At 49.1% G+C, this 144,179-nt stretch overlaps 2 protein-coding genes across 5 annotated transcripts; both read left to right on the top strand.

Moving 5' to 3' along the window:
• Positions 1 to 11,350: 11,350 nt before the first annotated feature.
• Positions 11,351 to 38,989, top strand: LOC121271748 (rho GDP-dissociation inhibitor 2-like). Of its 4 annotated transcripts, XM_041177972.1 has the most exons (7): positions 11,372 to 11,376; positions 14,701 to 14,740; positions 26,587 to 26,772; positions 28,862 to 28,945; positions 32,470 to 32,546; positions 35,840 to 35,903; positions 37,809 to 38,989. In XM_041177972.1, the coding sequence occupies exons 1-7, from the start codon at positions 11,374 to 11,376 to the stop codon at positions 38,006 to 38,008; spliced, it is 654 nt and encodes a 217-aa protein (XP_041033906.1). In that variant the 5' UTR covers positions 11,372 to 11,373; the 3' UTR covers positions 38,009 to 38,989. The 4 variants fall into 4 exon arrangements, with proteins under 4 accessions (XP_041033909.1, XP_041033906.1, XP_041033907.1 ...); XM_041177975.1 differs by lacking the exon at positions 14,701 to 14,740 and having other exon boundaries at positions 11,351 to 11,376; XM_041177973.1 differs by lacking the exons at positions 11,372 to 11,376; positions 14,701 to 14,740 and adding an exon at positions 20,895 to 20,997.
• Positions 38,990 to 40,005: 1,016 nt separating this feature from the next.
• LOC121271747 (endoplasmic reticulum resident protein 27) lies at positions 40,006 to 92,529 on the top strand. The gene is made up of 7 exons (XM_041177971.1): positions 40,006 to 40,238; positions 43,037 to 43,128; positions 72,458 to 72,595; positions 73,966 to 74,079; positions 75,036 to 75,161; positions 77,339 to 77,536; positions 92,374 to 92,529. The coding sequence occupies exons 1-7, from the start codon at positions 40,085 to 40,087 to the stop codon at positions 92,413 to 92,415; spliced, it is 864 nt and encodes a 287-aa protein (XP_041033905.1). The 5' UTR covers positions 40,006 to 40,084; the 3' UTR covers positions 92,416 to 92,529.
• The last annotated feature ends 51,650 nt before the right edge of the window (positions 92,530 to 144,179 follow it).

Consider the following 144,179-nt stretch of genomic DNA (forward strand, 5'->3'; position numbering starts at 1 on the left):
GATATATAAGGCGTGCATTTGGTGGGATGTACATTGAGAGGAAGTCAGAGGTGAGTGCACAATAACATTGTGCAGCACACGCCCAGGTCGCCTGTTGGAGTTCAAGGTTGAATCGATTGGAGGCGTGGGGAGCAAAGGCTGCTCTGTGGTTGAAGGTAGTGCACAAGCACGTGCAGGGTGGGGGGAGGGAAGTGGCCATGTATTAGTGAAACTTTGTATAACGTGACCATTCCTCTGCAGCTGAGACAGTTCAGGCGCAGCCACCTTGATATGTTGCGGAGTCGGGACTCTAGCTTCTCTGCCCACTCAAGCAACACAGAGGCATGAAAGTGTTACCAAGTGCTCCAGAGCTTTCACCCCTTGGCCACAGGCTGCTAACTAGTGAGCGTTTTAGTGGACTGCAGAACAGCTGGACGACTGGGTACATTGTACAATCTCCTCGCTAAAGCTGGCCAAGGAGCAGTCACTGGTGGAGGCGCTCACAGCCCCTTGGCAATGTCATCATCCCGGTTTGGACCAGTCTCCCCCATGGTTCAAGCTAACAGCGCAGCCTTGCAGTGCGGGTTAGGAGAATGGCTGTGCCTGAGCTGAGGGCACAGCATGGAGTCCAGTGGGCACAGCTGCTGCCAGTCGGTCAGGTGGAGAGGGGTGGAAGTGGTTGGGGTGCTGGGCAGCCATGCAGCGCATTAAACTCTGGCCATCCAAGTGGTGGCCAACACTCTCCGAGAGGCAATAAGGGGACTTCAGACTTAACCAAGAGAGGTTCTTAGCACACCCAAACTAACCCACATGTTTCTCTCATTTCATCCTGCAGGAGGAGTACATCAGGAGCATGGAGCCTGGTGACCTAGCTGTGTGCCTTGTGGCATACACAGAGCGGAGACGATGGAGAACAGAGCGACGGAGGCGTCTGACTGTGCAGAGGGAGGAGCAGCACCCTCTGGAAGAAGGGGGTGGCTGGGGCTCCTGTACATGCTGCTGAAGTGCCACAGCGAGCCATCGTTAGTCAGCGCCTAGCTAGACCCAGGGTCTATAGACACCACTTTTCATTCCTGCAGATGACCAACAACGAGCATCGGTGGAGACTGTGCACGTCTAGGGAACTAATCGGTCACATCTGCCACCAGCTGCAGGATTTGGTGCCACAGGGATACAGAGCACCTGCTGCCAGTAGCTGTGAAAGTGACCACAGTGCTCAATCTTTACACCAGTGGCTCATTTCAGGGCTCCATAGGTGACCTCTGTGGGATATCTTAAGCCTTCACCCACAAATGCATCCATGAGGTCATGGATGCTATCTTCATGAGGGCACACAGCTTTGTGCATTTCGCCCGAGACCAAGAAAGCCAGGATGCTCAGATCTCGTGTTTCCCACAGGTGCAGGGTGTGAACCTGTGGTGGAGCAGATCATTGGGATGCTGAAGATGAGGTTCTGGTGCCTGGACCAGTCTGGTGGAGCCCTGCAATACACTCCGCAGAGTGTGTCACGCATCGTTGTCACCTACTGCGCCCTTTACAACCTGGCATTGCAACAAGTTGAGGAGCTGGCTGAGGAGGAGATGCAGGAGTTGGAGGTCTCCTCCAATGAGGAGGACGCCAGCGGGGATGAGGGTGAGGAGGTCCTTGGAGGTGACGATGACAGCAATGAGGCTCCATCACTGGCCAGACGAGGCAGGCACAAGTGGTCCTCATAGCTGCTAGAGTTGTGGAGGATGATGATGTGAGGAGATCCTCACATTGCATCTGTGAATGTTTGATTCCAGTCTGGCTTATGGTAGTGCAAATACCCTCTGTGAGAATGCTCCAGTCATGGAGGCGCAGTGGGGGCCCTAATAGTCACTCAACTGTAGGAGAATGATGACAACATGCAGTGAGGACACTCCATAGATCTTCACATAGCCTCTGAGAATGTCTGACTCTTGTGTGGCCAAGGGCAGCTCGCTTGCGCTCTGCGATCAGGGTCATATCATTGAGACACAATTGTGAAACTTCAGAAGCATCTGATTCTTTGTCAGCCTTCAGCACCTAAGCCCTTCAGGAGCACAGTGTCACCGGTCACAGATGCTGAACAGATGGGGGCCAGCCCCACCTTAAAGGTGCTGAGAGAGCACAGAGAGAATGACGGAACTCTGTGATGCCTGCCCACGACATTCTGGCAGCAATGACCAGCACCATCGAGGTGCAGGCATCAATAATGTTTCCAGGGGGTGTGAGGCCGGACCATCACTGTGGTCTGAAGGCCGTACAGAGCAGAAGGAAGAGGCCCTGGACTGAGACTCCTGCCTTTATCTTGTGCAGAAAGGTTTCACATCTGAGTGATAAGAACACTGCTCATCAGAACAAGGAACCATAGGCAGGTGACATTCTTAGGAGTTTATTGACAATAGTGAACAGTATGTACAAGTGATTAACACCCGTGCCCAGACTGTGCAATTATATCTTCTTAACTTTCCTGACCCTGCTGCTACGTCTTGGTGCTCCTTGGACATCCACAGCGGAGGTGGGGGCAGCCTGCTGACTGTGACACCCTGTCTGTGGTGACCTTGGCAGGTGTCCTCTGAAGGGCTGAGGCCTGAGGGCCCTGGCCTGCTTTCGGGGTCCTGCTGTGTGGCAGTGACACCCTCCTTGGTCTGTGGAGATGGAGCTGCTGAGGTCACAGGAAGAGGGGATTCGGATGGGCTGAACACCCTTAGAGTCACCTGGATGGATAGCTCTGGGGGGCTACACCTGCTGATCCTTCTCTCTATGGGTGCCCGAGGGTGCCTGGACCGGTCTGGTGGAGCCCTACAATACAGTGTGCAGAGTTTGGGATGATACAGCGTGAAAACCCTTGAGGAACAGGGGTAGCTGGAGTGAGATTGAGCTGCCCTCTACCCCTCTTACGTACACACTTTTGGAGGCTAACTATGGTGTCAGCAATGGAGTTGAGCCCGTGCAGCAGTGCAGGAGCGAAGTCCTGGTCCAAGGTCTCCTTGGCGGCTGCCATCCTACCAGTGTTGAGATCAGTGTGTTGGCATGTTAGCGCTATCACCTCAGAGTGAAGGTGGACGGACTCCTCCATCATGCTTTACAATCTGAGGAGTGCGGCGGACATCCCTTCCTGATGTTCCCGAGCTTGTCTTTGCAGCTCCAGCAACTGTGACTTGACCGAGTCCAGAGGCTTGTCACCTGACTCGGACTCAACAAACTTCTGGCCTCCAGCAGTCCTCTGAGTGTTGGGGATCTGGGAAGACCCTGCCTCCACCTGCTGTGGATCAGACAGTGCGATGTGCTCACCAGATTGTGACCTTGAGGCTATTCTAAGGCTAGGTCCCACCGAGGTGTGTGTCTCTGCGCTGGTGGAGGGTGTGGGTGAGGCTGTGATGGGACTTCAGGGAGGGTTTCAGCAGATTCCTCTTCTGAGCTCTTTGGGGCTTGATTGGAGGCCCTGGGTCATGGACTCCGCTGGCTGTTTCCCAGATGTGCCTGCGGAAGTAAGGAGAGATATTTAGTGCCTGGCAGTAGCCTGTAAAAGAGGACACATCACTCACAGCATGGATGTTGCAGTGCTGGATCCTCACTTGGTAGAGCAGCGCCGACCACACCATCAGCACAGGACCGGTCCCGGTCATCACCGGCCAGCTGGATGGCTCTGTTTTCAAAGTCCGTGAGGACCTTGATTTCAGGTATTCCTCCACCAGCCTGCGACACCTCTCCCTCTCTTATCGTGTGCCAGCTTGTCCTGCATGGATAGGGATGGAGAGAGTGTAAGCAGGACGCCTGCTGGGCCAGATGATCAGTCTGCCTGGCCTGTGTGGGTGGTGAGTGGTCCCATGGATGAGATGAGGACAATGATGGTGAGTATGAATGAATGGTGATGTCCCTTGCACTGGCAGTGAGTGAGGGCCCTGTGGGTGTGTATGGGTTTGTGAGTGTGAGAGTTGAGAGTGATGAGAAGAGTGACTTACCCTGGCGGAACGGAAGAGATCATTCGTCCTCTTGCGGCACTGGGTGGCTGCCCTCTTTTGCAGGGTGTTGGCACTGACCACTCCTGCCACCGCCTCCCAAGTTGGCTTAATGCTGTTGCTGTCCATCCTGCAGCCAGAACTGGAGTAGAGGACATCCCGGTGAGATTCCACTGCATCCAAAAGGTGCTCAAGCGATGCTTCATTGAACCTGGGGGCTGCAGTCTTTTTGCCTTTTGAGGCCTTGTCTTCTTTGCTGCAGTTGTGGGTTGGAAGATTGAGAGGTGTGTGTGTGGCTGGACTTTAACTATGGAGCCCAGTGCGATGAAGAGGTGGTGTAATGGTGGGCGAGCGAATGAGAGCCCGCCAGCCATGGAAACTGCTCCTTTCCCGGGAATGCTTATTAATGTGGCGGGTTTGGGACGATACAGCGTGAAAACCCACCATCGCGGCCAGCGGGTAAAACATCATTTTACCCACCCGCTATCGCACTTAGTGCAAACCTGGGATGATTCCACCCATTGGCTGGGATAGTAAACAGAATCCCAGGGCTCTTCCAACATTTCATACCAAAGAGCAAACCAAACCTGAGTTTGACATCTCATCAGGCACCTCTGACAGTTTAACACTCCCTCTGTACTGCAGCAGAGTGTCAGCCCAACATATAGGTTTATGTCTTTGGAAAGGGACTTGAATCACGACCTTGGATCTCAGTTCGGAGAGCGCTACCCACTGAGACACATCGACACCTGGAAAAGGATCAGGGCCATCATAGCTGAACTCAAGCAGGATCTCGGGATAGGGATCAGGATTGGGAATCCTGGCTGATTTTTCCCACCCCGGTTTGAACATCTGTCTGCAATACAGGTGAGCGAGCTGTGCAAACCCCACTGCAGGAAGGATTATTGTGAACGAACCAAGGCTACAACACTGAGAAAACTCTGCTGCAATTAGTGCAGACCTCACTGATCATGAACTGTAAAACCAAGACAATTGTAAACTAACCCCAACATTTCTGCTGATAAAATGTATTTATCCATTCGATGGGGAAGTTTATGAACAAATGTTTGTGATCTTCTGCTGACATCTTTAATAAATTATTGCTTAACCTACAGCTGCCACCCTCCACAAATATTCATCAATCGCAAACACCAATCACCCTCCTTGTATCAATGATGGTGTCCAATTCCCCACTTCAGAAACTGACCACGTAATCCAGACAGACACTGGGTACTGAGAGAGCACTGAATTGTCGAAAGGGCAACATTCCTCCCTAATTAGCCGCTTGCCTCATTGTTGCTGGTACCTTGTCACATGCTGAATGTTTGCATTTTCTCCCATGTAACGAATGTTAATTAACTTTAAATAATTGTTTGTGATACTCTGAAGTGGGCGAGACCGTCCCAGGTGACTCATTCTCTTAGTTTTCATTCCTTCCTCAGATAAATTGTTAACTTTGTACCATTTATCTGCAGTGTTGGTGGGAGGGTTGGGGGGTTGCTGTGGGGGGTGGTGGTGGTGGGATGGGGGGAGGAGTGGGTGTGGGGGATGGAGGGGGGAATTTTGAGAATATGAACCAAACAGTGCAATTTTAAAACTAGTGGAGGAACAGAGACACGGGTGTGTATGTGTTTATCTCTTTCGAGTACAAACCTGTTTCAGATGAAATTACATTGTTTCATAGTTTGCCATTGTGAGATTTGAACTCTTGATCTTAGGGTTACAAACCCAGTACCATAACCACTTGGCTATTTAGGCCAAGCTTTATCTCTTTGTAGACGACACAGCAAGCTGAGAATCATGCATGGCTCCTGGCTGCAAAAGGGAGAAGCACACAAGCAAGAAACTATACACAAGCAAGAAGTTATACACAAGCAAGAAACTATACACATGCAAAAAATTATACACAAGCAAGAAATTATATACAAGCAAGAAACTATACACAAGCAAAAAACTATATACAAGCAAGAAACTATATACAAGCAAGAAATTATACACAAGCAAGAAATTATATACAGGCAAGAAACTATACACCAGCAAGAAACTATACACAAGCAAGAAACTATACACAAGCAAGAAATTATATACAAGGAAGAAATTATACACACGCAAAAAATTATACACAAGCAAGAAACTATACGCAAGCAAGAAAATTATGCGAAACATTTAGTAAACATTTAGTTTGGCCTCAGCTGGAATGTTGTGTTCAGTTCTGGGCACTGTACTTAAGGAAGAATATCAAAGCCTTCAAGAGGGTGCAGAAGAGATTGACTAGAATGATACCAAGCCTGAGGGACTTCAGCTCTGTGGAGAGATCAGAGAAGCTGGGATTGTTCTCCTTACAGCAGAGAAGGTTAAGGGGAAATTTAATAAAAGTGATTAAAATCATGAATGGGTTTTGATGGACTAAATAAGGAGAATCTGTTTCCACTGGCAGAAGGGTTGATAACGCAGTAGTACTCTTGGGATTGGGGCAGTATATTAGTATGAACTGAGGACTAGTTAACAGGTCAGCAACAAAGAGTAGGTTTACACAGGTCATTTTCAGGTTGACATGCTGTAACTAGTGGTGTGTGGGTCAGAATGGTTGGAGCCCAACCCATTTGCAATCCATTTCAATGACTTAGCTAATGGGAATTTATACTTGATGCTTTCAAATTTGAAGATCTGGAGACCCTTTTGGGTATTTGGCCATATTCTTGATGGCTTTAGCTCAAAGGTTCTCAACGAACTAGCACACACAGGGAGATCAGGTTGTCATCAACTCCACACAAAGACACTCAAAATTGCTCCAGCCATTCAGAGAAACAGCAATTAATAGTCATTCGGCTGGTAATGACCCATTATTCAGGTCAACGGAATCGTGGGACACATACACCATAAAGAACTAACACCTCATAACTGACCCAGCAGCAGAGGTCCCTGACTTCAATCTCCTTCGAAGACATTGGACAACATTCAACCGAATCCAGACAGGGCAGGAATGATGCGGGACATCTTCATTAGTGGAAGGTGAGGGATGACCCAAAGTGCAGTTGTGACCATGAGCCCCAGAGCATGGAACACATCACATCAACCTGCCAGTAAAGGACACACCTCATTCTTCACATAGCATCTCAGGAAGCCATTGGCTGAAGCCAAACTAGACATCCCATTATCAAGTTATCCCATCACAAAATTAGTAAGTAACACTTAAGAAATGGAGTAGGAGTAGGTCATTTGGCTGGTTGAGCTGCTCCACCATTCAATAAGGTCATGGCTGCTCTTCTACTTCAACTCCACCTTCCTGCTCTATTTCCAATATCCCTGAATTCCTTTAACATCCAAAAATATATGTCTTAAAATACTCACTGACTGAGATTCTGCAGTCCTTTGAGGTAGAGAATTCCAAACTTCCACAATCCTTTGAGTGAAGAAAAGCCTCCTCATTGCAAATGGCTGACCACTTATTCTGAAATTGTGACCTCTAGTTCTAGACTCCACAGCCAGGGGAAACATCCTTCCTGTGTCTATCCTTAATAATTTTATATATTTCAATGAGATCAGCTCTCATTCTTCTAAACTGCAGGGAATATAGGCCTAATGTACTCAATCTCTCTTCAGGGGGCAGTCCCCTCATCCCTAGATTCAGTCTAGTGAACCTTTGCTGCACTCTCTCCAAGGCAAGTATATCCTTCCTCAGGCGAGGAGACTAAAATGGTACACACTACTCCAGATGTGGTATTATGGAAGCTCTATACAATTGCTGTAAGATTTATTCTCTCTGGTACTCCTTCACTGATGTTCCTTCACCGTCGCTGGGTCAAAATCCTGGAACTCCCTCCCTAACAGCACTGTGGGTGTACCTACACCACATGGACTGCAGCGGTTCAAGAAGGCAGCTCACCCACCACCTTCTCAAGGGCAACCAGGGAAGGGTAATAAATGTTGGCCCAGCCAGCGATGACCACATCCCGTGAATGAATAAAAAAACTCCAATCCCTGTGTAGTAAAGGCTAACACACCATTTATTTTCTTAATTGCTTGCTGTTAACTTTCTGTGATTCATGTAAAATGAACCCAAGCCCTCTGAATCCCAACATTTCTCAATCTCTCACTGTTTAAAAAACATTTTTCTTTTTAGTTCTTTTTTCTAAAGTGGTTAACTTCACATTTTGCCATATTATGTTCCATCTGCAAGGTTCTTGTCTATACACTTAACTGGTCTATATCATTTACAGCCCTTTTGCATCCTCTTCACTATTTACTTCCCACATGCCTATGTAATTATGTATAGTACTGAAAGGGGATTGAGTATTACTCATGTACAAAGCTTTAGGGCCTTTGCAATTGAAAGCACAGCCACCAATGATGGAGTGATTAAAATTGGGGATGCACAAGAAGCCAAAATTGTGGGAGAACAGATATCTCAGTGGGCCATAGAGCTGAAAGAGGTTACAGAGATAGGGTGGGGCGAGGCCATGAAAGGATTTGAGAAAAAGGATGAGAGTTTTAAATTTTGAGGTGTCCCTTAACTGGGAGTCAATGCAGGTCAGTGAGCACAGTGGTGATGGATGAATGGGACTTGGGTGCAAATTAGGACATGGGCAGCAGAGTTTTGGATGAAATTAAGGTTATAGAGGGTGCACAATAGGAGACCAGCCAGTGGGTTAATCAAGTCTGGAGGTGAATGAAGTGATAAGCTTAGGCAGGGTGGAGTCGGGAGGTATTACAGAGGTGGAAATAGGGGTGTTATTTGTGGTGTGGATATGTGAACGTTAGCTCATCTCAGGGTGAAATGCAATCCCAAAGATGCCAATGGTACAGCTCAGCCTCAGAGCCCTGCCAGGGAGAGGGTGCTTAGGGCATGGAGCTTGTGACAATGGCTTTTTTCTTCCCAACATTTAGAGTCAGGGTCATTCTTCCAGCACGGAAGGAGGCCATTTGACCCAATGAGCCCATGCCAGCTCTCTGTAGAACAATCCAATCAGTGCCACTCCTGCACTCTATCCCCATAGCCCCAGAAGTTTATTTCCCTCAAGTCCCTGTCAATTTCCTTTTGAAATTATTCATTATCTCCACTTCCACCACCCTCATAGGCAGTGAGTTCCACGTCATTACTACTCACTGTGTAAACACTTCTTCTCCATATCCACCCTCCATCTCTTGTCTAGAACCTTAAATCCATGTCTCCTAGACTGTGTACAAGCAGCTAATACAGACAGCTTTTCTTTGTTTATCTTATCTAAACTTGTCATAATTCATCACACCCCTATCTAATCTCCCCTCAACCTGCTTAACTTCAGGGAAACAACCCCAGCTTCTCCCACCTAACCTTGCAGCTAATACCCCTTATCCCTGGAACCATCCTGGTAAATACCCTTTGCACTTTCTCAAGGACTCTCACATCCATCCTAAAGTGTGGTAACCAGAACTGGACACAATACTAACTAGAGCTTTATAAGGGTTCAGCATTACTTCCCTGCTTTTGAACTCAGTACCTCTATTTATGAAGCCTGGGATCTCATATGCCTTGCTAACCACGCTCTCAATACATCTGCCACCTTCAGAAATTGATGCAGATGAACCCCCAGGTCCTTCTGAACCTGTACACTCTTTAGAACTGGGCCATTAAGTCTATATTTCTCTCCCTATCCCTTCTGCCAAAATGCATCGCCTCACACTTCCCTGTATTAAGTTCCACCTGCCACTCGTCTGCCCATTCTGCTAGCCTATCTGTGTCCTGTTGCAGTTGATTGATATCATCCACACTGTTTGCCATACCTCAGACTTGGTATCAGTGGCAAAATTAGAAATTTCATTCCGACAATGGAGAAACTGGGTGGGATCTTCCAGGCCTCCCAGCAGCGTGAAGTTTGGTGGGTGGGGGGAAAGTAATTTGGTGTGAGGCCAAAAAGCAGTTTCCTGACGGCGAGGTGAACTGTTGGAAGTCTATTCTCGGGTCGAGATTCCCAACGCACGATGTCAGGAACCACTTCTGCATGCATTAGCAAGTCAGGCATACTCAATAAAAGACCAGCTTGCCGGAATTAAGCTCCCCCTCCAAATCAAGTTCCCTGCCAGTGAGAAATTAGAACGTTCACTTTCACGACTGTGTAGAAGTGGCGCGCAACTGGCGAGATAGTCTTCCATGATTAACGTTGAGTTGCCTCTGCCTTGTCCTCTTTGCCGGCCTACACGGCAGTGCGAGTTGCATGGAAGCTGACCAAGGGAGGGAGGAAGGGTTAGTGGGAAGGGTGGAGCAGTGGACAGGAAAAGGTGGAAGGGATAGAACAGGATATAGGGGGTTGCCCTTTAAATATGATGCCCAGACCTTCAATCCCAGGAGGCAATGCCAGGGATGGCGACTTTCTCCCTGTTCTGCCACAAGATTCCCTGTGCTCCTCGTGGATGCAGATGTAATGGGATGAACAGTGCAAGATTGTGCCATCTCACCACCCCCTCCACCCCCACGCCCCAGCCCCCCATCCAGTGGAAATTATTCTCACTTCCGCTTCTGCCACCTAACTTATACACCAGAACAGAAGATTCCAGCCGGTGGAGAAGCGCAGAGTGGAGTGAGTTGTTGGTGACCTAGACGTGAGTGTCATCAGTGTATATGTGGAATGTGTTTTCAGATGATTTCACTGAGGAGCATGTAGATGAGAAATAGGGGGGAGGCCAAGGGTGGATCCTTGGAGTACGCTAGAGGTAATGCTGATGAAACAGGAAGTGAAGCCATTGCAGATGATTCTCTGGCTAGAGCTGGATAGATAAGAATGGAACCAGGTGAGTGCAGTCCCATCCCAGCTGGACAATGGAGGAGAGGAGTTGCTGGAGGATGGTGTGGTCAACCGTGTCAATGATGCAGCCAAATCGCGAAGGAGGAGTCGAACATGGACCAAATATTTATGCCTGGATTTATATGCACTAAGGGTTTTGCACTGTGATTGGGGGCAGATTTAATGTCGGGGAAATAACCAACCCAATTGTCTTTGCCTGTGAAAAACTTGTTCTGTAACCAACCAATGGAATGTAGCATTGTCTCTCTCCCATTAGAACTATGGAATGTGAATACCAATTATCACAAACTGTAGACAACCGAGAATCAGGAAAGAGAAACAGGAACCAACATTTCATCAAATCCAAAGCGGTGCCAGTAACATTCCATAAACAGGGGACCAGAACCCCCATAGACCCCGGTCACTGTAACACTGACCGGACTGAAGACCCTCACGGACCCCGGTGTTTAGTCCCTGTTAGCCATTTTTATGTCCCAGGTGTTTTTCTGTTGGATGTGGGTGTGTGAGGATCTTGCAGTGATGATGATGATGGTGGTAAGGCAATTAAATAAACAATGAAGCAATATTGTTCAAACCGGTTTAAGAATATCAGAGCTGGTATATATAGGAGAGAAGTAGACGGAACTATAGAGACGTTCCAACTGAACATGGTGAGTTAAGTTTATTATCTGTTTAAATATTTATCTGTAGGATATCTAAGATTCAGTGTGGAGTTGTGGGGTTGTGGGATAGCAGCTCTACTCCTACTACCCCTGGACCACAGAATGAGCAGAACACAATGACAGCGTGGGCTGCTCTGTAAAGTATCTGCAATCGTTTTCAATCCCTTTTCATCCACTCTCCCAGGTAACTGCTCACTGGGATTTCTGCTCCACCAGCCCCTTGTTCCAGGTATCAGTCTCACCTGGACAGTGACTCAGGTTGATGCCCCATCCTGGGGTTCCTGAGAGAGGTGGCACCCACAGGGAGAGCTGCACATGAAACTGTGGCCCACCGTCCCCCCCCCCCTCCATTCTGAGTAATTGTGGGGTCTTTCTGGGTAACTGAGCTGCGATGGGCCGAATATTTTTTTTCCTCCTCATGGTTCTATACTTTGAGCGCCACGGAGTTGCAATTTTTGGCTTAACTGGTGTATTATGGGTTTGCAAATGAATAAACCAGGTTCCTGATGTTTTAATGATTGATACGGTTGAGAATCAAAACTCTCTGGGTGGGATTTTACGGCAGAGGAATTTTACGTTCCCGCTGAAGCCAATGGGGTTTAGAATGTCTCTCCGCATTTTACGGCCCTGTCCCCACCGAAACTGGGCTGTAAAATTCTGCCCTATGAGGCTGTCAGGCTGTTTTGGGACCAAGAAAAGCCAGAGCCCACATTCCTGAATAAAGACGATCAGCGGGATTTTCCACACCTGCCCGCCACCTCGATCTTCCGGTCCCTCCGCAAGTCAATGGGCCTCTGGCTGGGTCATCGCCTCGCCCACAGCGAGTCCCACCCACAACAGGGCCTGAAAATCCTGGCCTGCAACTCTTGGTTCAGTAGCTGCTGGATTTTCCTGAACACACTTCACTCTCTTTCCTAACATTTCTTTCTGATCCCTTCTCCCACAGCCCAATTACATTTAGAGAATGATCGATACACCACGCCCTCACTATCATCAAATCGAGACTTATTGATCCTCTCCAACTCTAACTTAGTCTCTTCCTGCACCTCATGGTTAAAGCTCTTTTACTCTCTCAGTTTCTCACCTTCCTACCACCGACTGCCTTGGAAGCCATAAAGTGATTTTCTTCACTTTCTTCCAATTCCTCAAACTCCCATCTCCATCTCATTCGGCCCCGATTCTTTACCTCACTGACCCAGTGCGTATTTCCAGAATTTTCTACATTTTGTCACAGGCAGTTTATTTATTCTCAACCCACTGAGTATTAAACTCTACGTAAACCTTTGCATATGACCACACTTGGAGCATTGTGTGTAATTTTGAGTCATCTTCCTAACTGAACGATATTGAGTGTGTGGACAGGGTCATCACCAATGTTAAGGGCTCCTCATTATTCAGATCCAGTTTGGCCCGTTAGACAAGTATGGGCCCAGAGGGGGAGTGAGTGAGATTTGTAAAACGCTGAAGGGATTGAACCCAGTCTGATTGGATAGGCTATTTGAGGTTGGGATTGAGATTGGGAATGAGTCTGAAATCCTGAGGCAAATAAATAGGTTAGAAGTTCGGAAGATTTATTGGCATGCCCTGGGCTGTTCATGCAAGATACAGTGGGCTTCCCCAGGCGTGGGTTCTAGGATCACTGCTTTTCTTGATACATATTAATTGTCTTGACTGGAGTGCACAGAATTTGCAGATTACACAAAACTTGAAGGTATCGTGAACAGTGAGGAGGATGGTGATAGACTTCCAGAGGACATAGACAGGCTGGTGGAAAGGGTGGACAGGTGACAGGTGAAATTTAAAGCAGAGAACTGTGCACTTTGGTAGGTAGAACGAGGAGAGGCAATATAAAATAAAACACACTTTCCGGAACTTTCGGCAGGAGGGGCCACATTTCCATTCCTTCCTCATCCAAAGGACCAGTGAGCAAATTTCAGAAAGATAAGTTTTGGCACAACATTAAACGTGAATTTCAAAAAAAAGTTGCAGAAAGAAAACAACTGGTCGATTGTCATGAAAAGGAGCAGAAGGACCTGGGGTGTACTTGCACAAATCACTGAAGGTGGCAGGACAGCTTGAGAAAGCAATTCATGAAATATACAGGACCTGGACTTTATAATTAGGGGCTTAGAGAACAAAAACAAAGAAGTTATGGTGAAACTTTATAAAATAACGATTCATCTTCAGCTGGAGTATTGTGTCCAATTCTGGGCACTTTAGTAAGGATGATTTGAAGGGTTTAGAGACAATGCAGGAAAGATTTACAGGAATCAGGAAAGGCTGCAGGGATGAGGGACTTCAGTTACATGGATCGATTGGAGAAGTTGTGACTGTTCTCCTTGGAGAAGAGATTATTGAGAGGAGATTTGATAGAGCTATTCAAAATGATGATGGGTCTGGACAGAGTAGATAGAGAGAAACTGTTCCCATTGGTGGAAAGGTTGAGAAGGGTTGACACTGATGTAAGGTTGATGATGAAAGAACAGAGGGAAAAATGAGGAATAATGTTTAGCAGAGTGGTTGGGATCTGGACTGCATGGCCTGAGAGTGCGGAAGAGGCAGATTCGATCACTACTTTTGAAAGGGAATTGAAGAAGCAGCTGAAGAGAAAAAAATGCAGGGCCCGAGGGAAACAGGAGTGGGACCAGGTGAGTTACTCTTGTAGAGAGCCAGTATGGACTCGAAGGGCAGAACAGCCTCTTTGGTGCTGTAACCATTCCATGTAATATGTACAGAGTCGCTGCATTTCTTTATAAGGAGAAACTAGACAGAATCCTGAGTGAAGATGTTACATCAAGCTTGTAGCTGAGTTTATAGTTATCCCCAATTCTGAAGAATTTATCTGAACTTGAATTAACGATTACCGCAAATAATTTGCGTGATTTCCTGAAATTGCTGCAGTTTATTTTTCCTTTTAGATGTCTCCCTGCTCCCCACTGCCCCTCCCCCCTACTGCCAGCTGATCAGTTCAGGTTGGTCAGTGAAAAGTCTGTTTCTGCAGGGTCCCTTCCCCACTCCTTTACAATGTTCTTATGGGCTGTTGTGGCAGGTGTCGAAAGAGGTTCTGCAGCTCAAGAGTTCTTCAAATCAATCCCTCCACCTCCAAGACCCTCCTCAAATCCCCCTCTATGATCGAGCTGTTTGTCCCCCTCCTAACATCGCCCTCATGGTTCAGTGTTTTTTTCTTCTCACATCACCACTTGGGATGTTTTTATACATTGAACGTTCTTTATTAATACAACATTGGGGATGTTGGGAGATCCGGATATTGTGAAAGATGCTTAATAAATGCAAGTTCTCTCTCTTCTTCAGGCTGAACCTGATAAACGTGTCTACTTAATCCGTGAGATGGGTACCGACTATTACAAAGTGGGTCACTCTAAGAATCCTGAAAGTCGAATTTCTGACCTTCAAACAGGAAACCCCCGAAAACTGATCTATTTATGTTCAGTAAAGGAGGAGAAAAAGAATGATGAGAAAAAGGTTCATAAGGAACTGAATGACTACAAGGTGGAACTGGGCGGAGGGACTGAGTGGTTTGAGATCCCTGAGGAAGATATTGAAATTGCATATGAAAAAATTAGAAACATTAACTCTGCAGATTTTAAAAAGTATGATGTCACTGTTGAAGGCACTGACAGAGTTGCCCCTCTCACGCAGGGCTTGAGTTAGCAGCAAACAGCGTCATGGGGTGTGACTCTACAAAGCTTTTCTGTATATTCAGTGTTTGATGAGAAAATTTGAGGTAATTTCATTATGGGTTTATTTAGCCCATTTATATTTAACCCCGTCCCCTGCTGTCCCATTTGATACAATGCCCTCTTTGGAGGCGGCAACCACTTACCACCCATTGGGACAAGATCCAAATAAAGCAATAGCTGATGGGTTCATTCCCCCTCAATCTGGCCACAATCCCATCCCTGTCAGATGGAGGGGGTCTGACTATCCCACACTCAAACCATGAACTTGTTGCACCTTCCATTTCATCCCTAACATGACTCATGCACTCACTAAGGGGTAATACTGTGAGGTGGCTGTGTGGGTCACTGGGTGGAATTTACCCCAATTTAGCCCCTAAATTTCAAACCCCCACAATGTAGAGTCCAGCCCTGTGGAGCTCGGTAATGCTGCTATTCACTATGCTGCAAAAGGCTCTGATTAGTTAGTAGATGATCTTTCACTAACCAGTCTGAAGTACACTGACTCTACTAATGAACTGTCTAACATTAGGTGATGGGAAGAGTTTCTCTGATCTTGGATTCAGGGGCTGCATCTACTGAAGGATCTGAAACTGATTCCGGTCTCGGGGTTAACTCACGGCCTTGATCCAGCCAGAACTCCTACGTTATGAGTGGAATTTTACAGCAGCCGGATTTTATGTTACGCAGTCAATGGAGTTTAGAATGTTCCGTCGCATTCTACAGCCATATCCTCATTGCGATGGGGGTGTATAATTCCGGCCTACCTTTCAATTGTTCTCCCAGCAGCCGAATGGAATGAACCACCCGGAAAACCGGGAACAGTGCGACTCATTCAACATCGCACCCCCCCCAGCTCCTGGGACAGGGAGGGGAAAATCAGCCAAGGTTCCCATTCCTGCACGGTCTCCAGCGACTCCGACAGGAATATGTGAGTGTGAGGACAATGTGATGTCCTCAGAGTTGTAGATCCTGTTAACACTCTGGGGAGATACTGGAGGGTGTGGGACTGCACCCCAGTGAGAGTCAGGGGAGGAGGGAAGGGATCGGAGATAAAGAAATGTGGGTTGGATGGGGGGAAAGGCCGAGAGTAACTCCTGAGCTTTTTAGCAGCTGGAACCTGAGGAACAGGTTTGGAGATTAGTTGTCTCAATTTCTCTGCTCCTCTCACCCATTCTAATCTCTCTCTCTCTGAACTTATTGTACTCCATTCTCTCAGGTCCAACCCTGACATTGTCGTCAAACCCGCTGACAAGGGTGGTGCTGTTGTTGTCTGGCGCACTGACCTCTACCTCGCGGAGGCTGAGCGTCAACTTGCAGACACTTCCACCTACCTCTCCCTGGCCAATGACCCCACCCCTGAACATCAAGCCATTGTTTCCAGGACTGTCACTGACCTCACCTCCTCTGGGGATCTTCCTCCCACAGCTTCCAACCTGATAGTCGCCCAACCTCGGACTTCTACCTCCTACCCAAAATCCACAAACAGAACTGCCCCGGTAGACCGATCATGTCAGCTTGCTCCTGCCCCACGGAACTTATTTCTCGTTATCTTGACTCCCTTCTCTCTCCCCTTGTCCAGTCCCTTCCCACCTACATCCGTGATTCCTCTGACACCTTATGTCACATCAACAATTTCCAGTTCCCTGGCCCCAACCGCTTCCTCTTCACCATGGACGTCCAATCCCTCTACAACTCCATCCCCCACCAGGATGGTCTGAGGGCCCTTAGCTTCTTCCTCGAACAGAGGCCTGAACAATCCCCATCCACCACTACTCTCCTCCGTCTGGCTGAACTTGTTCTCACGCTGAACAATTTCTCCTTCAACTCCTCTCACTTCCTCCAAATAAAAGGTGTGGCTATGGGTACCCGCATGGGCCCCAGCTATGCCTGTCTCTTTATGGGGTAACATTCCTTGTTCCAGTCCTACTCCGGCCCCCTTCCACAATTCTTTCTCCAGTACATCGATGATTACTTCGGTGCTGCTTCATGCTCTCGTCGGGACTTGGAAAAATTTATTAATTTTGCTTCCAATCTCCACCCCTCCATCATTTTCACATGGTCCATCTCTGACACTTCCCTTCCCTTCCTTGACCTCTCTGTCTCAATTTCTGGTGATAGACTGTCCACCAATATCCATTACAAGCCTACCGACTCCCACAGCTACCTCGACTACAGCTCCTCACACCCTGCTAACTGCAAGGACTCCATCCCATTCTCTCAGTTCCTTTGCCTCCATTGCATCTGTTCCGATGATGCTACCTTCAAAAACAGTTCCTCTGACATGTCCTCCTTCTTCCTTAGCCGAGGTTTTCCACCCACGGTCGTTGACAGGGCCCTCAACCGTGTCCGGCCCATCTCCCGCGCATTCGCCCTCACGCCTTCTCCTCCCTCCCAGAAACATGATAGGGTCCCCCATGTCCTCACTTATCACCCCACCAGCCTCCGCATTCAAAGGATCATCCTCCGCCATTTCCGCCAACTCCAGCATGATGCCACCACCAAACACATCTTCCCTTCACCCCCCCTGTCAGCATTCCGTAGGGATCGTTCCCTCTGGGACACCCTGGTCACTCCTCCATCACTCCCTACTCCTCAACCCCCACCTATGGCACCTCCCCATGCCCACGCAAAAGATGTAACACCTGCCCCTTCACTTCCTCTCTCCTCACCGTCCAAGGGCCCAAACACTCCTTTCAAGTGAAGCAGCATTTCACTTGCATTTCCCCCAACTTAGTCTACTGTATTCGTTGCTCCCAATGTGGTCTCCTCTACATTGGAGAGACCAAACGTAAACTGGGCGATCGCTTTGCAGAACACCTGCGGTCTGTCCGCAAGAATGACCCAAACCTCCCTGTCGCTTGCCATTTTAACACTCCACCCTGCTCTCTTGCCCACATGTCTGTCCTTGGCCTGTTGCATTGTTCCATTGAAGCCCAACACAAACTGGAGGAACAACACCTCATATTCCGACTAGGCACTTTACAGCCTTCCGGACTGAATATTGAATTCAACAACTTTAGGTCTTGAGCTCCCTCCTCCATCCCCACCCCCTTTCTGTTTCTTCCCCCTTCCTTTTGTTTTTTTTCCAATAATTTATATAGATTTTTCTTTTCCCACCTATTTCCATTATTTTTAAATCTTTTATGCCCCCCACCCCCACTAGAGCTGTACCTTGAGTGCCCTACCATCCATTCTTAATTAGCACATTCGTTTAGATAATATCACCAACTTCAACACCTCTGTGTTCTTTTGTTCTTTTGTCTGTGACATCTTTTGATTATCTGCTCCTATCACTGCTTGCTTGTCCCTACAACAACACCACCCCCCTCCACTTGTCTCCCCCACCCCCCCAAACACACACACCTTAAACCAGCTTATATTTCACCCCTCTCCTTGTAAAGAAAAATCAGTTCTGTTGAAGGGTCATGAGGACTCGAAACATCAACTCTTTTCTTCTCCACCGATACTGACAGACCCGCTGAGTTTTTCCAGGTAATTCTGTTTAGGTTTGGAGCAATGTTGAGCTGTGGGAATCTGGTCCAGTGCTCCAATGGGGAATCGGGAAATCATTCCTGATGGCTGTTCACTTTCTATCTGAAAAGAAATATAAATATATTTTACTGCAATAAATTCTGCTGATTGCTTCAGGAAGGATTGTTGACTAATTCTTTGGTCTTCTGATTTTAAACGTGTTACTGAATAAAAACTCTGCATCCAGGTCAGACCCTCCCAGGGTTCGGTGAATAGAGTCTGTTCAAATCCAATCCAACCTCCTCTCCCCATTGGCTGTTTGTGAAATGGGTTTGGCCAATCCCAACTCACTTCTTACTGGATCCAGATCCAGGGAGAAAAGTCCTCTAAAGTGGTAGCGATCTAGAGGAGTCAGAGAGCACAGTCTGAGGATACAGACAGTTTGGCACTGTCTGAGGGTACAGAGAGGGCAGCACAGTCTGAGGGTACAGACAGGGCGGCAAGTCTAAGGGTGCAGACAGGGTGGCACATTCTGAGGGTACAGACAGGGCGGCGTCTAAGGGTGCAGACAGGGTGGCACAGTCTGAGGGTACAGACAGGGCAGCACAGTCTGGGAGTACAGACAGGGTGGCACAGTCTGAGGGTACAGACAGGGCAGCACAGTCTGGGAGTACAGACAGGGTGGCACAGTCTGAGGGTACAGACATTGGAAAGCACAGACTGAGGGTGCAGACAGGGGGAAGCACAGTCTGAGGGTACAGACAGGGGGAAGCACAGTCTGAGGGTTACAGTCAGGGGGAAGCACAGTCTGAGGGTACAGTCAGGGGGAAGCACAGTTTGAGGGTGCAGACAGTGGGAAGAACAGTCTGAGGGTTACAGTCAGGGGGAAGCACAGTCTGAGGGTGTAGACACGGGGAAGCACAGTCTGAAGGTGCAGACAGGAGGAATCAAAATCTGAGGGTGCAGACAGGGGGAAGCACAGTCTGAGGGTTCAGACAGTGGGAAGCACAGTCTGAGGGTTACAGTAAGGGGGAAGCACAGTCTGAGGGTGCAGACAGTGGGAAGCACAGTCTGAGGGTACAGGAAGGGGGAAGCACAGTCTGAGGGTGCAGATAGGGTGAAGCACAGTCTGAGTGTGCAGACAGGAGGAAGCACAGTCTAAGGGTACAGACAAGGGGAAGCACAGTCTGAGGGTGCAGACAAGGGGAAGCACAGTCTGAGGGTGCAGACAGGAGGAAGCACAGTCTGAGGGTGCAGACAGGGGGAATCACAATCTGAGGGTGCAGACATGGGGAAGCACAGTCTGAGGGTTACAGTCAGGGGGAAGCACAGTCTAAGGGTACAGACAAGGGGAAGCACAGTCTGAGGGTGCAGACAGTGGGAAGCACATCTGAGGGTACAGGCAGGGGGAAGCACAGTCTGAGGGTGCAGACAAGGTGAAGCACAGTCTGAGGGTGCAGACAGGGGGAAGCACAGTCTAAGGGTACAGACAAGGGGAAGCACAGTCTGAGGGTGCAGACAGTGGGAAGCACAGTCTGAGGGTACAGGCAGGGGAAGCACAGTCTGAGGGTGCAGACAGTGGGAAGCACAGTCTGAGGGTACAGGCAGGGGGAAGCATAGTCTGAGGGTGCAGACAGGGTGAAGCACAGTCTGAGGGTGCAGACAGGGGGAAGCACAGTCTAAGGGTACAGACAAGGGGAAGCACAGTCTGAGGGTGCAGACAAGAGGAAGCACAGTCTGAGGGTGCAGACAGGGGGAAGCACAATCTGAGGGTGCAGATAGGAGAAATCACAATCTGAGGGTGCAGACACGGGGAAGCACAATCTGAGGGTTACAATCAGGGGGAAGCACATTCTGAAGGTGCAGACAGTGGGAAGCACAGTCTGAGGGTTACAGTCAGGGGGAAGCACAGTCTGAGGGTGCAGACAGTGGGAAGCACAGTCTAAGGGTACAGACAAGGGGAAGCACAGTCTGAGGGTACAGGCAGGGGGAAGCACAATCTGAGGGTGCAGACAGGGTGAAGCACAGTCTGAGGGTGCAGACAGTGGGAAGCACAGGATAAGGGTACAGACAAGGGGGAAGCACAGTCTGAGGGTGCAGACAGGGGGAAGCACAGTCTGAGGGTGCAGACAGGGGAAGAACAGTCTGAGGGTTACAGTCAGGGGGAAGCACAGTCTGAGTGTGCAGACAGGGTGAAGAACAGTCTGAGGGTACAGGCAGGGGGAAGCACAGTCTGATGGTATAGATTGGGGAGGGGTAAAACAATGGGAGAGTAAAGGCAAGGGGCACATGCGGTGTTCAAGTTTCTGCCAATCAGATGTTGTGTTTCATGTTCAGCGATGTGACATCAGTGGCCCCATTTCCTGGCTCTGGTTTCGCTCAGAGTTTTATTCCAAGTTGTGACAGACCAGCCCAGAATCTACAAGCAGCTCTAACGGTGAGTCCCAGATAGCCCACAGACGCAATGCTCCAAAACGCCTGTGTTTATGTTGGCCCGTTTCCCGTAGTATCTTGCAATTAAATAATCTAAAAAAAAAACTGGGAGGTATTTTACAGTTTAATATCTCGTGCTCTCTGTGCTGTGAGATGCTGGGATGTTTCCTGTTGGTTGCATTGTTGCTTCCTCTTACTGCTCGAGGTGACTAAAGCTTTTTGAAACCCTCAGCCTTTTACTCTGTCTGATTAGTGAAGCCATCTCTCTCTATGAGCTGGAATCTCTGTGAAATAAGGGTTTGAGATTCCAGGTTTACAGGCTAAGGGTTGCCAGATCCTAATAGATTCTTGCTGGTCTTAAGGTGTTCTTCCCATTGGCAGGATCCTCGATGTGACTCTCAAAATGGAACTAAGCTGCTCCTCCCATCTATTCGAGACCAGTACAAGATGCAGTAACTAGGGGGCTGCTTTATCCTTACCTTTGACTGGGGTTTTTTTTAGCTGTTTGTCTCGATTGGCTGCCGTTTTGCCTGGTCTGTGTTGAGCCAACTAATTTCAGCCGGGAAAATTATTTTCCATTCTCAGGAGGTGCCCATCCCCTAATTTCCCACCGAGGGTGAGTCACCTTCTTGCACCAGCGCAGGTTTGAGAAACTGAGTATCTTTGCTAGGGCCACTTCAGATGGCAGCTAAGAGTCAACCATGTTAGCGTGGGTCTGGAGTCACATATAGTCTCTTTCCGGATATGGTTTCCTTCCCAAATGAACCAATTGTTTTTATGACTTTCCGACAGATTTGTAGTCAATTTTCTCTGAAGGCAGTTTTGGTTTCCTAGATTTTTTTTAAACGGGATTCAGACAAGCCCATGGTGGGATGTGGTCTGATTTTTTAGTCTAGCAATATTGCAATGAACTTTTGCACTGTGTGTAAAGGGAGGAGGGGAAATCAGTCAGATAGCCGCTTCTGATGGCTGGGAAGTGTGCGGCATGAGGTCAGAAACAGGGTCAGACTTGGTTAGTGAGGACTTCCATGGTTGCAAAGTCAGTTGGGATTCATTACATCACCTCACCCTGTGAATTATGACCACTGGCGTGAGCTGCTGAATGACCTGGCCCAACTGGGGAGGACTGAACTCCGACAAGGGAGAGAATTAAACAAGAAACGCTCAGTTTTCTCCAGGTGCAAATGGGTCCTCATATCCCTTTGTCCCAGCACCTGAGTACTTGTGAAAGTTATTTATTGACGACCTCTTACAGTTAAAGGAGCAGTGCACCTGAACTCTGCTCTAGGGTTGCATAAACAAGCAGGTTTGAGCCAGGAGAAAAAAAGTTGTGTTTAAGTAGCTTTTGTTGAGAGTTATGTTAAATTTCCAGCACAGAATCAGGCCATTCGGCCCCAGTGGGTCAGTACACCCAACGGGTGTTTCTGCTCCATGTGAGCCTCCTCTAGCACCCCCTCTTCATCTCACCCCATCAACATGTCCTTCTAATCCTTCCTCCATACAGTGCCTGGGCTTTGACCCTGCACTCTGACCCTGCACTCTGGACATAGATCAAAGGTCACGTGTTCAAACTTAGCCAATTTTGCCCAGACCATGGATTGAACCTGGGCTGTTGCACTTGGACCACGTACTTCACTGGGCCGTTCGTTCATAAACTGAGTGATGGGCTTGTTGTCCTTCCACCATTAACCTGAATTCACGCGCACCTCGATTCTGCCTGGCCCTGATAGGTTCTCAGGCATTATTCAGCATTTTAAATTTAACAAAAGCCACTCCCAGCTCTGCTGAGTGCTCCATCGTTTGAGCGGACACTTCTGTGGTACAGGACCAACTGTCATTTCACACACTTCCTGTCAGAGACACTTGAGGAAGCTTCAGAAAAAAGAGAAGAAGCAAATTGCAGTTCAGCACCCATCGGAGGGTGGGAGCTGTTCTCAAGGGATTTCTGGATGGGTTTGTTTTCTGTGAATTAGTCAAAGTGTTCTAAAAAGATTCCTCCAACACTCTTCACACTCCTGCATCTTCCACAATAAGTAATCCAGTGGCTTCAGAAATTTAAAATCTAGAAATTTGGCAGCTCACCAGTGTGTTGGACACAAGACAAGAAATTCATAGACTCTTAAAGCACAGAAAGAGGCCATTCAGCCCATTGTGTGTGCGCTGGCTCTTTGAAAGAGCCATCCAATTAGTTCACTCCTCCTGCTCTTTCCCCATAACCGTGTAGCCATTTGTGGGAGGTGGGTGTTGCTGGCAAGACCAGCATTTGTTGCCCATCCTTAATTGTCCTTGAACTGAGTGCCTTGCTCGGCCATTTCAGAGGGCAGTTAAGAGTCAACCACATTGCTGTGGATTTGGAGTCACATGTAGGCCAGACCGGGTAAGGAGGGCAGATTTCCTTCCCTAAAGGGGAATTAGTGAACCAGATGGGTTTTTACAACAATTGATGATAGTTTTATTCTCACCATTGCTAAGACTAGCCTTTATATTCCAGATTTTATTAATTGAATTTAAATTTCACCAGCTGCTCTGGTGGGATCTGAACCCGTGTCCCCAGAGAATTAGCCTGGGCCTTAGTCCAGTGACATTACCGCCTGGTGAGGTAGTATTTCTAGTATTAACGCAATTCTTTTTTTGGAAGTTACTATTGAATCTGCTTCTACCACCCTTTCACTTTCCAGATCACAACAACTCACAGTGTAAAAAAAAATTCTCCTCTTGTTCTTTTGCCAGTTACCTTCATATGTGTCCCTCTGGTTACTGATCCTCTTGCCAGTGGAAACAGTTTCTCCTTATTTACTCCATCAAACCCTTCATATTTTGAAAGCCTCTGTTAAATCTCTCCTTAACCTTCCCTACTCTAAGGAGAACCGTCCCTCTCTCTACCCCAGTTAGGGATGTGTTTTCTCTGACTGGCTGGTTTGTTTCCAGTTCTCAGTTGGGTCAGTGGATGGAGCACTGTGTAGTAGAGAGAGGGGGAGGGACACTCAGCACCAGGCAGAGTCGATGGTTATTGTGTCATGTCTTTTGACCTGTGTTATAGGATGAGTCTGAGGCAGGAGTTAAGTGAAGGAAGGGGGCTGGGAGGAGGTGGGGAAATGCTTTTCTGTTGGAACCTGCGAACGAGTGGAGATTATGGGTCTGAGAGCTCTGCTCATCCCCCTGTGGTTGGTTCAATGTCAGGAAGGAAGAGGTCTGACCACCCAAGGATACTGAGCTCTGCTGTCCACCAGCTTGACAGTAATATCAGAGGATGAAACACAAATATCTTCTGACATAAAGAAAACTACCTTCAGTAAAACCCATCTCAACTGGTTAGACTTAGAACCTCCAGTTGGGAAATGCTTTGTGTTCTTGCCTACCCCTGGTGGGATGCTAGCTATACCTTGGTTGGGTGCTAGCTATAGCATGGTGGGGTGCTAGCTTCACCCTGGTGGGGTGCTAGCTTCACTCTGGTGGGGTGCTAGCTATAGCATGGTGGGGTGCTACCTATACCCTGGTGGAGTGCTACCTATACCTTAGTGGAGTGCTAGTTTCACCCTGGTGGGGTGCTACCTACCTGGTGGGGTGCTACCTTTACCCTGGTGAAGTGCTAGCTTCACCCTGGTGGGGTGCTACCTATACCCTGGTGGGATGCTAGCTATACCCTGGTGGAGTGCTAGCTTTACCCTGGTAGGGTGCTAGCTATACCCTGGTGGGGTGCTACCTACACCCTGGTGGGTGCTAGCTATACCCTGGTGGGGTGCTACCTACACCCTGGTGGGTGCTAGCTATACCCTGGTGGGGTGCTAGCTTCACCCTGGTGGGGTGCTAGCTTTACCCCAGTGTTAATCTACAACGTCATCATAGGTTGCTCACACAATTACAACTTGCATTTATATAGCACCTTTAATGCAGTCATACAACTCAAGGAGCTTCACCAGAGTGTTATCAGGTAAAATTTGATGGTGAACAATAAAGAGATATTAAGGCAGCTGATCAAAGGTTTTGTAAAAGAGGTGGGTTTTAAGGAGCATCTTAAAAGGAGGAGGGAAAGGCGGAGAGGTTTAGGGAGGGAATTCTAGTGTTCAGGGCCCGGCAGCTGAAGGCATGGCCGCCAATGGTGGAGGAATTAAAATTAGGGACTCTTCTGTTGAAGAGTCATACGGACTTGAAACGTTAACTGTGTTCCTCTCCGCAGATGCTGTCAGACCTGCTGAATTTTTCCAGGTATTTTTATTTTTATTTTGGATTTGCAGTATTCGCAGTTTTTTGCTTTTATCTGAGGCAGTAAGTCTTCTCTGCTCTCATTCATAACAAAGTGCCTCAGCATTAGGCAAAATTTTGGCTTCTGCAGAAATGTTGCTGTTGGTTAATTTCCTGGTTCCCCTGAAGCTGGATGGAGAACACTCAGCTTCTATGTTGCGGTTAGCAGATCACTTCCTCATTTTGTAAGTTTTGCCAAATCATGAGCCCAGGTTAAACCTCAGAGTCTGCAACAGGAAAAGACTGACATACGACTGCATTTCTCAACCATTTCATAACCCAAGATGCAGCTTTCAATCAACCTCAGTCTGTCAACTTCAGAAAGTTTAAGCATTAACATCAAAGGAAAAGCTGAGGTGCAATTTTTCTGCCTTGTATTGCCCCCGGGGTAAAAAAAAACTCTTTTTCCTCCCATTTGTTCAACAACTTTACTACATCCATGTAGTTCCATGCTAACAACCACCTGCATTTATATAGCACCTTTAATATAGTAAAACGTTCCAAAGCGGACCTTAAGATTTAACACTGAGCCACGTGAGGACGATATTGCCTTGAGCAGATGGTCGCAGGTTTGGTGGAGGAATTAGGTTATAAGAAGGGTATTAAAGGAGGGAGGAGAGATAGAGAGGCGGAGAAGGTTGCAGAGAGAATTCCAAAGCTTGGGGCTCAGGCAGCTGAAGGCATGGCCGCCAGTGGTGCAGTGATTAAAATCGGGGAAGTGCAAGAGGTCAGAATTGGAGGGAGCACAGAGAACCACTCAATGCCTCCTGGGAGCAAACCCTCCTGGGATAGTCTCAGTCTGCATTTCCAGCACCTACAAACTTGCATTTTTATAGCACCTTTAACACATGGAAAATGATATTCATTGAATTTACCCTGAGACCATTGAATTTACCCCGTGGTCTTTCTCCTTTGAGGTAAAGTTTTCCTTATCTAACGTTCTTCTGTGTGTAAACCGTTCTTTCAGCCCTAATTCTCGGGCTGTGCTCCATTCTTATCGAAGTCCAATGGGACCCTGGAATTGGCCAGAGTTCCCATTTCCCATCCTATCCAGGAATGAATCCTGGTGGATCATGCCCAGGAAGGTCAAGTTCAGGCAGGCTTGGACTCAGCTGTGGAGATCTCTGTCCCAGTCCAGGTTGAGTGGTCAGTCACTGGTCAGTCAGTCATGTCCATCGTCTATAAACTCACACAGAAAGACTGGGTCATTTGGCTAAGGCAGTGGAGAGTAATTGGGTCCCTTGCAAATAAAGACCCATTGAGTCGGGAAAGAAGGGACAATGGGAAAAGGACATGGAGGGAGTGTTTATAGTTCTCCTGGAATGATCCAGTTCCATCTCTGGTTCCTCAGGTAAGATGACAGAGCAGGAGCACGGTGAACACCCAGTGTGTGATGAGGATGAAGATGAGAAGCCATTAAACTACAAACCGCCGGCACAGAAGTCTCTAGCTGAGATCGTCCAGCTCGATCCGGAGGATGAGAGTCTGGCTAAATACAAGAAAACCCTCCTCGGAGAGGGGCTTCCTCTGGTGGAAGGTCAGATTCTAACCTCAGAAATCAGACAAGAATCCAACAGGGAGACAGGAAAACGGACACGGAGAGGGATTTCTCCCCTCAAAGGGGATGGCCAAAGATGGGGCAATGGGGAAAAAGGGGAATCGTGTGTGTTTCTGAAGAAGAATTGGGTTGAGCGAAATTGGGGAAAGTGGGTGGGTGGGGTTGGGGATAGGGTGAGAGGGTGGGGTTGGGGGATAGGGTGAGAGGGTAGAGTTGGAGATAGGGTGAGAGGGTGGGGTTGGGGGATAGGGTGAGAGGGTAGAGTTGGGGATAGGGTGAGAGGGTAGAGTTGGGGATAGGGTGAGAGGGTGGCACTGGGGGGTAGGGTGAGAGGGTGGGACTGGGGAATAGGGTGAGAGGGTGGCACTGGGGAATAGGGTGAGAGGGTGGCACTGGGGAATAGGGTGAGAGGGTGGAGTTGGGGATAGGGTGAGAGGGTGGCACTGGGGGATAGGGTGAGAGGGTGGAGCTGGGGATAGGGTGAGAGGGTGGCACTGGGGAATAGGGTGAGAGGGTGGCACTGGGGGATAGGGTGAGAGGGTGGAGCTGGGGATAGGGTGAGAGGGTGGCACTGGGGGATAGGGTGAGAGGGTGGAGCTGGGGATAGGGTGAGAGGGTGGGACCCAGGGTTAGGGTGAGAGGGTGGGACTGGGGGATAGGGTGAGAGGGTGGAGCTGGGGATAGGGTGAGAGGGTGGCACTGGGGGATAGGGTGAGAGGGTGGAGTTGGGGATAGGGTGAGAGGGTGGCACTGGGGGATAGGGTGAGAGGGTGGAGCTGGGGATAGGGTGAGAGGGTGGGACCCAGGGTTAGGGTGAGAGGGTGGGACTGGGGAATAGGGTGAGAGGGTGGAGCTGGGGATAGGGTGAGAGGGTGGGACTGGGGGGTAGGGTGAGAGGGTGGCACTGGGGAATAGGGTGAGAGGGTGGCACTGGGGAATAGGGTGAGAGGGTGGAGTTGGGGATAGGGTGAGAGGGTGGCACTGGGGGATAGGGTGAGAGGGTGGAGCTGGGGATAGGGTGAGAGGGTGGGACTCAGGGTTAGGGTGAGAGGGTGGGACTGGGGGATAGGGTGAGAGGGTGGCACTGGGGATAGGGTGAGAGGGTGGGACCCAGGGTTAGGGTGAGAGGGTGGGACTGGGGAATAGGGTGAGAGGGTGGGACCCAGGGTTAGGGTGAGAGGGTGGGACTGGGGAATAGGGTGAGAGGGTGGAGCTGGGGATAGGGTGAGAGGGTGGAGTTGGGGATAGGGTGAGAGGGTAGAGTTGGGGATAGGGTGAGAGGGTAGAGTTGGGGATAGGGTGAGAGGGTGGCACTGGGGGATAGGGTGAGAGGGTGGGACCTGGGGTTAGGGTGAGAGGGTGGGACTGGGGGATAGGGTGAGAGGGTGGAGTTGGGGATAGGGTGAGAGGGTGGCACTGGGGGATAGGGTGGGAGGGTGGAGCTGGGGATAGTCTGAGAGGGTGGGACCTGGGGTTAGGGTGAGAGGGTGGGACTGGGGGATAGGGTGAGAGGGTGGGACTGGGGGATAGGGTGAGAGGGTGGAGTTGGGGATAGGGTGAGAGGGTGGAGTTGGGGATAGGGTGAGAGGGTGGAGCTGGGGATAGGGTGAGAGGGTGGGACCCGGGGTTAGGGTGAGAGGGTGGGACTGGGGGATAGGGTGAGAGGGTGGGACCCAGGGTTAGGGTGAGAGGGTGGGACTGGGGGATAGGGTGAGAGGGTGGAGTTGGGGATAGGGTGAGAGTGTGGGACCAGAGGATAGGGTGGGAGGGTGGAGTTGAGGATACGGTGAGAGGGTGGGGTTGGGGATACGGTGAGAGGGTGGGATTGGGGATAGGGTGAGAGGGTGGGACTGGGGGATAGGGTGAGGGTGGGACTGGGGGATTGGATGAAATGGTGGGGTTGGGTGAGAGGGTGGGGTTGGGGGATATCCTGAGAGTTTTGGGTTGGGGATAGAGTGAGAGGGTGTGTGGAGAGGTCAAGGGCTAAGGCTTCAAAGGTTGTTGCCTGGGATTGAGTGACCAGCTTTCAATGTGATTTCACACACTATCACCCTGAATCCTGTTGTAGATCCCAATGCACCCAATGTGGTTGTGACTCGGATGACTCTCATCTGTGAGGAAGCACCTGAACCAATAACCATGGACCTCACTGGTAAGTGATCTGAGGCCAGAGTTGGGTCATCATATAACTGGTTACTTGTAGAAGAAAGTTCACTTTGCCAACAGGATGTAGGAACATAAAAATGGGATAGTGAGTGCCAACAGGATATGGGCGTAGACCAGGATACGAGCGGACAGTTGGGGCAGTGAGATACCCATTCACAATCAGGAATGAACAGTCTATCAGAGGCTCTGACTAACAAGGTTCTCATCCCTGTGCCAATAGAGTGTAATTAATCATGTTCTAGATAGAAATATGTGGCCTTGGTTAGTTTACGGCCATTATTTAGATTGAAGAGCTTTTGTGGATTATAAACATAGCATAAATTTGCATCTAATTTTGTTTCAAGTCTGCATAGTGCTCCCGGTACCCGAGTCACACGCTATCTGCAGTCAGTCCCACTGGTAACCAGTTGCTAGGAGATGTGAGGGAGTAACAAACCTGCACCTCCCTCCCTCCCTCTCTTCCTCCTCATGAGACTCAGACTCAGCTCTGCTGTATCGTTAATGAGTTGCCAACTCTAGTTGGGCATATTCCTGGAGGTTTCGCCATGTGACTTCCCATCTAGCCAAACAGCCCTTCTCTCAACTCCAATAAATAAAGGTATTCAAAGAAAATGAAATGAATACACAATTTCTTTAACACCCCAATAATATTTCTCCCTGGTGTTGCTTGTAACAGTGTGGAAATGAATCTTTAATTCCATAAGAATCCAGGGCATTCCTGCAGGGTTGGCACTGGCACTCCAATACCCTGTCACCATTGTCCCATTTAACTCGTTTTAAAGTACTGACTAGGATTAGCAACTCAAATAGTTTCAAAACAAGCAGAATGTGTCAGCACTCCGAGCTCCGAGTACAGGAGAGCTGAAAGGCAGAGAACAAACTAGACACAAGCATCGATTTCCAACTGGAGCTTTATCACAGGGGTAAATCTCTGGACCGCAAATAACTTTCTGGAGGTGGGGTGGTGGGGGGTGGGGAGGGGGGGTAGGGGGGAGGGAGGTGGGGGTGGGGGGTGGGGGGTGAGGGGGGTGGTGTTGGTGGTGGTGGGGGTGGGGGGGTGACAAATGTTATGTAGAATAAACTAGTATTTAAAGCACAGGAATGGGCCATTCAGCCCAACTGGTCCATGCTCCACCTGCAATTCCTCCCATTGACTCTTGGAAATGGTAAAGATTAAGGAAAGGAAGAATTTCCGTGGATTAACGAGAAATAATGATTCAATCTTTAGGATCCTGAAGTGAGAAGCAGATTGTCAAAAATGTGACTTTAGGATTTAAACTTATTTGTGTAATGGTAGCATTGATTGATCAGATGTGACTCAGTGGGTAGCCCTCTTACCTCTGAGTCAGAAGGTTGTGAGTTCTAGACCCACTTGAAGAGCTGTGCATGAAAAATCTAGGCTGACAGTCCATGTGCAGTACTGAGGGAATGTTGCAGAGTCAGAAGTGCTGTCTTTCAGATGAGATATTGAACTGAGGCCCAGTCTGCTCTCCCAGGTGGGCAGGGGAGTTCTCCCTGGTGTCCTGCCCTATATTTGTGTCTCATCAGCATCACTAAAATAAATTATCTCGCGATTATCGCTTTGCAGTTTGCGGGATCTTGCTATGCACATAATGACTGCGTTGTTTCCTCCACTTCAACAGGGATTACACTGCAAAGAAAAGCATTCAATTTGCCGTAAAGTCATTGGGTCATTCTGAAAGGCACTGTATAAATGCATATTTTTTTCTTTTCGTTTCTAGGTGTTACAGGCTAATGCAAAAATAAATTGAACAGACCAAGACTAGTCGCCACTTTAGATTTTCAATGAATCACGCAGGGAAATTTAATCCACAATAGTTTTTACAATCTAGCCAATAAAATGTATCCTTCAGGCAAATGCACAACCACCTCAGCAACCAAACAGAAGTCCCGAATATGGTTTCATTCAGGTCAAAGCTTCAATTGTTGCAATTTGTTAAAAAAAATGTTTGGCACCAAACTTAAAATGTCAAAGATAAAGTGACGTCGATCAATACTTCCTTTTTGAAATACATTTATTTTAATCTTGCCGCGCAAGGGTAGCTGGTGCGTATTAGTGTTTCAACAGAAAAAATACATGTTCAAATATGGAGGAGGTTGTAAAATGTAGGTCATTGGGTGTCTGTGAAGCTATACAGACTTGTCCCTCCCTGCGACTGAAGCACTCGCTCAGGAAGCTTGGCTCTGTGGGTTTACTGGTGACCTGATGATAAGATCTTGCACGCTGACACCTGCCAAGGGCCTGGACTCAGCTCTGAGTTTCTCCCTTAAATGGGTTTTGTGAGAAACAGCTTGAGACGACATGTCAGAAACTTGCATAGATCACAACTTTTACCAATAAACCTTTGCAGATTTAATTGAACCGGTCAACATTTAGAAAAAAACTCTTTATTCATAGAAACTCCTCCCATGTTTTCTCCCTCAAGCCTCTGACCATCTCCCACACACCCGTTGCCCCTCCACTGACCGGCTGTGCACTGACCGGGTAGCCATCTACTTCCATGAGTTGAGAACTCGTGCAGGTCCTGTCGACCATGTCTCAAACACTTGCTATCAGACAGCTCTTGCAATAATTAACTGCAGCAGATTACTGGTCCATCTGAACGTCCACCTTGATAAAATCATCCATTTTCTTCAACCTCCCCCAAGCTCACTTTGTGCACCTCCCCGATTCTCTCTGCTCTAGCTCTTCAGCTGTGGATCCATGGAAATCCCGCTGCCTCGAATGCAACCCCGCTTTGGAAATTTGGCATTCAAGGTGCAGAACTGAAAGAGTGTCAGAGGGTTGTTACTGAGAGAATGCTGCACTGTCAGAGGGCCAGAAATGAGGGAGTGCTGCACTGTCAGAGAGTCAGTGCTGAGAAAGTGCTGCACTGTTGGAGAGTCAGTACTGAGGGTGTGCTACAATGTCGGAGGGTCAGTACTGAGGGAGTGCTGCACTGTCAGAGAGTCAGTACTGAGGGAGTGCGGCACAGTCGGAGCGTCAGTACTGAGGGAGTGCTGCACTATCAGAGGGTCAGCACTGAGGGAGTGCTGCACTCTCAGAGAGTTAGTACTGAGGGAATGCTACACTGTCGGAGAGTCAGTACTGAGGGAGTGCCGCACGGTCAGACATCTCGGCTTTCAGATGAGATGTAAACCAAGGCCCCATCTGCTCTCTTAGGTGGATGAGAAAGCTCCCATGGCCACTATTTCGAGGAAGAGCAGCGGAGTTCTCCCTCGATGTCCTGGTCAATATTTATCTTTCACCCAATATCACTAAAACAGACGACCTGGTCATTATTAAGTTGCTGTTTGTGGGAGCTTGCTGTGCACAAATTGGCTGCTCTGTTTCCTACATCACAGCAGTGACTGGGCCTCAATAACACTTCATTGACTGTAAAGTCCTTTAGGATATCCTAGTGTTGTGATAGGCACTATAGAAATTCAGTTTCTTGCTGATGGTTCCCTGTTGTTCCTGGCACTGACAGATTGTTCTACATTCAACAGGTGACCTGAAGGCCCTGAAGAACACTAAGTTTGTGCTGAAGGAAGGCGTGTCCTACAAAGTGAAAATACATTTCAAAGTCAGTCTCACATTCTTGTATTTCCTCATTTGTCACCATGTTGGTTTGGTTCCCTAGGCACTGCTCCTCTCATGACCACAAGTTTCTCCTCCGGTTCTAGCCTATTTCTGCACCCAGTGTTTCTGCAGTTTGCCTGCTGCTTCTCTCTCTGTGAATCTTTCCCCTCTATTTTTACGATGGAGAATCAAATTCTGCAGGTTTTGCGTTGTCTATATGTGTGCATCTATGTTTCAATCTCTGACCAAAAGACTGCTGGGATTCTCTCTGCATCAAAAAAACCTGTTTACAGGAGGAGGCCACTCTGCCCCTCGAGCTTGCTCTTTAATTTGATTGGATCATGGCTAAACTCTTTAAACTCCATTTACTCACCTTAGTTCCATACCCTTCGGTATCCCTGTCCAACAAAAATCTATCAATCTCAGCTTTTTTGGGGGGAAGAGTTCTAGATTTCCACCCCTCCCCCTTTATGTGAAAAGTGCTTCCTGTCATCACCTCTGAATAGCTTAGCTCTCATTTTAAGGTTCTGCTCCCTCAGTCTGGATCCTCCCCTACCTCCCCCCCACTAACCCCCACCTGCCAGAGGAAATGGAATCTCCCCATCCACCCTATCAAATACTTTAATCATGTAAAAACCTCAATTAAATCACCCCTTAATCTTCTATATACAAGGCAATATCTCTGCAGCCTGACCTCATTATTTAACCCTTAAAGTCCCAGTATTGTCCTGGTGAATCTGCACTCTGCACCATCCAAGGGGAATACATCCTCCCCTGGGTTCAAAGCATGTTTGTCACTAGTACTGACTCTTTGAGATGTGTGATCAGGTTTATAACTGAAGGCGAAAGGGAGCAGACAGAATGGAGAGAGAGCGAGAGAGAGAGAAAGAAAGAAAGAGGAAAGAAAGAAGGAGAGGGAAAGAAAGACAGGAGTGAGAAAGAGGAAAGGGAGAGAGTGAGGAGAGAGAGAGAGGGGAAAGTGAGAGAGAGAGAGGGGAGAGAGAGTGGAAAGTGAGAGAGAGAAAGGGTCAAAAGTGAATGAGAGTGGAAAGTGAGAGAGAGTAGAGGAAAGAGAGAGAAAAGAGGAGAGGGGAGAGAGAGAGACAGAGAGAGAAAGAGAGAGGAGAGGAGAGGGAGAAAGAAAGGAAGAGAGAGGAGAGGGGGGAAAGAGAGAGACAGAGATGTATCCACTGCCTATACCCACACATCATCCAATCGGGTGAACCTTGACTATAACAGGGATTTACTTGGTGGAGCCAAACGCCAAGTGATTTTTGGCCTCTGTTTTGTTGATCTGGTTAATGCTGAGGTTTAAATATTTTCACAGAAGCCACATATTTTGGGGCTTTTACGGTTTGTGCCTATTTATCTGTAAATTTCCAACCTTGACATATCCAGAAGGGGCATGTGTAGAACTGGAGGTTTTTCACACACAATATGTGTGTGGGCTATTAGTGTTCATAAGCAAACAATTCTCACACTCTCTCATTAATCTAACTGTAGAAGCAATGTTATTAATGTCATGAAATATCATTGGCCCACGTCTACAAAGTTCAGCCCATCTGTCATTGGATCCGTATTATTCCTATCTTAAAGAAGTAATGTCAGAAAATCAGGAATTGAAAATTAAAAATTCTAATACATCAAGCAGAGTTAATGTTTGACTATCCCAGGTTAATACCACATGGTTAGATATTTGGGTATATTTGCCACGAAAATCATCTTTTGTAAAGGACTGTGTCCATATAATTGTGTAACTTTGCTCAGCTATTCTCAACCCAAATCAGGAGACAACTCTACATTCAGAATCATATCAATCCTTGGAGCTGCCCAGGATCTACCCTTAATCCTGATTTTATCTCAAATGCACTGGGAGTGTTTGATGGGGACAGTGTGAATGGAGCTTTACTCTGTATCTAAACCTGTGCTGTACCTGTCCTGGGAGTGTTTGATGGGGACAGTGTAGAGGGAGCTTTACTCTGTATCTAACCCCGTGCTGCACCTGTCCTGGGAGTGTTTGATGGAGACAGTGTAGAGGGAGCTTTACTCTGTATCTAACCCCATTCTGTACCTGTCCTGGGAGTGTTTGATGGGGACAGTGTAGAGGGAGCTTTACTCTGTATCTAACCCCGTGCTGTACCTGTCCTGGGAGTGTTTGATGGACAGTGTAGAGGGAGCTTTACTCTGTATCTAACCCCGTGCTGTACCTGTCCTGGGAGTGTTTGATGGGGACAGTGTAGAGGAAGCTTTACTCTGTATCTAACCCCGTGCTGTACCTGTCCTGGGAGTGTTTGATGGGGACAGTGTAGAGGGAGCTTTACTCTGTATCTAACCCCGTGCTGTACCTGTCCTGGGAGTGTTTGATGGGGACAGTGTAGAGGGAGCTTTACTCTGTATCTAACCCCGTGCTGTACCTGTCCTGGGAGTGTTTGATGGGGACAGTGTAGAATGGAGCTTTACTCTGTATCTAACCCCGTGCTGTACCTGTCCTGGGAGTGTTTGATGGGGACAGTGTAGAGGGAGCTTTACTCTGTATCTAACCCCGTGCTGTACCTGTCCTGGGAGTGTTTGATGGGGACAGTGTAGAGGGAGCTTTACTCTGTATCTAACCCCGTGCTGTACCTGTCCTGGGAGTGTTTGATGGGGACAGTGTAGAGGGAGCTTTACTCTGTATCTAACCCCGTGCTGTACCTGTCCTGGGAGTGTTTGATGGGGACAGTGTAGAGGGAGCTTTACTCTGTATCTAACCCCGTGCTGTACCTGTCCTGGGAGTGTTTGATGGGGACAGTGTAGAGGGAGCTTTACTCTGTATCTAACCCCGTGCTGTACCTGTCCTGGGAGTGTTTGATGGGGACGGTGTAGAGGGAGCTTTACTCTGTATCTAACCCGGTGCTGTACCTGTCCTGGGAGTGTTTGATGGGGACAATGTAGAGGGAGCTTTACCCCGTATCTAACCCCGTGCTGTACCTGTCCTGGGAGTGTTTGATGGGAACAGTGTAGAGGGAGCTTTACTCTGTATCTAACCCGGTGCTGTACCTGTCCTGGGAGTGTTTGATGGGGACAATGAGTGACAATGTTCCACAATCCAGCACTAAAGTCCCTCACTTCACCACATCAAAGCCTCTTTCCAACCCAAAAGAAACCTCAATTGAAATAATGGAAAGGAAATTGAAACAATTAATTCCTGTGTTGAAAAGACACTCTAAACCTCAGCAGATTCTCCCTTTCTGAGTCTTGTTTTATTCCATGAATACTTTTACTAACTTCAGTGAGAACTGAAATCTTTTCTTTTGCCAGGTAAATAAAGACATTGTTTCAGGATTGAAATATGTTGCAACTACCTTCAGGAAGGGGATAAAAGGTAAGGCAATTGTGAAATGAGACTGAGTTTTAGCTCACTGCCGCGGAGTGTTACTGGGGTTAGTTACAACTGATATCTATTCTTGCTGATCTCGCTGAAAGTGAGAATTGAGTGATATCTGTAACTGGCATCTTCTGCTTTTATCGCTAGGGAGCCAGTGAATAGATTTACTCCACCATGTGTGGGTACAGCACTGTACTCAATATGCTACTGGGTCAGTAATTCAAATGCCTGAACTAATAATACAGAAAACAAGTGTTCAAATCCCACAATGGCCGATTGAGAAGTTGAATCAAGAATTAAGATCAATAAAAGTCACCATGAAACTGCCGATCATCATAAAAATCCATCTGGTTCACTAATGTCCTTTAGGGAAGGAAATCTGCTGCTGTTACCTGGTCTGGCCTACATGTGCCTCAGGACCCACAGCAATGTGGTTGACTCTTAACTGCGGCCTTGTAACCCCTCAGTCAAACAAAGAAGGCAGCTCACCATCACCTTCTCAGTAGAACTAAGACAGGGCCAGCTTTACCAGCAATCCAATCAATTCAACATTGGAACCGAGACACACTTCAGATTGTGAATCTTGCAAAGAAGCAGGAATGAGTAAGGACATTAAAACATAGTGGGGCGGGGTCAGAGGTCACCAAGCGGATGTGCTTTTGAATCAAATGCAGGAGAACGAGTCACAGTTCACACCCTAGCAGCTGGGTGACAACAATCCATTTGGATCCCAAAGAAATGTTCCTGAAACTTTTAGCTCAGGAAAGAGTGTGGAGCAGACCAGCTCCTGCAAGGTTTCCCTCCCTGACATGAATTTAAGCTCAGAGTGGGAGCAGCTGGACCAAGGCATCAGTGAGAGTGTTGGCTGGAATTCATTGCAATTCATGAAGCCCCAGTGATGGTAAAGAATTATGAGTAGCCCTTGTGAGTACTTAGAGCTGTACAAATGCACCATTCTGGGTAATTCCGTTACATTAATGTAGTATAATAGCCTGGCACATATAGGGTTAACGTGGGACTGAGTACAGTACCGCCCACACAGTGATATAAGAGAACACATAGGGGGCAGTCTAGTGTTGGATAGAGCTGTGCGCACAAGCAAGCATGGAGGCTTGAAACCTTTACTGTATATATGTACATAGTTCTTGTAGCTAATAAATACATACAGTTTACCGACTTAAGGCTACATTAAGACCTCCAGAATGATAGCCAACATCCTGCAATAATGAACAGAACCCATGTTTGGTTATAATGTTTTATGGATTGGCTGAGTCCTTGCTGAATATTTATCTGGTGTTGGGACATGCAATCCATCTGTGCATCCTCCACACTGACTTTACCAATCAATTAATACAGGGGTCAGTGTGGCTCATTGGGTAGCACTTGTGTCTCTGAGTCAGAAGGCTGAGGGTTCAAGGCTCAGTCCAGAAATTTAAGAATGTAATTGAGGCTGGTGCTTCCAGTGTACAACTGCTGCCCTGTTAGAGGGAGGACTGCACTTTCAGAGGGTCAATACTGAGGGAGTGCCACAGTGTTGGAGGGTCAGTACTGAGGGAGTGCCATACTGTCAGAGATGCTGTCTTTCAGTGAGACCTTAGACCTCTGTCTATCCTCTCAGGTAGATTTAAAAATATTCTAATGATTTTATTTGAAGAAAAGCAGCGGAATTTTTCTTGATATCCGGGGACCAATATTTATCCCCTAACCAACATCACTAAAGCTGATTATCTCATTGCTATGTGTGGGATCATGCTGTGTAGAAATTGACTGCTGTGCATTACAACCGTGAGCACACTTTAAAAGTTACTTCATTGGTTGTGAAGCACTTTAGTCTTGAGGTGATGAAAGGTGCTATAGAAATGTAAGTTCATTCTTCCTTCTATCTTTCCTCTATCCAATCAGTGGATAAGGTTGTGTGCATGGTGGGCAGCTATGGACCGCGTGCTGATGAATACGAGTTTGTGTCCACACCAGAGGAGGCACCAAAGGGCATAGCGGCTCGTGGCACTTACACTGTGAAATCGAACTTCACAGACGATGACAAGAGTGACCACCTGAGTTGGGAGTGGCTCCTGAGTCTCAAGAAGGAATGGAAGGAATAAACTGTATCAGAGAGAGAGAATGTTACAGCAATGCAGCCTGCTACGCCCTTATAATCCACACTGGCTATTCATAGAACCCGCTCAGCTCAGCTCGCCAATCAAATAACTGCAGCCCACAGTCCTTGTGCCGTTGAAGTGAACCAGCTCATCCAACCAATCAGGATTGGTGACATTAAGGGAATGGATGGAAGAGAAAAATATTTACCCTGTTGGGTGGAATATTGCTCTCTACCTCCTCTCTCTACCTCCTCTCTCTACCTCCTCTCTCTACCTCCTCTCTCTTCCTCCTCTCTCTACCTCCTCTCTCTTCCTCCCCTCTCTACCTCCTCTCTCTTCCTCCCCTCTCTACCTCCTCTCTCTTCCTCCCCTCTCTACCTCCTCTCTCTTCCTCCCCTCTCTACCTCCTCTCTCTTCCTCCTCTCTTTACCTCCTCTCTCTTCCTCCTCTCTCCATTTCCTCTTTCTCTGCCTCTTCTCTCTTTCTCTCTCTCTCCCACTCCATTCATTCTCTCTCCTTCTCTTTTTGTTGCCTCTCTGCCTTTTCTCTCTCCCTCCTCTCTCTACTTCACTTTTGATCTCTTTCACTTTCTATTCTGTAGCCTTCTCTTTCATTCGCTCTCACTTCCTTTTCTACCCTCATTCATTCTCTTACTCTTTCCTTTCCCTCTGCCCTATCTCACTTTCTCGCTCCCTGATGTTCCTGTACCTTGTTCTGTAAGCTGATCTCAGAAGCATACAAAGCCCAGCTTGCAGAATCGAGGATTCGATGATGTGATTGTACATGTACCTAATAATAACAGACAACAATTTCTGTGACAAGTTAATATTGTAACAACCATCTCTGAACTTGAGTATCTCTGGCTGTTTGCTGATTTGCCTGTTACCCTGTAAATTGCCAGTATTCATCCATATTGTTGAAGTTCAGTTATTCAGTTTGTTCTGTCTGTTTTCTAACGTTTTTCCAGTAAATTAGATAACTCCCTCTCTATCTCTTGCTTTTAATCATTTTAATAATCAGGTGTAAGTGGCCTTTGCATCTTACAAATAAGGATGCCCAGACCTTTGAGACTGTGCAGAGGAGATTTACTGCATTCGTTCCAGAGGATGTGGGTCTTCATCTAATGTGGAGAGATTGAAGCTGGGATTATCTCCTTAGAGTGGAGAAGGAGATTTGATAGAGGTGTTCAAAATCAGGAAGGTTAAAACATGATAGAGTAAATAGGGAGAAATTGTTTCCACTATCAGGAGAGTCAGTAACCAGAGGGACACAGATTGAAGGTAATCAGCAAAAGCACCAGAGGCGACATTAAAAAGAAAAAAATACACAGTGATTTATGGTGATCTGGAAGGTGCTGCCTGAAAGGGCAGTGGAAGCAGATTCAGTAGGAACTTTCAAAAGGGAATTAATCTGTGAAATTTTGCATTGTTGCTAGGGAAAAGAGCAGGGACGAGTCAGACAGCTCATTCAAACATAAAGCACAGACACGATGGGCTGAACAGCCACCTTGTGTGCTGTAGGAGTCACTGTGCTCACTTTGAAATGAATAATACACCAAAGAATGGTCCAGTGATTAATGCAGCAACATTAAGGCTTTTCCCTGGAGCTGCACTGGAATGACTTGGCTCAGCTCCCAGTTCGAACATTTACCTGTCCCCTCAATCCCAGCTACCAAGGGAGCTGCAATTTTTGTTTTTAATTCTAGTTTCCCATCGCCCTGAGGCTTTTTTTTTCCCCACTAAACTTTATGCTAGTTATACCACACCTTTTTTTTAAAACATCCCTGTCTATTAATGGCGCTTTATTTCGGTGACAGTGGGGATGTTGTTACTAATGAGAGCCTCTGACACCAGCCCTGCAGCTGCATTTGTTCCCACAAATAGTCCTGACCTCACCTAATGGGAGGCACCTGATGCTGCCAAGGCCAAGGGTTACTCACCTTTAATTTAAAGACGGGGAGGGGGTGGGGAGCGGGTAGTGTGAGGCGTGAGCGGTTTATCACTGCCAGGTTCCTGTGCCACATGTCAATTGTAGAGTCTGAGCAGTGGCGTTGGCAGTGTGTGTATATTGATACTCAGCATGATCGTTCCCATTCTGTTCCTCCTGACTCTATCCCTCTGCTCTGTTGGGGCAGAAGGTGAGACCGTGTTCGAGGATGAAGGGAAAGGACAGGAGGGGGAAGGAAAACTGAAGGAAGAGGAGAAACAATTTGAAAATCCAATCCCCCCAAAAGGTAGGACAAACAGAAAATTACAGCACAGGAGGCCATGCAGCCCATCGTACTTGTGCTGGCTCTTTGAAAGTGCGATTGTGTTCTGTCACACGTATCTACTTTTTTTCCAGAACCCTGTAAGTTCTTCATTGTCAAGTATCTGGCCAGACCCCTTTAAAAATTATTGATGGAATCAGCTTCCAGCTGTGTTTCAGAGAGTTCCAGATGATGGATTTCAGTCCCTGAGCGGAATGACTAAAGCTGAGTGTGGGTCAGACAGGAAGAGGAGGGCTTCATGTTCAGGGACCGTTTAAACAACTTCTTCTTTCTATAGTGAGACCTTCAGCTTTTGTTAAGCGGTGCTCAGAGTCCAGCTAAGCTGTTAGTTAACCATTTGCTGACCCATTCTCCAATTGATTAAATTCACATTTTTAAAGGCGTGGACTGTTCTAGTTGTCAGTGAATGCCTCGTCCTCTGATTCAGTGGGAAATGTGCCTCGGGAATCTGACCTTCACGTCCGCTCTCTACCCAGGGTTTGCCATGTGGCACACTGCGATAGAGACTGGGCACCAGGAGCGGGTGCCACCTAGTGAGTAACCTACCCAACTGACTGAGTCGGTGCTGAGAAGCCAGGAGACACAATCAGACAGTTCAGCACATGGCAGGGGAAAGAGGGGATGACATGGTCAACACCTGCAACTTGCAGCCTGGGAGACTGGTACTCACCATGGGATATATTCACCATGGGATATACTCACCATGGGATATACTCCCTATGGGATATACTCACCATGAGATATTTTCACTATGGGATATACTCACCATGGGATATATTCACCATGGGGGTATATTCACCATGGGGTATACTCACCATGGGGTATACTCACCATGGGGTATACTCACCATTGGCAAAGAGATATAAACAGGATAAGTGTGTGGGCAACAAGATGGCTGATGCAGTATAATTGGAGAAGTGTGAGGTTATTCACTTTGGGTGTAAGAATAGAAAAGCAGAATTTTTTTTTAAAAGCTTGAAACTTTTAAATGTCGATGTTCAGAGGGACTTGGGTGTACATGTGCAGGGAACACAGAAAGTTAGCAAGCAATTAGGAAGGCAAATGGCATGTTGGCCTTTACTGCAGGGGGAATGGAGTATGACAGTAAAGAAGTCTTGCTAGAGTTGTACAGGACTTTGATGAGACCACACTTTGCGCAGCTCTGGTCTCCATATTTAAAAAAGGATATACTTGCATTGGGGGCGGTACAGCGAAGGTTCATTAGATTGGTCCCTGGGATGAGGGGGTTGCCCTATGATGAGAGGCTGAGTAAATTGGGTTTATATTCTCTGATGTTTAGAAGAATGAGAGACAGTCTCACTGAAACCTACAATATTCTGAAGGGGTTTGATAGGGTGGATGCTGAGAGATTGTTTCCATTGGTCGGGGAATCTAAAACACGGGGGCACAGTCTCAGGATAAGGAGCCGATCATTTCGGACTGAGACTAGAGGAAATTACTTCACTCAAAGGATTGTGAATCCTTGGAGGTCTCTACCCCAGAGAATTGTGGCTGCCCCATCACTGAATACATTGAAGGCCGGGATAGACAGATTTTTGGTCTCTTGGGGAATTAAGGGATATGGGGCGTGGGTGGGAAAGTTATGTTGAGGCAGGAGATCAGCCATGATCGTACTGAATGACGGAGCAGGCTCGAGGGGCTGAGTGGTCTCCTCCTGCTCCTATGGCTTGTGTTCTTTTACAATCATTCTTTCAACAAATGTTTATGGCATAAACATTCAGTGGCCAAACATTTTACCCTGTGTGCAGCCTCCCAGAACAATCTAACACTCAATCTATACTCTATAACCGTGCCAGTATAGACATACCACCCATGAGAAAATTGCAAGAACCTCACAAGGTTTTGATTTCAAAGCAAATTATTAAACTCACTTTGGCAACACACAACCCACAAAGAAAGAAAAATAGCTGGGAGAGAGAGAGAGGGAGTGAACATAGACAGAGAGGGAGAAAAGGGTAGAAAGAGAGAGACAGAGATAGATAGAGAGAGAGAAAGGGGTCAAGAGAGAATCAGAAGAAGATAGATTGTGAGAAAGAGCTAGAGAGAGAGGGGGTAGAGATAAAGGTAGAAAGAGAGACAGAGCATGAGAAAGGGGTAGGAAGAGGATGTAGAGAGAGAGAGAAAGGAAAGGAGGGAGAGTCAGAGACAGAATCAGAGAGAGAGAGATTGTGATAGAGAGGGAGAGAGAGGGGAGGGACAGAGAGAGAGAAAGAGGGAGAGAGAGAGAAAGAGGGAGAGAAAATAAGAGGTAGAAAGAAGAATTGAAACTAATTAAAATAAAAACAGAAAATGGTGGAAAACTCAGTGGGTCAGACAGCATCTGTGGAGAGAGAAACGGAGTTAACATTTCGAGTCCGTCTGACTCTTCTTCAGAGCTAAAGAGAAGTAGAAAAGTGATGAAATTTATACTGTTTAGAGGGGGGGTTGGAGCAGGTGAAGCTGGATAGAAGGCCAGTGATAGGTGGGGGCAAAGGAGAGATTGAAAAAGATGTCAAATTAATTACTCCTGCCCGAACAGCTAAAATAAATCATCAAATTTGCAGAGCTTATAACATCAAACATATCACCTGTCAGCATTTATAACCAGTTACTGACTCAATCTATTAACATGATCAGTGCAGAACACTCACACCTCAGGTAGAAGGTTCTGGTTTCGAGTCCCATTCCACAAACGTAAGTCCCAGGGTAAGTACTGAGGGATCTGTCTCTTTCAGAAGGGTCTTATTCTGAGTGTTTTACAGATACACCAAGAAGAGTTTGGATGCTGAACAATATCTCCAGTGTTGAAGCTTTCATCAATGATGCTCCAGTTTCTGTTATTGGTTTTTTCAAGGTTAGTGATTCACTTCAGACATCATCATTATCAATCCAAGTTCTCACCACCAGAACACGCTATCAGGAGCAGACACTATGTTTATTTTACTTCCCATCTTAAGACAGACAATCATCCGCTCAAACCCCTCGGATATCTGAGAACTTAAACGTGGAAGTCAGTTTGGATGCATTAGCAAGGGAATATGGCACTGTCGGAGGGTCAGTACTGTGAGAGTGCTGCACTGTATGAGGGTCAGTACTGAGGGAGTGCTGCACTGTCAGAGGGTCAGTACTTAGGGAATGCTGCACTGTTGGAGGGTCAGTACTGAGGGAGTGCTGCACTGTTGGAGGGTCAGTACTGAGGGAGTGCTGCACTGTTGGAGGGTCAGTGCTGAGGGAGTGCTGCACTGCCAGAGAGTCAGTACTGAGGGAGTGCTGCACTGTCAGAGGGTCAGTACTGAGCGAGTGCTGCACTGTCAAGGGTCAGTATGAGGGAGTGCTGCACTGTCGGAGGGTCAGTGCTGAGTGAGTGCTGCACTGTTGGAGGGTCAGTACTGAGGGAGTGCTGCACTGTCAGAGGGTCAGTATTGAGGGAGTGCTGTACTGTCAGAGGGTCAGTACTGAGGGAGTGCTGCGCTGTCGTAGGGTCAGTACTGAGGGAGTGCTGCACTGTCAGAGGGTCAGTACTGAGGAAGTGCTGCACAGTCAGAGGGTCAGTACAGAGGGAGCGCTGCACTGTCAGGGGGTCAGTACTGAGGGAGTGCTGCACTGTCAGAGGGTCAGTAATGACGGACGGCAGCACTGTTGGAGGGTCAGTACTGAGGGAGTGCTGCACAGTCAGAGGGTCAGTGCTGAGGGAGTGCTGCACTATCAGAGGGTCAGTACAGAGGGAGTGCTGCAATTTTTGGATGGTCAGAACTGAGGGAGTGCTGCACTGTCAGAGGATCAGTACTGAGGGAGTGCTGCACTGTCAGAGGATCAGTACTGAGTGAGTGCTGCACTGTCAAAGGGTCAGTACTGAGGGAGTGCTGCACGCTCGGAGGGTCAGTACAGAGGGAGTGATGCACTGTCAGAGGGTCAGTACTGAGGGACTGATGCACTGCTGGAGGGTCAGAACTGAGGGATGCTGCACTGTCGGAGGGTAAGTACTGAGGGAGTGATGCACTGTCAGAGGGTTAGTACTGAGGGAGTGCTGCACTGCTGGAGGGTCAGTACTGAGGGATGCTGCACTGTTGGTGGGTCAGTACTGAGGGAGTGCTGCACTGTCAGAGGGTTAGTACTGAGGGAGTGCTGCACTGCTGGAGGGTCAGTACTGAGGGATGCTGCACTGTTGGTGGGTCAGTACTGAGGGAGTGCTGCACTGTCAGAGGGTCAGTACTGACGGAGTGCTGCACAGTCAGAGGGTCAGTACTGAGGGAGAGCTGCACTGTCAGAGGGTCAGTACAGAGGGAGTGCTGCACTGTCAGAGGGTCAGTACAGAGGGATGCTGCACTGTTGGTGGGTCAGTACTGAGGGAGTGCTGCACTGTCAGAGGGTCAGTACTGAGGGAGTGCTGCACTGTTGGAGGGTCAGTGCTGAAGCAGTGCTGCACTGTCAGAGGGTCAGTATTGAGGGAGTGCTGACTGTTGGAGGGTCAGTGCTGAAGCAGTGCTCCACTGTCAGAGGGTCAGTACTGAGGGAGTGCTGCACTGTCAGAGGGTAAGTACTGACGGAGTGCTGCACAGTCAGAGGGTCAGTACTGAGGGAGTGCTGCACTGTCAGAGGGTCAGTACAGAGGGATTGGCACACTGTTGGAGGGTCAGTACTGAGGGAGTGCTGCACTGTTGGAGGGTCAGTACTGAGAGAGTGCCGCACTGTCAGAGGATCAGTACTGAAGGAGTGCTGCACTGTCAGAGGGTCAGTACTGAGGGAATGCTGCACTGTTGGAAGGTTGGTAATGAGGGATTGCTGCACTGTTGGAGGGTCAGTGCTGAGGGAATGCTGCACTGTCAGAGGGTCAGTATTGAGGGAATACTGCACTGTCAGAGGGTCAGTACTGAGGGAGTGCTGCACTGTTGGATGGTCAGTGCTGAGAGAGTGCTGCACTGTCAGACGGTAGGTACTGAGTGAGTGCTGCACTGTCAGAGGTTCAGTACTGAGGAAGTGCTGCACTGTCAGGCGGTAAGGACTGAGGTAGTGCTGCACTGTCGGAGCGTCAGCACTGAGGGAACGCGGCACTGTCGGAGGGTCAGTAGTGAGGGAGCACTGCACTGTTGGAGGGTCAGTACAGAGGGAGTGATGCCCTGTTGGAAGGTCAGTACTGAGGGAGTGCTGCAATGTCAGAGGGTCAGTAATGAGTGAGTGCTGCACTGTCAGAGGATCAGTACTGAAGGAGTGCTGCACTGTCAGAGGGTCAGTACTGAGGGAGTGCTGCACTGTCGCAGGGTAAGTACTGACGGAGTGCTGCACTGTCGGAGGGTCAGTACTGAGGGAGTGCTGCACTGTCGGAGGGTCAGTACTGAGTGAGTGCTGCACTGTCGGAGGGTCAGTACTGAGGGAGTGCTGCACTGTTGGAGGGTCAGTACTGAGTGAGTGCTGCACTGTTGGAGGGTCAGTACCGAGGGAGTGCTGCACTGTCAGAGGGACAGTACAGAGGGAGTGCTGCACTGTCAGAGGGTCAGTACTGAAGGAGCGCTGCACTGTTGGAGGGTCAATACTGAGGGAGTGCTGCACTGTCAGAGAGTCAGTACTGAGGGAGTGCTGCACTGTCAGAGGGTCAGCAATGAGTGAGTGCTGCACTGTCAGAGGATCAGTACTAAGGAAGTGCTGCACTGTCAGGCGGTCAGTACTGAGGCAGTGCTGCCATGTCAGAGCGTCAGCCCTGAGGGAATGCGGCACTGTCGGAGGGTCAGTACGGAGGCAGCGCTGCACTGTCGGAGGGTCAATACTGAGGGAGTGCTGCACTGTTGGAGGGTCAGTACTGAGGGAGTGCTGCACTGTTGGAGGGTCAGTACTGAGGGAGTGCTGCACTGTCAGAGGGTCAGTAATGAGTGAGTGCTGCACTGTTGGAGGGTCAGTACTGAGCGAGTGCTGCACTGTCGCAGGGTAAGTACTGAGGGAGTGCTGCACTGTTGGAGGGTCAGTACTGTGTGAGTGCTGAAATGTCGGTGGGTCAGTACTGAGGGAGCGCTGCACTGTCGGAGGGTCAGTACTGAGGGAGTGCTGCACTGTTGGAGGGTCAGTACTGAGTGAGTGCTGCACTGTCGGAGGGTCAGTACTGAGGGAGTGCTGCACTGTCGGAGGGTCAGTACTGAGGGAGTGCTGCGCTGTTGGAGGGTCAGTACTGAGGGAGTGCTGCACTGTCAGAGGGACAGGACTGAGAGAGTGCTGCACTGTCAGAGAGTCAGTACTGAGGGAGTGCTGCACTGTCAGAGGGACAGTACTGAGGGAGTGCTGCACTGTCAGAGGGTCAGTACTGAGGGAGTGCTGCACATTTGGAGGGTAAATACTGAGGGAGTGCTGCATTATCAGAGAGTCAGTACTGAGTGAGTGCTGCACTGTCAGAGGGTCAGTACTGAGGAAGTGCTGCACTCTCAGGCAGTCAGTACTGAGGTAGTGCTGCACTGTCGGAGCGTCAGCACTGAGGGAACGCGGCACTGTCGGAGGGTCAGCACTGAGGGAGCGCTGCACTGTCGGAGGGTCAGTACAGAGGGAGTGCTGCACTGTTGGAGGGTCAGTACTGAGGGAGTGCTGCACTGTTGAAGGGTCAGTACTGAGGGAGTGCTGCAATGTCAGAGGGTCAGTAATGAGTGAGTGCTGCACTGTTGGAGGGTCAGTACTGAGGGAGTGCTGCACTGTTGCAGGGTAAGTACTGACGGAGTGCTGCACTGTCGGAGGGTCAGTACTGAGGGAGTGCTGCACTGTGGAAGGGTCAGTACTGAGTGAGTGCTGCACTGTCGGAGGGTCAGTACCGAGGGAGTGCTGCACTGTCGGAGGGTCAGTCCTGAAGGAGTGCTGCACTGTTGCAGGGTCAATAGTGCTGCACTGTAAGAGGGTCAGTACTGAGGGAATGCTGCACTGTTGGAGTTTCAGTGCTGAGGGAGTGCTGCACTGTCAGAAGGTCAGTATTGAGGGAGTGCTGCACTGTCAGAGGGTCAGTACTGAGGGAGTGCTGCACGGTTGGATTGTCAGGGCTGAGGGATTGCTGCACTGTCAGAGGGTCAGTACTGAGGGAGTGCTGCACTGTCAGAGTGTCAGTACTGAGGAAGTGCTGGACAGTCAGAGGGTCAGTACTGAGGGAGTGCTGCACTGTCAGAGGGTCAGTACTGAGGGAGTGCTGCACTGTCAGAGGGTCAGTAATGACGGAGTGCTGCACTGTTGGAGGGTCAGTACTGAGGGAGTGCTGCACTGTCAGAGGGTCAGTGCTGAGGGAGTGCTGCACGGTCAGAGGGTCAGTACAGAGGGAGTGCTGCAATTTTTGGATGGTCAGTACTGAGGGAGTGCTGCACTGTCGGAGGGTCAGTACTGTGTGAGTGCTGAAATGTCGGTGGGTCAGTACTGAGGGAGTGCTGCACTGTCGGAGGGTCAGTACTGAGGGAGTGCCGCAATGTTGGAGGGTCAGTACTGAGGGAGTGCTGCACTGTCAGAGGGACAGTACTGAGGAAGTGCAGCACTGTCAGAGGGTCAGAACTGAAGGAGTGTTGCACTGTCGAAGGGTCAATACAGAGGGAGCGCTGCACTGTCAGAGGGTCAGTACTGAGGGAATTCTGCACTGTTGGAGGGTCAGTACTGAGGGAGTGCTGCACTGTTGGAGGGTCAGTGCTGAGGGTGTGCTGCACTGTCAGAGGGTCAGTATTGAGGGAGTGCTGCACGGCCGGAGGGTCAGTACTGAGGGAGTGCTGCACGGTTGGATGCTCAGTGCTGAGGGAGTGCTGCACTGTCAGAGGGTCAGTACTGAGGGAGTGCTGCACTGTCAGAGGGTCAGTACTGAGGGAGTGCTGCACTGTCAGAGGGTGAGTACTGAGGGAGTGCTGCACTGTCAGAGGGTCAGTACTGAGGGAGTGCTGCACTGTCAGAGGGTCAGTACTGAGGGAGTGCTGCACTGTCAGAGGGTCAGTATTGAGGAAGTGCTGCACTGTCAGAGGGTCAGTACTGAGGGAGTGCTGCACAGTTGGATGGTCAGTGCTGAGGGAGTGCTGCACTGTCAGAGTTTCAGTACTGAGGGAGTGCTGCACTGTCAGAGGGTCAGTACTGAGGGAGTGCAGCACTGTCAGAGGGTCAGTAATGACGGAGTGCTGCACCGTTGGAGGGTAAGTACTGAGGGAGTGCTGCCCTTTCAGAGGGTCAGTGCTGATGGAATGCTGCACTGTCATAGGGTCAGTACAGAGGGAATGCTGCAATTATTGCATGGTCAGTACTGAGGGATTGCTGCGCTGTCGGATGGTCAGTACTGAGGGAGTGCTGCACTGTCAGAGGGTCAGTACTGAGGGAGTGCTGCACTGTCAGAGGATCAGTACTGAGTGAGTGCTGCACTGTCAAAGGGTCAGTACTGAGGGAGCGCTGCACTGTCGGAGCGTCAGTACTGAGGCAGTGCTGCACTGTCGGAGGGTCAGTACTGAGGGAGTGCTGCACTGTCAGAGGGTCAGTACTGAGGGAGTGCTGCACTGTCAGAGGGTCAGTACTGAGGGAGTGCTGCACTGTTGGAGGGTCAGTACTGAGGGAGTGCTGCATTGTTGAGGGTCAGTACTGAGGGAGTGCTGCACTGTCTGAGGGTCAGTACTGAGGGAGTGCTGCACTGTCAGAGGGTCAGTACTGAGGGAGTGCTGCACTGTTGGAGGGTCAGTACTGAGGGAGTGCTGCACTGTCAGAGGGTCAGTACTGAGGGAGTGCTGCACTGTCAGAGGGTCCGTACTGAGGAAGTGCTGCACAGTCAGAGGGTCAGTACTGAGGGAGTGCTGCACTGTTGGAGGGTCAGCACTGAGGGAGTGCTGCACTGTCAGAGGTTCAGTAATGACGGAGTGCTGCACTGTCGGAGGGTCAGTACTGAGGGAGTGCTGCACTGTCAGAGGGTCAGTACTGAGGGAGTGCTGCACTGTCAGAGGGTCAGTACTGAGGGAGTGCTGCACTGTCAGATGGTCAGTACTGAGGGAGTGCTGCACTATCAGAGGGTCAGTACTGAGTGAGTGCTGCACTGTCAGGCGGTCAGTACTGAGGGAGTGCTGCACTGTCAGAGGGTCAGTACTGAGGGAGTGCTGCACTGTCGGAGGGTCAGTACTGAGGGAGTGCTGCACTGTCAGAGGGTCAGTACTGAGGGAGTGCTGCACTGTTGGAGGGTCAGTACTGAGGGAGTGCTGCACTGTCAGAGGGTCAGTACTGAGGGAGTGCTGCACTGTCTGAGGGTCAGTACTGAGGGAGTGCTGCACTGTCGCAGGGTCAGTACTGAGGGAGTGCTGCACTGTCGGAGGGTCAGTACTGAGGGAGTGCTGCACTGTCGGAGGGTCAGTACTGAGGGAGTGCTGCACTGTCGGAGGGTCAGTACTGAGGGAGTGCTGCACTGTTGGAGGGTCAGTACTGAGGGAGTGCTGCACTGTCAGAGGGTCAGTACTGAGGGAATGCTGCACTGTCAGAGGGTCAGTACTGAGGGAGTGCTGCACTGTTGGAGGGTCAGTACTGAGGGAGTGCTGCACTGTCAGAGGGTCAGTACTGAGGGAGTGCTGCACTGTCAGAGGGTCAGTACTGAGGGAGTGCTGCACGGTCGGAGGGTCAGTACTGAGGGAGTGCTGCACTGTCAGAGGGTCAGTACTGAGGGAGTGCTGCACTGTCAGAGGGTCAGTACTGAGGGAGTGCTGCACTGTCAGAGGGTCAGTACTGAGGGAGTGCTGCACTGTCGGAGGGTCAGTACTGAGGGAGTGCTGCACTGTCAGAGGGTCAGTAATGAGGGAGTGCTGCACTGTCAGAGGGTCAGTACTGAGGGAGTGCTGCACTGTCAGAGGGTCAGTACTGAGGGAGTGCTGCACTGTCGGAGGGTCAGTACTGAGGGAGTGCTGCACTGTCAGAGGGTCAGTACTGAGGGAGTGCTGCACTGTCGGAGGGTCAGTACTGAGGGAGTGCTGCACTGTCAGAGGGTCAGTACTGAGGGAGTGCTGCACTGTCGGAGGGTCAGTACTGAGGGAGTGCTGCACTGTCAGAGGGTCAGTACTGAGGGAGTGCTGCACTGTCAGAGGGTCAGTACTGAGGGAGTGCTGCACTGTCAGAGGGTCAGTACTGAGGGAGTGATGCACTACAGAAGCTTCAGAACTGAGGAGTGCTGCACTGTCGGAGGGTCAGTACTGAGGGAGTGCTGCACTGTCGGAGGGTCAGTACTGAGGGAGTGCTGCACTGTCGGAGGGTCAGTACTGAGGGAGTGCTGCACTGTAGGAGGGTCAGTACTGAGGGAGTGCTGCACTGTTGGAGGGTCAGTACTGAGGGAGTGCTGCACTGTCAGGGGGTAAGTACTGAGGGAGTGCTGCACTGTCAGAGGGTCAGTACTGAGGGAGTGCTGCACTGTTGGAGGGTCAGTACTGAGGGAGTGCTGCACTGTCAGAGGGTCAGTACTGAGGGAGTGCTGCACTGTCAGAGGGTCAGTACTGAGGGAGTGCTGCACTGTCAGAGGGTCAGTACGGAGGCAGCGCTGCACTGTCGGAGGGTCAGTACTGAGGGAGTGCTGCACTGTTGGAGGGTCAGTACTGAGGGAGTGCTGCACTGTTGGAGGGTCAGTACTGAGGGAGTGCTGCACTGTCAGAGGGTCAGTAATGAGTGAGTGCTGCACTGTTGGAGGGTCAGTACTGAGCGAGTGCTGCACTGTCGCAGGGTAATTAATGAAGGAGTGCTGCACTGTCGGAGGGTCAGTACTGTGTGAGTGCTGAACTGTCGGTGGGTCAGTACTGAGGGAGCGCTGCACTGTCGGAGGGTCAGTACTGAGGGAGTGCTGCACTGTTGGAGGGTCAGTACTGAGTGAGTGCTGCACTGTCGGAGGGTCAGTACTGAGGGAGTGCTGCACTGTCGGAGGGTCAGTACTGAGGGAGTGCTGCGCTGTTGGAGGGTCAGTACTGAGGGAGTGCTGCACTGTCAGAGGGACAGTACTGAGAGAGTGCTGCACTGTCAGAGAGTCAGTACTGAGGGAGTGCTGCACTGTCAGAGGGTCAGTACTGAGGGAGTGCTGCACTGTCGGAGGGTCAGTACTGAGGGAGTGCTGCACTGTTGGAGGGTCAGTACTGAGGGAGTGCTGCACTGTTGGAGGGTCAGTACTGAGGGAGTGCTGCACTGTCAGAGGGTCAGTACTGAGGGAGTGCTGCACTGTCAGAGGGTCAGTACTGAGGGAGTGCTGCACTGTCGGAGGGTCAGTACTGAGGGAGTGCTGCACTGTCAAGCGGTCAGTACTGAGGGAGTGCTGCACTGTCAGAGGGTCAGTACTGAGGGAGTGCTGCACTGTCAGAGGGTCAGTACTGAGGGAGTGCTGCACTGTCGGAGGGTCAGTACTGAGGGAGTGCTGCACTGTCAGAGGGTCAGTACTGAGGGAGTGCTGCACTGTCGGAGGGTCAGTACTGAGGGAGTGCTGCACTGTCGGAGGGTCAGTACTGAGGGAGTGCTGCACTGTTGGAGGGTCAGTACTGAGGGAGTGCTGCACTGTGGGAGGGTCAGTACTGAGTGAGTGCTGCACTGTCAGAGGGTCAGTACTGAGGGAGTGCTGCACTGTCAGAGGGTCAGTACTGAGGGAGTGCTGCACTGTCAGAGGGTCAGTACTGAGGGAGTGCTGCACTGTCAGAGGGTCAGTACTGAGGAAGTGCTGCACTGTCAGGCGGTCAGTACTGAGGTAGTGCTGCAGTGTCGGAGCGTCAGCACTGAGGGAACGCGGCACTGTCGGAGGGTCAGCACTGAGGGAGTGCTGCACTGTCGGAGGGTCAGTACTGAGGGAGTGCTGCACTGTTGGAGGGTCAGTACTGAGGGAGTGCTGCACTGTCAGAGGGTCAGTAATGAGTGACTGCTGCACTGTTGAAGGGTCAGTACTGAGGGAGTGCTGCACTGTCGCAGGGTAAGTACTGAGGGAGTGCTGCACTGTTGGAGGGTCATTACTGAGTGAGTGCTGCACCGTCGGAGGGTCAGTACTGAGGGAGTGCTGCACTGTCGGAGCGTCAGTACTGAGGGAGTGCTGCACTGTCAGAGGGTCAGTACTGAGGTAGTGCTGCACTGTCGAGGGTCAGTACTGAGGGAGTGCTGCACTGTCAGAGGGTCAGTACTGAGGGAGTGCTGCACTGTCAGAGGGTCAGTACTGAGGGAGTGCTGCACTGTCGGAGGGTCAGTACTGAGGGAGTGCTGCACTGTCAGAGGGTCAGTACTGAGGGAGTGCTGCACTGTCGGAGGGTCAGTACTGAGGGAGTGCTGCACTGTCGGAGGGTCAGTACTGAGGGAGTGCTGCACTGTCAGGAGGGTCAGTACTGAGGGAGTGCTGCACTGTCTGGAGGGTCAGTACTGAGGGAGTGCTGCACTGTCAGAGGGTCAGTACTGAGGAGTGCTGCACTGTCGAGGGTCAGTACTGAGGGAGTGCTGCACTGTCAGAGGGTCAGTACTGAGGGAGTGCTGCACTGTCAGAGGGTCAGTACTGAGGGAGTGCTGCACTGTCAGAGGGTCAGTACTGAGGGAATGCTGCAATTTTTGGATGGTCAGTAGTGAGGGAGTGCTGCACTGTCGGAGGGTCAGTACTGAGGGAGTGCTGCACTGTCAGAGGGTCAGTACTGAGGGAGTGCTGCACTGTCAGAGGGTCAGTATTGACGGAGTGCTGCACTGTAGGAGGGTCAGTACTGAGGGAGTGCTGCACTGTCAGAGGGTCAGTGCTGAGGGAGTGCTGCACGGTCAGAGGGTCAGTACAGAGAGAGTGCTTCAATTTTTGGATGGTCAGTACTGAGGGAGTGCTGCACTGTCGGAGATCAGTACTGTGTGAGTGCTGAAATGTCGGTGGGTCAGTACTGAGGGAGTGCTGCACTGTCGGAGGGTCAGTACTGAGGGAGTGCCGCACTGTTGGAGGGTCAGTACTGATGGAGTGCTGCACTGTCAGAGGGACAGTACTGAGGAAGTGCAGCACTGTCAGAGGGTCAGATCTGAAGGAGTGCTGCACTGTCGGATGGTCAATACTGAGGGAGCGCTGCACTGTCAGAGTTTCAGTACTGAGGGAGTGCTGCACTGCCAGAGGGTCAGTACTGAGGGAGTGCTGCACTGTCAGAGGGTCAGTATTGAGGGAGTGCTGCACTGTCAGAGGGTCAGTACTGAGGGAGTGCTGCAATGTCAGGAGGGTCAGTACTGAGGGAGTGCTGCACTGTCTGAGGGTCAGTACTGAGGGAGTGCTGCACTGTCGGAGGGTCAGTACTGAGGGAGTGCTGCACTGTGGAGGGTCAGAACTGAGGGAGTGCTGCACTGTCTGGAGGGGTCAGTACTGAGGGAGTGCTGCACTGTCAGAGGTCAGTACTGAGGATTGCTGCACTGTCAGAGGGTCAGATACTGAGGGAGTGCTGCACTGTCAGAGGGTCAGTACTGAGGGAGTGCTGCACTGTCGGAGGGTCAGTACTGAGGGAGTGCTGCACTGTCAGAGGGTCAGTACTGAGGGAGTGCTGCACTGTCAGAGGGTCAGTACTGAGGGAGTGCTGCACTGTCAGAGGGTCAGTACTGAGGGAGTGCTGCACTGTCAGAGGATCAGTACTGAGGGAGTGCTGCACTGTCAGAGGGTCAGTACTGAGGGAGTGCTGCACTGTCGGAGGGTCAGTACTGAGGGAGTGCTGCACTGTCAGAGGGTCAGTACTGAGGGAGTGCTGCACTGTCAGAGGGTCAGTACTGAGGGAGTGCTGCACTGTCAGAGGGTCAGTACTGAGGGAGTGCTGCACTGTCAGAGGGTCAGTACTGAGGGAGTGCTGCACTGTCAGAGGGTCAGTACTGAGGGAGTGCTGCACTGTCAGAGGGTCAGTACTGAGGGAGTGCTGCACTGTCAGAGGGTCAGTACTGAGGGAGTGCTGCACTGTTGGAGGGTCAGTACTGAGGGAGTGCTGCACTGTCAGAGGGTCAGTACTGAGGGAGTGCTGCACTGTCAGAGGGTCAGTACTGAGGGAGTGCTGCACTGTCAGAGGAAGAGTACTGAGGGAGTGCTGCACTGTCAGGGGTCAGAACTGAGGGAGTGCTGCAAGTCAAAGCGTCAGTACTGAGGGAGTGCTGCACTGTCAGAGGGTCAGTACTGAGGGAGCGCTGCACTGTCAGAGGGTCAGTACTGAGGGAGTGCTGCACTGTTGGAGGGTCAGTACTGAGGGAGTGCTGCACTGTTGGAGGGTCAGTACTGAGGGAGTGCTGCACTGTCAGAGGGTCAGTAATGAGGGAGTGCTGCAATGTCGGAGGGTCAGTACTGAGGGAGTGCTGCACTGTCAGAGGGTCAGTACTGAGGGAGTGCTGCACTGTTGGAGGGTCAGTACTGAGTGAGTGCTGCACTGTCAGAGGGTCAGTACTGAGGGAGTGCTGCACTGTCAGAGGGTCAGTACTGAGGGAGTGCTGCACTGTTGGAGGGTCAGTACTGCAGGAGTGCTGCACTGTCGGAGGGTCAGTACTGAGGGAGTGCTGCACTGTCAGAGGGTCAGTACTGAGGGAGTGCTGCACTGTTGGAGGGTCAGTACTGAGGGAGTGCTGCACTGTCAGAGGGTCAGTACTGAGGGAGTGCTGCACTGTCAGAGGGTCAGTACTGAGGGAGTGCTGCACTGTCAGAGGTCAGTACTGAGGGAGTGCTGCACTGTCAGAGGGTCAGTACTGAGGGAGTGCTGCACTGTTGGAGGGTCAGTACTGAGGGAGTGCTGCACTGTCGAGGGGTCAGTATTGAGGGAGTGCTGCGCTGTCAGAGGGTCAGTGCTCAGGCAGTGCTGCACAGTCAGGGTCAGTACTGAGGGAGTGCTGCACTGTCGGAGGGTCAGTACTGAGGGAGTGCTGCACTGTCGGAGGGTCAGTACTGAGGGAGTGCTGCACTGTCGGAGGGTCAGTACTGAGGGAGTGCTGCACTGTTGGAGGGTCAGTACTGAGGGAGTGCTGCACTGTTGAGGGTCAGTACTGAGGGAGTGCTGCACTGTCAGAGGGTCAGTAATGAGGGAGTGCTGCACTGTCGGAGGGTCAGTACTGAGGGAGTGCTGCACTGTTGAGGGTCAGTACTGAGGGAGTGCTGCACTGTCAGAGGGTTAGTAATGAGGAGTGCTGCACTGTGGAGGGTCAGTACTGAGGGAGTGCTGCACTGTTGGAAGGGCAGTACTGAGGGAGTGCTGCACTGTCAGGGGGTAAGTACTGAGGAAGTGCTGCACAGTTGCAGGGTCAGTACTGAGGTAGTGCTGCACTGTCAGAGGGTCAGTACTGAGGGAGTGCTGCACTGTCGGAGGGTCAGTACTGAGGGAGTGCTGCACTGTCAGAGGGTCAGTACTGAGGGAGTGCTGCACTGTCAGAGGGTCAGTACTGAGGGAGTGCTGCACTGTTGGAGGGTCAGTACTGAGGGAGTGCTGCACTGTCAGAGGGTCAGTACTGAGGGAGTGCTGCACTGTCAGAGGGTCAGTACTGAGGGAGTGCTGCACTGTCGGAGGGTCAGTACTGAGGGAGTGCTGCACTGTCAGAGGGTCAGTACTGAGGAGTGCTGCACTGTCAGAGGGTCAGTACTGAGGGAGTGCTGCACTGTCGGAGGGTCAGTACTGAGGGAGTGCTGCACTGTCAGAGGGTCAGTACTGAGTGAGTGCTGCACTGTCAGAGGGTCAGTACTGAGGGAGTGCTGCACTGTTGGAGGGTCAGTACTGAGGGAGTGCTGCACTGTCGGAGGGTCAGTACTGAGGGAGTGCTGCACTGTCGGAGGGTCAGTACTGAGGGAGTGCTGCACTGTCAGAGGGTCAGTACTGAGGGAGTGCTGCACTGTTGGAGGGTCAGTACTGAGGGAGTGCTGCACTGTCAGAGGGTCAGTACTGAGGGAGTGCTGCACTGTCAGAGGGTCAGTACTGAGGGAGTGCTGCACTGTCGAGGGTCAGTACTGAGGGAGTGCTGCACTGTCAGAGGGTCAGTACTGAGGGAGTGCTGCACTGTCAGAGGGTCAGTACTGAGGGAGTGCTGCACTGTCAGTGGGTCAGTACTGAGGGAGTGCTGCACTGTCAGAGGGTCAGTACTGAGGGAGTGCTGCACTGTCGGAAGGTCAGTACTGAGGGAGTGCTGCACTGTTGGAGGTCAGTACTGAGGGAGTGCTGCACTGTCAGAGGGTCAGTACTGAGGGAGTGCTGCACTGTCAGAGGGTCAGTACTGAGGTATTGCTGCACTGTCAGAGGGTCAGTACTGAGGGAGTGCTGCACTGTCAGAGGGTCAGTACTGAGGGAGTGCTGCACTGTCAGAGGGTCAGTACTGAGGGAGTGCTGCACTGTCAGAGGGTCAGTACTGAGGGAGTGCTGCACTGTCAGAGGGTCAGTACTGAGGGAGTGCTGCACTGTCGGAGGTCAGTACTGAGGGAGTGCTGCACTGTCAGAGGTTCAGTACTGAGGGAGTGCTGCACTGTCAGAGGGTCAGTACTGAGGGAGTGCTGCACTGTCAGAGGGTCAGTACTGAGGGAGTGCTGCACTGTCGGAGGGTCAGTACTGAGGGAAGTGCTGCACTGTCAGAGGGTCAGTACTGAGGGAGTGCTGCACTGTCAGAGGGTCAGTACTGAGGGAGTGCTGCACTGTCAGAGGGTCAGTACTGAGGGAGTGCTGCACTGTCAGATGGTCAGTACTGAGGGAGTGCTGCACTGTCAGAGGGTCAGTACTGAGGGAGTGCTGCACTGTCAGAGGGTCAGTACTGAGGGAGTGCTGCACTGCTGGAGGGTCAGTACTGAGGAAGTGCTGCACTGTCGGAGGGTCAGTACTGAGGGAGTGCTGCACTGTCAGAGGGTCAGTACTGAGGGAGTGCTGCACTGTCGGAGGGTCAGTACTGAGGGAGTGCTGCACTGTCAGAGGGTCAGTACTGAGGGAGTGCTGCACTGTTGGAGGGTCAGTACTGAGGGAGTGCTGCACTGTTGGAGGGTCAGTACTGAGGGAGTGCTGCACTGTCAGAGGGTCAGTACTGAGGGAGTGCTGCACTGTCAGAGGGTCAGTACTGAGGGAGTGCTGCACTGTTGGAGGCCAGTACTGAGGGAGTGCTGCACTGTCAGAGGGTCAGTACTGAGGGAGTGCTGCACTGTTGGAGGCTCAGTACTGAGGGAGTGCTGCACTGTCAGAGGGTCAGTACTGAGGGAGTGCTGCACTGTTGGAGGGTCAGTACTGAGGAGTGCTGCACTGTCAGAGGTCCATTACTGAGGGAGTGCTGCACTGTCGGAGGGTCAGTACTGAGGGAGTGCTGCACTGTCAGAGGGTCAGTACTGAAGGAGTGCTGCACTGTCAGAGTGTCAGTACTGAGGGAGTGCTGCACTGTCGGAGGTCAGTACTGAGGGAGTGCTGCACTGTCGGAGGGTCAGTACTGAGGGAGTGCTGCACTGTTGGAGGGTCAGTACTGAGGGAGTGCTGCACTGTCAGAGGGTCAGTACTGAGGGAGTGCGGCACTGTCAGGAGTGTCAGTTACTGAGGGAGTGCTGCACTGTCAGAGGGTCAGTACTGAGGAGTGCTGCACTGTTGGAGGGTCAGTACTGAGGGAGTGCTGCACTGTCAGAGGGTCAGTACTGAGGGAGTGCTGCACTGTCAGAGGGTCAGTACTGAGAGAGTGCTGCACTGTTGGAGGGTCAGTACTGAGGGAGTGCTGCACTGTCGGAGGGTCAGTACTGAGGGAGTGCTGCACTGTCGGAGGGTCAGTACTGAGGGAGTGCTGCACTGTCGGAGGGTCAGTACTGAGGGAGTGCTGCACTGTGAGGGAGGTCAGGAGGGAGTGTGCACTGTGGTGGTCAGTACTGAGGGAGGAGCACTGTCAGAGGGTCAGATCTGAAGGAGTGCTGCACTGTCGGATGGTCAATACTGAGGGAGCGCTGCACTGTCATAGGGTCAGTACTGAGGGAATTCTGCACTGTCAGAGGGTCAGTACTGAGGGAGTGCTGCACTGTCAGAGGGTCAGTACTGAGGGAGTGCTGCACTGTCAGAGGATCAGTATTGAGGGAGTGCTGCACTGTCAGAGGGTCAGTACTGAGGGAGTGCTGCACTGTCGGAGATCAGTACTGTGTGAGTGCTGAAATGTGGCTGGGTCAGTACTGAGGGAGTGCTGCACTGTCGGAGGGTCAGTACTGAGGGAGTGCTGCACTGTTGGAGGGTCAGTACTGAGGGAGTGCTGCACTGTCAGAGGGTCAGTACTGAGGGAGTGCTGCACTGTCGGAGGGTCAGTACTGAGGAGTGCTGCACTGTCGGAGGTCAGTACTGAGGGAGTGCTGCACTGTCCAGGTGGCAGGGTCAGTACTGAGGGAGTGCTGCACTGTCGGAGGGTCAGTACTGAGGGAGTGCTGCACTGTCAGAGGGTCAGTACTGAGGGAGTGCTGCACTGTCGGAGGGTCAGTACTGAGGGAGTGCTGCACGGATGGAGGGTGAGTACTGAGGGAGTGCTGCACTGTCAGAGGTTCAGTGCTGAGGGAGTGCTGCACTGTCAGAGGGTCAGTAATGAGGGAGTGCTGCACTGTAAGAGAGTCAGTACTGAGGGAGTGCTGCACTGTCGAGGGTCAGTACTGAGGGAGTGCTGCACTGTCAGAGGGTCAGTACTGAGGAGTGCTGCACTGTCAGAGGGTCAGTACTGAGGGAGTGCTGCACTGTCAGAGGGTCAGTACTGAGGGAGTGCTGCACTGTCCAAGGGTCAGTACTGAGGGAGTGCTGCACTGTCGGAGGGTCAGTACTGAGGTAATGTTGCAAAGTCAGAGGTCAGTAATGAGTGAGTGCTGCACTGTCAGAGGGTCAGTACTGAAGGAGTGCTGCACTGACAAGGGCTCAGTAGTGAGGGAATGCTGCACTATCAGAGGGTCAATACGGAGTGAGTGCTGCACTGTCAGGGGGTCAGTACTGAGGAGTGCTGCACTGTCGGAGGGTCAGTACTGAGGGAGTGCTGCACTGTCGGAGGGTCAGTACTGAGGGAGTGCTGCACTGTTGGAGGGTCAGTACTGAGGGAGTGCTGCACTGTCAGAGGGTCAGTACTGAGGGAGTGCTGCACTGTCTGGCGGTAAGTACTGAGGGAGTGCTGCACCATCGGAGGATCAGTACTGAGGGAGTGCTGCACTGTCAGAGGGTCAGTACTGAGGGAGTGCTGCACTGTCTGGCGGTCAGTACTGAGGGAGTGCTGAGCTGTCAGAGGGTCAGTACTGAGGGAGTGCTGCACTGTCAGAGGGTCAGTACTGAGGGAGTGCTGCACTGTCAGAGGGTCAGTACTGAGGGAGTGCTGCACTCTCTGAGGGTCAGTACTGAGGCTGTGCTGCACTGTTGGAGGGTCAGTACTGAGGGAGTGCTGCACTGTCAGACGGTCAGTACTGAGGGAGTGCTGCACTGTCAGAGGGTCAGTACTGAGGGAGTGCTGCACTGTCAGAGGCTCAGTACTGAGGGAGTGCTGCACTGTCAGAGGGTCAGTACTGAGGGATGCTGCACTTTGGAGGGTCAGTACTGACAGAGTGCTGCACTGTCAAAGGGTCAGTACAGAGGGAGTGCTGCACTGTCAGATGGTCAGTACTGAGGGAGTGCTGCACTGTCAGGGGTCAGTACTGAGGGAGTGCTGCACTGTCGGAGGGTCAGTACTGAGGGAGTGCTGCACTGTCGGAGGGTCAGTACTGAGGGAGTGCTGCACTGTCAGAGGGTCAGTACTGAGGGAGTGCTGCACTGTCAGAGGGTCAGTACTGAGGGAGTGCTGCACTGTCAGAGGGTCAGTACTGAGGGAGTGCTGCACTGTCGGAGTATCAGTACTGAGGGAGTGCTGCACTGTTGGAGGGTCAGTACTGAGGGAGTGCTGCACTGTCAGGGTCAGTACTGAGGGAGTGCAGCACTGTCAGAGGGTCAGTACTGAGGGAGTGCAGCAGTTGTTGAGGGTCAATAATGAGGGAGTGCTGCACTGTCGGAATGTCGGTATTGAGGGAGTGCTGCACTGTCACAGCATCAGTACTGACGGAGTGCTGCACTGTCAGAGGGTCAGTACTGAGGGAGTGCTGCACTGTCAGTGGGTCCGTACTAAGGGAGTGCTGCACTGTCAGGGGTCAGTACTGAGGGAGTGCTGCACTGTCAGAGGATCAGTACTGAGGGATGCTGCACTGTCAGAGGGTCAGTACTGAGGCAGTGCTGCACAGTCGGAGCGTCAAGTATTGAGGGAGTGCTGCACTGTTGGAAGGTCAGTACTGAAGGAGTTCCGCAATGTCAGAGGTTCAGTACTGAGGGAGTGCTGCACTGTCAGAGGGTCAGTACTGAAGGATTTCCGCACTGTCAGAGGGTCAGTACTGAGGGAGTGCTGCACCGTCAGAGGGTCAGTACTGAGGGAGTGCTGCACTGTCACAGGATCAGTACTGAGGGAGTGCTGCACTGTCAGAGGGTCAGTACTGAGGGAGTGCTGCACTGTTGGAGGGTCAGTACTGAGGGAGTGCTGCACTGTCAGAGGGGGGGAGGGAGTCAGTACTGAGGGAGTGCTGCACTGTTGGAGGGTCAGTACTGAGGGAGTGCTGCACTGTCGGAGGGTCAGTACTGAGGGAGTGCTGCACTGTCAGGAGGGTCAGTACTGAGGGAGTGCTGCACTGTCAGAGGGGTCAGTACTGAGGAAGTGCTGCACTGTCGGAGGTCAGTACTGAGGGAGTGCTACACTGTCAGAGGGTCAGTACTGAGGGAGTGCTGCACTGTCAGAGGGTCAGTACTGAGGAAGTGCTGAACTGTTGGATGTTCAGTACTGAGGAGTGCTGCACTGTTGGAGGGTCAGTACTGAGGGAGTGCTGTACTGTTGGATGTTCAGTCCTGAGGGAGTTCTGCACTGTTGGAGGGTCAGTACTGAGGGAGTGCTGAACTGTTGGATGTTCAGTACTGAGGGAGTGCTGCACTCTCAGAGTGTCATACTGAGGAATGGCGGCACTGTTGGAGGGTCAGTACTGAGGAGTGCTGCACTGTCGGGGGTCAGTACTGAGGGAGTGCTGCACTGTCAGAGGGTCAGTACTGAGGGAGTGCTGCACTGTCAGAGGGGTCAGTACTGAGGGAGTGCTGCACTGTCAGGAGGGTCAGTACTGAGGGAGTGCTGCTGCACTGTCAGAGGGTCAGTACTGAGGGAGTGCTGCACTGTCAGAGGGTCAGTACTGAGGGAGTGCTGCACTGTCGGAAGGTCAGTCTGAGGGAGTGCTGCACTGTCAGAGGGTCAGTACTGAGGGATTGCTGCACTGTCTGAGGATCAGTACTGAGGGAGTGCTGCACTGTCAGAGGGTCAGTACTGAGGGAGTGCTGCACTGTCCGAGGGTCAGTACTGAGGGAAAGCTGCATTGTCAGAGGGTCAGTACTGAGGAGTGCAGCACTGTCAGAGGGTCAGTACTGAGGGAGTGCTGCACTGTCGGAGGATCAGTACTGAGGTAGTGCTGCACTGTCAGAGGGTCAGTACTTTGGGAGTGCTGCACTGTTGGAGGTTCAGTACTGAGGGAGTGCTGCACTGTCAGAGGTCAGTACTGAGGGAGTGCTGCACTGTCAGAGGGTCAGTACTGAGGAGTGCTGCACTGTCGGAGGGTCAGTACTGAGGGAGTGCTGCACTGTTGGAAGGGTCAGTACTGAGGGAGTGCTGCACTGTCAGAGGGTCAGTACTGAGGGAGTGCTGCACTGTTGGAGGGTCAGTACTGAGGTAGTGCTGCACTGTCAGAGGGTCAGTACTGAGGGAGTGCTGCACTGTCAGAGGGTCAGTACTGAGGGAGTGCTGCACTGTCGGAGGGTCAGTACTGAGGGAGTGCTGCACTGTCATGAGGCCAGTACTGAGGGAATGCTGCACTGTTGGAGGTCAGTACTGAGGGAATGCTGCGCTGTCCAGGGTACTTACTGAAGGAGGCTGCACTGGTTGAGGGTCAGTACTGAGGAGTGCTTGCACTGTCAGAGGTCGATACTGAGTGAGTGCTGCCCTGTATAGGGTCCCTGTTACTGAGGGAGTGCTGCACTGTCAGAGGGTAAGAACTGAGGGAGCGCTGCACTGTCAGGAGGGTCCGTACTGAGGAGTGCTGCACTGTGAGAGAGTCAGTACTGAGGGAGTGCTGCACTGTCAGAGGGTCAGTACTGAGGGAGTGCTGCACTGTCAGAGGGTCAGTACTGAGGGAGTGCTGCACTGTCGGAGGGTCAGTACTGAGGAGTGCTGCACTGTCAGAGGGTCAGTAATGAGGGAGTGCTGCACTGTCAGAGGGTCAGGACTGAGGGAGTGCTGCACTGTCTGAGGGTCAGTACTGAGGGATTGCTGCACTGTCTGAGGGTCAGTACTGAGGGAGTGCTGCACTGTCTGGAGGGTCAGTACTGAGGGAGTGCTGCACTGTCTGAGGGTCAGTACTGAGGGAGTGCTGCACTGTCTGAGGGTCAGTACTGAGGGAGTGCTGCACTGTCAGAGGGTCAGTACTGAGGGAGTGCTGCACTGTCAGAGGGTCAGTACTGAGGGAGTGCTGCACTGTTGGAGGGTCAGTACTGAGGGAGTGCTGCACTGTCAGAGGGTCAGTACTGAGGGAGTGCTGCACTGTCAGAGGGTCAGTACTGAGGGAGTGCTGCACTGTCAGAGGGTCAGTACTGAGGGAGTGCTGCACTGTTGGAGGGTCAGTACTGAGGGAGTGCTGCACTGTCAGAGGGTAGTGGGGGGGGGGGTGTACTGAGGGAGGGCTGCACTGTCAGAGGTTCAGTACTGAGGAATGCTGCACTGTCTGGGGGTCAGTACTGAGGAGTGCTGCACTGTCGGAGGGTCAGTACTGAGGGAGTGCGGCACTGTCGGAGGTCAGTACTGAGGGAGTGCTGCACTGTTGGAGGGTCAGTACTGAGGGTGTGCTGCACTGTTTGGAGGGTCATACTGAGGGAGTGCTGCACTGTCAGAGGGTCAGTAATGAGGTGAGTGCTGCACTGTCAAGGTCAGCACTGAGGGAACGCGGCACTGTCAGAGGGTCAGCACTGAGCGAGCGCTGCACTGTCAGAGGGTAAGTACTGACGGAGTGCTGCACTGTCGGAGGGTCAGTACTGAGGGAGCGCGGCACTGTCGGAGGGTCAGTACAGGGGCAGTGATGCACTGTCGGAGGGACAGTCCTGAGGGAGTGCTGCACTGTGCGAGGGTCAGTACTGAGGGAGTGCTGCACTGTTGGAGGGTCAATACTGAGGGAGCGCTGCATTGTCAGAGAGTCAGTACTGAGGGAGTGCTGCATTGTCAGAGGTACAGTACTGAGGAATAGCTGCACTGTCAGGCTGTCAGTACTGAGGTAGTTCTGCCCTGTCGGAGCGTCAGCACTGAGGGAATGCGGCACTGTCGGAGGGTCAGTACTGAGGGAGCGTTGCACTGTCGGAGGGTCAGTACTGAGGCAGTGCTGCACTGTTGGAGGGTCAGTACTGAGGGAGTGCTGCACTGTTGGAGGGGTCAGTACTGAGGGAGTGCTGCACTGTCGGAGGGTCAGTTCTGAGGGAGTGCTGCCCTGTTGGAGGGTCTGTACTGAGGGAGTGCTGCACTGTCATAGGGACAGTACTGAGGGAGTGCTGCACTGTCATAGGGTCAGTATTGAAGGAGTGCTGCACCGTTGGAGGGTCAATAATGAGGGAGTGCTGCACTGTCAGAGGGTCAGTACTGAGGTAATGCTGCACTGTTGGAAGGTCAGTACTGAGCGAGTGCTGCACTGTCAGAGGGTCTGTATTGAGGGAGTGCAGAGTCAGAGGGTCAGTACTAAGCGAGTGCTGCACGGTTGGAAGGTCAGTGCTGAGGGAGTGCTGCACTGTCAGAGGGTCAGTACTGAGGGAGTGCTGCACTGTCGGAGGGTCAGCACTGAGGGAGTGCTGCACTATCGGAGGGTCAGTACTGAGGGAGTGCTGCAATGTCAGATGGTCAGTACTGAGCGACTGATGCACTGCTGGGGGGTCAGTACTGAGGGATGCTGCACTGTTGGAGGGTCAGTACTGAGGGATGTTGCACTGTTGGAGGGTCAGTACTGAGGGAGTGCTGCACTGTTGGAGGGTCAGTACTGAGGGATGCTGCACTGTTGGAGGGTCAGTACTGAGGGATGTTGCACTGTTGGAGGGTCAGTACTGAGGGAGTGCTGCACTGTTGGAGGGTCAGTACTGAGGGATGCTGCACTGTTGGAGGGTCAGTACTGAGGGAGTGCTGCACTGTTGGAGGGTCAGTACTGAGGGAGTGCTTCACTTTCAGATGGTCAGTAATGAGTGAGTGCTGCACTGTTGGAGGGTCAGTACTGAGGGAATGCTGCGCTTTCGCAGGGTAATTACTGAAGGAGTGCTGCACTGTTGGAGGGTCAGTACTGAGGGAGTGCTGCACTGTCAGAGGGTCAGTACTGAGTGAGTGCTGCCCTGTTGGAGGGTCTGTACTGAGGGAGTGCAGCACTGTCATAGGGAAAGAACTGAGGGAGTGCTGCACTATCAGAGGGTCAGAACTGAAGGAGTGCTGCACTGTTGGAGGGTCAATACTGAGGGAGTGCTGCATTGTCAGAGAGTCAGTACTGAGGGAGTGATGCACTGTCAGAGGGTCAGTACTGAGGGAGTGCTGCACTGTCGGAGGGTCAGTACTGAGGGAGTGCTGCACTGTCGGAGGGTCAGTACTGAGGGAGTGCTGCACTGTCGGAGGGTCAGTACTGAGGGAGTGCTGCACTGTCCGATGGTCATTACTGAGTGAGTGCTGCACTGTTGGAGGGTCAGTACTGAGGGAGTGCTTCACTGTCAGAGGGACAGAACTGAGGGAGTGCTGTACTGTCAGAGGGTCAGTAGTGAAGGAGTGCTGCACTGTTGGAGGGTCAGTACTGAGCGAGTGCTGCACTGTCAGAGGGTCAGTATTGAGGGAGTGCTGCACAGTCAGAGGGTCAGTACTGAGGGAATGCTGCACGGTTGGATGGTCAGTGCTGAGTGAGTGCTGCACTGTCAGAGGGTCAGTACTGAGGGAGTGCTGCACTGTCAGAGGGTCAGTACTGAGGGATTGCCGCACTGTCGGAGAGTCATTACTGAGGGATTGCTGCTCTGTCAGAGGGTCAGTACTGAGACAGTGATGCACTGCTGGAAGGTCAGTATTGAGGGATGCTGCAATGTCGGAGGTTCAGTACTGAGGGAGTGCTGAACTGCTGGAGGGTCAGTACAGAGGGATGCTGCACTGTTGGAGGGTCAGTACTGAGGGAGTTCTGCACTGTTGGAGGGTCAGTACTGAGGGAGTGCTGCACTTTCAGATGGTCAGTAATGAGTGAGTGCTGCACTCTTGGAGGGTCAGTACTGAGGGAGTGCTGCACTGTCGCAGCGTAATTACTGAAGGAGTGCTGCACTGTCGGAGTGTCAGTACTGAGGGAGTGCTGCACTGTCCGAGGGTCAGTACTGAGTGAGTGATGCCCTGTTGGAGGGTCAGTACTGAGGGAGTGCTGCACTGTCAGAGGGACAGTCCTGAGGGAGTGCTGCACTGTCAGAGGGTCAGTACTGAGGGAGTGCTGCACGGTTGGATGTTCAGTGTTGAGGGAGCGCTGCACTGTCACAGGGTCAGTACTGAGGGAGTGCTGCACTGTCAGAGGGTCAGCACTGAGGGAGTGCTGCAATGTCACAGGGTCAGCAACGCCGGAGTGCTGCACTGTTGGAGGGTAAGAAATGAGGGAGTGCTGCACTGTCAGAGGGTCAGTGCTGAGTGAGTGCTGCACTGTCAGCGGGCAGTACTGATGGAGTGCTGCAATTTTTGCATGCTCAGTACTGAGGGCGTCCTGCGCTGTCTGAGGGACAGTACTGAGGGAATGCTGCACTGTCAGCGAGTCAGTACTGAGGGAGTGCTGAACTGTCAGAGTATCAGTACTGAGTGAGTGCTGCACTGTCAAAGGGCCAGTACTGAGGGAGTGCTGCACTGTCGGAGGGTCAGCACTGAGGGAGTGCTGCACTATCGGAGGGTCAGTACTGAGGGAGTGCTGCAATGTCAGATGGTCAGTACTGAGGGAGTGCTGCATTGTCAGAGGTACAGTACTGAGGAATAGCTGCACTGTCAGGCTGTCAGTACTGAGGTAGTTCTGCCCTGTCGGAGCGTCAGCACTGAGGGAATGCGGCACTGTCGGAGGGTCAGTACTGAGGGAGCGCTGCACTGTCGGAGGGTCAGTACTGAGGCAGTGCTGCACTGTTGGAGGGTCAGTACTGAGGGAGTGCTGCACTGTTGGAGGGTCAGTACTGAGGGAGTGCTGCACTGTCGGAGGGTCAGTTCTGAGGGAGTGCTGCCCTGTTGGAGGGTCTGTACTGAGGGAGTGCTGCACTGTCATAGGGACAGTACTGAGGGAGTGCTGCACTGTCATAGGGTCAGTATTGAAGGAGTGCTGCACTGTTGGAGGGTCAGTACTGAGGGAGTGCTGCACTGTCAGAGGGTCAGTACTGAGTGAGTGCTGCCCTGTTGGAGGGTCTGTACTGAGGGAGTGCAGCACTGTCATAGGGAAAGAACTGAGGGAGTGCTGCACTGTCAGAGGGTCAGAACTGAAGCAGTGCTGCACTGTTGGAGGGTCAATACTGAGGGAGTGCTGCATTGTCAGAGAGTCAGTACTGAGGGAGTGATGCACTGTCAGAGGGTCAGTACTGAGGGAGTGCTGCACTGTCGGAGGGTCAGTACTGAGGGAGTGCTGCACTGTCGGAGGGTCAGTACTGAGGGAGTGCTGCACTGTCGGAGGGTCAGTACTGAGGGAGTGCTGCACTGTCCGATGGTCATTACTGAGTGAGTGCTGCACTGTTGGAGGGTCAGTACTGAGGGAGTGCTTCACTGTCAGAGGGACAGAACTGAGGGAGTGCTGTACTGTCAGAGGGTCAGTAGTGAAGGAGTGCTGCACTGTTGGAGGGTCAGTACTGAGCGAGTGCTGCACTGTCAGAGGGTCAGTATTGAGGGAGTGCTGCACTGCCAGAGGGTCAGTACTGAGGGATTGCTGCACGGTCGGATGGTCAGTGCTGAGGGAGTGCTGCACTGTCAGAGGGTCAGTACTGAGGGAGTGCTGCACTGTCAGAGGGTCAGTACTGAGGGAATGCTGCACGGTTGGATGGTCAGTGCTGAGTGAGTGCTGCACTGTCAGAGGGTCAGTACTGAGGGAGTGCTGCATTGTCAGAGAGTCAGTACTGAGGGAGTGCTGCACTGTCAGAGGGTCAGTACTGAGGGAGTGCTGCACTGTCGGAGGGTCAGTACTGAGGGAGTGCTGCACTGTCGGAGGGTCAGTACTGAGGGAGTGCTGCACTGTCGGAGGGTCAGTACTGAGGGAGTGCTCCACTGTCAGATGGTCATTACTGAGTGAGTGCTGCACTGCTTGGAGGGTCAGTACTGAGGGAGTGCTTCACTGTCAGAGGGACAGAACTGAAGGAGTGCTGTACTGTCAGAGGATCAGTAGTGAAGGAGTGCTGCACTGTCGGAGGGTCAGTACTGAGCGAGTGATGCACTGTCAGAGGGTCAGTACTTGAGGGAGTGCTGCACTGTCAGAGGGACAGTCCTGAGGGAGTGCTGCACTGTCAGAGGGTCAGTACTGAGGGAGTGCTGCACTGTTGGAGGGTCAATACTGAGGGAGCGCTGCATTGTCAGAGAGTCAGTACTGAGGGAGTGCTGCATTGTCAGAGGTACAGTACTGAGGAAGAGCTGCACTGTCCAAGGGTCAGTACTGAGTGAGTGCTGCACTGTTGGAGGGTCAGTACAGAAACAGTGCTTCACTGTCAGAGGGACAGTACTGAGGGAGTGTTGCACTGTCAGAGGGTCAGTAGTGAAGGAGTGCTGCACTGTTGGAGGGTCAATAATGAGGGAGTGCTGCACTGTCAGAGGGTCAGTACTGAGGGAATGCTGCACTGTTGGAGGGTCAGTACTGAGCGAGTGCTGCACTGTCAGAGGGTCAGTATTGAGGGAGTGCTGCACAGTCAGAGGGACAGTCCTGAGGGAGTGCTGCACTGTCAGAGGGTCAGTACTGAGGGAGTGCTGCACTGTTGGAGGGTCAATACTGAGGGAGCGCTGCATTGTCAGAGAGTCAGTACTGAGGGAGTGCTGCATTGTCAGAGGTACAGTACTGAGGAATAGCTGCACTGTCAGGCTGTCAGTACTGAGGTAGTTCTGCCCTGTCGGAGCGTCAGCACTGAGGGAATGCGGCACTGTCGGAGGGTCAGTACTGAGGGAGCGCTGCACTGTCGGAGGGTCAGTACTGAGGCAGTGCTGCACTGTTGGAGGGTCAGTACTGAGGGAGTGCTGCACTGTTGGAGGGTCAGTACTGAGGGAGTGCTGCACTGTCGGAGGGTCAGTTCTGAGGGAGTGCTGCCCTGTTGGAGGGTCTGTACTGAGGGAGTGCTGCACTGTCATAGGGACAGTACTGAGGGAGTGCTGCACTGTCATAGGGTCAGTATTGAAGGAGTGCTGCACCGTTGGAGGGTCAATAATGAGGGAGTGCTGCACTGTCAGAGGGTCAGTACTGAGGTAATGCTGCACTGTTGGAAGGTCAGTACTGAGCGAGTGCTGCACTGTCAGAGGGTCTGTATTGAGGGAGTGCAGAGTCAGAGGGTCAGTACTAAGCGAGTGCTGAATGGGTGGAAGGTCAGTGCTGAGGGAGTGCTGCACTGTCAGAGGGTCAGTACTGAGGGAGTGCTGCACTGTCGGAGGGTCAGCACTGAGGGAGTGCTGCACTATCGGAGGGTCAGTACTGAGGGAGTGCTGCAATGTCAGATGGTCAGTACTGAGCGACTGATGCACTGCTGGGGGGTCAGTACTGAGGGATGCTGCACTGTTGGAGGGTCAGTACTGAGGGATGTTGCACTGTTGGAGGGTCAGTACTGAGGGAGTGCTGCACTGTTGGAGGGTCAGTACTGAGGGATGCTGCACTGTTGGAGGGTCAGTACTGAGGGATGTTGCACTGTTGGAGGGTCAGTACTGAGGGAGTGCTGCACTGTTGGAGGGTCAGTACTGAGGGATGCTGCACTGTTGGAGGGTCAGTATTGAAGGAGTGCTGCACCGTTGGAGGGTCAATAATGAGGGAGTGCTGCACTGTCAGAGGGTCAGTACTGAGGTAATGCTGCACTGTTGGAATGTCAGTACTGAGCGAGTGCTGCACTGTCAGAGGGTATGTATTGAGGGAGTGCAGAGTCAGAGGGTCAGTACTAAGCGAGTGCTGCACGGTTGGAAGGTCAGTGCTGAGGGAGTGCTGCACTGTCAGAGGGTCAGTACTGAGGGAGTGCTGCACTGTCGGAGGGTCAGCACTGAGGGAGTGCTGCACTATCGGAGGGTCAGTACTGAGGGAGTGCTGCAATGTCAGATGGTCAGTACTGAGCGACTGATGCACTGCTGGGGGGTCAGTACTGAGGGATGCTGCACTGTTGGAGGGTCAGTACTGAGGGATGTTGCACTGTTGGAGGGTCAGTACTGAGGGAGTGCTGCACTGTTGGAGGGTCAGTACTGAGGGATGCTGCACTGTTGGAGGGTCAGTACTGAGGGATGTTGCACTGTTGGAGGGTCAGTACTGAGGGAGTGCTGCACTGTTGGAGGGTCAGTACTGAGGGATGCTGCACTGTTGGAGGGTCAGTACTGAGGGAGTGCTGCACTGTTGGAGGGTCAGTACTGAGGGAGTGCTTCACTTTCAGATGGTCAGTAATGAGTGAGTGCTGCACTGTTGGAGGGTCAGTACTGAGGGAATGCTGCGCTGTCGCAGGGTAATTACTGAAGGAGTGCTGCACTGTTGGAGGGTCAGTACTGAGGGAGTGCTGCACTGTCAGAGGGTCAGTACTGAGTGAGTGCTGCCCTGTTGGAGGGTCTGTACTGAGGGAGTGCAGCACTGTCATAGGGAAAGAACTGAGGGAGTGCTGCACTGTCAGAGGGTCAGAACTGAAGGAGTGCTGCACTGTTGGAGGGTCAATACTGAGGGAGTGCTGCATTGTCAGAGAGTCAGTACTGAGGGAGTGATGCACTGTCAGAGGGTCAGTACTGAGGGAGTGCTGAACTGCTGGAGGGTCAGTACAGAGGGATGCTGCACTGTTGGAGGGTCAGTACTGAGGGAGTTCTGCACTGTTGGAGGGTCAGTACTGAGGGAGTGCTGCACTTTCAGATGGTCAGTAATGAGTGAGTGCTGCACTCTTGGAGGGTCAGTACTGAGGGAGTGCTGCACTGTCGCAGCGTAATTACTGAAGGAGTGCTGCACTGTCGGAGGGTCAGTACTGAGGGAGTGCTGCACTGTCCGAGGGTCAGTACTGAGTGAGTGATGCCCTGTTGGAGGGTCAGTACTGAGGGAGTGCTGCACTGTCAGAGGGACAGTCCTGAGGGAGTGCTGCACTGTCAGAGGGTCAGTACTGAGGGAGTGCTGCACTGTTGGAGGGTCAATACTGAGGGAGCGCTGCATTGTCAGAGAGTCAGTACTGAGGGAGTGCTGCATTGTCAGAGGTACAGTACTGAGGAAGAGCTGCACTGTCCAAGGGTCAGTACTGAGTGAGTGCTGCACTGTTGGAGGGTCAGTACAGAAGCAGTGCTTCACTGTCAGAGGGACAGTACTGAGGGAGTGTTGCACTGTCAGAGGGTCAGTAGTGAAGGAGTGCTGCACTGTTGGAGGGTCAATAATGAGGGAGTGCTGCACTGTTAGAGGGTCAGTATTGAGGGAATGCTGCACTGTTGGAGGGTCAGTACTGAGCGAGTGCTGCACTGTCAGAGGGTCATTATTGAGGGAGTGCTGCACAGTCAGAGGGTCAGTACTGAGGGAGTGCTGCACGGTTGGATGGTCAGTGCTGAGGGAGTGCTGCACTGTCAGAGGGTCAGTACTGAGGGAGTGCTGCACTGTCAGAGGGTCAGTACTGAGGTAGTGCTGCACTGTCAGAGGGTCAGTAATGACGGAGTGCTGCACCTTTGGAGGGTAAGTACTGAAGGAGTGCTGCACTGTCAGAGGGTCAGTGCTGAGGGATTGCTGCACTGCCAGAGTGTCAGTACTGAGGGAGTGCTGCAATTATTGCATGGTCAGCACTGAGCGAGTGCTGCGCTGTCGGAGGGTCAGTACTGAGGGAGTGCTGCACTGTTGGAGGTTCAGTACTGAGGGAGTGCTGCACTGTCAGAGGTTCAGTACTGAGGGAATTCTGCACTGTTGGAGGGTCGGTATTGAGGGATTGCTGCACTGTTGGAGGGTCAGTACTGAGGGAGTGCTGCACTGTTGGATGGTAAGTACTGAGGGAGTGTACACTGTCAGAGAGTCAGTACTGAGTTAATGCTGCTCTGTTGGAGGGTCAGTACTGAGGGATTGCTGCACTGTTGGAGGGTCAGGACTGAGGGAGTGCTGCACTGTCAGAGGGTCAGTACTGAGGGATTACTGTAATGTCAGAGGGTCAGTACTGAGGGAGTACTGTACTGTCAGAGGGTCAGTACTGAGGGAGTGCTGCACTGTCAGAGGGTCAGTACTGAGGGAATACTGTACTGTCAGAGGGTCAGTACTGAAGGAGTGCTGCACAGTCAGAGAGTCAGTACTGAGGGAGTGCTGCACTGTTGGAGGGTCAGTGCTGAGGGAGTGCCGCAATTTAGGGGCATCAGTAATGACAGTGTGTTGTACTGTTGGGAGGTCAAAACTGACGGCGTTCTGCACCGTTGGAGGATCTGTACTCAGGGTCTGCTACAATGTCAGAGGTGCTGTCTTTCAGGTGGAGTAAAAGGCAGACTTTTTTACTCTCTCAGGTGAACATAAAATGTCCACTGTTGGAAGAAAACAGGGCAATTTTCTGCAGCAATATTTATCCCTCAAAGTACATCATTCGACCAGATGATCAGGTCACTATCACATTGCTGTTTGTGGGATCCTGCTGTGTGCAAATTGGCTTCCACATCCTCTCCGTTACACAGATCGCACAGTGACTACACCTCAATGGTCTTCATTGGCTGTGGCTTGGAACATGTTGGAATATTCCTATTTGTCGACTCTGGCATTCATTCCTCTTTTACCCTACTTAATAGGGAGGGGGAGCTTCTGCAGCAAATCGTCATCATCCAATTATCCCTCTATGTTCTTGAGGGGATTCGTATCAGCTCCTGTTACAGCTTCACATCTTGTTACATTAAAATCGTAACAGCTGATTTCAGCTGGGGCACAGCCTCTCCAATTGGCCTCAGTGTCACAAGGTGGAGGGTGATGAAGAGGGGGTTGCGGGACTGGGTGTGATGGTGTCGGGTAGCGTAGTAGTGGAATCAGCCAGGATTGTTGCCCCTGCTCTCCAAGCTTTGCGGCTTTGTTTCCGTCCTGAATTTTCCACACTGATACTCCCCAGGATCTGCATTCTGAGGATGCCGATGTCTTCAATGAAGTGCTCCACAGAGTGAAGAATTTACCCTTCGCTATCAGTTCTGATGTCGCGGTTTGGGAGAAATATAACATCACCAACAATACCATCAGTCTGTTCAAGAAGGTAAGAGCAAGGCTGAGATTACACATACAGGAGCCATTCCGCACAATAAGTCTGTACTCCACATTAGTCCCCTCCCAGCCCTCATCATCTCACCTCATAAACTCCTCCTCCTATTCCTTTCTCCCTCATGTGTTTATCCAGCTTCCCCTTAAATGTATCTAAACTATTCACTTCAACCACGCTCCGCGGTAGTGAGTTCAACATTTTCACCACTGTCCGCCCAAAGAAGTTTCTCCTGAATTCCCGATTGGATTTATTAGTGACTAACTTATATGTGTGGCCCTTAGTTTTTGACTCTGCCACAAGTGAAAACATTTCCACATTTCGGTGTTGCTAAAAAAAGAGACACGTCAAAGCTTTTCACCTTGCACTCAGCAGTGTAAGGGGAAAACAACAATTTATACTGCATGTGAAGAGAGTGCTGATTGGTTGGCAAGAGGACTCTGATTTCCATATTTTATTCCACAGTCAGGAATACCTCAGAAAGGGAAGTTATCTACAAATGAACTAATATTCTGCCTTAACGCAAAACATCTCAACCTCTGCTTTAAAATGGAATCTTGGTTACAAAGGGCTCAAAATGTTATTATTTGCTTCCAATTTGCGAGGAAATTTGGGCATTAGTGTTGGACTTCACCCCATGTGTATGTACCTCTGAGAAAACACTCCTCTCTGGACCCATTCTCCTGGGATGGCTGGTTTGTGCAGAGAGATGCCAACAGCCCGGGTTCAATTCCCGTACCAGCTGAGGTCATTCATGACCTCATCCTTCTCAACCTCACCCCTCGCCTGAGGTGTGGTGACCATCAGGTTAAACTTACCACCAGCCGCCTCTCTCTAATGAGAGACAGCAGCCTATGGTCCTCTGGGTCCAAGGATCTCTCAGTTCAAATCGCAGTCGCTACATCAGGTGACAACCATGTCGAACACACACTGCACACATATACCTACCATGTCCTCTCTCAGCTCTTCACCAAGTCTTGTAAACTGATCTGTCTTGAGTCAATCAGAGTTATTAACTGGGACTACAGTTAACCTTCATATTCCTGGGATAGGGAGGGGGGGGGGGGTGGTGCAAAGGTCAGCCAAGATTCCCAACTCCAGATATTGGATAATGAGCTTTGTTAAAAGTGCACTTGGATGGACTTCAGGTGATGGCTTACTTAGTCATAGCTGTGATGCCTTCCTTTGTCAAATAGCCTGCTGAGCGTCACTTTGGTCCATAGATTAAGGATGGTCACTGGAGTGTGTCCAGTGTCCACAGAATTGGATCGCAACTGAAGAGGAGGCAAAACTGGTGAAAACATGGTGATCTGAAAGTGGTTTAGATTGTAAAATGAGATGAAACTGTCCATTTTCCTTTCTTTCAGTTTGACGAAGGGCGTGCTGACTATGAGCTGAAAGATAAGGAGATGGAGCCAAGTCAAGTCATTCAGTTCCTGAGACACAATGAAATGCGCCTGGTGATCGAATACAATCGTATGGTAATCTCTGCCAAAGCTCAGGGACAACACACTGCTTCATGTTCAATCCTTCAGTTAAAACACGAGGAAGCCTCCCCGGACCTGTTCCTGGGCTGGAATGTGAAACTAGTTCAAGCCAATAAAAGAGCTCAATTTAAACTGTAATGTGACGAGCACAAGGTAAAACCAGAAACTGATGAATTTAGGATTTGGGGATATCAGCAAATTCTTCAGGTAAAGATTCCCCAGGATTATGTAGGAAGGAGTTAGAGGCTGTGATTGGAGGGCAAGTATCTGTTGGTCGTTCTTCATTCGATGGGTTCAAATGGGCCAATGACCTTCCTCGTTCATTTCAATCTTATGAAGAGAAAACTATTTGTTGTTACTCTTGGACAAATGTCCGAACTAGATCGCCCTGGAGTTTCTCAGGGAATTTAAAGATTAATTTCCTGTCAACAACCCCTGGGGAGAATGATCAAAGCAGATTAACAAAAACTCTGTATTTTTCCTTTTCTTTGAGCCCTTTTGGTTCTTTAGTTATAAAACAGTCGAAGATGACAAAATCAAAACTCATCCAATCAGGTAATGATAAGACTGTTTGTTTCCTGATTGGTCATGTGAAGTTGGGGCTCCGTGACAATGGACATGTTAAGTGACCAGTCCAGAGTTGGGAACCCTGCAGCCAACTGCGATGCAGCACAGAGCAGGAGCCTCAGTTACCTCCAACCCAGACCAGACCAACCCAGTCCAGCCCTGTTTAGCCCGACCCAACCCAACTCACCCCAATCCAACCAAACCCAACCCAGTCACCACCTGCAGCTGCTGAACATTCACTGCCCTCGAAACATGGACAGGGAACCAATGTACAATTGCCCTCCACAAGTACCAGGTCCTCTCAATGTAACTGTGGGAAAAATACTGTCTTTGAAAGCAAGCTCAAAATGCAACTGACTTTGTCTCTTTCCTCTCTTCCCCAGGATGCAAGTCAGATTTTTGGCTCTGGAATTCCCATTCATCTCCTGCTCCTGGTGAGCAAGAAATCATCAGAATATGAACCACTCCTAAAGCAGTTTCAAACTGTTGCTCCTGAGTTTCGCGGGGAGGTGAGTTACGAGATTCATGGACAGACAATTTGCAAAGGGCTGTGTATGTCACTTCAACAATTTATACCCCAGTTATGTTTGACACTAAATTCTCATTATAAGCATATTGTTCTTCAGAGCCTGATGCAGTCAGTGAGATGGATTCCACCCAATCTCAGTGCAGCTGGTATGAACCATAGTGTTAAAGTAAAAAGCTGTAACTCACAGAGTAAAGCTACCTGAACAGTTATATTCTTGAGGGTATCTCTATCTCAGGTTATGATGGGATGAGGTGCCTGGTTTAAATCCAGCTGGAACCAATAGAAGGCAGCAAGTCTCAAGCTTATTTCTGCTGCCAGTGTGGCTCTCTCACTCCTGGTTCAGAAGGGAGTACGTTCAAATCCCACTCCAGAGACTTGATTGCAAAATCCAGACAAAACTCCCAGTGCAGCCTTATCTGAGGGTCAGTACTAAGGGAGTGCTGCACTGTCAGAGGGTCAGTATTGAGGGAGTGCTGCACTGTCGGAGGGTCAGTATTGAGGGAGTGCTGCACTGTCAGAGGGTCAGTACTGAGGGAGTGCTGCACTGTCAGAGGGTCAGTACTGAGGGAGTGCTGCACTGTCGGAGGGTCAGTATTGAGGGAGTGCTGCACTGCCAGAGGGTCAGTACTAAGGGAGTGCTGCACTGTCGGGGGATCAGTACTGAGGGAGCGCTGCACTGCTGGAGGTGCTGTTTTCTGATGAAACGTTAAATTGAGGCCCTGCCTGCCCTTTCATGTGGAAGTAAAAGATCCCTCAGCCGCTATTTTGAAGAACAGCAGGTGCGTTCTCTCTGGTGAACTGGAGGCAATATTTATCCCTCAACCAACATCACAAAAACAGATTCTGTGTTACATTATTTGCTGTGTGTAAATTGGCTGTTGCATTTCCTACATTACAACAGTGACTTGAAAAGTACTTAATTGGTGATAAAGTGCTTATAAATGCACATTCTTCCTTTTTACAAGACAAAAGACCACAGCAAAAAAAGACACAGCTTCTCATTCAGTAGTAAGTTGACATTCCCACTCTGGGAATACGAGCAGGGTGTGAGAGGGAAGTCAGTAAAGTGAGAGAGTTTAGAAACATAAACATGTCATGTACAGTTAGGGAGAGCTCTACACTTAATCCTTCCACACTGACTGGCAGGTTCTTGATTCTGACAGCAGGAGGGATCATTTAAATCTAATCCATGTGGGAATCACCTGAGTGGATCCAATTAGGAACCTGGTCCAATTTGTCCTGCTTTGTCCAATTTAACTTTCCAGTGAGCTCCTTAGGCCCTTCTTCGGTTAATGTTGCTTAGGTTTTTGAAATTCCTCACCTTGAGCATCCAGGAAAAGTCTCTCACTCTCTTGTTATGCCAATGCTTTACAATCCTTCAGAGAGGGTGTTGGGGGCTGGAGAGGGTGTTGGGGGGGTGGTGAGTGGGGGGAGGGGGTGGAGCTGGGAGGCAGGCAGTGGAGAGGGTGGGCGGGGAGAGGGGGTGGGGCTGGGGGGGTACGTGGTGGAGGGGGTGGGGGTGTGCGGGGGCTGGGGGCTAGGTGGTGGAGGGGGTGGGGATGGGGGTGGGGGGTAGGTGGTGGAGGGGGTGGGGTGATCGGGGGAGGGTTGGGGCTGGGGGGTAGGTGGTGGAGGGGGTGGGGGTGGGGCTGGGGCTAGGGGGCTAGGTGGTGGAGGGTGTGGGGATGGGGATGGGGTTGGGGGGTAGGTGGTGGAGGGGGTGGGGGCTGGGGGGGTAGGTGGTGGAGGGGGGAGGGGTGAGCAGGGGAGGGGGTGGGGCTGGGGGGGTAGGGGGTGGAGCGGGGATGGGGGAGGGGGTGGGGATGGGGGATGGGGGAGGGGGTGGGGCTGGGGGGTAGGTGTTGGGCGTGGGGCTGGGGTGTAGGTGGTGGAGCGGGGAGGGGGGAGGGGGTGGGCAGGGGAGGGGTTGGGGCTGGGGGGGTAGGTGTTGGGGGGGGAGGGGTTGGGCGGAGGGAGGGGGTGGGGGTTGGGGGTCAGTCGAAACTCAGTGCAATTTGGACCTCTGCCAGTTACAGGAAGTCGGACAAGTGTTAGGTTCCCACGGAAGGTTCATTCGATTACTGATATCACTTTGTCATTCTTACACACACCTGGTGGGAACTTTACTGACTCCTCTCCCCACCTCTCCTCTTGCAGGTGATTTTTATTCTGGTTGACACAGATGTGAGAGAAAATAGTGGTGTGAGTTCATATTTCAGCGTGAAGGAAGCTGAACTTCCTGCAGTCTGTCTCTATCATGTTGTGACTGAGGCAGTGGAAGTGATGAAGGCCAGTGACATGGGCACCGAGTCCTTACGGCAATTCTGTAACAACTTCATAGAAGGAAAAGAGAAGGTGGGTGGCAGTCATATTCGGTTAAACATTGTGGCATCTGGACAAAGTATTGGATTTCCTCTAGTCTTAGACGCTCGGAGCTCTCCGCTGTCCACTAACTTGAGGCTCTTGCACTTCCAAATTTTAACCACTCCACCATTGGTGATTGTGCCTACAGCTGCTTGGGTTCTGTGCTCTGGATTTCCCTTTCTAAGACACTCTACCTTTCTCTATTCTCTTACGATTCTCCTTGAAACCTACCTCTTTGCCTAAGCATTGGTCATCCTGCCCAAATAAATTCTATGTGGCTCGGTGTTGAATTTTGTTTGATTTACTTTACTGTGAGAGGTTCTGCTACAGTATTCTAAACAATAACTTGTACATAATGTATTTAAAATTATGCTAAAGGCATAGGTGCATGCAAGTTGTTGTTAGGATAGTGTGTGTGTGCCACTGCAACTACCCAGAACTTGAGAGGGACAGTTCCAGGTGCAGCCTGAGCTGCTGCTTTGCCTGAGGCCAGCAGAGGGCAGTCACATGAAGCCAGGTCACAAAGTGAAGAGAATTCACTCAGCAGGAGGGGACAGGGAGATATCCAACCACTTCACACACATTCCAGCAGCTGCCTATCGGCAACAAGACAAACTTGCCGGCTCATTAAACTGAAGGCAAGGAAAATTTTCCACTGTGTGCACCATCATCAAAAGTACCCAGGACAGGTACAGCACGGGGTTAGATACAGAGTAAAGCTCCCTTACACTGTCCCCATCAAACACTCCCAGGACAGGGAGAGCACGGGGTTAGATACAGAGTAAAGTTCCCTCCACACTGTCCCCATCATACACTCCCAGGAGAGGTACAGCCTGGGGCAAGATACAGAGTAAACCTCCATCTACACAGTCCCCATCTGACACTCCCAGGACAGGAACAGCATGGAGTTAGGTATAGAGTAAAGCTTCCTATTCACTGTCCACATCAAACACGCCCAGGACAGGTGCAGAAAGGGGTTGGATAGAGAGTAAAGCTCCACCTACACGGTCCCCATCAAACACTCCCAAAACAGGTACAGTACGGGGTTAGATACAGTGCAAAGATTCCTCCACACTGTCCCCACCAAACACTCCCAGGACAGGTACAGCACCAATTTAGATATAGAGTAAAGCTCCCTCTACACAGTCTGCATCGAACACTCCCAGAACGGGTGCAGAAAGGGGTTAGATAGAGAGTAAAGCTCCCTCTACGCTGACCCCATCAAACACTCCCAGGACAGGTACAGAATGGGGTTAGATACAGAGTAAAGCTCCCTCTACACTGTCCCCATCAAACACTCCCAGGACAGGTACAGCACAGGGTTAGATACAGAGTAAAGCTCCCTCTACACTGTCCCCATCAAACACTCCCAGGGCAGGTACAGCACGGGGTTAGATACAGAGTAAACCTCCCTCTACAGCATCTCCATCAAACACTCCCAGGACAGGTACAGCATGGGTTTAGATACAGAGTAAAGCTCCCTCTACACTGTCCCCATCAAACACTCCCAGGACAGGTACAGCACAGGGTTAGATACAGAGTAAATCTCCAACTACACTGTCCCCATCAAACACTCCCAGGGCAGATACAGCACAGGGTTAGATACAGAGTAAAGCTCCCGCTACACTGTCCCCATCAAACACTCCCAGGACAGGTACAGCACGGGGTTAGATACAGAGTAAAGCCACCTCTACACTGTCCTCAACAAATACTCCCAGGGCAGATACAGCACAGGGTTAGATACAGAGTAAAGCTCCCTCTACACTGTCCCCACCAAACACTCCCAGGACAGGTAGAGCATGGGGTTAGATATAGAGTAAAGCTCCACCTACACTGTTCCCACCAAACACTCCCAGGACAGGTACAGCACGGGGTTAGATACAGACTAAAGCTCCCTCTACAATGTCCCCATCAAACACTCCCAGGACAGGTACAGCACGGGGTTAGATACAGACTAAAGCTCCCTCTACAATGTCCCCATCAAACACTCCCAGGACAGGTACAGCACAGGCTTAGATAGACAGGAAAGTTCTCTGTACACAGTGCCCATCAAACACTCCCAGGACAGGTACAGCATGGGTTTAGATACAGAGTAAAGCCACCTCTACACTGCCCCAATAAAACACACCCAGGACAAGTACATCACGGGGTTAGATACAGATTAAAACTCCCTCTACACTGTCCACATCAAATACTCCCAGGGCAGGTACAGTACGGGTTTAGATATAGAGTAAAGCTCTCTCTACACTGTCCCCATCAAACACTCCCAGGAGAGGTACAGCCTGGGGCAAGATACAGAGTAAATCTCCGTCTACATTGTCCCCATCTGACACTCCCAGGACAGGAACAGCACGGAATTAGGTATAGAGTAAAGCTTCCTATTCACTGTCCATATCAAACATGCACAGGAGAGGTGCAGAAAGGGCTTGGATAGAGAGTAAAGCTCCACCTACACGGTCCCCATCAAACACTCCCAAAACAGGTACAGCACGGGGTTAGATACAGAGCAAAGATTCCTCCACACTGTCCCCACCAAACACTCCCAGGACAGGTACAGCACCAATTTAGATACAGAGTAAAGCTCCCTCTACACAGTCTGCATTGAACACTCCCAGGACAGGTGCAGAAAGGGGTTAGATAGAGAGTAAAGCTACCTCTACACTGTCCCCATCAACCACTCCCTGGGCAGGTACAGCACAGGGTTAGATACAGAGTAAACCTCCCTCTTCACTGTCCCCATCAAAGACTCCCAGGACAGGTACAGCACAGGGTTAGATACAGATTAAAGCTCCCTCGACACTGTCCCATCAACAAACCCAGGAGAGGTACAGCACGGGGTTAGATACAGAGCAAATCTCCCTCTACACTGTCCTCAACAAATACTCCCAGGGCAGATACAGCACAGGGTTAGATACAGAGTAAAGCTCCCTCTACACTGTCCCCATCAAACACTCCCAGGACAGGTAGAGCATGGGGTTAGATATAGAGTAAAGCTCCACCTACACTGTCCCCACCAAACACTACCAGGACAAGTACAGCACGGGGTTAGATACAGACTAAAGCTCCTTCTATACTTTCCCCATCAAACACACCCAGGACAGGTACAGCACGGAGTTAGATCCAGAGTAAAGCTCCCTCTACACTGTCCCCATCAAATACTCCCAGGACAGGTACAGCACGTTGTTAGATACAGAGTCAATTTCCGACTACACTGGCCCCATCAAACACTCCCAGGACAGGTACAGCCTGGGGTTAGATACAGAGTTAACCTCCATCTACACTGTTCGCAACAAAGACTCCCAGACAGGTAAAGCACGGGGTTAGGTACAGGGTAAAGTTCCCTCTACACTGTTTGCATCAAACACTTCCAGGACAGGGACAGCATAGGGTTAGATACAGAGTAATGCTCCCTTCACACTGTCTCCTTCAAACACTCCCAGAACAGCTATAACACGGGGTTAGTTACGGAGTAACCCTCTACACTGCCCCCATCAAATACTCCCAGGGCAGGTACAGCACAGGGTTAGATACAGAGTAAAGCTCCCTCTACACTGACCCCATCAAACACTCCCAGGGCAAGTGCAGCACAGGGTTAGATACAGAGTAAAGCTCCCTCGACATTGTGCCTATCAAACATTCCCAGGGCAGGTACAGCACGGTGTTACATACAGAGTAATACTCCCTCTACACTATCCTCAACAAACACTCCCAGGGCAGGTATGCAGATTAATGCTCCCTCTACACTGTCCACATCATACACACACCGGACAGGTACAGCACCGGTTCGATATAGAATCAAGGTCCCTCCTCACTGTCCCCATCAAATACTCCCACGGCAGGTATAGCACGGGGTTAAATACGGAGTAAAGCTCCCTCTACGCTGCCCCCATCAAACACTCACAGGACAGGTACAGCACGGGGTTAGATACAGAGTAAAGCTCCCTCTACACTGTCCCCATCAAACACTCACAGGACAGGTACAGCACCGGGTTAGATATACAGTCAAGCTCCCTCCTGACTGTCCCCATCAAATACTCCCATGACAGGTACTGCACGGGGTTAGATAAAGGGTAAAGCGCCCTCTACACTGTCTCCATCAAACACTCCCAGGGAAGGTACAGCATGGGGTTAGAGACAGAGTAAAACTCCTTCTACACTATCCTCAACAAACAGTCCCAGAGCAGGTACAGCCCGGGGTTACATACAGAGTCAATTTCCGACTACACTGGCCCCATCAAACACTCCCAGGATAGGTACAGCCTGGGGTTAGATACAGAGTTAACCTCCATCTACACTGTTCGCAACAAAGACTCCCAGACAGGTAAAGCACGGGGTTAGGTACAGGGTAAAGTTCCCTCTACACTGTTTGCATCAAACACTTCCAGGACAGGTACAGCACGGGGTTAGATACAGAGTAATGCTCCCTTCACACTGTCTCCTTCAAACACTCCCAGAACAGCTATAACACGGGGTTAGTTACGGAGTAAAGCTGTCTCTACACTGTCCTCATCAAACACTCCCAGGACAGGTACAGCATGGGGCTGGATACAGAAAAGAGCTCCCTCTACACTGTCCCCATCAAACACTCCCAGGACAGGTACAGCACGGGGTTAGATACAGAGTAAAGCTCCATCTACACTGTCTCCATCAAACACTCCCAAGACAGGTACAGCCTGGGGTTAGATACAGAGTAAATCTCTCTCTCCACTGCCCTCATCAACCACTTGCAGGACAGGTACAGCACGGGGTTAGATACAGAGTAAAGCTCCCTCTACACTGTCCCCATCTAACACCCCCAGGACAGGTACAGCACAGAGTTAGATACTGAGTAAAGTTTCCTCTACACTGTCCTCATCAAACATTCCCAAGACTGGTACAGCATGGGGATAGATACAGAGAAAAGTTCCCTCACTCTCCCCATCACACACTCCCAGGACACTTACAGCATGGGGTTAGATACACAGTAAAGCTCCCTCTACACTGTCCCCATCAAACACTCCCAGGGCAGGTACAGCACGGGGTTAGATACACAGTAAAGCTCCCTCTACACTGTCCCCATCAAACACTCCCAGGACAGGTACAGCACGGGGTTAGATACAGAGTAAAGCTCCCTCTACACTGTCCCCATCAAACACTCCCAGGACAGGTACAGCACGGGGTTAGATACACAGTAAAGCTCCCTCTACACTGCCCCAATCAAACACTCCCAGGACAGGTACAGCACGGGGTTAGATACAGAGTAAAGCTCCCTCTACACTGTCCCCATCAATCACTACCAGGACAGGTACAGCACAGGGATAGATACAGAGTAAAACTCCCTCTACACTGTCCCCATCAAACACACCCAGGACAAGTACAGCACGGGCTTAGATACACAGTAAAGCTCTCTCTACACTGCCCCATCAAACACTCCCAGGATAGGTACAGCCTGGGGTTAGATACAGAGTAAAACTCCCTCTACACGGTCCCAATCAAATACTCCCAGGACATGTATAGCACGTTTTTACATATAGAGTAAAGCACCCTCTACATTGTCCTCATCAAACACTCCCAGGGAAGGTACAGCATGGGGTTAGAGACAGAGTAAAACTCCTTCTACACTATCCTCAACAAACAGTGCCAGAGCAGGTACAGCACGGGGTTACATACAGAGTCAATCTCCGACTACACTGTTCCCATCAAACAATCCCAGACAGTTACAGCCTGGGGTTAGCTACAGAGTTAACCTTCATCTACACTGTTCCCATCAAACACTCCCAGGGACAGGTACGGCACGGGGTTAGCTACAGAGTAAAGCTCGTCTACGCTGTCCACATCAAACACTCCCAGGCAGGTTAAGCACGGGGTTAGGTACAGGGTAAAGTTCCCTCTACACTGTTTGCATCAAACACTTCCAGGACAGGGACAGCATAGGGTTAGATACACAGGAAAGCTCCCTCTACACTGCCCCAATCAAACACTCCCAGGACAGGTACAGCTTGGTGTTAAATACAGAGTAATGCTCCCTTCACACTGTCTCCTTCAAACACTCCCAGGACAGCTATAACACAGTGTTAGATACAGAGTAAAGCTTCCTCTACACTGTCCCCATCAAACACTCCCAGGACAGGTACAGCATGGGGTTAGATACAGAGTAAATCTCCCTCTCCACTGTCCTCATCAAACACTCGCAGGACAGGTAGAGCATGGGGTTAGATACAGAGTAAAGTTCCCTCTACACTCTCCCCATCAAACACTCCCAGGACAGGTACATCACGGGGTTAGATACAGAGTAAAGCTCCCTCTACACTGTCCCCATCAAACACTCCCAGGACAGGTACAGCACAGGGTTAGATACAGAGTAAAGCTCCCTCTACACTGTCCCCATCAAACACTCCCAGGACAGGTACATCACGGGGTTAGATACAGAGTAAAGCTCCCTCTACACTGTCCCCATCAAACACTCCCAGGACAGGTACAGCACGGGGTTAGATACAGAGTAAAGCTCACTCTACACTGCCCCAATCAAACACACCCAGGACAGGTACAGCACAGGGTTAGATACAGAGTAAAGCTCCCTCTACACTGTCCCCATCAAACACTCCCAGGACAGGTACAGCATGGGGTTAGATGCAGAGTAAAGCTCCCTGTACAGTGACCCCATCAAACATATCCATGATAGGTAAAGCACGGGGATAGATACAGAGTAAAGCTCTCTCTACACTGTCCCCATCAAACACTCCCCGGGCAGGTACAGCACGAGGCTAAGTACTGAGTAAACCTCTGTCTACACTGTCCTCATCAAACACTCCCAGGATAGGTACAGCATGGGGTTAGATACAGAGTAATACTCCCTCTACACGGTCCCAATCAAATACTCCCAGGACATGTACAGCACGTTGTTAGATACAGAGTAAAGCTCCCTCTACACTGTCCCCATCAAACACTCCCAGAACAGGTACAGCACAGGGTTAGATACAGAGTAAAGCTCCCTCTACACTGTCCCCATCAAACACTCCCAGGACAGGTACAGCACAGGGTTAGATACAGAGTAAAGCTCCCTCTACACTGCCCCAATCAAACACACCCAGGATAGGTACAGAACCGGGTTAGATACAGATTAATGCTCCCTCTACACTGACCCCATCAAATACTCCCGGGGCAGGTACAGCATGGTGTTATATGCAGAGTGAAGCTCTCTCTTCACAGTCCCCATCAAACACTCCCAGGACAGGTAAAGCACTGGGTTCAATACAGAGTAAAGCTCTCTCTACACTGTCCTCATCAAACACTCCCAGGACAGGTACAGTAGGCTGTTAGATACAGAGTAATGCTCCCTTCACACTGTCTCCTTCAAACACTTCCAGGACAGCTATAACACGGGGTTAGATACAGAGTAAAGCTTCCTCTACACTGTCCCCATCAAACACTCCCAGGAGAGCTACAGCATGGGGCTGGATACAGAAAACAGCTCCCTATATACTGTCCCCATCAAACACACCCAGGACAGGTACAGCACGGGGTTAGATACAGAGTAAAGCTTCCTCCATACTGTCCCCATCAAACAGTTCCAGGACAGGTACAGCACGGGGTTAGATACAGAGTAAAGCTCCCTCTACACTGTCCCCATCAAACACTCCCAGGACAGGTACAGCATGGGGTTAGATGCAGAGTAAAGCTCCCTGTACAGTGACCCCATCAAACATATCCATGATAGGTAAAGCACGGGGATAGATACAGAGTAAAGCTCTCTCTACACTGTCCCCATCAAACACTCCCCGGGCAGGTACAGCACGAGGCTAAGTACTGAGTAAACCTCTGTCTACACTGTCCTCATCAAACACTCCCAGGATAGGTACAGCATGGGGTTAGATACAGAGTAATACTCCCTCTACACGGTCCCAATCAAATACTCCCAGGACATGTACAGCACGTTGTTAGATACAGAGTAAAGCTCCCTCTACACTGTCCCCATCAAACACTCCCAGGGAAGGTACAGCATGGGGTTAGATACAGAGTAATACTCCCTCTACACTGTCCCCATCAAACACTCCCAGAACAGGTACAGCACAGGGTTAGATACAGAGTAAAGCTCCCTCTACACTGTCCCCATCAAACACTCCCAGGACAGGTACAGCACAGGGTTAGATACAGAGTAAAGCTCCCTCTACACTGCCCCAATCAAACACACCCAGGATAGGTACAGAACCGGGTTAGATACAGATTAATGCTCCCTCTACACTGACCCCATCAAATACTCCCGGGGCAGGTACAGCATGGTGTTATATGCAGAGTGAAGCTCTCTCTTCACAGTCCCCATCAAACACTCCCAGGACAGGTAAAGCACTGGGTTCAATACAGAGTAAAGCTCTCTCTACACTGTCCTCATCAAACACTCCCAGGACAGGTACAGTAGGCTGTTAGATACAGAGTAATGCTCCCTTCACACTGTCTCCTTCAAACACTTCCAGGACAGCTATAACACGGGGTTAGATATAGAGTAAAGCTTCCTCTACACTGTCCCCATCAAACACTCCCAGGAGAGCTACAGCATGGGGCTGGATACAGAAAACAGCTCCCTATATACTGTCCCCATCAAACACACCCAGGACAGGTACAGCACGGGGTTAGATACAGAGTAAAGCTTCCTCCATACTGTCCCCATCAAACAGTTCCAGGACAGGTACAGCACAGGGTTAGATACAGAGTAATGCTCCCTCTACACTGTCCCCATCAAATACTCCCGGGGTAGGTACAGCACAGGGTTAGATACAGAGTAAAGCTCCCTCTAGACTGCCCCAATCAAATACTCCCAGGACAGGTACAGAACAGGGTTAGATACAGAGTAAAACTCCCTCTACACTGTCTCCATCAAACACTCCCAGGGAAGGTACAGCATGGGGTAAGAGACAGAATAAAACTCCTTCTACACTATCCTCAACAAACAGTCCCAGCGCAGGTACAGCCTGGGGTTATATACAGAGTCAATCTCCGACTACACTGTCCCCATCAAACACTCCCAGGATAGGTACAGCCTGGGGTTAGATACAGAGTTAACCTCCATCTACACTGTTTGCATCAAACACTCCCAGGACAGGTACAGCACGGGGTTAGATACAGAGTAAAGCTCCATCTACACTGTCCACATCAAACACTCCCAGACAGGTAAAGCACGGGGTTAGGTACAGGGTAAAGTTCCCTCTACACTGTTCGCATCAAACAATTCCAGGACAGGGACAGCATTGGGTTAGATACAGAGGAAAGCTCCCTCTACACTGCCCCAATCAAACACACCCAGGATAGGTACAGAACCGGGTTAGATACAGATTAATGCTCCCTCTACACTGTCCCCATCAAATACTCCCGGGGCAGGTACAGCACGGTGTTATATGCAGAGTGAAGCTCTCTCTTCACAGTCCACATCAAACACTCCCAGGACAGGTAAAGCACTGGGTTCGATACAGAGTAAAGCTCTCTCTACACTGTCCTCATCAAACACTCCCAGGACAGGTACAGTAGGGTGTTAGATACAGAGTAATGCTCCCTTCACACTGTCTCCTTCAAACACTTCCAGGACAGCTATAACACGGGGTTAGATACACAGTAAAGCTTCCTCTACACTGTCCCCATCAAACACTCCCAGGAGAGCTACAGCATGGGGCTGGATACAGAAAACAGCTCCCTATATACTGTCCCCATCAAACACTCCCAGGACAGGTACAGCATGGGGTTAGATACAGAGTAAATCTCCCTCTCCACTGTCCTCATCAAACACTCGCAGGACAGGTAGAGCACGGGGTTAGATACAGAGTAAAGCTCCCTCTACACTGTCCCCATCTAACACTCCCAGGACAGGTACAGCACAGCGTTAGATACTGAGTAAAGTTTCCTCTACACTGTCCCCATCAAACACTCCCAGGACAGGTACAGCACGGGGTTAGATACAGAGTTAAGCTCCCTGTGAACTTTCCCTATCAAACAATCCTGGTTCAAGTACAGCACGGGCTTAGATATAGAGTAAATCTCCCTCTACACTCTCTCCATCACACACTCCCAGGACAGGTACAGCACAGGGTTATATACTGAGTAAAGCTCCCTCTACACTGTCCCCATCAAACACACCCAGGAGAAGTACAGCATGGGGTTAGATACAGAGTAAAGCTCTCTCTACACTGTCCCCATCAAATACTCCCAGGACATGTACAGCAGAGGGTTAGATACAGAGTAAAGCTCCTGCTGCACTGTCCTTATCAAACACTCTCAGGACATGTACAGCACAGGGTTAGATACAGACTAAAACTCCCCCTACACTGTCCCCATTAAAGACTCCCAAGGCAGGTGCAGCATGGTGTTAGTTACAGAGTGAATCTCCACCTACACTGTCCCCATCAAACACTCCCAGGACAGGTACAACACCGGGTTAGATACAGAATAAAGCTCCCTCTACACTGTCCCCATCAAACACTCCCAGGACAGGTACAGCATGGGGCTGGATACAGAAAACTGCTCCCTCTATACTGTCCCCATTAAACACTCCAAGGACAGGTACAGCACGGGGTTAGATACACTGTAAAGCTTCCTCCATACTGTCCCCATCAAACACTCCCAGGACAGGTACAGCATGGGGCTGGATACAGAAAATTGCTCCCTCTATACTGTCCCCATTAAACACTCCCAGGACAGGTACAGCACGGGGTTAGATACACAGTAAAGCTTCCTCCATACTGTCCCCATTAAACACTCCCAGGACAGGTACAGCACGGGGTTAGATACACAGTAAAGCTTCCTCCATACTGTCCCCATTAAACACTCCCAGGACAGGTACAGCACGGGGTTAGATACAGAGTAAAGCTCCCTCTATACTGTCCCCATCAAACACTCCCAGGACAGGTACAGCACGGGGTTAGATACAGAGTAAAGCTCCCTCTACACTGTCCCCATGAAACACTCCCAGGACAGGTACAGCACGAGGTTAGATACAGAGTAAAGCTCCCTCTACACTGTCCCCATCAAACACTCGCAGGACAGGTAGAGCACGGGGTTAGATACAGAGTAAAGCTCCCTCTACACTGTCCCCATCAGACACTCCCAGGACAGGTACAGCATGGGGCTGGATACAGAAAACTGCTCCCTCTATACTGTCCCCATCAAACACTCCCAGGACAGGTACAGCACGGGGTTAGATACAGAGCAAAGCCCCCTCTACACTGTCCCCATCAAACATTCCCAGGACAGGTACGGCACGGTGTTAGATACAGAGTAAAGCCCCCTCTACACTGTCCCCATCAAACACTCCCAGGACAGGTACAGCACAGGTTTAGATACAGAGTAAAGCCCCCTCTACACTGTCCCCATCAAACACTCACAGGGCAAGTACAGCATGGGGTTAGATACAGAGTAAAGCCCCCTCTACACTGTCCCCATCAAACACTCCCAGGACAGGTACAGCACGGGGTTAGATACAGAGTAAAGCCCCCTCTACACTGTCCCCATCAAACACTCACAGGGCAAGTACAGCATGGGGTTAGATACAGAGTAAAGCTCCCTCTACACCGTCCCCATCAAACACTCCCAGGACAGGTACAGCACGGGGTTAGATACAGAGTAAAGCTCCCTCTACACTGTCCCCATCAAACACTCCCAGGACAGGTACAGCACGGGGTTAGATACAGAGTAAAGCTCCCTCTACACTGTCCCCATCAAACACTCACAGGGCAAGTACAGCATGGGGTTAGATACAGAGTAAAGCTCCCTCTACACTGTCCCCATCAAACACTCCCAGGACAGGTACAGCACGGGGTTAGATACCTATTTCAATTCCAGCACTAGCCAGCTCAAATTCTGATCAAGATGGTGAGTTGTGCCCAATTCAGCTCAGTTTAGTGCTGTTTAGGTTGCGAGTTGCCCAGCCCAATGCACTCAGCCACACAGCCACAGATGCGCGGCCCAGTGAGAAAAGTCCATTTTACAAAGCTCACTCTCACAGAGGTTCCTCAAGCTGAGGGCTGGCCTGACCTGAAATCCACAAGTCTCTATGACACTCCGACAGAACGTATGGATGTGCCGGGATTGTTGACATGGATATGGATAATGCTATCAATTCAATGTAAAATCTCTTTGCATAGAATTTAGGACATTTAAGTGCTAGTTCACTAAAGCACTAAGTTTTAAATTAGTTTGGAAGTGCATCATTTTGAGAACTAATTCACTGACCCTGTGAGGATTGTGGTTCCCAGCTGAAAGGATTCCCTGTCCTGCTGGGCAGAGGGGTCCCTGCGATGAGCTGCGACTAGAAAATAGAGGGTTAAAAGTATTCCCAGTCGTTCTCTCCAATGACCTGATGATAAATAGACCCACACACCCTGGGTCCTGAGTACTAGTTTGACACAGTCCTGTCATGGGCGCAGCAGCATCGCCCCAGTCTTTCTATCTGGTGGGAAGCCAGGTACCAAAATCCGGTCAAGCCGGGTGGAGGGTCAGTCATAATGTGGATTAGTTTCACAGATGAAGAATGGATTCTGGAGTGAATGGGGCGGGACCCCTGACTGGTGAATGTTAAACCAGGGGACACACAACCTCAGGATAAGGGGCAGGCCATTTAAGACAGAGGGGAAGCTGGATTTCTTCACTCACAGAATGGTGAATCTTTGGAACTCTCTACCCCAGAGGGCTGTGGAAGCTCAATCATTGAGTATATTCAAGACAGAACTCGATAGATTTCTGGATACTAATGACATCAAGGTATCTGGGGATAGTGGGGAAAATGGAGCAGAGGCAGATAATCAAGCATGATCTGTTTGAATGGCGGAGCAGGCTCGATGGGCTGAATGGCCTACTCCTGTTCCTTTGTTCCTAAGATGCTGTAGCCCAGAGGGAGTCAGCACTTTCAGGACGGGAGTAAATTTGAGGATTTAAAACAGAAAATTGTGCTTGAAGCATCAGTAACATGTTATATTTACACTCGCACATCCTGTCCAACTTTCACTTGTAATATTTGCCTTTAAACCAACATTGAAACTGCTTTTGTGAGCATTTTAAATGGAAATCTGGTATGTAAACACTTGCCTGTAACGATGTAGTAACAGAATTTAGCCAACAGGCAGCGCTATGAGAGTTCCTGAAGTATCTCTTTTAATCCATAGTTAAGCTGTGTGTAAAAATAACTTATATGCATTAACTTTCTGTGGGTAATTCACTGGTGTGTTAAATGACAATCCTTCAGGGAAAGGAGGGTGAAAGAGTTAATCTCACCTGGATAAACCCGTTGAGCTGCCTGTGTTTCCTTGTGGCTCCCTGGCATCAGCTGCTGCCATTCTCAGTCCCTCCATTACAGAACAGTCTATGAAGATTAAAAAAATCAGACTTTCCACAAAATTGTGGAAAACAATTTCCCTTCGCCTTCCAATCTAAGCTGGTGCAGTGATTCACATTGTTTTCCAATTCTAATTTTATTGAATCAGATCACAGAACATTGTGTTTAATAAAGAACAGAGTCCACGATCCTAACCACATCCACACAGACTGGCCATCCAGCACAGGATGGGAGGAACCCAGAACACCAGCACACGCTCCAGAATCTCATTCCCATTCCCATGTGTTCAATTCATCAGTGATAATAACATTTCCATTAGTCGGTACAGGGGAAGCAGCTTTCCTAAGCTCCTAAGAATGCAAACTTTCACTCAGTCGTTTGTTAAAGCTCTCTCCTCAACCCGCCATCTAATCTGGGAATTTCTAATAATAGAGGAGTTCAACAGGTTGGAGAGAGAGAAAACATTTCCTTTGCTGGGGGGAGCCCAGAACATGGGGGCATAACCTGAGGATGAGAGCTCCAGGCCATTCAGGGATGTCAGGAAGCATTTCTTCAGGCAAAGGGGTAATGGAAATCTGGAACTCTCTCCCCAGAAAGCTGGGGTACTGGGGGTTAGTTAAAGCTTTGAAAACTGAGATTGCCAGGTTTTTAAGGGTATCAAGGGATTTGACGCAAAACTGAGTAATGGTTGTTTGGTAGTAAAGAATTTGAGTTTTGCTGAAAAAGGACATTTTGTTGAAGCTTTTTGTCTTGCACTCATCAGGACAATTGCAAGAATACCAATGTCAGGGGAAGCAACAGCTTTATACTGTACGAGAAGGGGGTGCTGATTGGTTGGCAAGTGGAGATTGGTTGGTAGAGTTGTTGCCATGGAGAATGCACCAGTTACTGGTGACTGACATTTAACTGCCAAGCATTATTTGAAATTTTAAACCAGGCAGCTTGACTCTGGTCAAGGCATTGCCCTGAGGAATGAACCAGTGAATGGCTGTCACTTATTTTGTTGAACTGAAACAGTTGCAATATGTGTACATATTCTTTCTGTCTGCAAAGAACAGGGCCATGTGTGTTCATATATGAGTAAATAGAGTTGAGGTTCAGGTCAGCCATGATCAAAAAGGTAAAGAGAGGGAGGGAGAGAGAGAGATGGAGAGTGAGAGAGAAAGAGAGACAGACAGAGATAGAAAAGAGTCTGAGAGAGAAGAGGAAACAGCAAGGATTGAGACACAGAAAGAAAGAGAATGCGAGAGAGAGGAGACTGTGACTAAGACAGAGACAGAGAGAGAGAAAAGAGAGAAAATAGAGAGAGAGAGAGATGAGAACGGAAGAGAGAGTGGAGAGAGAAAGCCAGAGAGGAGATTGAGAGGGAAAGGCGAATGAGATAGAAGAGGAGAGAGAAGGAGAGAAAGATAAAGAGAGAGGAGACTGAGGGAGGGAGGAGGGAGAGATGGAGAAAGCCGGAGAGGAGACCGAGAGGGAGAAAGGTGACAGGATTTAAACATTGGAAGCAGCTGAAACTTCTCTTTCTCTTTTTCAGAGCACTGTGAAACCTCCAAGACCTCCGTCTGAAGAATTGTAAATCATCAGGAATGGATATTTTCTTTACTTGTTTGCATTTTCTTACATTACACTCACAGCAATCGTCACAAATAAAGCTACAAGATTCACTGTGAAAGGATTGGTTAATGATTCCACACAGACAGCAGGCTCAAAACCCAAATATTAACCCAGTCAATGCAATTACAGGTACTCACTGCCCTGTGTAATTCAAACAATCTCAATCTTTATTCTGCATTGTACCTGTCCTGGGAGTGTTTGATGGAGACAGTATAGAGGGAGCTTGACTCTGTATCTAACCCCGTGCTGTATCTGTCCTGGGAGTGTTTGATGGGGACAATGTAGAGGGAACTTTACTCTGTATCTAACCCTGTGCTGTACCTGTCCTGGGAGTGTTTGATGGGGACAGTGTAGAGGGAACTTTACTCTGTATCTAACCCTGTGCCGTATCTGTCCTGGGAGTGTTTGAAGAGGATGGTGTAGAGGGAGCTTTACTCTGTATCTAACCCCTGCTGTACCTGTCCTGGGAGTGTTTGATGGGGACAGTGTAGAACGGGCTTTACTCTGTATCTAACCCCGTGCTGTACCTGTCCTGGGACTGTTTGATGAGGACATTGTAGATGCATAGAGTCATAGAGTTTTACAGCATGGAATGAGGCCCTTCGGCCCATCGTGTTCACACCGGTAACCAAGCCCCTATCTATTCTAATCCCATTTTCCAGCACTTGGCCCGTAGCCCTGTATGCTATGGTGTTTCAAGTGCTCATCTAAATAATTCTTAAATGTTGTGAGGCTTCCGGCCTCTACCACCCCCTCAGGCAGTGTGTTCCAGATCCCAAACACCCTTTGGGTGTAAAAGTGTTTCCTCAAATCCCCTCTAAACCTTCTGACCCTTACCTTAAATCTAGGCCCCCTGGTTATTGACCCCTCCACTAAGGAGATTAGTTTCTCCCTATCTCCCCTATCTATGCCCCTCATAATTTTGTATACCTCTATCAGGTCCCCCCCTCAGCCTTCTCTGCACTAAGGAAAACAACCCCAGCCTATCCAGTCTCTCTTCATAGCTGAAATGCTCCAGCCCAGGCAACATACTGGTAAATCTCCTCTGCACCCTCTCCAGTGCAATCACATCCTTCCTATAGTGTGGCGACCAGAACTGCACACAGTACTCCAGCTGTGGTCTAACTAGCATTTTACACAGCTCCAACATAACCTCCCTGCTCTTATGTTCTATGCCTCAGCTAATAAATGCAAGTATCCCATATGCCAACTTAACCACCTTATCTGCCTTCAGGGATCTATGGACATGTACACCAAGGTCCCTCTGATCCTCTGTATTTTCAAGGGTCCTACCATTCATTGTGTATTCCCCTGCTGTGTTGGTCCTCCCAAAATGCATCACCTCACACTTCTCAGAATTAAATTCCATTTGCCACTACTCTGCCCATCTTACCAGCCCATCTACAGCATCCTGTGGTCTAAGGCTTTCCTCCTCACTATTTACGACACCACCAATTTTCATGTAATCTGTGAACTTACTGATCATACCTCCTATATTCATGCCTAAATCATTAATGTACAGTACAAACAGCATGGGACCCAGCACCGATCCCTGCAGTACATCACTGGACACAGGCTTCCAGTCACAAAAACAACCTTCAACCATCACCCTCTGCTTTCTGCCACTAAGCCAATTTTGGATCCAATTTGCCAAATTGCCCTGGATCCAATGGGCTCTTACCTTCTTGACCAGTGTCCCATGTGAGACCTTGTCAAAAGCCTTACTGAAGTCCATGTAGACTACATCAACTACACTACCCTCGTCTACACACCTAGTCATCTCCTCGAAAAATTCAATCAAATTTGTCAGACATGATCTCCCCCTGACAAAGCCATGCTGACTATCCTTGATTAACCCTTGCCTCTCCAAATGGAGATTAATTCTGTCCTTCAGAGTTTTTTCCAAAAGTTTCCCTACCACTGATGTTAAACTCACTGGCCTATAGTTCCCTGGTTTATCCCTACCACCCTTCTTGAATAATGGTACCACATTAGCTGTCCTCCAGTCCTCTAACACTTTTCCTGTTGCCAGAGAGGATTTGAACATTAATGTCAGGGCCCCTGCAATCTCCTCCCTTGCCTCCCACAGCAGCTTGGGATACATCTCATCTGAGGATTTATTCCACTTTTAAGCCTGTTAAAGCTGCTAATACCTTCCCCCTCTCAATGCTAATTTATTCAAGTATATCACAGTCCCCCTACCTGATTTCTATACCTACATCGTCCTTCTCTATAGTAAATACAGATACAAAGTACTCATCTAAAACCTCACCTATATCTTCCAACTCCTCTCTCAGACTGCCACTTTGGTTCATAATGGGCCCTACTCTTTCCCTGGTTATCCTCTTGCCCCTAATAAACTTATAAAACGCCTTTGGATTTTCCTTTATCTTACCAGCCAGTGCTTTTTCATTCCCTCTTTTCACTCTCCTAATTTCTATTTTAAGTAACCCCCTGCACTTTCTATACTCCTTAAGGCTTTCACTGTTTTGAGCCCTTGGTATCTACCATAAGCTTCCCTTTTTTCCTTATCCAATCCTGTACATTCTTCGACATCTAGGGTTCTCTGGGCTTGTTGGTCCCACCTTTCACCTTTACAGGAACATTCTGGCCCTGCACACCCACTATTTCCTTTTTGAATGACTCCCACTGCTCTGATGTAGATTTTTCTACAAGCAGCTGCTCCCAGTCCACTTTGGCCAGATCCTGTCTTATCATATTAAAAGCAGCCTTCCCCCAATTCAGAACCTTTATTTCCGGTCCACCTTTGTCCTTTTCCACAACTAGCTTAAATCTTACTGAGTTATGGTCACTATCAATGAAATGCTCCCCCACTGACACTTCTACCACTTGCCCAACTTCGTTCCCTAAAACTAGGTCCAACACCACCTCCTGTCTTGTATGGCTTTCTATGTGCTGGTTTAAAAAGCTCTCCTGGACACATTTGAAGAATTTCACCCTCTCTAAGCCTTTCACACTTCATCTATTCCAGTTAATATCAGGGAAGCAGAAATCCCCAACTATTATTATCCTATTATTTTTACACTTCTCTGAGATTTGCTTACATAGCTGCCCTTCTATCTCTCCCTGACTGGGGGTCTGCAGTACACTCCCAGCAAAGTGATTGCCCCCTCTTTGTTTTTAAATTCTACCCCATGGCTTCATTTGAGGAACTTTCCAAGATATCACCGCTCCTCATTGCAGTAATTGATTCCTTGATCAATACTGCAACACCAATTCCTATTTCAGACTTCCCCCCAACTGCCCCACCTGAAAATTCTATACCCCAGAATATTGAGCTGACAGCCCTGCCCCTCCCTCAACCATGTCTCTGTGATAGCAATGATATCATATCCCCACGTGTTAATCAACACCCTCAACTCATCTACCTTAACGCAAGACTCCTTGCATTAAAATAAATGCCACTAGCCTTGCCGTGCTCCCTTGTGCCTTAACTTGACTATGTACGCTCTGCCTTCCAGACTGACTTGGTTTTTCTTCTATACTTATCTGTGCATCACCCCCTACTCTACCTCCACTCCATATCCCACCCCCTGGCCAAATTAGTTTAAAACCCCACCAACAGCACTAGCAAACCCACCCCCCCTCCCCCCCCCATGCCACCCCACTCCTCCCCCCCACCCCCACACCACCCCCCGCAAGGATGTTGGTCCCTTTCCCATTCAGGTGGAACCCTTTGGGCTTGTACAGGGTTCCTGCTCCTGATTACTATCCAGTGATCCGTGGGTTAGAGAGGGGGGGGGGAAATCAGCCAGGGTTCCTGCTCCCGAGCACAGTCCAGTGATCCATGGGTTAGAGAGGGGAAATCAGCCAGGGTTCCTGCTCCTGATCACTGTCCAGTGATTTCTGGGTTAGAGAGAGAGAGGGGAAATCAGCCAGAGTTCCTGCTCCTGATCACTGTCCAGTGATCCCTGGGTTAGAGGGAGCGGGGAAATCAGCCAGGGTTCCTGCTCCTGATCACTGTCCAGTGATCCCTGGATTAGAGAGGGGAAATCAGCCAGGGTTCCTGCTCCCGATCACTGTCCAGTGATCCCTGGGTTAGAGAGAGAGAGGGGAAATCAGCCAGAGTTCCTGCTCCTGATCACTGTCCAGTGATCCCTGGGTTAGAGGGAGAGGGGAAATCAGCCAGAGTTCCTGCTCCTGATCACTGTCCAGTGCTCCCTGGGTTAGAGGGGGAGGGGAAATCAGCCAGAGTTCCTGCTCCTGATCACTCTGCAGTGACCCCCTGGGGTGTGAGTGCAAAGGCACCGTGAGAGCTCCCGGAGTGATTCAACCTTTGAATTCCCAGGAGACTTACTCCTCCCTTGGAGAGAAACCACATTGGGGGCGGGGGGTGGATCTCTGGGAGAAGCTCCGGCCAGACCCCAAGTGACCGAATCTTCAAAGAACGAGTGGAAAGTCAGGAAACAGTAAATGGGGAGGGGGTTTAAAAATGTACTAAAAACAGCACTCTCTGCCCCTGAGAGAGCTTTATTCTGCTGAAAATGTAGAAAGTGAGTTGGAGCTGCCACTCGTTCCTGTGGTGTTCCCGCTCTCCGCTAATCCTTTATGAAACAATGAACAGCAGCGAAACTGTGGATTCCTGATATAAACCAGATTTATCATTTGGAAAATGAAGCTTGTACTAAATATGAATTAACACTGTACAGAGCCTCAAACTAGCCAATTAATGGGACTCTTCAGTGCAGTAAGTGGAATCAGAGCCTGTCCGACTGTAAATTGTTCCATTTCACCGAGATTTTCCAGTCCTGTGTTGGGACTCCATGCAGGTCCCAGATGAAAGCACACACTCAGGGTCGCTTTGTACATTTTCCACTGACTGTTAACCATTCAAAGTCCAACATCTCAAACATTCTTTCCACCAATTTTCTCAATTAGTTTTCTTTTCATTCCATCCCCACCCTTCCCACTAAAACCCACTCTATAAATTCAGCCTGAGACCCCGGTCTCAAACCCGTGTCCAGGTCACTCCTGTAAAGCTCACAGATGTTGAAGTAATTATGACTCAGCCACAAAGCTCTCCATCCCTTCTTGCCCTTGTCCTCATCATCACCCAGCCCCTCGCCCAGCCCCTCACCCTCATTCAGCCCCTCGACCAGTCCCTCACCCTCACTCAACCTCTTGCCCAGTCCCCCCCTTCACCCAGTCCCTCACCTTCGCCCAGCCCCTCACCCTCATTCTGTCCCTTACCCAGTCTCTCACCTTTGCCCAGTCCCTCACCCCACCCAGCCCCTCACCCCCACCCAGTTCCTCAATCGGATTCTTGGTTGAGATCAGTAGTCCTTCGTTTATAGAAAATAAAACTTACATTTCTATAGCACCTTTCACAATCTCAGACTATCACAGAAAGCTTTACAGCCACAGGTGTGCTAGCTGCTGTAATTTAGGAAACAAGGTGCCAATTTCTGTATAGCAAGATCCCACAAATAGAAATAAACTTCACAATTCATAACCTCCTATTTGGTACTGTAGGTTGAAGGGTAAGTATTGGTTAGCACACTGCAAGGGACTCTCCTGTTTCGCTCCCCCTGCCCCATCCTCATTCACACCCCCAGCCAGCCAATTTCACCCACACTGCTCCCCATCCACCCAGACTCAGCCCCATGTCAGGTGATTGAATCAATGCCCAGTGGGGTCGCCAGTGATCCACTCAGTTTAAGGGAAGTTAGGGATGAGCAATAAATGCAGCCTCACCAGCGACGCACAATCTCCAAGAGAACAATCTCATGGTGGCTTGGCAACGATTCCTCAATGAACTGATGTCAGTCCATCATGTGACCATAGTCAGTTCTCAATATCACCAATCACAGTGTCAGTCAGAGGTCACACACTGACAGCTGCCAATGGTGACGCAGTGCAGAAAGCTCCCAGGAGAAACACCAAGGAGAAGGAAGGCCTGACAGTGCAGTGACTAAACACATCCTGATAAGCTCACCGATCAAGAGAATCCTAGTTACAGACACGGAGCAGCTAGACTGAGCCTCACTGACTCTGGGTAATGGAGGCTTATCACATATTGATCGCATATTGATCAAACATGATCAATATCTAGTGACCTTTGGGTGTTTTTAGATATTTTTAGTAGGCATCGCTGGCTAGGCCCATCTCTAATTGCCCTTGAGAAGGTGGTGGTGAGCTGCCTTCTTGAACCACTGCAGTCCATGTGGTGTAGGTACCCCCACAGTGCTGTTAGAGAGGGAGTTCCAGGATTTTGACCCAGCGACAGTGAGGGAATGGCGATATATTTCCAAGTCAGGATGGTGAGTGACTTGGAGGGGAACTTCCAGGTGGTGGTGTTCCCATGTGTCTGCTGCCCTTGTCCTTCTAATTGGTAGTTGTTTTGGGTTTGGAAGGTGCTGTCAAAGGAGCCTTGGTGAGTCTTCAGTAATTTTGCCAGAATATTGACAGGACCTATAGCGTTTGCAGTATCGAGTGCCTTTAGCTGTTTCTTGAGTGAATCGAATTGGCTGAAGACTGGTATCTGTGATGCTGGGGACCTCCGGAGGAGGCTGAGATGGATCATCCGGTTGGCACTTCTAACTGAAGATTCTTGCAAATGCTTCAGCCTTATCTTTTGCACCGATGTGCTGGGCTCCCCCATTATTGAGGATGGGGATATTTGTGGAGCCTCTTCCTCCAGTGAGTTGTTTAATTGTCCATCATCATTCATGACTGGATGTGGCAGGACTGCAGGGCTTGTAGACTTGTGGACTTGTAGTAGGGTTTGTGTCTGTGGGTGTGAGTGTGTGTGTCTGAATTGGATTAAAGCCAGCTAGTCTGGGTGCTTTGATGTGTAGTAGTTTTGAGATGTTACACAGTAGGGTAGAGGGTACATTTGCATTTTGTTGAATAAACCATTCAAAGGCTGGGGGTGAAATCTTGCACCTATCTAGGAGACACCAAGCAATATGTTTATATTACTAATAAAATTGGTACTATGAAAGGAGTTTTATTGTTGGTGCAGACTCGATGGGCTGAAGGCCCTCTTCTGCACTGTGAGATTCTGTGATTCTGTGGTTCTGTTAGAAGAGGTGGAGTTCAAAGGCCCTGATGATACAATGAGAATTTGCATTCAAAGGGAAGGCTAGGTATGTGCAGAAATGAGTTTTGGGTGTATAAGTCAGAGGTATGAAAGGTCTAAGCCTGTAAGCCTGGAACTGTCTGCGAAGGAACAAATTGAAAAGGATCTTATTTTGAATATGTAAGATAAAATGTGCTTTGCCTGGTGTCTGTTTAAAGTCTATGGGTTATTGTTGCCTTGGTGAATATATTTACCTGGGAGTGATTAATTTGGGGATTTGTTTAATAGTTATTATGGTAGTAATTTGTAGACATATGTATGTGTTTAAATTTGTTGTTAAATTCATAAATGTTTAATTTAATTTATATAAAAAACCTTTCAAGATTTGGTGGTTTTTATTCCTGAATTCAGAGCTGCATCTCAAACAAACTAATTGATAATATAGGTTATGACAGTTGTTTAAAGTGGGATTTTAAATAACTCAGCCTTTACCAATTGCTGTGTCATAACAGGGCTATTCTCCTTAGAGAAGAGAAGAGAAGGTTGAAAGGAGATTGGATAGAGTTATTCAAAATCATGAAGGATCAGGACGGATTAAATAGGGAGAAACTGTTCCCATTGGCAGAAGGGGCAGGAAGCAGAGGGCACAGATTTTAAGGTGATTGGCAAAAGAACCATTGAGGACATCAGACCTCTTTATGTAGCTCGTGGTTAGGATCTGGAATGCACCGCCTCAGAGGTTGAGGCAGGTTCAATGGAGGCATTCAAAAGAGAATTGAAAAGCACCTGAAGAGAAAATATTTGCAGGAATATGGGGAAAGGGCTAAGGTGCAAGACCAGGTCATTTGCTCTTGCATAGAGTCAGCAAGGATGCAATGGGCTGAATGGCCTCCTTCTGTGCTGTGGCCATGCTATGATTCTGATGCTCCTTGAAGGCACATATCTCACGGCCATACCCCATCAGCGGAATGGTGGGTAGAGAGAAGAAAACATGCGGTGGAATTTTACGCCGGTGGGATTTTACAGTCCCGCCGAAGTCAATGGAGTTTAGAACTGCTGGCCGGAATTTATGCCCCATCTCCGCTGCAGTGGGGCTATAAAATTCCGGCCAATGTGTATCTGTCCTGAATTGTAATCTGTTCCTCTTACCTGTCAATCCATGAACCCAGACCCAAAATTGTCTCAAATTAACTCCAGCAGAACAAGGGACTGGGATCGTACTTGGTAATGAGCAGCATGTAAGACGGAGGCAAATGCTCCATTCAGATATAAACTCTGTGAAAACTGCAACGTTGTGGGAATACTGCATTCAAATGCTAGTTTAATGAATCACAGTGTCAGCTATGGCAAACATTTGAATTAGAATTTAGTATCAATTTCTGGAATGCAAGGTAATTTCTCCAGTTATATAAATATCGTACTAAAAGTGCTTACCCAAATTGAAGCTGCTTCTCATAATCCAACAATGAAATGAAATTCGGCAATTTCCTACTAAACTTCCAGGTTTCTCTGTTTAATCCACATCCATTGCAGACCCGTAAAGTTCCAACCAGGTGATGGCCACAGGAAAGAAAGCTGGACTTCAAAGCATCTTAGAGCCTTTGAAGCAATTAATTAGTGTGCCTGCGTGGCGTAGTGTGATTAGTGAATTTTATATTTATATCGTAACAAACGTTCTCCATTGGAACCTCAAAAGACCTCCGTCTTGAATCTAAAGATGCACCTGATACTTGGCCCTTGTTTTCAATCCCTGAGGTTATGGCTACATCCAGCATTTCGGTCAAGTGAACACTAATATCATGTCAGCTGTGGCTGACTGGCGAGCTTCCTCGTCTCGGGGTCAGAGGTTGTGGCTTTCAGTCTGACTACTGAGGGAGTGCTGCACAGTCAGAGATTCAGTACTGAGGGAATGCTGCACAGAAGGTCAGTACTAAGGGAGAGCTGCACTGTCACAGGGTCAGTACTGAGGCAGTGCTGCACTGTCGGAGGGTCAGTACGAAGGATGCTGCACTGTCAGAGGGTCAGTATGAAGGAACTGCTGCACTGTCGGAGGGTCAGTACTAAGGGAGTGCTGCACTGTCAGAGGGTCATAACTAAGGAGAGCTGAACTCTAGGAGGGTTGGTAATCAGGGTGTGCTGCACAATTGGAAGGTCACTACTGAGGGAGCGCTGCACCTTTAGACGGTCAGTAGTGAGCAGTGCTGCATTGTCAGAGGGTCAGTACTGAGGAGTGCTGCATTGTCAGACGGTCAGTACTGAGGGAGTGTTGCACTGTCGGAGGGCCAGTACTGAAGGAGTGCTGCATTGTCAGAGGGTCAGTACTGTGGGAATGCTACACTGTCGGAGGGCCACTACTGAAGGAGTGCCGCACTGTTGGAGGGTCAGTACTGAGGGAGTGCTACACTGTCAGAGGGCCACTACTGAGGGTCAGTACTGAGGGAGTGCAGCACTGTTGGAGGTGCCATCTTTCAGATGAGATATTAAACCAACCCCATCTGACATCTGGGTGGTGTATAAGATCCCACAGCTACTGTTTGAAGCAGAGCAGGGAGGTCCTCCTGTCAATAATTATTCTTCAATCAACAATGCTCATAAAAGAGCTGATCTGGTCATTGTCACTTTACTGCTTATGGGATCTTGCTGTGTGCAAATTGGCTGCTGTGTTTCCTATATTCTAACAGTTAAGACACTTTGAAATTCACTTCTTTGGCTATAAGCACTTTGTGGCTTTCTGAGATGTGTCAGTCTGGACTGGGAGTGGGACCTGAACTCACAGGCTCCTCACTGGGGCTTTTTGCACCAAGCTGTTCGCTGGGATTTTCCGGCCCCACCATGGCATGGGAGGGGGGAGGGGGTGAGCCCACTAACAGCCTATTGATGTTCAGCAAGACTGGAAGATCCCAGTGACAGGAAAGGCCAGAAAATCCCACCCATAGTGGATTGATTTAGCTCAAACTCCCCTTCTCTTTTTGAGCTCTGGTGATATCCTGTTGGCTTCTGAACATTAAAGAAAATAAAATAGCATTTACTAAACAAATGGATGCTGGAAATCTGAAATAAAAACAGAAAAAGCTGGGAAAACTCAGTGTAGTGAATCGATGTATTGTCCCTCCCGCCTGTCAATCACTCGTCATGTGATGCGATTACAGGGGCTTCGACCAATAAGCTTATTGCGTGGGTCATCCTGTGGGCGGGGCTTCTGACAGACAGATCTTGTCCAGCATGCAAGCACCTCTCCATGTCTCCGAAATAAAGTCTAGCCTTTTCTTCACCAAACCTGCTGCTCCATCAAGTTATTACATTTGGCGATGAGGGTAGAACCAACTTCTGCTACGTACTTCACCCTGGCCGATGCGAATAAAACAAAGTTGAACAACACTTACCAGTCATGCGGCTGTTTGGAAGAATCGATTCACACGATGCTAACATTGAAGATTGGAGTCAGTATGTCGAGCGACTGGGTTCTGTTTTGTGGCGAACGAGGTTATCGCTGAAGGAAAACGTAAAGCTCTCCTGCCAAGTGAACGTTCCAGTGAAACATACAGCCTGATTCGAAACCTGACTGCCCCAAACACGCCCAGCTCTAAGTCACACGGTGAGTTAGTGGAACCCTTGAAATCGCGCTTTCAGCCCAGACTGTCTGTGATCAGGCAGCGCCTCAAGTTTAATTGGAGAGTTCGGGCCCTGCAAGAGTCCATTGCGACACTTGCGGTGAATCTGAAACAGTTAAGCCGAATACTGTGAGCTCAGGGATGCCTTGAAGGATGTGCTGTGGGACAGACTTGTTTACGGAGTCAAGGACGACGGAGTCCAGCTAGCAGGATCCGACATTGATTTCAAGCGTGCTCTGGAACTTTCCCTCGCTATGGAAAGTGCCGTGAAACACTGGCAGGCTTTGCAGCGTGTGGATAATGGCGCTGTACTCCATGCTGAGCGCGAACCTGCCGCCGAGTGTGGCGCAAGAAACAGCAGATTTTAAACATGATTCCAAGCCCACTACATGAAAACCTAAGAAGCCTAATTGTAACACGTCAGCTAATAAGATAGGCGATTGCTACAGATGTGGAGAAAATCATGGAGCAGCCGTTTGTAGATTCAAAGAGGCCGAGTGCAATTATTGCCACAGGAGAGAACGCCTGGTTAGGCAGTGCAGAACAAAGCATAGACAAACAGCAAAACAACCAGCCAATCTGCTTGAGCTAATTGATACAGCAAAAGCTGAGGCTGCTACTCCTGATGTACACTCTCCGTATCATGTGACTGCTGTTAAATCTGAGCCCATTACAGTGACAGTGCAAGTGAACGGAAAGCAACTGCAGATGGAGGTGGATACCGGTGCTTCAATTACTGTTGTGGGGGAGCACATGTTCAAGTGCCTCAGTGAAGGGGGGTCCAGCCATTGACATTGGAGTGGACGTCCGCCAAGCTGAGAACTTACACTGGAGAATCCATTCAGGTCAAAGGCATTGCTGCTGTCCCAGTCTGCTACAAACAACAGGCAGCCCATCTACCTGTGATTAGCGCAAAGGGGGGAGGGGCCCAGTCTTTTAGGTCAAGATTGGCTGCAGAAAATCAAACTAGACTGGTCAGAAATATTCCATTTGAAGTCAATGGAATTCCAGAGTTCATAATGAAATATGACACTGTTTTTCAAGATGAACTGGGAAAACTGAAGGGCATGCAAGCTAAAATGCACATCAATCTCCATCAATCTTGGCAATGCCAAGTTTCTTCAAGGCCAGGCCAATGCCTTAGTCACTAAAAGATAAAGTGGAAGCAGAGTTGTGCAGGTTGGAAAACCTGGGAATAATTCAACCTGTCTGGTTTTCTGAGTAGGCCACACCCATAGTCCCGGTTGTCAAGCCAGACCAGACTATATGTCTATGCGGTGACTTCAAACTGACAGTCAACAAGGCAGCAAAGTTAGACAACTACCCCATTCCCAGAATCAATGACTTGTACATCAAGTTAGCAGGAGGCAAGTCACCTACAAAACTAGGCATGAGTCATGCCTATCAAGAATTGGAATTGGATAACACGTCAAGAGGAGATGTGACAATTAATACCCATAGAAGCCTCTCCCAGTACACCCGATTGCCTTATGGAGCTTCATCAGCATGTGCTGTTTTTGCGAACCACAGAGAGTCTCCTGCAATGGCTTCCATGTGTGGTCGTGTACTTAGAATATGTTCTCATCACTGAACTGACTGGAGTTGAACATTTAGCTAACCTTGAGGAAGTGCTGAGAAGATTTATAGGAGCAGATGTGCGTTTGAAGCAAGAAAATGCACATTTCAAGCATCAGAGATAACCTACCTGAGTGACAGAGTGGAGACTATGGGGCTGCATCCTATTGAAGACAAGGTCCAGGCAATTAAAGAGGCACCATCACTCTCTAATGTGACAGTGCTTAAATCTTTCCCATGTATGATTAATTATTATAGCCGTTTTTTACCTAATCTTTCCACTGTACTGGCACCACTACATTGTTGCTGAGGAAGAGCCACTGCTGGTCATGGGTTCACAGCTAGAAGAAGCCTTTGTAACAGCGAAGAAACTGCTTCATTCATGCTTGTTGGTACATTATGACCCATCTGAAGAGCTAGTGTTGACATGTGATGCTTCTCCTTATGGTGTAGGAGCCATTCTATCACATCAAATGGAGAACGGATCAGAAAGACCCATTGGCTCCATTTCAAGAACACTTTCCCAAGCTGAAAAGGGCTACTCTCAGTTGGAAAAAGAAGGATTGTCGGTTGTGCTTGGTGTCCAGAGGTTTCACCAATACCTGCATGGGCAACATTTTACAATTGTGTCTGACCATAAGTCACTGACAGATTTGTTCAGCCCGGACAAAGCTATTCCACCTGTAGCTTCAGCGAGAATCCAACTTTGGGCTTTGATGCTATCAGTTGATGCGTACACGTTCATGTACTGCCTTGGCTCTCATATAGTCAATGCAGTTACACTTGGTTATCTTCCGTTACTGAGTAGTCTTGTCAGTACACCTGTTCCACAAGAGTTAGTGTTGTTGTTAAATTTCTTGGATTCATCGCCTGTATGTGCCAAACAGACCAAGAATTGGACAAACGGAGACCCAGTACTGTCAAAAGTCAAAGACTTTGTTTTATTAGATGACCAAGAACATTTGTGTCTGATGACTTATGATCGTTTAATTCCAGAAACTGAACTAGACTAGCCATATAAATACTGTGGCTACAAGAGCAGGCCAGAGGCTGGGAATCCTGCAATGAGTAACTTACCTCCTGACTCCCCAAAGCCTGTCCACTATCTACAAGGCACAAGTCAGGAATGTGATGGAATACTCCCCACTTGGCCTGGATGAGTGCAGCTCCCACAACACTCAAGAAGCTCGACACCTTCCAGGACAATGCAGCCCGCTTGATTGGCACCACATCCACAAACATTCACTCATTCCACCACCGATGCAGAGTAGCAGCAGAGTGTACCATCTACAAGATGCACTGCAGGAACTCACCAAGGCTCCTTTGACAGCACTTTCCAAACCCACAACTGCTACCATCTAGAAGGACAAGGGCAGCAGATACATGGGAAAACCACCACCTAGAAGCTCCCCTCCTAGCCACTCACCATCCTGACTTGGAAATTTATCACCGTTCCTTCACTGTCGCTGGGTGAAAATCCTGGAACTGCCTTCCTAACAGCACTGTGGGTGTACCTACACCACAATGATTGCAGCAGTTCAAGGGAGCAGCTCACCACCACATTTTCAAGGGCAACTCGGGGTGGGCTTATAAATGCTGGCCCAGCCAGCGAAGCCCACATCCCGTGAATAATAAAAAAAAAGAGTTGTCAAGCTAGAATTTTGCTGTGGGTTTCAAGAGTTGTGGTCCTATTACAGGGTAGAGAATCACTCTTGGCAGAGCTCCACATTGCACACCCTGGCATATCGAAGATGAAGGTGCTGGCACATAGCTACGTCTGGTGGCCAGGAGTAGGCAGTGACATCAAGAGCATGGTTAAACACTGTTCCTTCTGTTGGCAACACTTGTTCCTCAGAAACGTGATTTGTAATCACTAGAGACTGTACAAATGCTTGCTGCTTTTTCTGATATGTTTTTTATTGTAAATGTAAGAAATTTAAAGGTTGAGGAAGTGTAGTAACTAGAGCTTCGTTCCTTCCTCCTGTCAATCACTCATCATGTGATGCGATTACGGGGGCTTCGACCAATAAGCTTATTGCGCAGGTAATCCTGTGGGTGGGGCTTCCGATGGAGAGATCGCGTCTAGTGTGCAAGCACCTCTACATGTCTTTTAAATAAAATTTAACCTTTTCTTCGCCAAACCTGCTGCTTCATTGTTATGCCACAGCCGATGGTAAATGCTGAGCTGTTCAAATCCCAGAGGGAAACTTGAAACAACTGCCACAACTATTTTACAATTTGTATTTACTTCAAGATGTGAGCCTTGAATTTAGGAGTAATACGACCACCCAGTCCTATAGGTTTCTTACAAAACTAAATTAAACCTTTATTAATAAAAATAAATGATTTTAAGGGCATACATAGGTTTACAAATTACTACTATGATAACTCCTAGCTCCCCTAGTTAATCTAACTCCCAGTTACACCTCCATCAAAGCAACAGTAAAACACACAGATTTAAAAGACCCAGGCAAAGTAACACAATATCCTAAACAGTCAAATTCAAAGTGAATTTTCTTTATTTCAGTTCCTATAGGCAGCAACTTGAGGCTTAGAGGCAGGAGGTGCTTCACACTTGTTAGATCTTGGATTGCCTTCCTCTTACACATAACCTTATATCCTTTATACAGGTTTAATTTTAATTCCCTTTTTAATGTAAATCCCTTTGTCCCAGTATGCCTTTTCAACTCTACTTTTCTAATAATAAAAATCTTTCATAGTACCAATTTTATCAGTATGTTTTGGGAAAAATAAACACACTGTTTTGCTTCATCTGACTAAGTGTAACATTTCTCCATCTCTTTTGAAATTCAAATTATTCTGGTTTATCTAAAAATGCAAATTCTCCCTGTACACCTCACATTCTAAAATTCAGCTATGTTTATCTATTTAACATTTCAAACCTAGCTTCTCTTCTGATACATCGAAGCCTTTGGATCAGCTGCCTTTAATTCAATTAAGTCCCACACTCTCACACATGCACACAAAGACACACATTATTCCTACCTTACAATAAAATCCAATAACACTATGAAAATTATTATATTTTCCTGACACCCATCAAGTTATTACACTCAGGTCTGGTAACTTCTGTGGAGAGAGAAACAGAGATAACGTTTCAGGTCAATGACCTGTTGTCAAAATGAAAAATCCATTCTGATCAAACGTTAACTCTGTTTCTCTCTCCAGAGCATTTCTCTTTCCTGCTGTGTATTCCCAGCTGCTTAATCACAAAAATTCTAATTCTCTCTATGAAGTGGTTAAGATGGTTGACTCCCTGTCTACATCCTATTGATACATTCAGTCACAACATTTTACTTGTGATACTTTTAAACACATCACACACAGAATGGAACCTGCTGGGTCATTAGGGGTTTCACTATGTTTGACTTGTGCACATAAGAACATAAGAAATAGGAGCAGCAGTAGGCCATTTGGCCCCTCAAGCCTGCTCCACCATTCACTAAGATCATGGTTTACCTTTTATATCAACTTTACTTTCCTGCCCTATCAACATAGCTACTCATTTCTTTAGTACTCAAAAGTCTATCAATTTCAACCATGAATATCACAATGACTGAGTATTGCCTGACCTCTGGGGTAGAGAATTCCAAAGATTCACGACCCTCTGAGTAGAGAAATTTCTTCTAGACCGGGGTTTTCCAGCCCTGTCATGGGTAGGAACCCCCCCCCCGCCCCTCCCCCAATGAGTGAGGTGGTGCCCCAGCCAGGAGTCCATTGACTCGTGGCGGGACTAGAAGATCACGGCGGCCGGCAAGTGTGGAAGATCCCACCCCTCATCTCAAACGGCTGTTCCCTTATCCTGAGACTGTGCCCCCCCGTGTTCTGGACTCTCCAGCCGGGGGAAACAGCAAATACCCAACCAAGCTCTTTAAGAATCTTATACGTTTCAATGAGATCACCTCTCATTCTTATGAAGTCCAGAGAGTATAGACCCATTCTACTCAATATGTGCAAGTCCCAGGGGCTAACATTAGAAGCACTTGGCTTCTAGGCATGCCATCTTCAAAGGGGACCTGATCTGACCGACCCTCACCACCCCCCCACTCCTGCCCAGCTTGGCATCATGCCTCACTAATGCCAGCTCTACCTTGCTAAGATTTCATGCTGAATGTTGCACTGCGTGAACAGCCTATTCCAATCTCTGAAGTCTCGTGCGGCTCTGCTCCAAGGCTGAGTACTGTGTTGTGCCAAAGTTGACAACATTTGGCAAAAGACTCGACTGAGACTGATTCCAAAGTCCAGCAGCGACCGGGGTCTTTGACACGCTTTACTGTTCAAATGGAAACAAGCTGAATGCAGGAAGGGGGCCTGGTTGTTTTATAGTTGGGAAACATTTTGCTAAGTTTATATGTAAAGTGACCACATGGATTGCCAGCATGTTCCTGATATAATCACCCCTTCATCTGGAAATAAACAGGAACACATGTTACCCAAAAGGTAGATTCTCTACTCATCATCAAAACAGTACAATACAGTCAGTGTAAGGGATGTGGATTGGGGTCATGGCGCAAATGAACATTCTCCACTTCTCTGCTGAGTTTTTCACAGACATCAGCACCTCCCTGGGTGAAAGGAACAATCCCAGACCCTGTACTCTTTCTAATCTCCACACGTATGCACTTTAACTGCACAAAGCTGGGATCAGGCGGTTTGTGTGCCTCAGTCCGACATCAGGCTCTGCCTTTTCTCGCCAGGCTCCAGGGCAGTACTGACCGGTGTCCAGTATCTCGGGGAGGTGTGAGTTGAATCCCACCATTACCAGTCAAAGGAATTCGACAGAGTGGAGAGAAAGAAGCTATTTTCTCACGTGGGGAGAGTTCAGAGCAAGGGGACACAATTTTAAAATTCGAGTTAAGCTGTTTAAATCAGGGAGAGCCTCTCCACAAAAAGGTTAATGGAAATCTGGAACTCTCCTCCCTGCACCACCCACCCCCCCCCTCCCCCCACCCAGAAGGCTGTGTATGCAGGGAGTGAATTGAAGTTTTCAAGACTGAGATGGATAGGGTTTTGTTGGGTAAGGTATTGAGGGACATGGAACAAAGATGGAGAAATGGAATTGTACAGCCTGGCCATGATCTAATGGAATAGTAGAGCAGGTTTGAAGGGCTGAATGGCCTCCTCCAGTTCCTAATGTTCCTCTGGTAACCATGAGGTGAAGCCTGACCCTTTAATAACAAAAAGCCTGGTTCACACTGAAATACATGAACCAAGCCCCCGATCCTTTCACTGATTAGACAACAAGACAAAGCCAATCACGAGAGAGGAGGGGGAGACTTCCTCACTCGACTGAGGGGGTCTGAATGTGTCAGGAGCTTAGGTCAAACGTTCAGCAAAAACGAGCAGCTTTTATGGAGCAGCCACCCAGAGTGACAAGAGTCGCAATACAGGATAATGAGGACTGAATGAGAATAAGAATAAAGAACAGGGAAAATTCAGAGAAAATTCACAGTGGGAGCAGCAACCTGGAGCATGACTTTCCACCCCTGCATCCTGGATTCCAACTCAGTCCAAGATGATGAAACTGAACCTTCCTCCACCTGCCTAAAGACCAGGGGAGCAACATCAGCGCATGGACGGGAGGCAGAAGATGGGGGATGGGCCTTCTCCTTGAATTTGCTGCAAACTGATTGGTGATGAGGGATTAGGGTAGAGAGGGGCTGCAGGCTAGGGGTCAGGGGTAGGGGTCAGGTAGAAGGGGTGAGGACAGAGGGACAGGGGTAGGGTAGAGGGATGTAGTGGTCGGGTAGGGATGTGCAGGCTCTGGGGTAGAGGGGTGTAGGGGTGGCAGACAGAGGGGGGAGACCAGAACCAGGGGCCATATATATCTAAGATAGTCATTAATAAATTTGTTAGGGAATTCAGGAGAAACCTCATTACCCAGTGTGGGAAGAATGTGGAATTCACTACCGCAGGGAGTGGTTGAGGTGAATAGTGCAGATGCATTTAAGGGGAAGCTGGATAAACACATGAGGGGAAAAGGAATGGAGAGATATGTTGTTAGGGTGAGATGAAGTATGGTGGGAGAAGGCTCATGTGGAGCACAAACACCAGCATAGACCAGATGGGCTGAATGGTCTGTTTCTGTAATATTCAATGTGCATGTAATGTCATACTAGGCCTAATGTGTCACAGACACACGACACAATGAGAACATATGTGATGCATAACAAAAATAGCTTCAAGTGAACAGTTCCTGAGTAAACACAGGAGGCCAATCCGACTGAATCACTGAAAGAAACTCTTAACGGTTTCAAAGCAGACAATTTAAAAAAACATTCATGTGGTAAACCACACTATTGGTAAGGTGTTAAAATCTGTAGGAAACTCCCTGTGAGTTTGGGTTTCATTCTGCCATCTTGGCAATCATCCAGTTCTGTTCCTCACATGGGTCTGTGTTGAATTAAATGATTAGATGCCAAGGAGAATGTTGGAAATGGAAGGAGTATAAATCATTACAGGAACCAGAAGGAGATTAAAACTAGTCAGCCTAGATCTGGTTCTGGGTGCCATTAAGTTGGTACCAGTGGCAAGTCTGCCTTTTCTCCCCTTGTGATTATCCTAGGCTGACCCTGAATTGTTCAACTTGTTCTCAGGGAAATATTAATAGAAAATTAACATTCTATTTTCTCCAGTAAAGACCCTGAGTCTTTCTGCATTGGTTTCTGCCACGGTAACACAATGTCCCATAGAAAATTATCAAATACAGCCAGCCCAAGACCTCAATGCAAATGTGGTATTGAGTCATAACGTGCTGGAGCTGCCAGTTCCAAGTCCCTGGTATAACAGATCACAGACAGGGCAGCAGTGAAGGACACCCAAGAGGCAAAGAGTGATCCAGAATTCCTGATTCAGATGAGATGACTTTATGGCACTCAGTGTGTCTACCTGGCCTGTCACACCTGCTCAGCATGAGCAGTGTTCAAGAGCAAGGACCAAGGCCAATCCCTGCCCCCCCCCCCAACTTTCTCGCTCACCCAGGGACCTCAGACCACTAGTTACATCCTGACTTCCCTCTGACTGGGATTGCTGACTCGGAGAAGAGGAGGGACTAGATGTCAGACCAGCTGCTCTGTATGTGTCAGCTGAACACCTACTTCATCAAAAAAGATTAACTGAGGCATTTAGAAAAATTGCATTACTAATGGCAGAAGACTGATAATCCAGTAATGACGACATCATCCATTTGAGAAGCGACATTAGTGTAATATTGGACTTGGTTTCCACATTTTAAGCTGAAACTTTGAAGGACTGTCTGCTCCAAAGAGAGGGAAACACCCTGGTGTTTTCGCTATTAGTCAAAGAAGAATCAGTCAGTGGGTGTCACTGGCAAGAACAGAATTTATTGCCCATCCCGAGTTGCCCTTGAGAAGGTGGTGGTAAGCTGCCTTCTTGAACCGCTGCAGTCCATGTGGGGTAGGTACACCCACAGTGCTGTTAGGGAGGGAGTTCCAGGATTTTGACCCAATGACAGTAAAGGAACAGGGATCTATTTCCAAGTCAGGATGTTGAGTGGCTTGGAGGGGAACTTGCAGGTGATGGTGTTCAAATGCATCTGCTGCCCTTGTCCTTCTAGGTGGCAGAAGTCATGAGTTTTGGAAGGTGCTGTACATTTGCTCCTCTGTCGGACATTATTTGGTCCATGGTGAGTGATGGACCTCCGTGTCCAATTGCATCAAGCAGCCCAGGCACACTGGAATGAAACGGAATATGAGGACCTCCTGGGGTTGTTCCAGCTCCTTGGATGCCAGAATCTGATTGGGCTGTTGTTTATCTGTGCAAACATTCTCCTTGAATGTTTTTAATAAATACCATCAAACATTTTACATGAGTTTCCAACCAGCTCAACACAAATATAGAAGGAATGCTTTGAAAAAAAAATTCCAAATATGAATTTCCACATGGAGATGGTGGCGGGGAGAGTTCCTTTAATCAAAATGGAAATGATTGTAATGATGTCCTGATGGGAAGAGTCAGCCAGTGCAATGGGCGGGAAATTAGATGGAGTGAGCTGTTCTCTTTGAACTCAGTGCCTACATTCTTGTTAGGTGCGACATTTTCCATCTATAAAGGTGTTTGGTTTTATCTGTAGCACACCCCACAGTGATCTAATGTGACCCTGTCCCCTTTTTCCTCTTAATCTGTGATATTATCCACTCCATAACAGCCTGGAGTCACACAAGTGCGTGCTAACACTGACTCCTGGCACTCTTCTGATGTTCTGTCTCCCTCCACCTGCACGCACCGTCCTGACTTATAGAATGTTCCTGTTGGGTCTCACACGGCAGCTCTCATTAAGTAGTCAGCTGTTTTTTAAAAAATATATATATCATGGCTCCGTCTGTGCAGCAGCTGGGCGTTTGTTACTCGGGGTAGCACTCTGACCTTGGAGTCATAAGGTGTTGGGTTCAAGTCCCACACTATAGATTCGAAAAAACTCTGTGAGGGAGAGCGGAAAATGAGGGCATGCTGAAAGTGCAAGAGAAAGGAGGATGGGAAGAGGCTTGTGTTTAAACTTTAGCAGCACCATGGAGCTTTGGGCCGAATGGGCTGTTCCCGGAAATTCTATGAAAAGTTAGACAAGGTCACAAAGCACAATTCTGAAAAGATACTCTGATTTTCATGTTATATTATTATTGAGGAACTTAGGGTTCCAGCTCTGACAGACAGCTTCAAAGTACAAATTCAAAGTATCAGGCTGAAGTTTTGTCGCAATTTAACCCAGGTTCAAAAATAATCAGATTAACACTTTCACTAGCAAATATATTTCGGATTTGTTGATATCGTACAGCCTCATTTTAACAAGGCAAGGATTCCGGCTGCGCTGTTAGCTCCGCAGGTTAGTGCAGAATCAACGTGCAGAGAAGAGAGGACATAACTCAGACAAGCCCTGGACCCAGAGAAGGAAGACTTTTGTGCATTTCACACCTAACTGAGTATCTCAAGATCGATACAAATGCTTTGCGGTGCAGTTCTGCTATAAAGACAAACACAGAACCATTTCACAACTTGGGGACGCCTCCCAGGCTGCAAAGAGTGGACTAATTGACTGGGGCACAAAGTTGGACAGGACTTTCAGCACCCCCCTTCATCAGGCTCACCCCTCTGAAAGAGAGATGTTCATCGGAGCTGGGCTGGACTGGATTGTAACCTTAATCCTAGACAGCGCAGGAAAACGCTTCACCCTGCAGTCCACTTTTTCAGTAATATAAGATGATCAGAGTTGAAAGGAGGCATGAAACAAGGACAGAGTTACCAACTGTCCAGGATTGGCCTGGAGCCTCCAGGGATTGAAAATCAATCTCCAGGACACTGCTGTGTGCAACCCTGGAGAAAAATCATCGGGATCTTAAAAAAGATAGTTTTTTCCCCCTATTTTTATTTGAACATTTCTCTTTACCAGATATAAATATATTGAAAATTGGGGGGGGGGGTTCTATTTGACTGACAGTCAAGCATCATCCAATTGAGTCATGAGTATTTTTTGCTTTCCAATTGGCGTAGGAAGGCAGTATGTCACAAGCTGACCAATGGCTGGAGGTGGGGTGGGGGGGGGGGGGGGGGGGCAAGTCATGTGATGAAACCTCCAGGAATACATTTAATCACAACTGGGAACTCAAAATAAGGAAGGATTCCCCACGAAAATGTTTTACAACCAATGAGACATCCTTTGAAGAGAAGACATTGTTGTAATGAAGAGAACACAGCAGCCAATTTACATATGGCAAAATAAGACAAACAACATTGTGAGATTGACAAGATCAGTGATGGTAGCTGAGGGGTAAATAATGTCTCCAAGATGCTGGGGAGAACTTCCCTATTCTTTGTTGAAATAATTCCATGGAATCTTTTACATCCACTTGAGAGTGCAAACAGGGCCTCGGTTTAATAATTAATCTGTAACATGGCTTCTTCAGCAATGCAGCACTCCCTCAATATTGACTCTCTGACAATGCGGCACTCCCTCAGCACTGATCCTCCAATAGTGCAGCACTTCCTCAGTACTGACCCTCTGACAGTGCAGCACTCCCTCAGTACTGACCCTTTGACAGTGCAGCACTCCCCTCAGTACTGATCCTCCGACTGTTCAGAGGGTGTTGGTTAATGAATCGTGTCTCTTAAAGAAGTCTTCATCATCTTACTAACTTTAAGTCTTTATTAACAAATAAAATTATTTATGCATGTACAGTGAAGGGTAAAGTCTAGGAGCTATCTCCATTCTTAGGTCTTTACCCATCTCTGCTCAACACCACACTGACCCCTTGGTCCCACATTAACCCTGATTGTACCAGACCCTTGAACTACACCTCCCTGCAAATCTTTATCATATGTATATGGAGTTACACTAGTTTACTTCATGTTCTACATTGTTAGCAGTTTTACATTGTTGCTAGCACATTATTGCTATTCCAACATTTTGGCTATTTCAATATTAGCATTAACAACATTCTCACTACCCCATCTGCCCCCTTCAAGTCCTTGAATTTACTATTTCAGGTGGCCTGGAGGTCTTATTGCCTTTCCACACCTCGTTTGCCGTTCTGTTGGGAGAGTGGAAGGCTCTGTTGTTTCCGGTTCTTCCTGTTGGATTGGAGGTTGGATCAGAATCTGGGTTTGCTTCCATTCTTTCCTCCATTCCTTCATGTTGAACTGCACTTGTTCGATTCAGCTGTTACGTTGATCAGTGGTTGCTCCCCACTCTAAATCATTTCTTCTGGGGTGGACGAATGTATGAACATACGCATTAGGAGCAGGAGTAGGCCACTTGGCCCCTCAAGCCTGCTCCGCCATTCGCTAAGATCATGGTTGATCTGATTGTAACCTCAACCCCACATTCCTGCCTACCCCTGATAGCTTTTGATCCTCAAGAATCTACCCAGCTCTGCCTTAAAAATATTCAAAGACTATGTTACCACCGCCTTTTGAGGAAGAGAGTTTCAAAGACTCTCTACACTCTGAGAGAAAAAAAAATTCTCCTCATTTCTGTCTTAAATGAGTGAGCCCTTACTTTTAAACAGTGACCCCTAGTTCTAGATTCTCCCACAAGAGGAAACATCCTCTCCACATCCACCCTGTCAAGACCCTACAGGCTCTTATATGTTTCAATTAAGTTGCCTCTTACTCTTCTAAACTCCAAACAAGCCTAACCTATCCAGCCTTTCCTCAGAAGTTAACCCGCCCATTCCTGGTATTAGTCTAATAGACCATCTCTGATCTGCTTCTAACGCATTTACAACTTTCTTTAAATAAGGAGAACAGTACTGTACAGAATACTTCAGATGTGGTCTCACCAAGGCCCTGTAGAACTGAAGCATAACCTCCCTCACAATAAATGATAACATTCTATTAGCTTTCCTAATTACCTGCTGTACCTCCATACCAGCCTTTTGTGATTCATGCACTAGGACACCCAGATCCCTCAGAGCTCTGCAATCTCTCACCATTTAGATAATAAGCTTCTTTTTTATTCTTCCTGCCAAAATGAACACTTTCACATTTGCCCACATTATACTCTATTTGCCAAATCTTTGCCCACTCACTTAACCTATTTACTTTGTAGCCTCCTTAATCCTCTTCACAATTTACTTTCCTACCTATCTTTGTGTCATCAGCAAATTTAGCCACCAGTCCTTCGATCCCTTCATCCAAGTCATTTATATAAATTGTAAAAAGTTGAGGCCCCAGCACTGATCCCTGTGGCACACCATTCATCACATCTTGCCAACCAGAAAAAGACCCATTTATGCCAACTCTCTGCTTTGAACATTATATTCATCTCCTTGTCGCTTCTTTTTCTTCATATTTCGTTGTGTGGGCCGTCTCAATGTATATGAATGTTCCCATTTCAACAATGGAATCTTCCTTCCCACTTGTTTCACAATTTTAGCCAAACTTTGGATAAACTTAAACAAAAACAGAATTACCTGGAAAAACTCAGCAGGTCTGGCAGCATCGGCGGAGAAGAAAAGAGTTGACGTTTCGAGTCCTCATGACCCTTCGACAGAACTTGAGTGGATAAACTTTCTCTTTTTCCAGTTGTTTTTTTGAGCTTTTCATTCGACTCAGCAACTACTCTGGCAAGTTGAGCTGTCTTTGTCTCAGAGTTATCTGTGGAACACTTACATAATTTTGACAACCTCACCTGAGCATTCAGTTCTGTTTGGAATGTTTCCGGCTTGGTTATTGACCGCTGTTTAGACCCTTTCAGTTTCTTTGTTGGATCCTCAATGGGTTTCTTAGAATTCTCCTTATCTGCTTTTAAAGTCTGGATTTATTCTTCCAAACTACGCATCCCATCCACCATGTTGTTCCAGTTGGTTCAGAGTTCAACAGTTTTGCCAGTTCATTTATTAATTCTACATTCAAGCAATGCCTCTGAATTTTCAGCAATTCCTTCCCCCTGATTTAGGCATTTTTCACCATGTTTACTCGAGACTCCTGATGCTTGAGGTTCATCAAGTTTTAACTGAAGGTCTGTTTTTGCTGAATTAGTTTGTGCAAGTTCACCATTTAAGCGTTTCAAGTCCTCTACTCCCTGTAAATGACATTTCAGTGTTCTCATTAGTTCTTGTTTTTCCTTTACAAACTCATCATTAGTACATGAATGCTGATTCTCCATGCTGATCGGTTTTTCCTTGAGAGAGTATAATTCCTCTGCTAATCTTCAAACTCACATTCAGTAAATGCACTCTGCCAGTTCTTTTTGCGATACCTCGCACTCCTTTGTGAATGCCATTCGCTTGCCATTCCACGTTCTTGATTTTCATCTCGTCATATATCTTTTGAAGTGCAGTGTTTTTCCAAGGTTCCATCCACATGTGCAACTGTTGCCTTCAGTGCTGCAATCTCTTTCTTGTACCTTTCAGCTTTCGCCCGCAATGTAGAATATTCTTGTGTCTTCTCTGCCAACTGGCTCATTATCTCTTTCAGAGTGACATTGAATTCATTTTGTCTCACTTCGTAACATTCCAGAGGGACAAACTCTGACCTGAAGGATCCTTGTGGCATGTGAAGGTCCTTCGACAGCTTTTCCTTTTCGTTGTGAAGCACAATTACTTCACCTTGAGTTTTCTTGTAACTTAACAGAATCTCACCGAGTTTGTTCTGCTGTTAAAGGTAGTCTTTATTCCTTCTGCTAAAAGGTTAAGTATTGTTTTTGAATCTGATCTTGAAGGACAATCAGCTGTTCCTTCAACTGTTTTCATGTTCAGTTCTTAACTCATCACTCTGAGATTCAGTGTATAACTTTGTCACTACTGATAGTTCCAATGCAACTTTTCCTGAAGTAGCATCCAACATCTTTTTTTAACTCCTTATGTTTTTCCAGGGGCACAATTGGTTCTACAAATAGTCTTTCAAGAGCGCAGCTTTTTTGAGTACCTATTCTATCTGCTGTTGTGCCTGGCTGTACATTTAGTTGAGTTTTTACAACTCCCGCTTCCATTTGCCAACCATGAAATTGGGGGTTGTTATTTCCTCCTGGTACCTCTGTGTTGTCTTCAAAATTTGTTTGTTCAGATCTCGGACAGTTTGGTTCATTAAGGACTTTAGTTTATCATGTGTTTTCAAAGGTATATACTCAGCTTAAACTTTGGGCTTCAAATCTTATAGTTCATCTTTGATATAATTATTTTCTGATTTTACTTCTGCTTTTTCTTGCTCTGCCTGCTGCAGACCTGCTTTCTTGTCATTCACTACCAGCTGCTGGTACAGTTCTGGAAATATGTTGGAGCCTTCAAAAATGTATTATTTTGGTACTTCTGAAAAGTTCCCTTTTCTTTGGTGCCCTTGTGCAATTTGTTTGGGGACTGTATTTTTCTCTTTTGTCGCTTTGCTGGGGGTTTTCTTTACCTCTTCTTAAGCCCTGCACTCCCATCAGCTTGAAGATTAAAATATTCATCAAAGGCTGTTAATAGTTCCTGTTTGCGGATTCATCATTCAATGCCTAGCATTAAGATAATGTGATTCACAAGATCACCAAGTTTATGTAAAAAGATAATAATCTGTTTTTTTTTACTGAGACCTGGTGTACGCCAGAAATGTGAAAAAAAACCCTTCTTGAGGATGCCACATTTCCCATTGGGTTTGGCCCTTGGATTAATCAAAATTGAATTGAAAGCATTGAGTTGTGATCCATGTTAAAATTGTTAAATTATATGTGTAGCTTTAAGAGCTCACAAACATTCAAGATGCTGTTGCCATTAATTCCAAGACAAAGGGATTTCCCACACTTGCCGGTTTTGGCAGGCTCTCCAAAATGGCAATGGCGGGCTTCTCAAGGAAGACTCTTAGCAATGGCTACGTGGGTCAGCTGCATGCCCACTTCTTCAGTTCCGCGGTTGGCTATGACAATTAACGAGGCATTCGAATTTAAAGTTTTGATTGTTGTTTTCTGAGCCGAAGAGTAACGATGCTCCTGGGGATTTAAATATTTAATTCTTTTCTCTTATCTTACGAATTTGGAGGCCATGTGTTGGGGCTCTGACTGGGGAATTGGGTTTGAGTGACAGGCTTCCCTTCAACAGTGCCTCTGACACTAAATTAGGGAAAGGATTCTCAGGACTAGCAGCAGCCTGGAACTTTGAAAGATTTAGCTCACCCTTGCAGGCTCTGTGGACTCTCTGCTTTGAAACTGGACTTCCAAGGGAGATTCAAAGGAGTCTTCAGCTTCAGTAAAAATCTCTGCCTTCAGCTTCCAGGCCTTTTCTCTGGGGATGTTGCAGGTGAATTTTCTCTACGCCTTCAGCTTCTGTTGGGGGCTTTTCTCAGGTCAGAATTTTCATTGGAGTTTGTTTTTGTCTTCCAGCAGCTTGTCTTGTTCCAACACTGAAGTGAGGTTGAGGGTTTTTGATCCCCAAATGTTGGGAGGGTGTTGGTTATGGAACAGTGTCTTTTAAAGAAGTCTTTGTGGTCTTCAATAGGTTAATTGTAAGCCTTTATTAACAAGGAGAACTATTTACGCATGTACAGTAAAGATTACAGGCTGGGACCTACCTCCAAGCTTAGGTCTTTAGCTGCTTCTGCTCAACACTACACTGACCCCTAGGTCTGGGTCATGTGTCTTCTTACATAACTGTGCGGGCGATACTGTTCTCCGTCCCACATTACCCTTATATGTGGCAGACCCTTATACTACAGCAACAGTGCAACACTCCCTCAGTACTGACCCTCTGACAGTGCAACACTCCCTCAGTATTGACACTTCGGCAGCACAGCACTCCCTCATTACTGTCCCTCTGACAGTGCAGCACTCCTTCAGTACTGACTCTCGAACAGTGCAGCACTCTCTCAGCACTGATGCTCCGGCAGTGCAGCACTCCTTCAGTACTGACTTTCGAATAGCACAGCACTCCCTCAGTACTGTCCCTCTGACAGTGCAGCACTCCTTCAGTACTGACTTTCGAACAGTGCAGCACTCCCTCAGTACTGAGCCTCTGACAGTGCAGCACTCCCTCAGTGCTGACCTTTCAACCTCGTAGCACTCACTCAATGCTGACCCTCTGACAGGGCAGCATTCCCTCAGTACTGAGCCTCCGACAGTGCGGCACTCCCTCAGTACTGAACCTCCGACAGTGTAGCACTCCCTCAGTACTGACCCTTCAATAGCACAGCACTCCCTCAGTATTGGCCCTCCGACAGTGCAGCACTCCCTCCGCCTTGACCCTCCAACAGGACAGCACTCCCTCAGTACTGAACCTCCGACGGTGCAGCACTCCCTCAATAATGACCCTTCAAGAGCACAGCACTCCCTCAGTATTGACCCTCTGACAGTGCAGCACTCCCTCAATAATGACCGTTCAAGAGCACAGCAATCCCTCAGTATTGACCCTCCGACAGTGCAGCACTCCCTCAGTACTGACCCTCTAACAGGGCAGTACTTCCTCAGGATTGACCCTCCAATAATGCTTAGTACTGCACTGGGATAGTGCACCTATACTATTGGTTTATATCAAGACAATAAAATTGAAATAGAAATTATTCAAGCCATAATGCTGAAGTTGACTGTTGGAAGTCAGTGCATAAATCACTCATGGAAAATGAACTGCAGTCAGTGGGTTCCAGGAGGCGGCAATGTTGAACAGCTTGTTACCATCAGCAGGATAACATATTGTTGCAAAATCACATGAGACAGCAATTCTAAACCTTTCCGAAAAACAAAACAGCTGGGGATATGGTACACGTGATGTAGCGTGATGTAGGGTAATAACAAATTAATAGGGAGCCATCCTCCTGCTCAGGTTTAGGTATTCAATTGCTACTTTTCAAAAGCTCACAGCACAGCGCCTGACATCGGAATGTATATTATCATATATATTATCATCTAACTATTCTGTTCCCTGCATCTCTTTCCCTATTTCAAGAAAAAGATCTTTTCCTAACTTTTTGGGATAATTTCATTTTCATCCAGGTGAGGTATATTAGTACATTGGAATGGAACAGGAGCATGAACAGCCCAGGGTTAGATATAGAGTAAAGCTCTCTCTACACTGTCCACATCAAACACTCCCGGGGAGGTACAGCATGGGGTTAGATTCAGAGTAAACCTCCCTCTACACCGTCCCCATCAAACACTCCCAGGGCAGGTACAGCACGGGGTTAGATACAGAGTAAAGCTCCCTCGAAACTGTTCCCATTAACGACTCCCAGGACAGGTACAGCATGGGGTTAGATAGAGTAAAGCTCCCTCTACACTGTCCCAATCAAACACTCCCAGGACAGGTACAGCACGGGGTTAGATACAGAGTAAATCTCCCTCTACACTGTCCCAATCAAACACTCCCAGGACAGGTATAGCATGGGGTTAGATACAGAGTAAAGCTCCCTCTACACTGTCCCCATCAAACACTCCCAGGACAGGTACAGCATGGGGTTAGATACAGAGTAAAGCCCCCTCTACACTGTCCCCATCAAACACTCCCAGGACAGGTACAGCACAGGGTTAGATGCCGAGTAATTCTCCCTCTTCGCTGTCCCCATCAAACATTCCCAGGGCAGGTACAGCACGGGGTTAGATACAGAGTAAAGCTCCCTCTACGCTGTCCCTATCAAACACTCCCAGGACAGGTACAGCACGGGGTTAGATACAGAGTAACGCTCCCTCGAAACTGTTCCCATTAACGACTCCCAGGACAGGTACAGCACAGGGTTAGATGCCGAGTAATTCTCCCTCTTCGCTGTCCCCATCAAACATTCCCAGGGCAGGTACAGCACGGGGTTAGATACAGAGTAAAGCTCCCTCGAAACTGTTCCCATTAACGACTCCCAGGACAGGTACAGCACAGGGTTAGATGCCGAGTAATTCTCCCTCTTCGCTGTCCCCATCAAACATTCCCAGGGCAGGTACAGCACGGGGTTAGATACAGAGTAAAGCTCCCTCGAAACTGTTCCCATTAACAACTCCCAGGACAGGTACAGCATGGGGTTAGATACAGAGTAAAGCTCCCTCTACACTGTCCCCATCAAACACTCCCAGGACAGGTACATCACGGGGTTAGATACAGAGTAAAGCTCCCTCTACACTGTCCCCATCAAACACTCCCAGGACAGGTACAGCATGGGGTTAGATACAGAGTAAAGCTCCCTCTTCACCGTCCTCATCAAACATTCTCAGGATAGATACAGCACAGGGTTAGATACAGAGTAAATCTCTCTCTACACTGTCCCCATCAAACACTCCCAGGACAGGTACAGCACGGGGTTAGATACAGAGTAAAGCTCCCTCTACATTGTCCCCATCAAACACTCCCAGGACAGGTACAGCACGGGGTTAGATACAGAGTAAAGCTCCCTCTACATTGTCCCCATCAAACACTCCCAGGACAGGTACAGCACGGGGTTAGATACAGAGTAAAGCTCCCTCTACATTGTCCCCATCAAACACTCCCAGGACAGGTACAGCACGGGGTTAGATACAGAGTAAAGCTCCCTCTACACTGTCCCCATCAAACACTCCCAGGACAGGTACACCATGAAGAAAGGTCACTGGGTGAGCTACCATAAACCTGTGGTCACCTGACCGCAGCATGAATTAGCTCTTCCAGAAGTGGCAGAAAAAGATAAAAACTTCGTTTAAAACCTATAACTTAAATAGATTTGCTTTTCTATAGCGACTTTCACAACATCATGATGTCCCAAAGCATTTTACAGCTGCTGAAGTAGTTTTGACATATAGTCACTGTTGTAATGTAGGCAACATGGCAGCCAATTTGCTCACAGCAGCTTCCACTGACTGCAACATGATAATGACCAGATAAGCTGTTTTAGTGAAGTTGCTTGAGGGGTAAGTATTGGCCAGGACACCGGGGAGAACTCCCCTGCGCTTCTGCAAAATAGTGGCCACAGAATCTTTTACATCCGCCTGAGAGAGCAGACAGGGCCTCAGATTAATATCTCATCTGAAAGGTGACACCTCTGACAGTGTGGCACTCCCTCAATACCGAGACTATCAGCCTGGATTGTATGCTTAAATCTCTGGGGTGAACCTCCCATTCACAACCTTCTGACTCAGAGAGGAAGAGTGACACTGAGTGAGGGTGAGTGACACTGAGTGAGGGAGAGTGCCACTGAGTGAGGGAGAGTGACATTGAGTGAGGGAAAGTGACACTGAGTGAGGGAGAGTGACACTGAGTGAGGGAGAAAGACACTGCTTTTGGTTGGGGTGGGGGTGGGGGGGGGATGGGTGGGGGGTAGTGACACTGACTCATGGTTCACACAGCTGCACAATGAGGAAGGGGTCAGTGCAGGATTTCAATTGGGAGCCCCAGGGACTGACTGGTCTGAATTGCTGTCGGGTTGTTTTTGGATTGGTCACTCACCCTATCTGCTTTTGCTAACCTGTGCTGTGGAACAATTAAATTCTTACATCTCATGTTCACCTTCAAGCTTTGTTCTCCAATAAACTTTAAAACCTGGGTAATGAGCTTTGGCTCCAGGGTTCCGTTTGCAATACAACTTTCAAGTTTCCAGAGGATGGTTTTGCCAAAAACAATCTCCAACACCCCACCTCTTTCATCAACCCTCCCTCATCGGCAGGTTCCACCCACCTCAAGTCCCCCCCAGCCTGGGCGTGTTTCTAAGATAATGAGCTCAGATGGGGTAATAAAATGCTGCCATAGTTCTCCCGAGCCCTGATCTTTCTGTCTCGCACACTGATAGCAGAGGCACACTTGGACCAGAAACTGCACCAAGATGAGGACTCTGATTCTGCTCAGCCTCTGCGCATTGGCTGCTGTCTGCATGGGAGGTAGGAATCTTCAAACCATCTTACTTTAACCTCCCAGAGCTCTCCTTTATTCAAAGGGAGATTCCTCATACTGTGACATTCCGCTGTCCACTTGTTGACTTCAACATGTTTTTGCCAACTGTGTCACATTTGCACCCCTACCAGGTGTGAACAAGTTTTAAGTCCGGTTTAGTCGAGGGCAGCTTTAACCTGGGTTAATTACCAGTATGAGTAACAGAAACTAATGCCCCAACTTTTGCCTCATTGCCCATTGGCTGTCAGAGAAGTCAGAGGATTCTGACCATTTAAGTAATGATCTCTTGATGAAGGGTGTGTGTTGGCTTTGGTTGGGGACTGTCAGGAAGGAGTGTGGCAGCTTTCATTGTGGAATACAGAAAACAGGAACTTGCATTTATCTAGCACCTATCATGTCCTCTGGGTACCCAAAAGTGCTTCACAGACAATGGATTATTCTCAAGCGTAGCCGCTGTTGCAATGTAGACATCCAGCAAGCAAATTTGTGCACAGCAAGATCCCAAATCAGCAACAAGATAAGTGACCAGATAATCTGAGCTTTAGTGATATTGCAAAGTGATAAATGTTGGCCAGGGCACCTTATTAACTCTTTGAATAATGACACCAAATGTTTTTATCTGAGCAGACAGATGGAGTCTTGCTTTAATATCTCATTTGAAAGATGGACCTCCAATAATTCAGCGAGTGCTCCCTCAGTATTGGGTCAGTCCAGCTTATATTCTCAATGACCTTTCACGCATGACCTTCTGACTGAGGAGGCAAGAGCATTACCCACTGAACTACTCACCGCCCTCACAGTTAAAGAGTGGGCACTTTGCTGAGCGTTGCTGGTGCCCTCAGCAGCTGCCTTCCCCCCTCACCCAAGAACACCAGCACCTTTGGGAGACAAAATGGAAAATGACAGAAAAGCTTATTAACCAAAAGTTTAAAAGGGGCTAATATAGTGCGGAGGTACAGTCAGTGATATCTGGTCATACTGTGTTACAATGGGCAATAGCCAGGCTCTAACAAGGTTAAACTTTTAGTATTTACACTTGGCCTCTGTCTTCAATATGTCTATCGATGTGATTTTTAAATACCTTTAACAACTTACCCTCCCACTTTAAAAATGTTTCTGTATCTGAATTCTCTCTGCCCCTCCACGCAGTCTAACATTTTACCATTTAGTGTTTATATCCTCTCCTATTCCTGTTCCCAAAATGTATCATCTCAGCATCGCTTATCTTCTGTCCCGTCAATGTTATAACCTCCTTCACAGTTTCTAACCCTCCCTGTCAACTGTTAATGTCGAGATTCTGCCCTTTATGTCCCAGTCCCAATGTTAGCACAGTCCCTTGCGTATGATGGTAGCACAGAGCTATGTAACAGGATTCAGGAAGACTCTGTGAAAGTGGTGAGGAGCCTGAGCCCATGTTTTACTTTCATTTCAGATCTACTGGGATCACACTCCCCTTTGATGAAAGCAAAGTGCAGCAGATGCAGTAAATCTGAAATAAAAACAAAACAATGCTGGAAAAACTCCGGAGGTCTGACAGCTTCTATGGCGAGAAACAGAGTCAAGGTTTCAAGTCCGTATGACTCTTCTTCAGAGCTCTGCAGAAGGGCCATACAGATTCAAAACGTTAACTCTGTTTCTCTCTCCACAGATGCTGCCAGACCTGCTGAGTTTTTCCAGCATTTTCTGTTTGTATTTCACACTCTCCTTGTCTTGTTTCACTCCATGTCCTTCCTCTCTGGAATTGGTTTATGTAAAAATAAACATTCCCTCCCACCACCACCGACGCACAGTAGCCGCAATGTGTACCATCTACAAGATGCACTGCAGGAACTCACCAAGGCTCCTTAGACAGCACCTTCTAAACCTGTGACCTCTACCATCTAGAAGGACAAGGGCAGCAGATAGATGGGGACACCACCACCTGGAAGATCCCTTCTAAGTCACTCACCATCCCGACTTGGAAATATATCGGTCGTTCCTTCACTGTCACTGGGTCAAAATCCTGGAGCTCCCTCCCTAACAGCACTGTGGGTGTACCTATACCACATGAACCACAGCGGTTCAAGGAGGCAGCTCACCACCACCTTCTCAAGGGCAATTAGGGATGGGCAATAAATGCTGGCCTAGCAACTCCCACATCCCGTGAGTAAATATAAAAGAAATGTATTTTTCCCTGTTTTCCTGGACCAATCTTATTAACACCTTTCAGTCATCAGTGATGCAGCCACCTCCACCCAACCCTCACCTGCTTCTACTGCTATTGTCCAGTCATATCCAGAGAATATTGTTTCAGCTATTGTTCCTCTTCCCAGCTTCTCACATAGTTAAGTGTGGAATTCCCCAAGGATCTATCCTCGGCTCCCTGCTCTTCCTCCTCAACATGCTGCACCTCAGCGACATCACTTGGAAGCACACTGTCAGGTTCCCCAACCCCAGGTGTTTTCAAATCCCGCTCTCCCTATCTCTGTAATCCCAAACTGCCCGGCAACACCTGCCCCCCAACCACGAGGTCTCTGTGCTCCTCTGCTTCAGGCCTCTTGAGCATTCTTCACACATACACTGGCGGCCATGTCTTCAGCTGTCAGACCCTGAGCTCTGGACTCGCCTCCCTAAATCTCTCTACCTCTTTCTCCCACTGTTGTTGTTGAAGAGAACCCACATTTTTTAACATCCCCCCTTCCTCTAGGACTGGCTGACCTGCTGATTATTTCCAACAAGCGCATGATTTGTTCCGTCTTACTAGTTACACACCTCACTACCAAGACGAGTAATCCGTGAGCTTTTAACCCATTCACCCTCTCACTGCATTGTTCTCTCTTCCAGCTCCCAAAGAATTCATAGGACCAGCTGAGAAGGAAGGTTAGTATCTTTAACGCATATTCACTCGGTAAAGAGAGAGAGTGGCAGCAGGGAGAGTGAGAAGGGAGAGTGAGGGGCGAGCAGAGGGGGCAGTGAGATGGATTAGGGAGAGTGAAGGGAGGGGGGCTGGGGGCTGGAGAGAGATTTGGGTGTGGGGATTAATCTACCTGCTATGCCTGGACTCGTGAGGGGTTGCGGGGTTTGTGTGTACTCATTGTGGAGAATCAGGAACTGAATGAAGGGCCTGATTGTTGCTTCCCATGATGTGCGAAGTTGGGAAAAGAATCCAACACTGAACAAAGCTGCAATTTCTAATCCACATGTGATAGAGAGAAAGTATTCAACTGGCATTTAAAACCCAGCTGATGTCATCTCAAACCCACAATGAAACCACTGCCCTGTAATGATGCTAATTACCTTTTATTCTCTATATAATGCCCTCTCTGGTCTTGATAATCCTATATTGTGATTGCTAAATGCAATATAATCCCGTAATTACTCATAGCACAGTGACGGGCAGTATTATTCTGGATAAGTTGACAGTTACTGCCAACTGTTTTTATCGGTTGTCTGTTTGCTGAGATCATATTGTATGTTTTATATGGAAAGTGGTCAGGTTAATGGACAGTAATTCAATGACAGAAACCCAAGCAGATCGGCACAAACTCTCTTGTGGTCTCTGAGATCATTCTTGCCCCTCAGTTAAACTCCTGAGGATTCTTCAGTGTCAACTGTACCTGTCTCAGCTGGAAGGGCTCACAGAATCAGGCCAGAAGGAGGCTATTCAGCCCATCATGTCTGTGCTGGCTCTTTGGGTACAGGTTCCACACACACTGACTCTCACTGGGGTATGGGTCCCACACATGCTGACTCTCACTGGGGTACGGGTCCCACACACACTGACTCTCACTGGGGTACGGGTCCCACACACACTGACTCTCACTGGGGTATGGGTCCCACACATGCTGACTCTCACTGGGGTACGGGTCCCACACACACTGACTCTCACTGGGGTACGGGTCCCACACACACTGACTCTCACTGGGTTACAGGTCCCACACACACTGACTCTCACTGGGTTACAGGTCCCACACACACTGACTCTCACTGGGGTACGGGTCCCATACACACACTGACTCTCACTGGGGTACGGGAACCACACACACTGACTCTCACTGGGTTACAGGTCCCACACACACTGACTCTCACTGGGTTACAGGTCCCACACACACTGACTCTCACTGGGGTACGGGTCCCACACACACTGACTCTCACTGGGTTACAGGTCCCACACACACTGACTCTCACTGGGTTACAGGTCCCACACACACTGACTCTCACTGGGGAACAGGTCCCACACACACTGACTCTCACTGGGTTACAGGTCCCACACACACACTGACTCTCACTGGGGTACGGGTCCCACACACACTGACTCTCACTGGGTTACAGGTCCCACACACACACTGACTCTCACTGGGTTACAGGTCCCACACACACTGACTCTCACTGGGTTACAGGTCCCACACACACTGACTCTCACTGGGGAACAGGTCCCACACACACTGACTCTCACTGGGTTACAGGTCCCACACACACACTGACTCTCACTGGGGTACGGGTCCCACACACACTGACTCTCACTGGGGTACGGGTCCCATACACACACTGACTCTCACTGGGGTACGGGAACCACACACACTGACTCTCACTGGGGTACGGGTCCCACACACACTGACTCTCACTGGGGTACGGGTCCCACACACACTGACTCTCACTGGGGTACGGGTCCCACACACACTGACTCTCACTGGGGTACGGGTCCCACACACACTGACTCTCACTGGGGTACGGGTCCCACACACACTGACTCTCACTGGGGTACAGTCCCACACACACTGACTCTCACTGGGGTACGGGTCCCACACACACTGACTCTCACTGGGTTACAGGTCCCACACACACTGACTCTCACTGGGTTACAGGTCCCACACACACTGACTCTCACTGGGGAACGGGTCCCACACACACTGACTCTCACTGGGGTATGGGTCCCACACACACTGACTCTCACTGGGGTACGGGTCCAACACACACTGACTCTCACTGGGGTACGGGTCCCACACACACACTGACTCTCACTGGGGTACGGGTCCCGCACACACTGACTCTCACTGGGGTACGGGTCCCACACACACTGACTCTCACTGGGGTACGGGTCCCACACACACTGACTCTCACTGGGTTACAGGTCCCGCACACACTGACTCTCACTGGGGTATGATCCACACACACTGACTCTCACTGGGTTACAGGTCCCACACACACTGACTCTCACTGGGTTACAGGTCCCACACACACTGACTCTCACTGGGGTACGGGTCCCGCACACACTGACTCTCACTGGGGTATGATCCACACACACTGACTCTCACTGGGGTATGGGTCCCGCACACACTGACTCTCACTGGGATACGATCCACACACACTGACTCTCACTGGGGTACGGGTCCCGCACACACTGACTCTCACTTGGGTACGGGTCCCGCACACACTGACTCTCACTGGGGTACGGGTCCCATACACACACTGACTCTCACTGGGGTACGGGTCCCACACACACTGACTCTCACTGGGGTACGGGTCCCACACACACTGACTCTCACTGGGGTACGGGTCCCACACACACTGACTCTCACTGGGTTACAGGTCCCACACACACTGACACTCACTGGGTTACAGGTCCCACACACACTGACTCTCACTGGGTTACAGGTCCCACACACACTGACACTCACTGGGTTACAGGTCCCACACACACTGACTCTCACTGGGTTACAGGTCCCACACACACTGACTCTCACTGGGGTACAGGTCCCACACACACTGACTCTCACTGGGGTACAGGTCCCACACACACTGACTCTCACTGGGGTACATGTCCCACACACACTGACTCTCACTGGGGTACGGGTCCCACACACACTGACTCTCACTGGGGTACAGGTCCCACACACACTAACTCTCACTGGGGTTAGGGTCCCACACACACTGACTCTCACTGGGTTACAGGTCCCACACACACTGACACTCACTGGGTTACAGGTCCCACACACACTGACTCTCACTGGGTTACAGGTCCCACACACACTGACACTCACTGGGTTACAGGTCCCACACACACTGACTCTCACTGGGTTACAGGTCCCACACACACTGACTCTCACTGGGTTACAGGTCCCACACACACTGACTCTCACTGGGGTACGGGTCCCACACACACTGACTCTCACTGGGGTATGGGTCCCACACACACTGACTCTCACTGGGGTACAGGTCCCACACACACACTGACTCTCACTGGGGTACGGGTCCCACACACACTGACACTCACTGGGGTATGGGTCCCACACACACTGACTCTCACTGGGGTACGGGTCCCACACACACTGACTCTCACTGGGTTACAGGTCCCACACACACTGACTCTCACTGGGGTATGGGACCCATCCACACTGACTCTCACTGGGTTACAGGTCCCACACACACACTGACTCTCACTCGGGTATTGGTTCCACAGGCACTGATTACGCTCTATCCACACACCTTCAAGTTATATCTCATCCCAGTCAATGTAGGTTATTTGATGGAGAGGCATCACCACTTGCGTTTACCCCACATCCTCTTGCAGCTCCAATTACTGGGCAGTAAAGAAGAGCCAGAATCTGAGCTGACTTTCCCTCTCCCTACCCAGAGCCACTGATGTTGACTGTATCATTACCACTGTCCTGGGCTCTGCTCAGTGTGGCTCACTCACTCACTGAGACCTTGGGGCAGCCCTTTTCAATTCCATATTGTAGGTTACTGACCCCTGTTTAACCTTCGGAATGGACTGCATTCTTGTTTTCAGTTGTGTTTTGTCGATTCCTTGCTCTTTAATCCGAGACTTTAATATCTTCTTTAGAAACTTTTATGGACAAACAATCTGCAAACAACTTTGTGAGGAGAAAGAGACACACATATGGCTACTATCACCACGTCCCCTCATACGAAAGGTGAGCTCTCCGCTAACTCAGACATGTGCTGCTTTGAGTTAAAGTCTCTGCCAAACCTTTAAGTGTTTCATTTACATCATCAGTAATGTTCTGATGAGAGACAGAACACCTCACAGGAATGATGCATCACGGAACATTGGTCTGTGTCCATATATCCCCACACAGTGATGGAGAATGGTGGCACAGTGATAAAGTTGCTGGACTAGTAATGGCCACTAGTAATGGCCAATGCCCTGCAGACATGGGTTCAAATCCCACCATGGCAGCTGGTTGAATTTAAATTCAATTAATAAAATCTGGAATATAAAGCTAGTCTTTGTAATGATGACCATGAAACTATCATTAATTGTTGTAAAAATCCATCTGGTTCACTTATATCATTTAGGGAAGGAAATCTGTCATTACCCGGCCTGGCCTACATGTGACTCTAGACCCACAGCAATGTGGTTGACTCTTAAACTGCCCTCTGGAATGACCCAGCAGGTCACTCAGTTCAAGGGCAATTAGGGATGGGCAACAAATGCTGACCTTCCCAGTGACACCCACATCCCATGAAGGAAAGAAAACCCAGTGAGTGATAGGATGCATTTCTGTGACTGCAATTCCCCAATACAATGTTCTGGTCACCTGTCCTATTGTGTCTCTTTCTGTGGCTCGATGTCAAAGTTTAATCTGATAACATTCACTGTTAAAGGTGCTGTATAAATATAAGTTGTCATTGTAAAACTAACACTCCTGTGTTGTCATGTTTCAGTGTCAGAGAGATCTACAAGAGTCCTGCTGAAGTTAACAGGGAATACTGTGACGGAGACGATAACTGTGGAAAGGGTTACCCCTATGCGTCCTATGGCAAAGGCTATAGCTATGCGGGTTACTATGGATACTACAGACCATATTACCACGGTGCCAAGCATTGAACGCATGCAAATCGAATCGGCCCTCCCTTCCCCCCTTGTCAACCGGAGCCAGAGGTTAGAACAATAGAGTTACTGGAAATATGAAAATACTTTTGATGCAATTAAACCCGGGAAGGGAAAGTACAAGTGATATGTCAATAGTTCCTTACTTAAAAGGGGACTGTTTCACTCCCTCCCTCCAGCTACCCATCACCAATGAAAGGGTTTTTAAAGCTGTGCTTTGTAGTGGGTATATAAAGGCCCCATCTCCCCCATTAAACTCCTGCCATGCTTTTTTCTACATTAGCCATGAAGACAGTCTTTGATAAGCAGTGACTTACATGGGTAACTGGATCTCAAAGGTGGCTTTCAAAGGTTAAAGGGTAAAAGCTAAAGCAGAATAACTTGTCACCATGTCACAGGTGGGGCTGTGGTTCTATCACTCTGTTGGTGGAACCCTTAACCACCCTTCACCTTCAGAAGTCATTTCAACTTCCTGCTGTAAAGACTGCCTGGAATGGAAATCATTTGTGCCCTCAAAGCAATCAAACAAGATAAATATTTTCAATGTGGCTAAAACACATTTGAGATTCTTACTGGGGAATGAATTCAGAATGAGGAACAGTGAGCGGTAGAGAATCTTTGAGTTCTGTGATGATGCTAAGAGTGCAGTTGAGCTTGGGTTTGGGTCTGAGTTGGTCCCCGTGGGAAGGAGATGGGGTTATGCCAACAACAGCAAAACAGAAAGGAAAGGAATAAGTCTGATGATAAGTGAAAACATAATGGGAGGGGAGCTGCTGGAGAAAGCCTCGCCTACTTGAGAATGGGGGTTTAGCAGGACACAGTCCTGGGGCAGTCTGGTGAGGAATAAGAGAGAGAGAGAGCAAATAGCACCTTCCCCACTACAACAGCAAACACTAATTACCCAACAGCAAGCACACATCTGGTCCACTATTCTCAGTAACAGTATTGTTCTAGCCTGTGAGACTCTTCAGGAGCGTGAAGGAATAATTAAATGTTGGCAACTCTGAAAGCCACGACTGACGGGAATAAAATAAAAATGTGTACATTATAATGATATTATAAGGCACGGACAGATTAGTTTCTGATTGATCATTAATAATATGCATGTCTCCAACATCCCATTCCATTTATTACTCCTTTTACAATCACTGCCTTGTCTCTTTTATGTCCTTCTCAGTGTAAAGTTCCCTTCCTCTCCGTAGTGAGATATCACTCCAATATGCATGTACTGCTGTACTTCTGTGAACTTAGCGAAAAAAATAAATAAAATGCATTCTCCCTCCTTTCATTGTCTGTTTTTTCCAAGTGTCAGTTATTGAACTAAACTGGAATGTTCGAGGGGACGTAGGGATTGGATTGGATAGGAGCTATCGTGTAAACTGAGCACATTTTTACTGATAGAAATTAGGTTGAGAGACGATGTTTTTTTTTAGGATTTTAAAGGGACTGGTTAAAGTCCACAGTGATGAGCTGTTTCACTTTGTCCCGAACAGTCAGTACAGAGGACACGGCCCGAGCTTGAAGGGAGTAAATTCACAAACAGAAATAATAACTCGTGGAATTGGTTCCCTATGGAGGCAGTGGGAGCTGTTCGTCCTGATTCATTCAAATCAAATTCGATGGATTTATTGCTGAAAGTATTATTTGGGGGATCCAGGGTCTGAGCACTTTGAGACATGACGTGTGGTGAATGGAGTTTGGGAGGACCGGGTGAGTTTGGACCTATGATTCCCAAAGTTCTCCACCACTGGGAGTTTTCCTCACCTCATGTCTGGGTCTGTTGTAGACTCATTGATAGAGATTGATCACTGGGATTAGTCAATAACTCCATTCTCATTAAAGCATGTGACCACAGAATGGGAGAACGAGTCGTTTCTTGCTAGTGATCCCTATATTATATTTCGGAATTATGATGCCGTCTGATATCCTGGTATCCAAACTAGAGACTGGTTTATTTCAGTTGAGATGCCACCAAGCTGCATGCCTCCAACGACAGCAGTGAAGTGACCATGAGTTCGGGTAGGAGACTGGGAAATGAGACAGGTTGACCCTAGGATTAAACTCAGTGTAATGCAGAGAAAGGTGCTGTTGAGGCTATCTGTACTAAACTATATCTGTGAGAGAGACAGGGTGGATTCCTGGATCTTCCATATCTCTCAACATTTCGATTTTTTTTATTCACTCACTGACACGTCTGATATTTATTGCCCGTCCTAGTTGCCTCAAGTGGTAAATGGTTATATGTAACACAAGCAACCACGGCAGCCAATTTTACATAGCAAGATCCCACAGAGATCAATGAGATGAATGACTTGTCGGGGTGGGAGGAATGGCACAGGAATAGGACCATGAAACCCACATAAATTGGAAGTTGGAGGTTGGTGCCAATGTCTCATCCAGTAGCTCATTACTACACCAGAGGTTAAGCCTTCAGCATAGTCTATAGTCGGCAATGGGGTTCGAGCCCACAGCTTCCTGGGCCAAACCCACAATGCTGTGACTCAGAGGAGAAGGACTTGTCTGTGGCAAGCACTCAGCACAATCCTGACAATATCAGTGATTCACATTAGACACCCCTGACTGGAGGCTGCCCCAGTGATCCACTCACTCTCAGGAGAGCAGATGAACAATTTATAGGGCTAAGAATAACCTCGATGTCTTAGATGATTGGGGGGGAATGGTTATCTGATTGGGGATGAGGGGCATGGAAGGCTTCTACTGCCCAACTTCCTACCCCTCAAGATTAAACCTCAGAGTTAGAGAACGAGGCAGCGCCTTCAGGAGAGGAAGGAGAATATTGGGAGTTGGGGGGTGGGGAGGAAGGTGAAAATGTTGATGGTTGGAGTCAGCCATCTCAAGCCTTGTAAACCTCCGCAATCTCCTTACTGACCCCTCGCAAACAATCGCGGTCACAGAATGAAAGAGCTGTGAGAATAATTCCCCCTCTCTGACATCCAGCTTTCTCCACTTGTTTCTCCTGTGTCAGTTATCGAAATGAACTGGAATGTGTTGCTGTAGGACCTGTCTGCAAGGCAACATCATTCAGGTTAGCAACAGACTTTGCTCCCTGGAGTGATTTAAGAAGGAGGTCCATCACCACATTCTCAGGATAACGTGAAATGGTGAATAAATACCAGCCTCTCCAGCAGCACTCATATTCCAAGAATGAATTTTTAAAACTTCCCCATGCACTGTGATAAATTTTGCAGGTATGAATGAATTCAGTTCGTCAACACAATCTACACATAAGATTTAACTTCACTCATTTTATGACTGGCAACTTTCAGACACCAAATATTCAGCCTGTTTACATACTGATTTGATGCAATGTTTTCATGTTACACCCCCGCTTCCAGGGACTTTGCCTGCTCACTGTCCAGTCAGGTACAACAGTCCGTCCATGCGAACATTTAATTGACTCCTGCTGGTATCAAGGCCAGCTGTGAGTGCCAATGTCTACAAGACCATACTGTCCAGACTGGGCTCATCCAATGTCAGAAAACCATTTCAGGCTCTTACACCATTATTCCAGAAGTAGGAATCTGGGGAATGTCCACAACCTCATTTCAATAAATGTTTGCATTTATATTTAATACTTTATCCTGAAATGTCCTTGATATTTACCAGCGGAAGAATTTCACCTGTATATTAATATCCCCTGTCAATGGAATAGGTGGGGGGAGGGGGGGGGGGGCGGTTTGAGTTCAGGCTCCTGCCAGGTACCAATCAAGGCATCGTTGAGAAAGAAGGAACGTCTTTATATAGTGACTTCCACAATGCCTCACAGTGAATGAAGTGCAGCTATTACCATGAAAAGATTACAGCACAGAAGGAGGCCATTCGGCCCATCTTGTCCATGTCAGCCCGAGGACACCCAGGTGGCCTTTCTAATCCCACCTTCCTGCACCCAGCCCATAGCCCTGCAGCTTACAGCACTTAAGGTGCAGATCCAGGTACTTTTTAAAAGAGTTTAGAGTTTCTGCCTCTACCAGCAACTTGGGTAGCAAATTCCAGACACCCACTACCCTCTGCGTAAAAAAGTTCTTCCTCATGTCCCCCTTACACCTTCTGCCACTTATCTTGAATCTATGTCCCCTGGTTCTAGAATTCTCCACCAAGGGAAAGAATTTTATCCTGTCCACTCTATCTATTCCCCTCATAATTTTGTACACCTCAATCAAGTCACCTCTCAGCCTTCTTTGTTCTAAGGAAAATAACCCCAACCTATCCAATCTCTCCTCGTAGCTACACTTTGCTAACCCTGACAACATTCTTGTAAACCTCCTCTGCACTCTCTTCAGAGCTATTACATCCTTCCTGTAATGTGGCGACCAGAACTGCACACAATGCACCAGTTGTGGCCTCACCAGTGTTTTATACAATTCCAACATTATATCCTTACTTTTATATTCTATACTTCTGCTAATGAAGGAGAGCATTCCATATGCCTTCTTTACAACTTTGTCTACTTGAACTGCTGCCTTCATGGACCTGTGTACTTGTACGCCAAGATCTCTCACTTCATCTATCCCTCTTAGTATATTCCCATTTATTGTGTAATCCCTGTAACTGTTTGACCTCCTTAAAATGTATTGTCGTTATGTAGGCAAACATGATAGCCAATTTAAGCACAGCAAGATCCCACAAAGAACAATGAGATACTTGACCAGGTAATCTTTTTTCTCTGTAGGTATTGGCCAGGACACTAGGAGAACTTCACTGCCCTTTCTTTCAATGGTCCCATGGGGTCTTTTACACCGACCTAAACAAACAGACAGGGTCACAGTTTAACTTTTACATCGATAAGTTGGTGCCTCCAACAGTGCAGCACTCCCTCAAAACTGCACTGGGATGTCAGCCTGGATTATGGGCTCAAGTCTCTTCAGAGTGCGTTCAGACCCATGATTTTCTGACCTTGGGGAAAGAGTACAACCCTTGAAATGCCAAAGGGCTAGGCAGAGGGAAAAGGTCAGTTAATGAAGGAACATTGGCTGCTCTCAGGGACATCCACTGATGAAAGATGGGGGATGCTAAAGGCATTTCCAAAATGGCACTTAATGTAGATGCTTCCTGAAGGTGTGGGAATGTGGCTTCAGGAGTAGAAGGTCTTAGGGTGACATTGTTCTAACCATTATAGGCAGAAAATTATACCTTTAAAGCCCTGAACCCCTGGCCAGTGTGAATTTCAGTCTCAACATTGGGCTCTATGGTGAAGCAATCTGCAGCCGAATAGACACCAACACTTCCAGGGTCGACTCAAAAAGATGCGCATTTAGAAGAATGACAACCCGAGCAAGAGTCAGTATCTTCAGGAAAGGAAAAGGGGTTGAAACAATATGAGAGTTATACCATTATGGGATATGTGATTTCAATTTTTGTGCTCAAAGATTTGGTGAAAGGCGATTTTTACTGTTTGCTATTCTACTTTGGTTCCTTAGTGTGATTGGTAGATTTGTCCTAATCTACACAAGATACTAAATATGATCTAAGTGATTATTTAAAACTGTTTTCTTACTCTGCAAATAATATCTGTAGCAGAAGGGACAAAAGACTTTTTAAATAAGGCCCCAGACCAAAAGGGTGTGGAATGTTAGACAATATTGTCCCCCTGCACATGATGTAATGTAAACTTCTTTGAACAAACATTGATATAATCTCCCAATATAAACCCAGTCATCATATGCTTTTCTACATGTCTGATTTTGGAAAATTGCTTTTGGAAAGGCTACTGATGGAGCCAGAGAGGATTCGAATCCTTTCTCCCTCACATTTCATAGTTTCAGGTAATCCTGACAGTGAGTGGCCAATCCTGATCTTATGTCTGCAGTTTGGCTCCCATCCCAGCCCTGATTCTCACCCCTCTTTGAATGCAGCGCTCAGGAAACAGGTCCCAGTCCAAATACAAGCTCCATTAGCTGGGTAGATGATGGCTGATTAGTGTGCACCCACAGGAAGCACATTCACTTGACAACCCCCAGTTGCTGAAGTTGCTCTCTCTCTCTCTCTCTGCTGCTACACTGTGAGTCAGTCAGGAGAGGAGCCATGGGAATGGATAGTGACAATCCTGCATTCATATTCTCCCTGTGTTCTCGATTAGGGTAATGCATTTCTCCAGAATAGGTATCATTCCAGGCAGCTAGTAAATTACTGCTCTCCCTAATGCAGATAGAGGTTGAAAATAAAATGTGGATACTTTGTTCAAACATCTGGAAGCTTCCTTGGAATTAATTACTCTGTTTAGAGTTAGAGGGTGCACTGCATTATAACAGGAGTGCATGATTTACCTGAATGGTGGAAGAGACTCAAGGGGCTGAATGGCCTCCTCCAGTTCCTACATTCCCCAATATTGCTGTTATTTAGAGGAATGGGAGAATTGACAGGGGTGATGCCAAGTGGGTCAGGTTGTACTGGAGGAACTGGCTACTCATCTCCCAGTACGTCCACATTAGGATAGACAAGTAGAAGTGTCTTCATTTGCTTGAGGAATGGCTCTGAGAGATTTGTGTTTGCTAGGACAGCCATGACCCATCTTTGTCATCAGCCACAAGCACATCTGTAGCCAAGTTCCACCTCTGGCACCGTACTAAACTTTAATGCACTGGGGTGACTGCAGACATCAAGAAAATCAGTCAGCATTGGATAGATGTGAAAACCAAGTCACTGATGCCACTCTCCACTTTTTACATCCTCAGGACCTCCGAAAGCATTTTATAATGAACAAAGCACATTGGAAGTGCAGTCACTGTTGTAACACAGGAAACACGGCAGCCAATTTGTGCACAGCAAGATCCCACAAAGAAAAATGAAACTGTGACTATGTTTCTTTCGGGATAATAATTGGCCAGGATAGCAGAAGAACACACCTGCACTTCGTCTAAATGCTGCTATGGAATCTTTTCCATCCACCTGAGGAGGCTTAGTATAATGTTTCATTCAAAGACTCATTGAGGGTCCGACTGACCCTCTGGCAGTGCTGCACTCTCTCAGTACTGACCCTCTGACAGTGCAGAACTCCCTCAGTACTGACCCTCTGACAGCACAGCGCTCCCTCAGTACTGACCCTCTGACAGTGCAGCGCTCCCTTGCTACTGACCCTCCGACAGTGCTGCGCTCCCTCAGTATTGATCCTCCGACAGTGTAGCGCTCCCTCGTTACTGACCCTCCAACAGTGCAGCACAACCTCAGTACTGACCCTCTGACAGTGCAGCACTCCTTCAGTACTGACCCTTCAACAGTGCAGCACTTCCTCAGTACTGACCCTCCGACAGTGCAGCATCCCTCAGTACTGACTTCCTGACAGTGCAGCACTCCCTCAGTACTGACCCCCTGACAATGCAGCGCTCCCTCAGTATTGACCCTCTGACAGTGCAACTCTCCCTCAGTACTGACTGTCTGACAGTGCAGCGCTCCTTCAGTAGTGAATTTCTGACAATGCAACATTTCTCAGTACTGAACTTCTGACAGTGCAGCACTCCCTCAGTACTGACCCTCCGACAGTGCAGCGCTCCTTCAGTACTGTCCCTCCGACAGTGCTGCACTCCCTCTGTACTGACCGTCCGACAGTGCAGCACTCCCTCAGTACTGACCCCGTGACAGTGTAGCACTCCCTCAATACTGCACTCAGTCTCAGCCTGGATTTTGTGCTCAAGTCTCTGGAGTGACATTTGAGCCTCTAACTTTCTGATTCTGAAATGAGAGGGGTACACACTGAAACATCAATAAATACAAATAGTTTCACTTGTTTCAGATACCTGCAATGACCTGAGGCTCCTGCATTGACACCCTCTGGGAGTTAACCTCAGGCTTTCTTGCTGAGCTCTGCAGTTTAACCCTGCAAAGAGGCATCACATTGGAAACCAGGGGAGCAGGTGGTGTTCCCAGGGCCAAAGGAACAAAACCCTAATGTTACAGGCAGCAAAAGTGCCAACGAGACAAAGATTTTAAACAGTTTTCACACAGGAGTCTTTCGTTAACCACATACCCGCTGCCCACCACCCCACTCCCTCCCACTACCCACCACCCTGCTCCCTCCCACTGCCCACCACCCTGCTCCCTCCCACTACCCACCACCCTGCTCCCTCCCACTACCCACCACCCTGCTCCCTCCCACTACCCACCACTCCGCTGCCTCCAACTGCCCACCACCTCACCCCCCCAACTGCCCACCACCCACCCCCTCCCACTGCCCATCACCCCATCCCCTCCCCTGCTCATTAGCCCACACCCCCCACTACCCACCACCCCGCTCCTTCCCATTGCCCACCACCTCACTACCCAGCACCCCACTCCCTCCCACTGCCCACTAGCCCACCCCTCTCCCACTGCCCATCACCCCACCCCCAGTGCCCACCACCCCGCTCCCACTGTCCAATTACTCCTCAACTGCCCACCCCCTCCCACCACTGCTGACCTCCTCCCCTCACGTTGCTGACTTCCACAATGCCCCACTTCTCCGTGTGGATGTTACAGGCAATGATTTACTAAAACTCAGAATACGGTTATCCCAGCTCCTGGAAATGTACAGTTTGGAAATATACTTGCTGCAGCTTATTGTGTAGGTCAGCAGATCACAGCAGGAACTGCAACGTCCTTCCCTTTGTGCAGTCACCTTGCCACACCTCAGCTGTGTGCCTCCACCCTTGCGAGTCCCTCCCCAAGTGCCCCCTCCCCAAGAACTCCCTCGCCCAGGGGTTCACCCCCTCCCAGGCCTGTCTGCTCCTCCAGGAGTTCCTCTGCCTGGGAGTATCCCCTTCCAGGGACTGCCCCATCCTCCAAGGTTGCTTCCCTCAGGGATTGGGCCTCTACCCTGAGTGGACCTTCCCCCTGGGAGTGGACCCATCTTACCCTGCCCTGATTTGCCTCCCACATCCTTCCATTGAGGTTTAATTCCCTGACCCAAAGCAGAGTTTAGAGAAAAGCAACACACTTCCCAACAGCCCAATGGCTCACGCATTGAACGAGCTGCTGTGTGGAGTTCCACCGAGATCCCGGATCCAGACTCCATACCTGGGCCGCTCGGCATTTGCTGATGTCAGATTTGGGGATTGGAGGAAAGACACTGCAAGTGTTTTCAACTAGTGGAATTGTGAGAGGAATTCAACCTGTGTTCCTCATCCTAATCATCATCAACAGTGGCTCACACTCATATCCCATCTATAACTTAGCAAAATGTCCCAATGAGGCCTAATCCAAACCAAAATGGATGCTGAGATACCTCAGAAGATATTAGGGCAGATCAGCAAAGCTCGGTCAAAGAGGTGGATTTTTTAAGGAGTGGCTTAAAGGAGGAGAGAGTGGTGAAGAGGTTTAAGGGAAGGAATTTCAGAGTTAGGCCCTAGGCAGTGAAGGCATGGCCGTCACTGGAGTGATCGGAATCGGAGATGTACAAGAGGCCAGAATTAGTGGTGTGTTGAGGGTTGTGGGGCTGCAGGAGATTACTGAGACAGGGAAGGGACAATGCTATGGAAAGATTTGAGAATAAGGGTGACAATTTGAAAATCGATGCCGGTTGACACTGTAACTAACAAATAAAAGATGCTTTTCAGGAGAACAAGCCACCCACAAGCTCACCACTACCTTCTCAAGGGCAATTAGAGATGGGCAATAAATGCTGACCCAGCCAGCGTTGCCCACATCCCGTGAATGAATAGAATAAAACATCCTGAATCTGAGCCTGTATCTGACAAACACCTGAGCTTGAAAAATTGGTCACAGTTGATCACAGCAAGCGGCAACTGGAACTGCCTTAGCTGCAGTGTTAGTGACTTGGTCAGGCGAATATTTATAACTCTCTCTTTCATAAGCATTCATTCAGGCAGGGTACAGACGCTGTCATTTAGCTACCAGACAGACTGAAGGCTGTTGCTCTCTTCCCAGCAGGGCCAGTGGAAAACCCACTGTCTGAGCTGAGGTGGACCCTCCCAGCCTGGCAAAGCTCCTCAGGCAAAAACGCACACGCTTTGCTGTTTCTAGAAATAATTTTTTTATATAAAAAAACCACCACAACAAAATAAGCTTTAATTGTTTCCTGCCACAAGTGTTCCTTTGCAGGATTACAATTACCCAACCCCAGGCACCACGTTATCTTTCCAAAGTCAGTTACTCATTCACCAAAGGATAAAACACTCCAACCCTGGGCTCTGCTGAGTTTTATAAAAAGCTTTCTTGATCGTGAGCGAGCAATGATTGTTGTAAGGTGAGAACATTAGCATTGTTACCAAGGCTGTCGTCACAACAGGACAATGTAGGAAACTTAAAGGTTCTCAGCCATGTTATTAAAAAGAAAAGAATTGCGCCTTTTTGAACTCAGGATCGCTTTTACAGCCAATGAAGGACCTTCCGAAGCGTTGTCACCGCTGTGCTGTAGCAAATGAAGCAACCAATTTGTGCACAGCAAGATCCCACAAACACCAATGAATAATGATCAGGCAATCCATTTCAGTGATGTTGGGTGAGGGATAAATGTCGACCCCAGGACTTCAGGAAGAAATCCCCAGTTTTTCTTAAAAATAGTGAGCATGATACCTATAACATCCACCTAGATGAGCCCTCAGTTTAATTTCTCATCTGAGCGATGGTATCTCTCACACTGCAGCAATCCTTCATTACGGCCCCTCCCAAAGGGCAAAGTTCTCCCAGTACCACCCCTCTGACAGTGCAGCACTCCCTCAGCAATAACCCTCTGACAATGCAGCACTCCCTCAGTACTGACCCTCCAACAGTGCAGCAATCCTTCAGTACTGACTCTCTGACAGTGCAGCACTCCCTCAGTACTGACTCTCCGACAATGCAGCACCCCCTCAGTACTGACTCTCCGACAGTACAGCGCTCCCTCAGTACTGACCCTCGGACAGTGCAGCACTCCCTCGCTGCTGACACTTGGACAGTGCAGCACTCCCTCAGTACTGACCCTCGGACAGTGCAGCACTCCCTCAGTACTGACCCTCGGACAGTGCAGCACTCCCTCAGTACTGACCCTCTGACAGTGCAGCACTCCCTCAGTACTGACCCTCGGACAGTGCAGCACTCTCTCAGTACTGACCCTCGGACAGTGCAGCACTCCCTCAGTACCGATCCTCGGACAGTGCAGCAGTCCCTCAGTACTGACCCTCGGACAGTGCAGCACTCCCTCAGTACTGACCCTCGGACAGTGTAGCACTCCCTCAGTACTGACCCTCGGACAGTGTAGCACTCCCTCAGTACTGATCCTCTGACAGTGCAGCACTCCCTCAGTACTGACCCTCTGACAGTGCAGCACTCCCTCAGTACTGACCCTCTGACAGTGCAGCACTCCCTCAGTACTGACCCTGGGACAGTGCAACACTCTCTCAGTACTGACCCTCTGACAGTGCAGCAATCCCTCAGTAGTGACCCTCCGACAGTGCAGCAATCCCTCAGTACTGACCCTCGGACAGTGCAGCAATCCCTCAGTACTGACCCTCCGACAGTGCAGCACTCCCTCAGTACTGACCCTCTGACAGTGCAGCACTCCCTCAGTACTGACCCTCGGACAGTGCAGCAATCCCTCAGTACTGACCTTCCGACAGTGCAGCACTCCCTCAGTACTGACCCTCTGACAGTGCAGCACTCCCTCAGTACTGACCCTCTGACAGTGCAGCACTCCCTCAGTACTGACCCTCTGACAGTGCAGCACTCTCTCAGTACTGACCCTCTGACAGTGCAGCACTCCCTCAGTACTGACCCTCGGACAGTGCAGCACTCCCTCAGTACTGACCCTCGGACAGTGCAGCAATCCCTCAGTACTGACCCTCTGGCAGTGCAGCACTCCCTCAGTACTGACCCTCGGACAGTGCAGCACTCCCTCAGTACTGACCCTCGGACAGTGCAGCAATCCCTCAGTACTGACCCTCGGACAGTGCAGCAATCCCTCAGTTCTGACCCTCCGACAGTGCAGCACTCCCTCAGTACTGACCCTCCAACAGTGCAGCACTCCCTCAGTACTGACCCTCCGACAGTGCAGCAATCCCTCAGTACTGACCCTCCGACAGTGCAGCACTCCCTCAGTACTGACCCTCCGACAGTGCAGCAATCCCTCAGTACTGCTCAGAGCGTTGGAGGTTAATGGATTGGATTATGGGTCCAGGTCTCTGGAGTGGGGCTCGAATCCCAGGACTTTCTGAGTGTGAGGTGAGTGCGCTACCCACTGTGACACACGGTCATGGGATGGACCCAGGCTCAATTGTGGACTTGCAGCTAATTGACCACAGTCAGACTGTCAGAAGGAATGCTCCAGCTGGGTTAGGAGCGCCTGGGCTGGAAGGAGGGGAAATCTGTCGATGTTTGCACTTCTGCTTGTTGATGTCTGATCCCTGCTGGATGGGGGGGGTGGGGGGGGTGGGAGAGAGGGGTGTAGGCAGGATGGGGTTC

The sequence above is a fragment of the Carcharodon carcharias genome, chromosome 31 (assembly GCF_017639515.1).
Source record: "Carcharodon carcharias isolate sCarCar2 chromosome 31, sCarCar2.pri, whole genome shotgun sequence".
Lineage (NCBI taxonomy): Eukaryota > Metazoa > Chordata > Chondrichthyes > Lamniformes > Lamnidae > Carcharodon > Carcharodon carcharias.

Excerpts from the sequence above, each read along its gene's own strand:
- LOC121271748 (XM_041177972.1), top strand. Across the intron at positions 26,773-28,861 it reads GGGGCTTCCTCTGGTGGAAG|ATCCCAATGCACCCAATGTG; the intron begins GTCAGATTCTAA and ends ATCCTGTTGTAG. Across the intron at positions 28,946-32,469 it reads AATAACCATGGACCTCACTG|GTGACCTGAAGGCCCTGAAG; the intron begins GTAAGTGATCTG and ends TACATTCAACAG.
- LOC121271747 (XM_041177971.1), top strand. The coding sequence starts at position 40,085 with ATGATCGTTCCCATTCTGTTCCTCCTGACTCTATCCCTCTGCTCTGTT. Across the intron at positions 72,596-73,965 it reads CCATCAGTCTGTTCAAGAAG|TTTGACGAAGGGCGTGCTGA; the intron begins GTAAGAGCAAGG and ends CCTTTCTTTCAG. Across the intron at positions 75,162-77,338 it reads CTCCTGAGTTTCGCGGGGAG|GTGATTTTTATTCTGGTTGA; the intron begins GTGAGTTACGAG and ends CTCCTCTTGCAG.